Source organism: Aquarana catesbeiana, linkage group LG03 (genome assembly GCF_042186555.1).
Source record: "Aquarana catesbeiana isolate 2022-GZ linkage group LG03, ASM4218655v1, whole genome shotgun sequence".
In the NCBI taxonomy this organism is placed as follows: Eukaryota; Metazoa; Chordata; class Amphibia; order Anura; family Ranidae; genus Aquarana; species Aquarana catesbeiana.
The window spans coordinates 604,931,415-605,075,593 of NC_133326.1; the positions used below are offsets into that span (position 1 = coordinate 604,931,415).

The 144,179-nt window shown below is 43.0% G+C and overlaps 1 protein-coding gene across 4 annotated transcripts; it reads right to left on the reverse strand.

Moving 5' to 3' along the window:
• Nucleotides 1–1,195: 1,195 nt before the first annotated feature.
• Nucleotides 1,196–103,733, reverse strand: OGDH (oxoglutarate dehydrogenase). 4 transcript variants are annotated; one of them, XM_073622177.1, is made up of 24 exons: nt 103,600–103,733; nt 80,687–80,942; nt 54,183–54,371; nt 51,618–51,720; nt 42,016–42,060; nt 30,178–30,293; nt 29,912–30,066; nt 28,581–28,727; nt 25,951–26,041; nt 25,187–25,366; nt 24,972–25,100; nt 21,133–21,312; nt 17,990–18,142; nt 17,784–17,886; nt 16,730–16,858; nt 16,493–16,643; nt 16,275–16,402; nt 14,866–15,044; nt 14,659–14,730; nt 13,805–13,930; nt 12,993–13,065; nt 8,112–8,275; nt 4,782–4,936; nt 1,196–1,786 (listed from the first exon to the last, which is right to left on the reverse strand). In XM_073622177.1, exons 2-24 carry the CDS (start codon nt 80,906–80,908, stop codon nt 1,666–1,668), a joined length of 3,111 nt encoding a protein of 1,036 aa, XP_073478278.1. In that variant the 5' UTR covers nt 80,909–80,942; nt 103,600–103,733; the 3' UTR covers nt 1,196–1,665. The 4 variants fall into 4 exon arrangements, with proteins under 4 accessions (XP_073478278.1, XP_073478279.1, XP_073478280.1 ...); XM_073622178.1 differs by lacking the exon at nt 103,600–103,733 and adding an exon at nt 103,081–103,201; XM_073622179.1 differs by lacking the exon at nt 42,016–42,060.
• Nucleotides 103,734–144,179: the final 40,446 nt, after the last annotated feature.

A 144,179-nucleotide genomic window follows, 5' to 3' on the forward strand; every position in this document is an offset into this window, starting at 1 on the left:
CCCCGCTTGTGGTCACTAAATGTAGCAGATTGGGGAGACACTGCAGGAGTGGGAACAAGTTACATGTTCCACCCTAAAAATGGGAGGAATATGTAACATGTTCCCAAGAGTGAATTTATCCTTTAAAGCAGGGACGGCCACACAGTGATCAAAACTTAGGCTGGTCCCTGCTGATCTGGCTGAATTTCAGTGTATGGCCAATTCAACACAGGTGTTTGTAAGTACACCAAGGTGCCTATATTTCAGTACTATTTCAACCTTGTAAAGTATGCAACAGGTTAAGCTTACCTCAAATGTACCCAAAATACCATTTTAAGAATTAAAAATGTTCTATTTTAGGTGTATCTAGCTGAGTGTCCATGAGTAATGACAGCTGTGCCATGTCTGTATAGTGGAGGCTTTTTACACAATAGTACTGGAAGCAAAAGGCACAGCAGTGATTAAACAAACCTGTCCCAATGAGGAGATATTTACATGTATGAGCCCTTAAATTCCCATGTCAAGCATATCTGCCTCCTGTCTGCCTTAGTAAGCCAGTGTTCCTAGATTTCTTCACTTATGGAAAATTCTTCTGACAAAGCTCAGGTAAAGCAGCTGAAGGTCAAAATGCAGGACATGGACTTTTAGCCTATGGTATAGCTAAAGGTAAAACCTTTTTTGTACTATTTTTGATAGAGTGAAGGATTAGAACTCCTGCCAGGTTTTTATTGCTGCCGGTGTCTGTTAAGGAGATTTACTCTATTTGACGTGTGTTATCATCAAGAGTGAAAGTGATAGAAAATCCCAAATTTTGGGCTGTCACCAGAACAGGAATGGTGGGGAAATTTTTCAATCACTAGCTCTAGTGACAACTTGGGATTCCCTCACTTTGGAGGTATTTTCTCTTACTTCCTATTTTGGCTATAGGGAAGGAAGTGAAATATCCCCAACGTCCCACACAATGGCAAAAACAGCTAAAAGGGGTTAGATCCCTCTCTTAGATCCCTCTCTAAAAAAAGCTTGGCCTTTAGTTCTACTTTATCTCACTGTATTACCAGAGGTAATGTGTACATATTTTGGCTAGCCAATTTTCTCTACTTTGTAAGCCTCGGAGGTTCTACTTTAATGTAAAGATTGTATCTGACCCCAGCTATTGCGGTTCCATATTGTTGCCTGATTATTAACCAAGAGTTAAAAAAAAAAAAAAAAACAACTCTTTACATGTATAAAATTTACATTTAAAAAGGACATAACCTCACAAAAAACAGCCATAGCCAAAATCTTCTGTTTACAAAGACCCTTTCTACAGCACATTCTGGCAAGCTTCCCTGAAGCATGTCAGGCCCAGCCACTAATGAAAACATATGGATAACAATCACACGGTTTCATGAGTCTCACATCTTAAAATAAAAACCTGGAGACCCCAGCACAGAGATATGTATGTATTATCTACTGTTCTCTGATTTGTATGAACTAAGAACAAAACTGCTAATGTTTAGCCCCATTAACATAAAATGTTTAATGGTTGGCGAGGTTACAGCAGCAATAAGCTGCCTTATGTGAGTTCTGCAGTAACACCTTTTCCGGCCTCATAAAGCAAAACCAAGGAGTAGAGAGGGATGTCCCCTGCGAGTGTGGATGAAAGAAGGTGGGGAGTGCAGAAGGAGGGAACAAGCAGCTGCCACTTCAGTGGAGGCCCTTGAAAGCATCCAGATTGAATGCAGTGTCCAGGAATCTCTTCAGTTCTGTGGTGTGGGTTTTCTTGTTGCCAGTGGCGGGAGCAGCTGCAGGTTCTCGTCCAGCGTACCTGGAGCAGGAGAAAAAACCAAGAGGGTTAACGAAAGATACACACTAATGACCCATACACAGTGTAGGTTCTTTTGGGGGAAAATGCAGCATCTGAATTCAAGTGCAGAACCACTACGAAGACTATTATATGACTAATGCCGTGTACACACGATCAGGATTTCGGTTGGAAAAAGATATAATGGCTTTTCCGACGGGATTCCGCTCAAGCTTGCCTTGCATACACACGGTCACACAAAAGTTCCCTGAACTTTCGAGCGTCAAGAACGCGGTGACATACAACACTACGACGAGCCGAGAAAAATTAAGTTCAATGCTTTCGAGCATGCGTCAAATTGTTTCCGAGCATGCGTAGGAATTTTGTGCGTCGGAATTCGCATTTTCAGATAGGAACTTTTTCCGACCGAAAAATTGAGAACATGCTTCCAATCTTTTGCTGGCTGGAATTCGGCAAGCAAAAGTCAGATGGAGCATACATACGGTCGCATTTTCCGACCAAAAGCTCTCATCAGTCTTTTGCTGGCCAAATTTCCGATCGTGTGTACGCGGCATAAGTCTTTTACTATCGCATTAGCATAGAGGCAGCTAATTCGTGCTTTCAACCAGCGACATTACCGTGCCATGACGGGAGAGTCAATCTGTGGAGTGCTGGAATTCCCTGGGTGGATCAAAATATTTTAAATGGGTATGTGCGCTAAAGTAAAAGTTTATGAGGTAGACTGCTTTTCCAGGAGCCAAGGCCAAAGTTTGGGATCCCCAGGTTACATATTGAAAAGAAAAAAAAGAGGGGAACATCCAACTAAAATGGTCCTTCTAATGGTTCCGAAATGTTTTTTTTGTAGCATATGTTTAGACCTGAAGCATTTTGGCGGTTCCAGTTCCCCCATTATCAGGACATAGACTGAGAGCAAGGAATATAGTCAGGAAATAAGGTATAGGCAATCATCCCATGGTATTGGAATAAAGAACAAAAAAGAGAAAGCCCCCCCCTATGGGATTTTAAAGGCCCAACCTATATTGAAAATATATCAAGAAGTACCGCAAAATATAAAAACATGATACATATTTTATTAAATCATTTCACAAAAACAGCAATATATTGGCTGGTGCATTAATATGATCATCCTAAATGAAAGTGCCAATGTTCAAAAACATCTGTTAGTGTCACGGATATGCTGTCACATTTGTATGCAGTGACACTGAACCTGCCACATATTCTCAGCATCTTAACTATTTTTATTGCACCCAAGTAAAAAAAATAGTCACCCTACCAAAACCTCCACCCTGCTGAGAGCAAATAGATTGGTAGACAAGCCATTTCCAGTTTTGTGCAATAAAAGGTTTCAAATGCTGAGATTATGTAGCTGATGCAGCTGTAAAATTGTGTGATACTGGAGGTGGACAATGGAAGCCTCCAACAGACCCTGCAGTCAATAGCGGCTTGGAATAGCCTTTGTGGGGTAAGTCACCTGTTTGCATCCAGTTTGCCGAACTGAAATTTCAGCAAAGTTCTAGCTCTAGAACACTCAAAAAGTGCGTTAGATTTTAAACAGACACTTCAAATGATAAATTACTACTTTGGCACTCTTCTTTTTATTCTTTTGATGAGTGTGTCATTAGGCACTTAGGCTCGGTTCACGCTGCTGCGACTTGGGATGTGACTTGTGAGACCCCACGTCGCCATGTTAGTCAAAGAGAGCCGCCTTAATTAGCACCGCTGAAATCGCTCCGACTTTAGAAAACTGTACTACTTCAAGGCGACGTCCATCTAACTCATGCCTATAGACTTTAATGGAATTTGCCTCCAAGTCAGATCCTCATCTCTATTGATGTGATTTTGACACAACATTAAAGAAAGATTACCCAGGCATTCCCTGTCGCCTGGCAAAGTCGCACCGTAAGTTGTGTGACTGTCAGGTCACAGTAGTGTGAACAGAGCCTTACTAGAACAGCCATGTTGTGTTCTGCTCTGCCCTTCAGTAAACTAGGTTTAATAAAATCATATGGAGACAGCCAATTTGTGTGTTTTATGTACAGCCCATCAATTCACAATAAACTAGTGGTAAAACAATGGTATTAGTCACCTTGCAGTTCAACTATTTTCTGTGCTGTGCTAAAATTTTACTTTGTTACTTAGGATTACTAATACGACTGTGCCATTACAACAGTGACATCACTCTATGGCATAAGGCAATGTTTTCTTTCATAGTGGCAACACTAACTTCTGCTTTAGTGACAACAGCAATTCCAAATCACAAGCATATGTTTTTTCTTCCATGACAAAGTTAGTGATACAGCTGCTTCCTTGTTGTGTCAGAGGGCTTCCTTTAAAAGGCTGACCAAGCACACAAAATAGCTTTCTTTTTTGTACATGAGTGACAGGTACAGTGGGGGTTATTTACTAAAGGCAAATCCACTTTGCACTACAAGTGCACTGCAAGTGCGGGGGACATGCAAGGAAAATAAAAAACAGCATTTTTGCTTGCACATGATTGGATGATACAATCAGCAGAGCTTCCCCTAATTTCAAAGCTTCCCCCTTGGATCTACAGCGACTGCACTTACAAATGCACTTTCAAGTGCACTTGTAGTGCAGAGTGGATTTGCCTTTTGTAAATCAACTCCTTCGAGTGAAACTTGTCATAATGTAAAACATATACAACCATAAGTTAACGCAGGCACATGTACTGTCTGCACATGCACTTTTTTAAACAAAGTGTCCCCCAATATTCCAAACCCAAGGGCACTAAATATGAAAACTACCTCCATCTCTCAATGCAATATGTAATCTGTATTTACCTATAGTGGGATGCAAACAAGGCTTTCAAAGCTATAAGGCTGAACATTTGTGTACTGAGTGCCCAAAGTTTGTGCCCCAGGGGCACTTAGGACAACACTTAGTGATTATGTAGGTTTTACATTACAACACGCTCAGTTTAAAAATTGGTGACGGACGGAACAGCAGTCCTGTAAGCACAGGAAATCTTTGCACTCACCAGACAGGTTTAGTTCGGTGTATTGTGGTACGTAATCTTGGCTTTACATAGTCATAATAACCCTGATTCTTGTGTTCCTCTTGACACCAGACAATCTCTGCATTAGGATACTTGTTCACTTCCTTCTCCAGTAGGTCGAAAGGGAATGGAGACAGCTAGAGACATGGAAATTATCAGAAAGTTATACATGGCAGTATAGCAGTAAGTCAGACTAGTGAAACCATGAGGAACAGCTTTGTGCTTACTACCTGCAAGTGATAAAAAATAGAGATACACCAAAACATTTTGACCGAAAATGGTGTTATTGGCATTTGGTCGATAAGAGAAAAAGATGCTGATAATGGCAACGAAAACGCACACGATTTTGCAACAATTTTACTGTACTTACGGTGTGTTTTTCATAGGTCATGTGACTCAAAATTGGCCACAAAAATGTACCATGGGTGTGTCAATGATGCATACTTGCTGCGTTACTGATTTCAACTGGGAGGTGCGGTATTTTTTGCGGTTTTTTTTTTTAATTGAGCAAAAATGCAGCAAGTCAGATTTTTAACACCACAATGGAAGCGCAATGGACCAGTATGCAGACATACATAGAATTTATACATTTATTATATTAATGAAACAGGCAAATATAATACAATTATATATTGAAATAGAAATATTTTTTAAAAACGAATTTTTGGTTTCGGTTTTTGGCCAAATGTATCCTGCATTTTTTAGTAAATAAAGTGATTGTCAGCAGTGACAGAGGACGAGAAAGCCTTTTCTGGGGATTAGACAGACAGACATGGAATGCAAGACTTCACAAGTGGATGGAGAACCAAGCTTGGAGGGCCTCAATGTTGAAGTTGTGGGCGAGAAACGAAAAAGCTGTTTGACGGTTAGAAAAGAAAAACTTAGCAGTTTGCTCCGTAGCCATCTTTTAGGGGAAGACGGGTGCTTTTGCCACCAGTAACATCCTTGAGAAAAACATCCAGGGCTGGTTGGAAGAGGCGCTGGGGTTAATTTATTAAGGCAAATAGACTGTGCACTTTGCATGTGTCGTTGCCCCAGAGCTTTGTAAATGAGATGGAGCTTTACTTTGCAAAGAATACCCAATCACATACATCAATTTACAAAGAAAATATAAAAAAACATAATTTTTGCTCGCACATGATTGGATGATGGAAGTCAGCAGAGCTTCCCCTCATTTACTGCACTTGCAAATGTCCACAGACAACCCCATTGTCTCTAAAAAGGCCATGCAAGTCAAACATTTTGTACAAGAGAACTCCACAGTTGAGCATTATAAACCAAAGTGCCCAAGGCATAGGAACAGGAGACACATGCAGACGAGAAGATCATCACAGCTGAAATTTCACACTACATCCCTCTGCTCCATGCATTCAATGAGCAGAAGATCAACAGCAGCAGTGGTCACATTCACAATTAAAAGGGGGTGCAGAGTTCTGGAAAAGGTCTCCAACTGCTTAACGTTTGGGTCCCTAAAAGCAGGTGCATTTAACACCAGTATAGTATTCACCTTATGGAGGCGAGACATGGCCGGATCCACAGTCGGAACAGATCACTTCTGAACAAAATAAGCACCAAATGGATACAACCCCAGAAAAAATGTAGGGAAAGCAAACAACTTATCAAGGGTGTTTTCATTCTTAGTATAATAAGAGCTGCAACAGTGGGTGCAAAGGAAGGTCAACATGCAGTTGAGCCATGTTTTTACCACCCCTCAATGGCTCCCTCTTAAGCTGCAAAGGCGGCAGAAGGGTTGTATATATCAAGCTGCAAGGGCAACGGAGGAGGGTGTACCGTCCAAGACCTATTTAGTTAAATAGGGGCATCCTACAACCACGTACAGTGCATGCGGTTGTGGCACACTGGTGTGTGATTAATGGGTTAAAATAAGTTGTTTATCAGCGCAGCCCCCCTGCGGATGCCCACACTGGACCACCAGGGATGGACAGCACACATGGATGACCAGGTATGCCCCCCATGGCCACCAGGGATGCCCTAAAAGATGGCAATCAGAATCCAGAAATGGTGCCAGTCAGTGCCAACTACAAATGCCTGCCAGATGTCTCATTGGTGATGCCCAGCAGTGCCACCCATCAGTGTCCATACGTGCCACCTATCAGTGTCACCCATAAGTAACATTCAGTGCAGCCTTTGAGCGCCCATCAGTGCTGCATACCAGTGCCCGTTAGTGAAGGAGAAAAAACTTACTTATTTACAAAATTTTATAACAGAAACAAAGAAAAAATATTTTTTTTCTAAATTTTCTGTCTTTTTTATTTGTTTTGCAAAAAATAAAAACCCCAGCAGTGTTCAAATATCACCAAAAGAAAGCTCTATTTGTGGGAACAAAATGATAAAAAAAATTTGTTTGGGTACAGTGTAGCATGACCGCGCAATTGTCACTCAAAATGCGACAGCGCTGAAAGCTGAAAATTGGTCTTGGCAGGAAGGGGTGAAAGTGCCTGGTATTGAAGTGGTTAAAGTGATTGTAAAGTGTGGTTTAATAAATAAAATAGCAAACATGTTATACTTTCCTCAGTCTTAGATGGCTTAGACACTCGTGGACATCGCTGGAGAGAGATGGGGCCTTAAGTAAGTAATTGGGGGGTGCTGGGGAGGCTGTTACACACAGAAGGTTTTTTATCTTAATGCATAGAATGCATTAAGATAAAAAAAAAAACTGTGCCTTTACAACTCCTTTAACTCTAGGGCAGTGGTTCTCAACTCCTGTCCTCAGGACCCACTAACAGGCCAGGTTTGCAGGATAACTGAAATACATCACGGGTGATATCATTTGCTGCTCAGTGATTGCAGTATTCTAGTCTGCATCTCCCCAAGGTAATACATAAATTCTGGCCTGTTAGTGGGTCCTGAGGACCGGAGTTGAGAACCACTGCTCTAGGGGATGAAGAAGCTGTACTACCTCATGTCCTAAAGCTCTCCCCTGTTTCGGCTTGAGGGCAGTCCCTCTCCATATCATGTACAATACAGGGTTATTTTTTGAAAGAGTACTTTTTAGGTATTTCTCAGAATTTAGCTTTAACAAGCATTGCAGTACATTTATTTTATAACCATCTTTTTTTAACTTGATGATTTTACCTTGAGCTGCAGCGTAACGCGATGCATTGCAGTGTGTTTAAAATTCACTTTGCAAAAATCCTAAATCCTCCTTTTGCCCCCCCCCCCCCCCCGTGTACACCGTCAAAGTGTACTGGTATTAACTAAAGCCTAAGAGCATAAGGCTATCGGCCCTGCTGTCCTTCCTCCAAAATTGCTTTGGGCAATACCAAATCATCACTTCAGAAACCCTCTCACCTGCTCCACACGCGAAATAGCCACTTCAGACTCCATTCCTCTAGTGCTTCGCTCTTTGGTCAGATCATAATATACTTTGCCTGTGCAGAAGAGCACACGTTTCACCCCAGTGGGGTTTTCAGAGGCAGGTCCGGCATCTGGGATTACTCTTTCAAAGTGAGTGCCTTCAGTAAAAAAAGAGTAGAGAACATATTACTAAAGGCTACCGCTACAGGATTTCTGCACAAGGGCAGTTTTGCAGTGGAAAAATAATTTTCACAATTTCACCTTGGTTTCCACGTAAATTTGATATTTCAGTTACAGGCCGCTGCTGACAAACTGAATTACATGATCTCTCTCAGATTCAAGTATCATGAATTGCTTGCCCAAATATTCAGTTGTAACTCGTGTAAGAAGTTAGGTCATTCTCCCCTGATTGATTTCACATAATATTTAATACCAGGAGATTCCAGCTGCGACATTGTCATCTAATTTTAGCTTTGTGGATGAGGGTGGAAAACACAAATACATCCAAGAAGTCTCAAAGCTGGAATGAGACTCAAAATAGTTTTGATGCAGGCTATTAGTGGTCACCAAAATCTAAAATGGAATTTTAGAGAAGAGTGGAAATTAAATGGCTTCTGTTCTAGTAATGTCGTCAAATCCTATCCATTAATGTTATTTAAAAAAGTCAACATAAATAGAGTAATTTGTTTAATAACTTCATTATTGGTCCTTTTAAATCTGCCTAGGAGGTTTACAGTCATGAGAGCACATCAAAAGTAGTCTTTGATATCACCGGGTTAATGTTGTTTAGGCTGGCCATAGACAAGTAAATTTCTTATATATACTGTCTGTCCACATTATAAACTGTGCTGCACAGAAACGGTTACACATTTTGGACACTTTAAGTTCAACACAAAATTAAAAAGATCATTTTCTATTAAAGGATCTTCCGGAATGTTGGATGATTTCCACCACAAATGAAGTGCATTAAAGTGGTTATCAGTGAATAGCACTACTGCCAGACCCTCTGTTATAACAAGGTATAATACACAGTGTCAATATTTTTTAAAAATGATGCCGCTAAATACCTTATTTCAGAGCGCCGCTGTGCGGTCACGTGACCTCCTGACGCTCTCCTCGCTCAGATCTAAAGACTACAGCAGGAGGGGCTGAGATTCCACTCTGATGTCAACCAGGAGGTCACGTGACTGTTGTGCTGTCTGCTTAGCCCCTCCCACTGTAGTCCTTAGATTGGGGGAGAAGAGCGGCGGGAGGTCACATGACTGCACAGCGGCGATCTTAAATAAAGTATTTAGCGGCATCATTTTTAGGAAAACATTGACACTGTGTATTATACCTTGTTATAACAGAAGGGCTGGCAGTAATGCTATCCACTGACTTTACTGCCACACGTAATAGCGGCAGGAGGGGCAGGTTTGGAAATCGCTCACACACTAGGAGCTGAAAGGCAGGGAGGGGGGGGGGGGGGAGGAGGAGAGGCTATAACACAGCGAGATGACGGAGGCACGTAAACTGACAGCGGTATCATGGATCAGCAGCCACAATTACCGTTTTCAGTTCACATAGGAGACACAGGAACAGGCAGGATCAACCAGGTTTTTTACAGCATAGAAAGAGACAAATTATACTGCACAAGCACTATGCTGTTTAACCTGCTTTAAAGGAACAGGAACTTTTTTTTTCTTCTTAGGGTTACAACCCTTTTTAAAGTATATGTAAACCCTTACCTTGTAAAACAACCAATTCAATTTGAAATAGAAATACAACGCAAAAGTGTTTATATATTTATATATTTTTAATAAGTGATCACATAACCTTTGTTCTTAGCTGCAAAAGGGGTCTTGGAGAGGTGGGGGTGTAGAAATAGCAGTACACTGATCTTCTCAGTGAATGGCTGTGCAGGGGGGCATGTCATCACAAGTCTTGGCCGTTGGAGAACAGGCAGAAACTGACTAAGCTGCAATGGATGCACTGTCATGCTTATGATGGCCAGGTTACAATAGGAAAGCAGATGGACTGGCAGGTACACCAGAAATTTCACACAAAGGAATCAACACAAAAAGAACAGGATAAATCTTAAATCAAGTAAATGGTTTTAACAGATACATATCAGGAATATGAAATGTCGGGGTACCATATTCTTTAATGCTGCTCCCTTATTAGACTGACTGACTATAGCTGGTAGTGTTGACTGCAAAAACTAGGCAGTGTTTGATTCCGGAGAACGGAGGACTTCAGTGAGTAAAAACTATACTGTGTTCTGGCTTTAACAGGTCATAACCAGCCTAGCACCGTCAGCAAGGAAAAAAAAAAAAAAAAAGGGAAAGGTTTGAGAACAAAAGCTTCTTGTGATTAGGCCGTCACTGGAACTGTGTCTCATTAAAGATAAAACTGCACACAAACAGCTAAATACACAGATGAAACACATATAATAAAGCCATTATACAGTAATCTGTCCATGCAACTTTAAGATTTACACAGCTACCTCAAACATCTGATCGGCTTCCCATTCTGCCCTTACCCCCTTCTAGTCTGAGTGCTGCTGTACAGGAGACTGCAAGAGCCTAAAAGCAAGCTTGCCTGGAGCTTAGCTTAGCCATAATGTGATACTATCAGAAAATATATTGTGCTTCTGAAAGAGTGAATTGTATGGTGTCAATTCCGGACAGCAGCCTTCTAAATACATGTAACAGATTTACCTGCATCCATCGCCAAGGCTGAGCACCACTTATCTTATATGAATGAATGCACTTTATAGACCGGTGTCTTTAACTAATCAGTGCAAGCCTCAGCAGTGCGTAGGCCGGCAGGGTGACCCTTTTGTCTGACATTACCACAGGCAACTGATATTTTATCACTGATCTATATGTCATGTTACTAAAATTCTAATAGGAAAATATTTAATTTAGCTGTTAATATGATGTATACTTCTACTTCTAATTCTAGTAACGGTTAGATGTGCATTGTTCTATTGTTTGCTACTTTCAAATACTAATAATGTTAAAAAACACATTTTTTACATTAAAAAAACTTGCAGCAGAGGATAAGTACATGGACCTGTGCACCTTTAGTAGCAATCTGACCACTTCTTGGAAGGGTCGTTCCCTGTCTGTATTAGCCCCTGCCCCATCCCCCTACTGCTATGTATGTACTGTATGTAGCAAAACAACAGGTGCATGCACAGCTACATGTTAGCAATGGTAGGACTTCAGGTAAGATCAGTGATCGGTGTCACTGCTGGCACTATTCAGTGTTCTGCTGTATGCCAGATCCTACTATCAGCCCCTCTGCCCTATCCTCAGATAAATAGGAGAATGTTCAGAGTCTAAGGCTCCATTCACACTAGCGCGTTTTTTGATGCATTTTGCATTTTGCAGAAATGCATGGGAATTTTTTAACATGGGTTCCTATGGAACATGTTCACATCAATGCTTTTTTGTATCTCTGCGTTTTTGGAAAGGGTCGGGGACTTTTTTTCATGCAAAAAGCAGCGTTTTGCATGTAATGGATTTCAATGGACAAGCATCAAAAACGCAAGTGCACCGTTTTTGCAGCGTTTTTGCAGCGTTTTTGCCGTTTTTTTTTATTTTTATTTTTTTTGTAATTTTTTTTTAAGACTGTAAAAAAAAATGAAAAAAAAAAAAAAAAAAAAACGCAAAACGCAAATCGCGGCAAAAACGCGGCAAAAACGCTACAAAAACGCTGCTCAAAAACGTGCCAAGCATGAAAAAAAAACCTCCAAAAACGCTCAAAAGCAACATGCATAGGTGTGAATCGAGCCTTAGAGCTCAAAGTGGTTGTAAAGCCACATTGTTATTTTCCTACAATCCCCTGTGTTAAAGGTATTATAAAAAATATGCTGCTGTATACCTTATTTCAGAGCACGCTCACATAACTGCCTGCCGCTCTCCTCTCCTGTTCTAGCTACAGCGGGAAGGGCTAAGAATGCCCAGTTGACATCAGCCAGGAGGAGGGGAGGAGGAGAGTGACGGGCAGTCACGTGAATGCCGCTCTGAAATAAGGTATACAACAGTTTATTTTTCATAAGGCACATACAATGGGGCACATATCTAATAGAGGGGATTTTAGGAAAATAACAAAGTTATTATAGCAGCAGGAGGGGAGAGGTGGGCACTGTCACTAGCTGACAGGCAGGGAGGTGAGGGAAGGGGGGAGGTAGGACAGAGAAGAGATAGCAGGATGGCTCAGCAGCCATGATAAACCTGGTCAGTTTACAGAGGGGAGGGCAGCACCAGGCAGGCTCAGCCAGGTATTTTAGATGATAGAAAAGCACTGTACTGTTATTTATGCTTTAAAGGAACAGGATCCTTTTTTTTTAGGGTAACAACTGCTTTAAATAAATGATAGATGGGGAAATACTAAAAAGCTTGATCTGAATGACAGCTATGAGTCTGCTAATGTCACATCCAAGCTGGCAGCACCTGTCAGCAGTCTCATGCATGTTCAATGTCATAACATCATCAATAATTTTAGAGATATTAAATGCACAATACAAGGTAATTTGACATATACCTGACAGATAAAAGGTTCCGTAACCTAAAAGATGCAGCTCTTTTTTTCAACCCTTCCTAAATAGGACTCCTATAGGTTATGTGCAGGTTGTTTGTCAGCTTAATTCCAATTATGAAATTACTCCTCCCATGCTGGAGGAGTACATCACTACTACTACATTAACATGTATATCATTCTAAGTTGTTACTTGGCACCTTTGTATTTCTTGGGTAAAAGCTGGATCTCCTCCATAAGTGTAAAGAAAGCTATCACAGTTTAAACTGTCTTGGTGAACTGTTTGAGCCAATTTGATGATTGACTCAAAAAAGGAAAAACAAAAAACAGGCAGCCATTCCTCTTTACCTGCTATCATTTCATCAAAACTTGACCTTGCTTCAGGGTGACGAAGAAGAGATTTTGGAGTGAAGACAATCAGCTGTGTGGTGGAAAAATATATAAAGAATCAGAAGCAGGATTATTATAAACACAGCAACATCACACCATTTAGTAGCACATTGCTACACTTTTTTTTTTTCCTACAGAGATACTTTAAAAACTAGAACAAAAATACCCACACCATTTTATGCTCTTCTTTGTTTTAAATGCACATAATGTGAACTGGTGCATGTTCAGTTTTTTTCGATTATGCCAATTTCTTTATTTTTCTTCCCCAATTAACTATATAAAGAGCTCTTTAGAACACTGAACTGCACCTGAGTGTGGCAGATAAGGAGCCATTACAAAGACACATGTGAAAACCTGTTCAGGATTTGCTAAAAGGCATGAGAGAATGCCCAGTTGCAGGATTTATGGACAGTGGCTAGTCCTGCAACTCTAGCGTCTTGTGTTCATTTTTCACATGATAACTGATTTATATATTCTCCTTGTGTTCATAAGGCCAGATTCATACTCTGTGTTGTGTAATTCAACACATTTCTGTGCATTAAGGCATGCTGTGCAAAGGCAGGCCATTCATTTTGAATGGACTGGCAACACAGCCTGTTTTAGATACAAATTACATTAGGCCGGGGGATGGGTCTTGTGACAACAGATTTTTTTTTTTGCCCTCTGTGTAGCTGAAATCACATCTGTACGTTTTGACTTCCTTTTGGATATTGGTATAGTGTGTCCGAGTTCTATAAATTTCTTAACTAAACAGGTGTCGAGCAGCTCACCGGTTTACGGAAAGGTAGTAAGATCTGTCTGCGGAGAACGTGGAAGTAATTGGCAGGAGTGGAGCAATTCACAACAATCCAGTTGCAGTCATAAAGCTGGCGGACAGCAAGGTCATCTGAACTTTTCTGTGTTGGGTGCAAAAAAAAAAAAAAAAAACAACCCTATGAATTTAACTTAGATTCAATATACATTTCAGAGGCTCAAGAAAATTTCACTATACAACTTACATAAAAGATAAACAAATAACACGTAAAATGTAAGTGTTCTGTGCATTGCTCAGTAAGACCGAAAGCAATTGTGAGGTGGCAAGTGCAATAACCTATAACAGCTAATAGACTTAAATCAGTATGGAGAGAGAGTACTCTGAGCTGACTCGCTGGCTGGTTTAATGTAGTCTGTTAAGTGACCCTTTTTGTACAGTTATAAAAGACCAGTTCATCTTGTCCTGGGTGAAATCACATTTTGAAGCTTCTATTTTCAGCAGTGTGGATCACACAGTAAAGTCTACTGCCTCACATCCTGCATACAGTAATTCTTAATCCTCTCCACTTCAAGCAGAAGCCATCAATCCCAATTCCCACCAGTGTAATACAGGAAGACCCCTTTGTTCACTTTTCATGCTTCCAAAATGTGTTTATAAGGACCCACTTCTTTATCTGCAGGAGAGTGCATAACCCATCATCTTTTTTCCTGCAATAGTAACACAGGAAGTGGCTTACTATCTTTCTCTTAACGCAGTAACACTCTTTTGCCTATATGCCAATGCACAAAACCCACCACACCATTATTACAATTCCCATTCCTCAAGAAATTTTAAAACAGATGCTGGACCAAGTTATTAACGACGACTTACAGGCCACACATCTGGATCATCATTGCACATCTGAAGGAATCGTTCAGGTCTAGCAGAGGAATGTTCTGGACCCTAAAACAGACACAAAGGAAGAAAATTCTTAATAAACACTGTAAAATCAATAGACAATATGCTCTGTAAAAAAACAAAAAACTCTAAAATGCTAAATCAATATTGACACCGCTTTGACAAGTATGTTGTTCTTACCATGCCCTCCATGCCATGTGGTAGCAGCAATACAATTCCGTTCTGTCGTACCCACTTGGCCTGTCCTGGGCAGATGAACTGATCGATGATACACTGAGCAGTGTTATGGAAGTCTCCGAATTGGGCTTCCCAAAGTACCAGTGCATTGGGGCTGGCCGTAGCGAAGCCAAGCTCAAAACCTAAGTGAAAGACCAGAAATGTGAGATCAAAGATCTAGATTTACCAACATACTGCTAAAGATATTCAGCCTTTACATACAAATACTGAACTTCATGATACCAGTTCTGTACAGATCCAACCCATTACTGGTTCCTGTGTATGCTTTCCAGATTCCTTACACAAGAATGTCTTAAACTACTTCTGTGCAGCCACTCAAAAAAAAGTTTAATGCTCGTTAGTACTACTACTAGGCTGACATTCATTGTACATTTTTTAACAGCCTGTCAATGAACAGTTGTTACCACCGCTAAAAAAGGGAAACTATAAAGGCTTTTTGTCATTTTACTTTTTTTTTTTTGTACTGGCCTGTGTATAATTAATTGAGATTCCATCTCCACTAGGAGTGTCCCTTCTCCCCCTTTTTTTTTTTTTTTTTTTTAAAACAACAACCTGGTTTATTATACAAAGCGGCCCTGAACCTCCTTTTAGCGTGTCCCCAATGACATTTCTGGCTCATCCTCTCTGGCAACTGCCCCCATAGGAAGCTGCTTTCTATGGGGGCACAAGTGCTGGCTCGCTCACTCCCGAGCTTCCCTGTTGGTGTCTACCCCCCTCCCTCTTCACTGGCTTGGGTTCACAGTAGCAGGAGCCAATGGTTTTCCGCTGCCTCAGCAAAGCTTTACAGACCAGGAAGTGAGGGGAGAGAACTGCAGACATACACATTGCTGGATCGAATGAGGGCTCAGGTAAGTGTTCACACTAGTCATGGTCATGTGATACAAACAAGATTGTGTGCTGTGGTGCCATTTATTAGGTATAGCACAGCAACGCAGCCACAGTGAAGTACGTAGATTGTGGTGCACATCAATAAATGCAGCAGGGCTGACATTTTTGTGCTTTCAAGTGTGCTACAGGGGGGGCAACACAATGGGCCCCAATGCACAAAACTGTATGTGTTTTGGTGAAGTGCATCCTGATGTAAATGGAACCTTAAAGATAACACTTTGGGTATGAAACTTTTTTTTTTTTTGTTCGTTTTAGTTTCTAATAGTTCTCTTTATATATCAAAATACAACCTATTTAATGGTTTGGTTTTCATCTCTGAAGTAGAGACAGTTGTTACACAAATTAGTTGACCTGTTAAACCTAGACCTAACAGGTAGCCCTTAGTGTATCTTTGCACAGATAAAAACTGCAAACCCAGTAGAATTAGTACAGTTTGATTGTAAACATCAGCCTCTCACACTCACCTAGCACTCCATATTCAGACAGCGAGCTGTTGCACACTGTATATGGGGCTTGGTTAGGCCACAAATAGTTCATGGGAATACACGTTCTCTTGTCTACATTTTGGTCATGTAAAACATGATGACGGTGGCTGTAGAAATGAAGAAAGAACAGAATTGAATAAATTATACTACAGCATTAGCCCCACTAAACTTTGAATATAATCACAGAGCCACAATACCTAAAAGTGCCTCTCTCTACATCTTGCCCACTGAGGCGGATATGAATGCCTTCTTTCAAGAGTGACCCAAATGCCATATACTCAGCCAGAGCCCAGTCAACAGTTCGGTTCTTCACCATCTCTCCTCGACCTTTCAAGATGCGGCTCAGACCTAATCAGGGGGAGATACCATTGGTGTTTACGCGATTACGAATGACTAAAGCTGAAAACAGTCAGATATATAAGAAAGGTCTTTACCTCCATGAATAGTAAAGTCCTCTACAGGGACTGAGCTAGCCACATTTCCGATGTGTGAGAGATCCTCCTCACTGAGACCAGTGGAGGGGCAGGACATGCTGCGTGGTTGACCATCCAGAGTAAAGAAACCTGCAAAGTGGTAGACAATAATGCAACGTCAATCCCACTATCAAACATGTTTCAACGATCAGTGTGTACCTAGGGGGAGCCAAGGATAGCTTGATTGCTAGTCCTAGCCAAAGTCTTCCTTGTGAAATGAAGCGATTACCATGCAACAAATGAAAACATTTGGGAAAACATTAGGAACACTCACATATATGAGAACTGCATAACTGGTCCAAGAGATGGGTGCAGTACTTTCACTGCAGTTGAAGCAATATGAGGGCCTAATGGTACATCAAAACAAAATGGTTCCAGCCATTACTGATAAGATATCTCCTCATCTACGGCTGACCATACAGAGGAGTCATGCATTATGCTGATCTTTTAGATTGATAACATTTACCAGCATTGCAATAAGCGCTTCCCTAAGGCCCCTTTCACACTGGGGCGGTAGGGGGCGTCAGCGGTAAAACAGCGCTATTTTTAGCGCTGTTTTACCGCGGTATTCGGCCGCTAGCGGTGCGGTTTTAACCCCCCGCTGGCGGCCGAAAAAGGGTTAAAACCCCTCGTATAGTGCGGCTATAGCCGCTGTATTACCGCGGTATAGCCGCGCTGTCCCATTGATTTCAATGGGCAGGAGCGGTTTAGGAGCGGTAAATACACGGCTCCTTCACCGCTCCAAAGATGCAGCTGACAGGAGATTTTTTCTTCTCCTGCCAGCGCACCGCTTCAGTGTGAAAGCCCTGGGGCTTTCACACTGAACAAACAGCAGAGGCTGTTTAGGGGCGGTTTGCAGGTGCTATTTTTAGCGCAATAACGCCTGCAAACCGCCCCAGTGTGAAAGGGGCCTAATAAAAATCATTTAAATAGAGTCGTTGGGTAGGTGGGGGGGAGGGGCTAACACTACTAGAGATATCAAAGGCTGAATGAAGAGTATGAACAAAGTCAATACCAGGCCATGGGGAATCCAACCAGTGCTTTATGTGAAGGATCTTTTCATCTTTGGAACGGTTTAAGGCCTCTTCACAGATCTTGTCATATTTTGCAATCTCCTCCTGTAAGACACAAGTTGTATTACATCTCTCTATTACACCTCTGAAATAACTATTTGCTCCTACTCTAAGGCAACTATTACCCTACATTCTAAGCAGACCATACCTCATACTCCAGCTGGTTGACTACGCCTTGCGATATCAGAGTCTCCGCATATTTTTGTAGTACAGTTTTCTGTTTTCGGATCTGCTTGTACATCAGTGGCTGTGTAAACATAGGCTCATCCATCTCATTGTGTCCATTCCTGCGGTAGCAGACCTACACATAGGAGGAAATAGTTGCGAGGGTGAGAAGTGCTATAAGCAAGCTCCGACACCTCAACCTGGTTAATAGGGCTAAGTGCCAGGAAACCTTTGTATTTAGTAGAAGAGGTATCCTAATGTTTTGTCAAGCACATCTTGGGAATGCTCAAAGAGTGGCAGAACATCTGGATAGCCAGTACTTATGTGCAGCTACTCCCAGAGGTCCCAGAACACAGAAAATACTTTTAAAAAAATACATTAAATGGGTTTACTTTGCGCTAAAGTATGATCAGTGTACAATAAAAGTTTCTATAATTCTTCAGCCATTTCCCAGAACAGAGAGCACAGGGCACAGAACAGAATAAAGCAAATGATATGCATAACAGTGCACACCTCACATTAACAAGATAAAACACACAATCATTAACACCATAATAACACCAATAATTCAAGACACAGAGCAAAGTCACCTTGTACAGTTGTGCTCATAAGTTTACATACCCTGGCAGAATTGACAATTTCTTGGCCGTTTTTCAGAGAATATGAATGATAACACAAAAAAAATTGTTTCACTCATGATTAGTGTTTGTCTGAAGCCATTTATTATCAATCAACTGTGTTTAATCTTTTGAAATCATAATGACAGCAGAAACTACCCAAATTACCCTGGCCAAAAGTTTACATACCCTGGAATTTTTGGCCTTGGTACAGACACAGAAGGTCGCACACACAGGTTAAAATGGCAATTAAAGGTTAATTTCCCACATTTGTGGCTTTTTAAATCATAATTAATGTCTGTGTATAAATAGTCAATGAGTTTGTTAGCTCTCACATGGATGCCCTAAGCAGGATAGACACTGAGCCATGAGAAGGCAGAAAAGCACACTCAAACCTGAAATAAGGTAATGAAATTTTTAAAGATGGAAAAGGATATAAAAAGATATCCAAAGCCTTGACTAAGCCAGTCAGTACTGTTTAATCACTTAAGAAGTGGAAAATTAGGGGCTTTTGATACCAAGCCAAGGTCAGGTAGACCAAGAAAGATTGCAGCCACAATCGGCGGAAAAATTGCTCAGGATACAAAGAAAACCCACAGGTAACCGCAGGAGAAATACAGGCTGCTCTCTAAAAAGACTTTGTGGTTGTTTTTAAGGAGCATAATTCAACGATACTTGAACAAAAAGAGCTGCATGGCTGAGCTGCCAGAAGGAAGCCTTTACTGTGCCACAAAAAAGCCAATGAGGCATGTCAAGGTGTTGTTGGCCATATTGCAACCAGGCTTTTTTGTGGAAATTGTACAGTAAGGCTTCTTTCTGGCAACTTGACCATGCAGCTCTTTCTTGTTAAGTATCATCGTATTGTGCTCCTTAAAAACAACCACACCATCTTTTTCCAGAGCAGCGTGCATTTCTCTTGAGGTTACCTGTTGTTTTTTCTTTGTATCCAGAACAGTTTGTGTGGCAGTTGTTGCTGAAATCTTTCTTGATCTACCTGATCTTGGCTTGGTATCAAGAGATCCCCAAATTTTCCACTTCTTATTAAGTGATTGAACAGTACTGACAGCCGTATTCAAGGCTTTGGATATCTTTTTATATCCTTTTCCATCTTTGTATAGTTTCATTACCTTGTTACGCAGGTTTTTTGACTGTTCTTTTCTTCCTCCTCATGGCTCAGTGTCTAGCCTACTTAGGGCATCCATGTAAGAGCTAACAAACTCATTGACTATTTATACACAGACATGAATTGTGATTTAAAAAGCCACAAATGTGGGAAATTAACCTTTAATTGCCATTTTAACCTGTGTGTGCCACCTTCTGTGTCTGTACCAAGGCCAAACATTCCAGGGTATGTAAACTTTTGATCAGGGTCATTTGGGTAGTTTCTGTCATTATGATTTAAAAAGAGTAAACACAGTTGATTGTTAATACATGGCTTCAGCCAAAACCTAACCATGAGTGAAAGAAATGTTTTTGTGTTATTCAAATTTTCTCTGATAAATGGCCAAGAAATCATAAATTCTGCCAGGGTATGTAAACTTATGAGCACAACTGTAGTGCTGAAATCAAGAGCACGGACTGTAAAACACAGGCCAGTGTTACTGCCACACTGCATACATGCCTATCTCATCATAGTTCATAAGTGTCTAGGGCAGAGGTCTCCAAACTTTCTAAACAAAGGGTTAGATTACTGTCCTTTAGACTTTAGGGGGGGACAGACTGTGGCCAGTGGGAGTAGAAAATGCCCCGACATCAGTGGAAGTAAGAATATTAAGTAGGAGGAGAAATACTGCACCATCATTGGTGCCAACGAAATGAATGGTGCCACATCATATGTGTCAGTGGGAGGAACAGTGTCCCATCATTTGGTGTCAGACTGAATTGTGCCCTATTGCTGGTATCAGTGGGAGGACTAGTACCCCATCATTGGTATCAGTGTAAGGAATAGTGTCCCACTATTGTTGTCAGTGGGAGGATAGATTTCCATTGTTGGTGTCAGCAGGGGAATCAAAGCATACAGGTACAGAAAACAAGGTCTTAAACAACATGCAGGGAAACGGTTTCCACGTTCAGAGATTCTTATTTTTATTGAGGCAGGCATCAAGGATAGCTACAGCACATTAGGCTAAATAATTGTTGGTGGTAATCTGATGTTCTTGAACACTATCTTGAAAAGACTTTGAAAGACAAGGGAGAATCAATAGGGCTCCCACTACTACAGGTTTTTGTTTTCCTGGAATGCCAGAGTACATAGGATAATGCTGTCTTCCAATCAATCCCTTTGCACTGTTCTAACTACCATACCATTTTCCTGTTCCACAAACATTCCTGACGGCCTCTTCCTCATGTTAACTTCTACACCAAAAAGAAAAGTAGTCAGTCAATGCTCACTGCCACTAAACAACAACTGCTCCAGTTTGGCTAACCACAGCACAAGTAGGATTGCACAGAATACTGGTTCTCATAATGGGGTTAGACCATTGCAGATGCATGTAAGATCTATACATACCAAGTCCACAACCACATCCTTGTGAAAGGTAGCCCTCCACTCTGCAGCCACGTTACACACATACACAACAGCCTCTGGATCATCTGCGTTGACATGGAAAATTGGAGCATTGACCACCCTAGCAACATCGGTAGGGTATGGAGAGGAGCGTGCCATTCGAGGATCAGTTGTGAAACCAATCTGAAAACATATGTATATTATTGAGTTAGGGATGAAATAGTACAACTGTATATAACATCACATACGTGATAACCTATAATTGTGGCCAACACCACAAAAGATGACTGGAAGTTAAAGAGGAAGTAAACCCTGATAGGTTTTACTTCCTCTTTTTTCCCCTGCAAAGTAAAAGCATTATGTGCCACTTACCTGCAATCGAAGCCCACGTTGTCCCCACTGGTGGGCGCATCCATCTTTGCCCCTCTTCCTTCCAGGGGCACGGACTCCGGCTCTGTGACTGGCCAGAGTCGCGTTACATCACTCCTGCGCATGCGCGCGGGAGCCATCAGCCACGGCACTTGCTAGTGAAGAAACGGCATGGAGGTCCGCGTGTTCACAACGCATGTGCCGGTGACGTCTGTGCAAGCGTATATGGTAAATATCTCCTAAACCTTGCAGGTTTGGGGGATATTTACAGTACTTGCAGGTAAGCCTTATTATAGGCTTACCTGTAGGTAAAAGTGGTGTAAAAGTGTATGCTATCACAAAATAGGATATTCCACGTGTCTAGGTTTACATGTACTTTTTCGTAAATGTAGCCTATTGTCTTTGTTTATGAGCTGTGATCCTGCCAGTCCCCCTTCTTTTCTGTTCTAAGCTGACCATATCAAAGACAGATGTAATCTGTCCTAGCATGGTAAGTTTGTGTCTATGCCTTCTATTTAGGAGCTACAGGACATCATACCCAAGCACAGCGTGCCTGCACTCCAGTGGTCGAACTGCTACAACTGAACATAACAAGGAGAAGACAGTGAAAGTCTCTGCCTTCTACATGGGAGATACAGGATGCCATTCCTATGTACGGCATGCCTATATTTCTGTGGTCAGATTTCTGCTGACATGCCTGTACAGACTGAGTGACAGTGGTTGGGGTATGTGATGTCGGCAGAAACTGGCAATCGTCACACAAGAAGTCTCCATCTCTTGCAGCCCAAAATGCAGCAGTGAATTACAGTCATGTGACCTTGTAAGTTCTGCCAAGCATGGGGGCTGTTCCCCCTGTAGGAAAGTACATTGAACATGCGTTGGTTTTTTTTAGAGGGAGAGTGGGAAGCTGGAAAAACAATGCATCCCATGATTTGTCCTAGCTTCCAGCCAGACTAGGGCTAAGGGCTGACAATAAGAACTTGCTTTTGCGGATGCAGCTACTAGCCTACGGGTATGGCATCTAAACTAAGCAAATTTTTCTAAGCTGCGCAGTGTTTAATTCTATTATACTGCTCACTCTGCACTTCTTGTGTACACCTCACTAATTTTCACAACAAATATGTGAGTGTGTGTGTCGATCTCCAACTAAAACACTAAATCCAAGAATAAAAAAAAATAAAAGTGATCAATGAATGAAAACCAAAATTATAGGCTGCTGTATTTAAAATTCCCTCATGACAAATATTAATAAATACAGGCTAACTCCAATATACAGCGCTGAAAAAACCCCACAGTGATACTTATCAAAAAAGTTATAAATATACAGTGGGTAACTAAGTATTGAACACGTCATCATTTTTCAAAGTAGATATATTTCTAAAGGTGCTATTGACATGAAATGTTCACATGTTGGTAACAACCCATACAAAGAAACCAAAATGGAATGACACAGGGAAAAAAGTATTGAACACATGAAGAAAGGGAGGTGCAAAAATGGAAAGCCAAGACACCAGCTGAAATCTATCAGTAATTAGAAAGCAATCCTGTCCCTTGTCAGTGCAAATTAATATCAACTGGTTCAGTCTCAACTGATGGCCTATAAAAAGGTGTCTTATTACCAAGGCATTATACAAGAAATATCTCATGATAGGTAAAAGCAAAGAGCTCTCTCAAGACCTTCGCAACCTTATTGTTGCAAAACATACTGATGGCATTGGTTACAGAAGGATTTCTAAACGTGTCCAGTGAGCACTGTTGGGGCTATGATCTGTAAGTGGAAAGAACATAATTTCACCATTAACCGGCCACGACCAGGTGCTCCTCCCAAGATTTTTGACAGAGAAGTGAAAAGAATTATCAGAAGAGTTGTCCAAGAACCAATGACCACTTTTGGAGAGCTTCAGAAAGACCTGGAATTAGCAGGTTCAATTGTTTCAAAGAAATAAGTAATGCACTAAACCCCCATGGCCTGTATGCACGCTCACCACGCAAAACTCCATTGCTGAAGAAAAAGCATGTTGAAGCTTGTTTAAAATTTGCTGCACAACATTTAGGACAAGCCTGTGAAAAACTGGGAGAATATAGTGTGGTCAAATTGGACAGAAATTGAACTCTTTGGATGCCATAATACACACCATGTTTTGAGGTCAAATAGCACTGCACATCATCCCAAAAACACCATACCAACAGTGAAGTTTGGAGGTGAGAACATCATGGTGTGGGGCTGTTTTTTAACATACGGTACTGGCAAACTTCATGCCATTGAAGGAAGGATGAATGGAAAAATGTACCAAGACATTCTTAATAAAAAAATCTGCTGCCATCTATCAGGATGATAATGATGAAACGAGGATGGACATTTCAGCAAGACAATGATCCTAAACACAAAGCCAAGGAAATTCTCAATTGCTTTCAAAGAAAGAAAATAAAGGGGTAGAATGGCCCAGCCAATTACCTGACTTGAATCAAATAGAAAATCTATGGAAAGAACTAAAGATCAGAGTTCATAGAGGAGGCCCACAGAACCTTCAAGATTTGAAGACTGTTTGTGTGGAAGAATGGGCAAAATAATTTTGTATGAAGTATTAAATAAATTTCAGTTAGCGTGTTCAATACTTTTTCCCGGTGTCATTTCATTTTATTACACATAATTTCTAAACGTACTGGTTTTGATTTCTTTGTATACATGGATTGTTACCAACATGTGGTGAAAAATTCAAGTCAATAGCACCTTTATATATAAATATATTTACCTAGAACAATACTTATTTTACTCGCTGTATTTCAAAACACAATAAGTTCCTAATACGCAAATGTGAAAAATAATAAACACATGTGTATATACCGTATGTGTGTGTGTGTATATATATATATATAGATATAGATAGAGATAGATAGATAGATAGATAGATAGATAGATAGATAGATAGATAGATAGATAGATAGATAGATAGATAGATAGATAGATAGATAGAATATGCAGTTCAAAATAAAAATCCAAACACAACAGATGTGAATAATAAATAAAGCACCAATTGCAGCCCACTTTCGCTTATATAGACATAGCCAATATTTATTGGCAGACTCTCTTAAGTATGGCAAACAAACATGAACTCCAAGGAAAAGCTCATCTTGCAACTGTCGGATCCTCCTTGTAGCACTTACATACACTTCAGATGAAATAGGTCATGCTCCCAAGAAGATTTCCAAATAAAACAAGAACATCCACATACTGTTGGGACAAGCACCCAATGTATGGTGCGTCCTAGCTAGAATAAGCTAGGGTCTTACAATTGGAGCTCTTTGGACAGGCTTTGGGGATGGAGCTCCTGGTCTAGAGGTATGGCATCTAAACTAAGCAGTGTTCGACTATGTTGTCAAGGGCCCCCCAGTAAGCTAATTTTACTCAAAAAGGTGTATACATACTGTATAACCCATGGTTAACAGTTTATAAGAAACCCAAAGATACACACCTGGTTGTTGACCACCACATGAACAGTGCCATGTGTTGTGTGAGATGGAAGGTCGCTCAAGTGGAAGGTCTCATACACAATTCCTTGTCCTGCAAAAGCAGCGTCACCATGTATCAGTAGAGGCATAACCTGCATTCATAGAAAAAGGAAACAAGTAAGCAAAACGTCTATAAGAAGATCAACACTCCTCATTGTATCTGGTCATTGCTCATCACCTTTTTTCCCTCTGTGTCTCCACAGTAGAACTGCTCAGCTTTGGTTTTGCCCTGGACAACAGGGTCTGCTGCTTCAAGATGGGAAGGATTAGCTACCAAAGACAGTGTGATGTTTCGATCAGTTACTCTGTTTATCCGCCTGTGGTACATTCCCAAGTGGTACTTCACATCTCCAGAACCCTACACATAATGGAAAAGAGTAAGGTGGACCTTGTTAATCTAACATTCCAGGAAACAAAAGTTTTTCACAATCCTCACTTGGACAATCACTCAATCTATAAACGATCAACTTTTTTTTCCCCCTATGAACATCCTTCATAAGAGGATAATTTTAACTTTATTGGAAAGGAAGCCTCATCCTTTGTGTGCCATGCAATTCAGTTTTTCTACTGATGACTGATTTCCCTAGCCAAGAAACCTCTTCTGTGCACCACGCAATTTACTTTGTTACTTGTGTCTGACCTAACTTCTGGGCTAAGGCCTGCTCAACCACCATCGCCATGTCCAATAAGGGTGCATCAGTGGCCAGTAAGGAAAATATCATTGGAAAAGAGACTGGCAAATACCTGATTTATTTCCAGATATCAGAACTCAGTAACAAAGTAAAACTTAATTAAAGGAGTACAGAAGAGTCTTAATTGTGTAACAAAGGTAAAGGAAGGCATCCACTAGTCTCTGCATTAAAGAAGTAATTTTACTTTTCAACTTGACAAAATGACAAATAGGTTCTCTTAAAAGCAGAAAAAAAAATCAGCAATACATACCTCATCTGCAGCTTCAAGTTTGGAGTCAAACTGACAGAAAATCTGTTCCAGCTCCTTCCTGATCACATTAGCCAAAACATTAAGACGACCTCTGTAAGACAGATAGAATATGTTACTATACTGCATTATACACCAATATAGATCTTCATGTTCATCCTATAGAGAAAAGAAAATCGGGAAGGGTAAACAGAATAAATTTAGGTCTTCTAGCTTAAGGACCACTATTGTGAAAAAAAGGAATTTTGACTTGCCTTTAAATTCTTTAGATTGGAGTACAGTACAGGCTGAGCATTCAAAGGTCCTGGGTTATTGGACCGTACCTTCAGGTGATTGGACACTGGAAAAGCTTTTGAGGATATCCCCCCTGGGTGCTTTCCCTAAAACCCTCACTCTGAGTACTCAGTTTTGTAGCAAGCAATGCAGAGTAACCCAGAAGTAGAAGGGAGGGTAGCATATGTCCTGTCCTCCAAGATATGGAATTATAGGTAAGTCAAAACTCAACTTCATTGTACAGTACAGGACCCGGATTCTCCTTTTCTCGGGTCCCTCTTTGGTGCCCCTGGCCCCTCCCTCCTGTTGAGTGCCCCCACAGTAAGCAGCTTGCAATGAGCTCTAGAGTGTTGATGGGGAGCTTGGCTTCCACAAATGATCATGTTTCCCTGGGCTGTGAGGAAATGGAACACTACTCCCTAGCCTGAAAGACTGCCATCTGTTATCACTTTCCATTGAGAGGGAAGGAAAGACATCCCCATTGTTAAGGCTGGGCTTAAGATCCACCAAGCTAGGGAATTTCTTGCTTGGCTGGACAGGAGGACTGGTAGGTCTAGCAAATTAACCTGCTTGTTTCAGGTCAAGATGTTGTGCTAGAGAGGTCGCAAATTAAAGTGGGTGAATGTATCACAGATCAGATCCAAGTATTTCAGTCCAAGTGAACACCGGAGAGCAGATTTTTGGAAGTTGGCCACCCAACATCTAAATCCCTGTGCATTTAGATGGCCACATCTAAATCCCTGTGCATCTCAATTGCCTTGTGGACATTGGCAGATAACTGGAATTGAGGTGAGTTCCTGAGTAAACGATTATTCAGATAACCTGTGACATAAATGCCCTTGGTTCTTAGAAGGGAAAGAAGAGGTGCTAGGACCTTTGTGAATAATCTGGGAGCAGAGGATAAACCAAAGGGCAATATGACAAACTGGAAATGATTGTCTAAGCGCAGAAAATGTAAAAGCATTATCACCATGTAATAGAGCCTGTCTTGTGGGGGTACTGGCACAACTACTCCCTGGAAAAGAGATAGTTCAGGCCATTTTGAAAATCTGACTGTCTTTGGTTGATTTCAGAGAAGAAAGGGGTGAGGTGGTTTTAACTCTATTTTGTACCCCTTTGATTAATAGACCAATTAAACATTAATGGGGTGGTCAACTACATGGCAAATGTGGTTTAATTCAGAAAAATGTAAAATAATGCATTTGGGTGCCAAAAATATGAATGCAATCTACTCACTAGGGGGAGAACCTCTGGGGGAATCTAGGATGTAAAAGGACCAGGGGGTCTTAGTAGATGACAGGCTCAGCAATGGCATGCAATGCCAAGCTGCTGCAAGCAAAGCCAACAGAATATTGGCATGCATTAAAAAGGGTATTAACTCCAGAGATAAAACGATAATTCTCCCACTCTACAAGACTCTGAGGTGGAGTGTTGCTTTTTCTGAGTCACCCTTTCACCTGGTTTTTACCATAGCTACAGGTAAGGATGATTCTCTGTGGGATACTTACGGAGTAGAGTGCTAGCAACTTGCAAAGTCTTTTAGGTGGAAGTGGGTGTGACACCTGACCTGAAAATAAGCTCTGATTGGTTGAGTTTGGCTCCACGTTTGAAAAATTTACCCTGTAAAGTGAATACATTCTAAACATAGCCCCTGTCTTTTTACAGTAATAGTCAGAGATAGAGAGTTAACCCGTCTTATCTGTCCACGATATTGGTCCCTATATAGGGTCTAGGCTTTATAGGTCATAATGGGCAAAGAAGTCTTCAGGGTCCAGGTTCCATAGGGATGGACCACATCCCTGTACCTGTAAAGCACCCTGCGGCTGACTACATGCAAGTGCAGAGGGATAAGCGTCCATGCAGGAGATCCAGTGCTTGAATCAATAGTACAGGCTGTCTGCAGGTTGTGGGGTCTGGGTACTACTCTGAAGGTTTTACTGAGCTTGCTTCTACTGTGGTATTAGACAGTGAAGAGTTGACTGAAGAAAATAAAATAATAAACTAGTTAAGCTAACAGTGATTTCACCCTAAGAAGATGTCCATCACCTTAGCATGCTAGCAAAAAAATGAGGACTTACAGAGTGGGGTAGGGTTATATTGAAGGCACCCAGGAGGCCGGTCTTCAAAAAGTTTGCCAGTGTCCAATCAATTAAAAAAGGTACAAGTCTATAACTCAAGGTCTATGAAAACTCACACTGTGTCCTATAATGTACATTAAGTTAGAACTGCAATTTGATAACTTCAGGTTGATCACACGCGTAATGGTAGTATTAGGTGTATACATTTGGAGAGGACAGATGGCATTACCAAATACAGTCAATTTTGAACATCTAGAACTCAGAAAAAACCTTCCCATGTACCTGTGTGGCATTCCCATGATGACATAATCAACACCATTCCCACTGGACTTATCAATGATGGTCTTCAAAGCAGGAATCAGCACTTCGCAACCCTCCAATCCAAAACGCTTCTCAGAAGACCACTTACGATGAAGGAACTCTTCAAATCTGTAATAAAATCAATAGTATTAATAGGCGAGGCCACAGAGATGATAATTAGCTGGAAACAAAGTAAGAACAGGTGCTCATGGAGCACTCTTATTATCATGTCTATGTTATACACATGTATTTGACACATTACACAGCTGTCCAATCCATCCTAAAAATACCAGATCGAAAAGCTGTCTTCTCCTGTCTAAGAAGGATTTGGCTTTCACACTAGCTTTATAGATTTTATGTGCATTACTTCATTACTTACTTGGCAACTTTGTTGTAGACTTTTTTTAATTTTTGTTAAAACTGACTTATGCCCCGTACACACGATCCGAATATCGTATAACCGTTCTCGCTTAACAGTCGCAAGTAGAAATTGAATAGCTAAATAAAGTCACGAAAATTCTTGTACGACACAATAAAAAAAATCGGAAGTGATGTCACGTGTTGTAATGTATTTGTATTGTATTTTCGGACGACAACTATACTGACTAAACGAAAATCATATGATCTGGAATCGTACGAGGAAAATTTTCGGGTATGTCCGATCTAATAATATCTGATGAACGGTCGTGATTGGCTGTCGAAAGTAGTGTACACACGATCCGAATATCGTAGGATTCTTCCTCGGACGACCGTTTTCGTACGATATTCGGATCGTGTGTACGGGCCATAAGGGTGGTCTGAACAGGTCAATCCAACCCCTAATCCAGTGTCTGTGCTAGGATTGGCCCTTTCAGGGCTACCTTAGGAATATGAAAAAAATTTGGAATGTGACACATTCATCATGTGTCTTTGGTGCCAGTGAATATGGCAAGAAGGTCTCTCTGGCTTTTAAGACAAGCAAGTCCTGTCACTAACCTGCATATATTTCCACTGAGAATTATCTACAGGAGTGCATGTCACTGAATTTCAGCACCCTAAACTTTGAACTCTCCAAACGAGCAACAACCATACTGAGGAAATCCCTCATAACATTTCTGGACATCAGTAAGGACCCCCGTGTTACAGCCAAATTGCTTCCTCATCAAGAGAGGAAGAAAACAGCACCATTTTGGATTTGGACTTGTTCTACAAAAAAGGAACTTCAGGTGCATGTGTTGATGCGTCAAAGGACTCTACCTGGCTTTTGGGTGGGAGACGGGGGAAAATAAGTGTGTATTTAGGATTAAGGTCCACTTTAAAATTGGCCAACATACCTAGTAGATCTAACCAGTCTGGCTAGCATTGTACGTTTCTCCTCACTGGTGAACTGCATGATTCCTGGTGTCTCAAACTTTTCACGTATCCACTGACATTGTTCCAAATCATTGATAAACATGAACTCTACTCCTATGTGTTGACAATAGGAAGTCTGCAGAAACAAGGTAGATAAGGCCAGGAAAAGTATACTGCTTTTTCAGTTCGACAAGACCGTATATATTCAGGTGCATAAACTCAGTACGAGTTTCTCTTCTCTTCTTACCTCCAGCCTTTTGATGATTTCTCGTAGGGGCAGTGCTGTCTCATTGCCTCCAATAAAAGTAGTGGTTGGTAGATGGAAGACTTTGTCTAGGTCTGATTCCTCCAGCCCATAAAACCCTACGGGGGCAGCGATCAAAGACAGACAGATGGAGGCAGCGTTACAGGAGGAGCAACACAATGCAGCCAGTCATGCAGAGGGTTCAATGGTGTTAACAACCATGTGGCATATTCAATACGAAGGAGGGAAAGATGACAGGACAGGAGCAAAGGACAGTGATATGGCCAGCACAAAACAGGACACAGAAAATGGGCACGTCACAAGGAAAAGTCATCATGGTGTACATGAAGCAGGGTTATTAAGTGATTACCATTATTTTGGCACATGAAACATTAAAAGAGAATTTGTAAGATATGGTGCAGAGGACAGTAAAAGAATGGGAAGCAGATGGGGATACAAGCAGAATGGCGGGTAGTGGAGCGGGGTAGAAAAAAGGCATTAGTCTACAACTGACCTGAAAATACATTTTTTTCCTCAGTACAGTTTATCAATTATAAATAGGACCCACAGCAGTACAAATAACTCAATATCATAAATAAAGTACCACCCATACACACACAAAACCTCAACATTAAAAACGATTAACATGACTCTTAAGCGACTTTGAAGAAGAAGGCTGGAGAAATCCCAGAAGCAAGGAAGTCAAGTGCTGCAACTGGCATCTAATACATGCTGGAGCTATTTTTACTGTGAACATCTACTTCAATGTCTGTGACTGTGTCAGTTTGGGTTTTGAGGGTGCAGTTGTCTTGCATAAGATAAGAGAGTAGCCAGCCGAGACTCTAGATAGAGCAATATTACACCTATTTAAAGTATTAGATGGCTTCTGGAATCTACAGCCTATCCACCCACACATGGAAGAGCATAACCCCAAGTGACGTTATGCTCTCAGATGCAATTAGCTACATATGTGAAAAAAATCAGCTCACAATTCAGTTGAGCTCAAATATGCTTGCCGAAATTACTGTATATATCTTTATCTGTAAATTTCTTTAATGTTATTCCACAAACATCTGCTCACATTTTAGATTTACAGGTTAAACAGTGACAAATAGATGCCTAATTCCACATCCTAATATATTTTACATTTTAGTTGTAATACTGAGGTTTTATTTCTACTTGTTTACATAATCATTAGTTCTAAGCTAAGGAATGGCAACAACAGACGGTTCGAATTTCGGCTGGTTCAGCAGGAACTAGCTGAGATTTAAACTGTGCATGGGCAGGCTGAATGTACCAAACTGATCGATTGATCGAGCTGGGAACAACCAGCCTGCCGAATATTACTTGGGATTATTGCTAGCGGCTGAGAGCACTGACTGGGCCGTCCCGGTCAGAACACAATAGAACAGCAGGGGAGATCACTGTACTAACATCTGATAGTTAGTACAGTGGATCCCACCTGAGCTGTAGTAGTAGTGTGTACTAGGGCTTTAGGCTGACAACAGACACTAGCTTAAGTCCTGAAAGCTCCATACAACTCTCTAAGGCTCGATTCACACCTATGCATGTTGCTTTTGGGCGTTTTTGGAGGTTTTTTTTTCATGCTTGCCACGTTTTTGAGCAGCGTTTTTGCGGCGTTTTTGCCGCGATTTGCGTTTTGCGGTTTTTTTTTTACAGTTTTTTTTACAGTCTAAAAAAAAATTTTTTAAAAAATTAAAAAAAAAAAAAAAAAAACGGCAAAAACGCATCAAAAACGGTGCACTTGCGTTTTTGATGCTTGTCCATTGAATTCTATTACATGCAAAACGCTGCATTTTGCATGAAAAAAAGTCCCTGACCCTTTCCAAAAATGCAGAGAAACAAAAAGGCATTGATGTGAACATGTTCCATAGGAACCCATGTTAAAAAATTCCCGTGCATTTCTGCAAAATGCAAAATGCATCAAAAAACGCGCTAGTGTGAATGGAGCCTAACATGACTCCTGCAATTCCATCTAGCAATACCTAAGCATAGAGGCCGTTTTAAGCACTTTACTGATTCCCCTCTCATGTCACCACTCAGTAACAATACCTAAATCCCAGCTGTAAAAAGCAACTTAAAGTGGTTGTAAACCCTTAAATATACCCACTGAAGTGACCAGCCTCAGGTGATACACAAGAGATTAAAACAAATCCTACTACATAAGTTGTACCTGTTTATGTGCAGTCCTCCCTCCTCTACACCTCTTCAAAGTACACAATTTCTGTGCTTCCAGAAGGCAGGGGGCTGGGATCTGATGTCACACACTGCACAGCACAGAGCAGGGAGCAGAGTGTAATCTGAAACCTGAGTGTAGGGAAAGGACTCTACACAGTCTCATAGGGAAATATGCACAGCTGAGGCTGTCAATTACCTGCTGTGTGCTGGAGGGGGTGTAAGACTGTCTACCGGGATTGAATGTTGTCAGTATAGACTAGGGGTCTGCAACCTCGGCACTCCGGCTGTGGTGAAACTACAAATTACATCATATCTCTGCCTCTGGGAGTGATGCCTGTGGCTGTCAGTCTTGCAATCCCTCATGGGATTTGTAGTTCTAGAACAGCTGGAGAGCTGTGATTGCCCACCCCTGGCTTAGACTGTCAGAAGTGACTCATGCAGATACAGAGGAATGAGAGAGCAGACAGAAATCACACTAGGTGCTTTGGATAGAGACAAGCACACACTACAGAAGGATATGCTTTGTTCATTTTTCATTTCAAAGGTTTAAAACCACTTTAACTTACTTTTCCTTCCCCCATCCCTCTCCACATTGACTGTAATAATTTATTCTACTGGCTGACCTCAGTCAACACTAAAAAAAAAAAAAAAAAGGTTCTAGCTAATCCAGAAAGAAAGATGCTGTCACTTTAATGAGAACACAATATGGTACAGCAAATGTGGAGCACTCAATATAGAGGGATGAAGTCTTACATAGAAATGGATAGACAAATGGTTCTTAATTCAAAGATGCTTCATTTTATTGTTGCAAACATGATCACAATAATCAAATAACACTTTTTTGAATAAGGAACCATTCATTTCTATATAAAGCTGGATACACACCAAATTTTTTTTTGGCGTTCAACCAGCGAGCTGAATGAAAATAACACAGAGATTCCTGCATTCCTGCAAGCAATGGGGATGCAGAGATCTCCATTTCCTGTTAGAATACTTTTATCAAGGCCTCACCGGCTGATTGAATGCTGGTTTTTCCAGCAGGACTAGTCTAATGATCGGCTTCTGTTGAACAGAGAGGGCAACACACTTATTGAAATTTGTATGGTTCTTGCTGAACCAGACGATTTTGATCTGTGTGTACCCAGCTTAACACTTCGCCCCTCTTGCGTGGAATACAGCACTCACCATTTGTTGCACTATATTTTGCTTTTCGCTGTATGCAAGGCCCCTTTGGTGCATGACATGTTGTGCATGTGAATGACTGTAAAATTGGATTTTACTTTCAAAAGTCTGATTTCCAGGTCTGAGTTTTCACAGCTGCTATCTAGGGATTGCTTGCAAGCTGTCACAGGAGAGGGAGCTTACAACAGCCTCTATGCACAGTTACCTAATGCCCTGTACACACGGTCGGACATTGATCGGACATTCCAACAACAAAATCCATGGATTTTTTCCGACGGATGTTGGCTCAAACTTGTCTTGCATACACACGGTCACACAAAGTTGTCGGAAAATCGGATCGTTCTGAACGCGGTGGCGTAAAACACGTACGTCGGGACTATAAACGGGGCAGTAGCCAATAGCTTTCGTCTCTTAATTTATTCTGAGCATGCGTGGCACTTTGTGCGTCGGATTTGTGTACACACGATCGGAATTTCCGACAACAGATTTTGTTGTCGGAAAATTTTATAGCAAGCTCTCAAACTTTGTGTGTCGGAAATTCCTATGGAAAATGTGTGATGGAGCCTACACACGGTCGGAATTTCCGACAACAAGGTCCTATCACACATCGGAAAATCGGACCATGTGTACAGGGCATTAGACTGGATAACAAGAAGAACAGATAGCACCTGAATCAACATAAGAAAAGAAACGGTTGGTCAGATCATTGTCACATGTTTGACCACTATTTAAAATCTCTGCTCTACTTCAGTGTTCCTCTGAAGAAAACACCTCTTCTGGTGTCTATGCAAAGATGTCAAAAGACCATTGCCATCATTATAGATGTACAGCCAGCAGCTTCTCATTCAAAGATGCAAGCCTACGCCTTAGCCCATGTGTTCGTTTAGGTTGGCTTAATCACCACAGTGATATCTTGTTCTGTAAGACTGTTTCCAATAACACTGATTACACCGGAGAGTTTTAATCAATGGGATGCGTGAACATCTCATCTGTCCCTTAACACTTCAAATTATTCTGCTTACATGAACTTCAAGCAATTAATTTGCAGCAGCACTGGAGAGCCGGTTAATCACTGATTAAGAGTGTTTTAGCCAGTCATACCTGAGAGAACATTTTTCCTCTCTTGCCTAAACCTCTTTCAATTACTAAATATGAAGTATAGAAAATCGTGAAAACAAATTTGCATGTTACATAAAATGAATGCAAAGTAGATTTTTACTGTTGCAAAGAAATCTAAGTCACTATGTAAACTATAAACATGCTGAGTGTACACATTTTTGTATTTAAAGGCTTTAATAGAGATTAATTAACATGGGTGTAGAGGCCCATACAGTATGCAGGAGCTTTTTTTTATGCTTTCGGAACAGCGTGCAGTCAACAAATGTTAGTCAATGAAAGTGCAGCAGCTGTATGGACATTGACAGGTATGCAGGTGCACAGCCCTGAATGCAGACATTGTGCATTCAGGGCCGTACACCTGTCTGTCCACACCTATCAAAACTTGGATGTCTGTACAACCACTGCTCCTTCATCGAGTAACATAGGCTGCTGTCAATGTATTTCTAATGACACCCCAAATGCAGACTGCAAATGCAGTGCATGTGCCTGCACCAGATGTCATGGTACCCTGCAGTACCATGAGATTTGGTGCAGTGCATTTTTAAAAAGTAATGCATGCATTACTTTTTGTGCAATCCAGTGCAATTTCAGTTCTTTCAAACGAATGGGCTGAAAATTGCACCACACTGAGTTACACAGGAATGCGAACTGCGTTTCTTTGCGATTCAGGTGTGAACTGGCTTTTAAAAAGTGACTGTGAACACTGATGTAAGGTGGGGGGGGGGGGGGGGGCTGGGTTGTTAAAGGGGGGTTGTGATGTGAAGAGGGGTTGAGGACACTGATCTAAAGAAGGGACTATGATGTGAAGGGGAAGCTGAGGACATTGATGTAAACAGGGGACTATGATGTGAAGGGGAAGCTGAGGACATTGATGTAAAAAGGGGACTATGATGTAAAGGGGGGGCTGTGATATGTTATAGCACAAACATAAGACTTGGACCTCCGAAAGAAAACTTTACTGACTGGACCCCCATGAAATTTTAATTCAAGACTCTTCAGCCCTGTTTCACACTTGTGCGGTGCGAATTGAAGCTCAGGTTTCACTGGTGAGATAAAAATCTCCTGTTCAAAGGATTCATTGCGTTTTTGCTCAGGATTAGAGAGCAGGGAGAGGGGGAGGGAGGAGGGGGGGAGAGGGGGAGGTGTAGTGAGGAGAAGTAGAAATTCCTTGTTCAGAACGCAATGCATCTGCGAATCAGATGCGTTCCCATAGGCGATAATAGGCTTGTAGTTCGCACCGCAATGCCCAAAAAACGCACACGTTTTTTGTGCAATGCGCAGTGCGAATGCAACGCACATATGTGAACCAGATGCATTCATATGAATGTATTTTAAAATGTCCTGCGAATTAGATGCGGTGTAAGCCGCATCTAATTCGCATAGGTGTGAACCCGGGCTCAATGTAGAATCAAAAACTTCCCAGCTTTTGTATAAAATGAACATAGGCTTTTACCATTCTTTGTTTTTATATTTTGAGAGATGAAGTGGAAAGCTTCTCTGCATATGGATTTTATTGGCTTGGACTTCCAACATTCAGAACGTCACTGACCAGCTGTATTAATAGAATTGTAGAGCAGATTCTAAGCTACCACTGCTAAGAACTGCTCTGCTTCCCTCAGTGAAGAAACACAAAAATGGGTTTTTGAAAATGCGCAATGTGGAAAAAAAAAAAAAAAAACCTTAAGTAGCTCAGAGCAGTTGAAGCCATGGAGCTGCTGCAAGGAAGCACTACTGAACGGTTGATCAGTGATGGTTTGAAGCGGGCCAGCAGCAAAACGGTGTGTGTAGACTACATTTAGACTGCATCACTAAAAATTAGAAATCCCTAAAATGAATACATGGGCATAGTTTAAACTTGGAAGTGCTGGCAACAATTTTTTAGCAAGCATTTAAAATGGTTAGAAAGCCTAAACATTTTTTTTTTTTACCTTAATGCATTCCTTGAATTTTGTGCGTTGGAATTATCTACACACGATTTTGAATTTTGTGGTCCGAAAATTTGAGAACCAGCTCTCAAATTTTTGTTGTCGGAAATTCCGACAACAAATGTCCGATGGAGCCTACACAGGGTCGGAATTTCCGACAACCATCTCACATCGAACATTTGTTGTCTGAAATTCCAACCGTGTGTATGCGGCAATAGGATGGATTTGTGTCTTTTTCCAACCTCACCTACTATGTAAGGTTCGGGGCCACTCTGCAATTCCATTGCACAGAGCAGGTACGTATAAACCTGTTTATTATTATTTTTTACAAAAAACAAAAACAAAACGTTATTTAGCACCACCAGACTATGGGTTGCTTGAAGCTTGTTAAATGCTTGTAATAGATTGCTGAGGTTATTCACACTTGCATTTATCTGCAAACATAGGTTCATTGTTATGTAACCTGTGTCTGGCTTGGCAAGTTACTGTATGTGCGTTCATTTACATTCTAAACCATGCATGACACCTTATTTCATATATGGTGCCATAAAGTACAGTATAGGTCAGCTTTATTTCATACAGCACAGCAAGGAACCCCATTTGATGATTTGCAGCAAATTTTTCATGTGTATCAGTTAATCTGTACAAGTTACTCTGTATTAGATTAGAGTTCATCTATAGCAGTGGTCTTCAAACTGTGGCTTAGGGGCCAGATGCAGCCGTTTGCTTGCCTTCATCCGTCCCTTAGTGCACTATTCCTCCCACTGATACGAGACACTGTTCTGCCAACTGACATCAACATGTTACACCATTTCTCCTACTGACACCAACAGTGGGGCATTATTCCTCCCAATGATACCATTACCAACAATGGGGCATTATTCCTCCCAATGATACCATTACCAACAATGGGGCAGTGTTCCCTCCCCTAGTACCAAATGTGGCAATGTTTACTCCCACTGATGCCAGGGAAATGTCCATTCCTGCTGGTCACATTCTGGCCCCCCTAAAGTGAGGACAAAAAACTGTCCCTTAGTATAGAAAGATTGCAGACCACTGATCTATAGCATCATATGATAAGCTAAATCATTAACATGTTCATATATTGTGCAGGCCTCTCTTCTATGTAGAACGTTAGCACCACCATATTGAAACTGTGTAAGGATAACACATCACAACTGCAACCTTTGAAATAAGTGCAGAATGCCAACAACTGTGCATTAAATGTATGAATAAGAGCTGTAATTAAGGCTGTGCTACTCCTTATCTAGATAAGGAAAGAATGTATTCAGTAAGGCTATCTACAGACATAAGACAGCGATCACTAGAGTTGTGGCCGAAAGATCATTTATAAAGGCAGTAACTGTCTGATTATGTTTAGACGGAAAGACAGAAGTGTCAAAGAAACCCTCCAGATGCACACTTAAATCATTTGTATTAATATTCAATTAACTTGCATGAGATTATTCTGAGGCATCTGAAATTGCTTTTATTTTTAATCACTGTCTTATACCAATGGATAGCTTTGGCAGATAAGCTGCAAATGAGATAACTAAGAAAACCATCTGAAGAAGTCAACTGGCAGGCTCCACATACATGAGTGTCAAGTAGCTAAAGCATGGTACATGGTACATCCATCTTGACAATTTAGTACCGCAGAGCTGCACTATGGCTAGCTGTCAACAATAGACAGGTATAGTACGTGTCAAGATCTTCATGCCTGTGTACACAGAAACTTGTACAGTGAACCTATTAAACAACCAAAGCTTGGTCATAGGAAGATTGCTCACATGGATTTATTTCACATACACTCTGTGCGCATATAAGGCTGGTCATCTGTTACAGGAAAGCAGTTATCTTTAGTTAACGTTTGTCTGGAATTCCACTTTAACATCTCCTAAAAATGCTCCCGACATGTTATTGTCGCCATTTTTTTATATATTGACTATGATGACAGATCCTTTTTGTACTCAAATTAGCTACTTTATATTTTCATTGTTACCTAAAATCTTAATGAAAAAAGATTGATACAGAAAAATGCACCTATTCTGACTAACCTGTCCAAGAAAGATCTGTATACTTACCTATTTTCAGCCTGCTTCAGTCCAGTCTCATGATCTCCCCTGTGTCAGCCAGTGCCTGCTACAGCGGAGATAAGAGAGCGCTTGACAGCAGCTAGTAATGCCTGGGAGTGGAGACATACCTCATAGGCCCCTATGGCCCATCCATTGTCAGTGATCCCTCCTCAACCCCCGGAAGCAGCCGCTGACTGACGCAGGGGAGTCTGATCGAGTTACAGGCCCAGAGTGGGTACAAAAAAAAAGGTAAAGTATACAGGACTTTCTTATACAGGTAAGTCAAAATAAGTGTTGGAGGAGGGAGAAGCATTATTAAAAGTAGATTTTGACCAAAATTCTACTTTAAACACATTATCTAGAAATTACAGTTACTCTACAGACCCATTCACATCTGGTAATTTGGGATCACGGGTGGAAATACTGCGATTCTGCTTGAGATTCCAAATTGCAATGCTGGCAAAATGCAGCATGCATGCTCAGGTACTATTCACTTTTAATGGCACCTAAACGAGGTGCAGTTTTGCTGTGATAAATAATGCTGCAATCACGGCTAATCCCATCACGTGAAGCTTGTCACCCATAAGGAGCAGGAGCTTTGTGCAATACAGTTTTAAGATGACAATTGCTGCAAAACCACACTGCACTTAGGTGCCATTGAAAATGAATGATACCCGCACATGCATGCTGAGGTTTGCCAGTATTGCATTGCGATTTAGAATCAGGAGCAGAATCGCAGTGATTCCACCTGTGATTCTAAATGGTTGATACAAAATGTATTTTTTTTTCAAAGTTTTTCTATTAATGAGACCTTGCCACCAAACCATTTCAGCAATAATCTTCCCATAGGACTATATGTGCAGGCTGTCACTTTAAACAAGCTGCTAGTAGACTTCAGTAGGTATAATCACTACTTGAAACTTGCTTAAAGGGGTTGTAAACCCTCATGTTTTTTCACTTCAAAGCATCCTTTGCATTAAGGTGAAAAAACACCTGGCAGTGACCGGTCCCCCAGCCCCCCATTTTACTTATTTGAGCCCCGAATTTAGACGCGCTCTCCCTCCCTCCCCGGGGTCCCGGCTCTTGATTGGATAGATTGATAGCAGCGCAGCCATTGGCTCCTGCTGCTGTCAATTAAATCGCGGGCGCCGGGGCCAAATCCGGCATTCACGTCTATGGACACAAATGCTGGACTCGGGAGTGCACCCGCATGGTAACCCCCCCGGGAGAGCACTTCTCCTAGGGGGTTATCTGATGCGGGGAGGAGCCGCAAGAGCTGCCGGGGGACCCCAGAAGTAAAGGATCGGGGCCACACTGTGCAAAACCAGCTGCACAGTGGAGATAATTATCACGTTTGTTATTTAAAAAAAATAAAAAACAAGCCTTTACAATCACTTTAAAGAGACTGTCAACATATCATTTTTTTTCAACAAAAATATTTATATAAGATTAGATGATGTTTACCTGTAAAAGCTTCCTTGTGTAGACATCCAAAAGTCCTGAGATTGGATGTGATGTCAGCAGCCCCAGCAGACTCAGCGCTGTCACTCAAAAGACAATCTATCACATTCCCCTTCACTTCTCCCCCAGCTGCTACAGGAGGGTGGAGTAGCTGGGCCAGCACGGTTATCAGATACTCCCAGAGTAAGAGAGGGCTCTGAAGTATGAGCTAGACAACTGACATTTCTGGATTGTCAATTCCTTAGCAAGTTTAGAGGTAAACTGAAGTCAATTAATCGCTTATGGAAAGGGAAAACACTGCAAGTAGGCAGGTAAAGTACTTGATTTTTCTGGGCTTTAACTCGCGTTTTTTTAAGTTGGTGACAGGGTCTCATTAAGATTTCCACTACATGCAATACAAATGATTCAACATAAAAATGACCAGTCTTTAGTATATACAGTTCTTTGTAAGAAATTATTTTTGAAATAATAGTGTTAATAGCTTCATTTTTATCAATTAACAAAATGGAAAGTAAATGAACAGAAGAGAAATCCAAATCAAGTCAATATTTGGTGTGACCACACTTTGCCTTCAAAACACCATAAATTCTTTTAGGTACACTTGCACACAATTTTTGAAGGAACTCGGCAGGTAGGTTGTACCAAACATCTTGGAGAACTAACCACAGATCTTCTGTGGATGTGAGCTGCCTGAAATCCTTTTGTCTCTGTAATCCCAGACAGATTTGATGATGTTGGGATCAAGGCTCTGTGGGGGCCAAACCATCACTTTCAGGACTCCTTGTTCATCTTTACACAGAAGAAATTACATTGGCTACATGTTTGGGGTGGTTGTCTTGCGGCAGAATAAATCTGAGGCCAATCACGCACCTCCCTGATGGTATGGCAGGATGGATAAGTATCTGCATGTATTTCTTAGCATTGAGGACACCATTGATCCTGATCAAATCTCCAACTCTGCGAAGGGCCAGAGAGTGGTCCAATAATGAGTGTCTGCAGGCAAAAGTGAAGCATGGTGGAGATTCTTTGTAAGTTTGGGGCTGCATTTCTGCAAATGGAGTTGGAGATTTGGTCAGGATCAATGATGTCCTCAATGCTGAGAAATACAGGCAGATACTTATCTATTATGCCATACCATCAGAGAGGCGTGTGATTGGTCTCAAATTTATTCTGCAGCAAGACAACAACCCCAAACATGCAGCCAATGTAATTAAGAACTATCTTTAGCATAAACAAGGAGTCCTGAAAGTAATAGTTTGGCCCCCCACAGAGCCTTGATCTCAGCCTCACTGAGTCTGTCTGAGATTACATGAAGAGACAGAAGATTTTGAGGCAGCCTACACACACAGAAGATCTGCGATTAGTTCTGCAAGATTGGAACAACCTACCTGACAAGTTCCTCCAAAAACTGTATACAAGTGTACCTAGAGGAGGTGATGCTGTTTTCGAGACAAAGGGTGGTCACACCAATTATTGATTTGATTTGGACTGATCTCCTGTTCATTTACTTTCCATTTTGTTGATAAAAACAACTATGAACACTTCTATTTCTGAAAGCATTCTTAATTTACAGCATTTTTTCACACCTGCTTAAGACTTTTGCACAGTACTGTAAATTACTTTTGTACCATTCGCTAGTTGAGGGGAAAATTTTGGTCTACAAGTACACCTTGAATAAACTGCAGGGCAAGTTGAGAAAGCAGCATATCCAGCATAGGCCAGTTTTTTTTTTTTTTTTATATATACACCTACTGGTTCAATTACAGAACACTTATACCCATTCTAACTGAAGGGAACTAAACATAGACATGTGCCTGGGGTAGACAGGGTTGAAGGGAAGGGAAGGCAGGGAGGGCAGTTAAGAAGGACATTTTCCATACCTCCCACAGTGAGCACTCGAAGCCGATCCAGGAATGCTGGTAGGTCTGTGTAGGGTGGGGGTGGGGGACGCAGCACAACAGGGTTAAGGTTAAAAAGGAAGAAGGGCGCAGCATAGGGAAAACAGAGAGGAATCTTTAAATATTAAATCTGAACAGCAAAAACAGGGGGTTATACAAGCTGCAAACCATGTCTGCAACATAATCTGGAGGGAAGAAAAAGCACTCAAGCACATAATAGCTTCTTGCAAGCAGCCACAAGATCCCTCCTGCAATATGCACACTGCATTGAAATCACCTCTGAAACACATAGTTTTGCAGTACACTATGCGTTCGGATTTTAGCTTATGACATTTCTACCTTACAGGCTCATTGAAAAAACAAAAAATGAGCACTCTCACACGACACCCATATTGATATAGAGGCAGAGCAAAAGAAAACAATTGGACACAAGCACACTATAAGAAAAAAATACTTCCACATTAGAGTGTTCAAACTAAAGTGCTAAAAACGCACCCAAGTGTATGACGATTTTAAAACTGTAAGGGCCATATCACATATGCAATACTGTCATTTATCCAAGCCATAGGACTGCTAAAGAGTGCTCACCCACTCCTATGACAGTGCTCTTTTGATGGCTGAAATGCTGCAGAATTCGGTTTGCCATCAAGGGAGCGAGGACAGAGTGTCAACCTCCCCTGCCTGGCCAGAGAGACAGCGGCACTATATCTTCAGGTAAGCACACTTAGGGCCCTAACACACCATTGTGCTGTGCGGAAAAGCACCACTGAAGACCAGGCTGGTGTGAATGGGCCTTAGCAATCCTGATGAGATATTCTCAGCAACAGAGTTGCAAATCTGACATGGCCTCTAAGGTCCATTCCACATCTTCACTTCCCTATACTTTATGACCTCTGTAAACTCCTGTGCCTTTTTTCCCCCCAAAATGTGCATTTTATAATGTTTTGCATTGTTACATTGTGCTTTTAGAAAATCCTGATTACTGCAATATCTGACAAGCTCATTTTCCCATAAAGATGAATGGTACTACAGGTAAAACACAATATACATGGGATTTATATACAGGTGGGCACTTCATGAAAAGCGCATCATTGATATCATGGAAAATGCATCAGAAAAAAAGTGAAAAGAGCAATGCAAATGCAAAATTTATTAAAACAAGTCCTGCGTCCATATTCTGAAGATCTCTAGTCACTTCCTTTCATTCGGAATATTTCTCTTCACTTCCTGCTCTTGTGGCTGGTACCAGAAGTGAGGGAGACTTTTAGAGACAAAGACAGACTTTGTCTTTAACAACCTTGTTTTGCTATGCATATACAGGCTTTTGAAGTACCTACAGTGTCCAATGATGAGCGATGTTCAGAATGGACACTGATGTGTCCATGTTCTTTCACAGAAGCAAACTGAGCAAACCGTGTACTTCATCAGCCTTTTCAAAGCACAGGGGAACTAGGCCAAAAATAAATATTCTGCAGTGTGGATTACCTGGTGATAAATCTAATGACATCAATGTTGTAAATTACTGTTTAAAAGGCACTTCTGCCCAAAAAATATTATTTTTTGTGGACTCCAGCATATGAGTAAACACATTACATTTTTTAAAGTTGTACAGCCCACAAACTGGGCATTTTTTGACTTTTGCTAAGATTACACAGTATTGCTATTTACCATAAAAAGCTTATCCTCTCCCAACAGGGTTGTGGCAGCATGCCAACCTTTGTCATTTAAGGTATACTCATCTGCATTTTATACATTTTTTTTTAAATAGCCCCCTAGCAGCTGCAATACTCACCTCCTCTTTAGTACTGTCCCCTACAGTAAATTTCTTTCCCCCACAAGATGCCCTCAGTGAGGCCGTCAAAGAGTAAAATTCAGTAAACTAATCAGAGTGAATAATGTAACCAGCCCAAACTAACCTAACTGAATACTGGTACTGAAGCTGCATAGCATTAGCTTGATAAAGCTCATTATCTTGTATAGCAAGCCCCTTTTTTTTTTTTACTTTTAAACACAAAGGTTGACCAAATCATTTGAAGCAGATGTAAAATGTACAATAAACCCAGCATGGGACATTCTTAAAATGTTGCGGCAAAAGTATCTCCAGCATTTAGTGAAGTTTAAATAGTTTGTTTGGACCAAGCTGGTCCAAACAAATTATTCCCTATACTAAGGGCTGGTTTGAACCATATAGGTGCGTCCAAGCGAGAGTGTTTTTTGCAAGTTTAGGATACCAAACCGCATTGTACTGCGGTACCATGTTTTAGGGGCCGGGAACGCCTACCAGATGCGTGAGAGTCCAAAAAACAATTAATGGCACTCACGTGCGTTGGCAGGGGGCAGCATGTTCTTGTGTTGTGTGGAAAAATGCGCCATTTTGCACACGTTCCTACACAGTGAATCGTGTGAACAAACTTCATGTAACTTCAGCTACATAGAGAATACAGGCTGTCTTCCAACAGTAGGGATTTTCCTAAATGAATACAAAGCTTCCTCTGATTGGCTGAGTCAGAGATCATGACATCATCTGCCTGTCCAAGCCAATCAGAGGAAGCTTTGTATTCTGTGCTCAACCTGTGAAAGGTTGAGCACAGCTCAACTTAACTCAATTTTGCTCCAGGTGTGTGAAAGGAAATTCCTATCCCAATGCCAAAACACAGAGCTGTATACTGTGTGTAGCTGAGGCTACATACACTTTATACAGCACTCCCAGACGCTGCATCTCTTGGTGAAGAGAATAGTTCACCTGGACCTGCATGGTCCAAAGAAACCATTTAAAACCTTCACCAAAATCTGGAGATCAGCTTTAAACTAACAAATCAGTCAATTGCCAACGATGTAGCTTTGTAATTTACCAGTTCCACCTTTTCATTAAAGGATAAGTTCACCTCTTAAAAAATAAAAAAAATAAATACACATTTTTTTTTTGCAGGTAGAGCATTGCATCAGGCTGGAAAGCATTGAATCAGCGATCAAAAGATCGCCATGCAGGACTCCTGCATACTGTCAATGTAATCTGTCTGCCCTGTACATTGTACATGACAGGAAGAATCAATGAACTACCAGAGCTCTCAACAGCTCCACGATAGTTCATTAAGAACTACAAGCTGACAGCCGCAAAAGGATGTTGGTACTTGTAGTTCATTCATTCACAGAACTCTGGAGCCTCACCCGGGCCACGCTCTTTTCAAAAGGTGACAGTTGGTACAGGGAACTTCTCCCAGTACTGCTGTCACACAGAGGCAGCAGATCATCAAGCGGTTGCAGGAGCGGGAGCATGTTACATGCTGCACCCTAAAAACAGATGGAACATGTAACATGTTCCTGATGGTGAACTTATCCTTTAGGCCAGTTGTAAAACTATCATCATAAATAATACTGTAGAACACAAGGCTCCCTAAAAAGAAGAAGAAATTGCTTGAGCCAGGTGTAGGGGGATGATGGAAGGGACTACTATGTGCAGCAGAAAACCAGCAATCTCGCACATCTTCAGAATCTTCATCTTCCTGGTAGGAAGCCCTCTACTGTGCAGGTATTTTAGAGACCATGTCGTCTTAAATCTTTGAAGGGATTTTGGCATATCTGTACCCAACTTATCTGCTCTGGCCATTACAGATTTGTATTATTCTATAACCCTACAACATGGGAAATGCAGATGGAGTCTGACTCCATGGTGGTGATAGCCACTTTTAAAGACACAGGCAGAGAGTAAAGCTAGCCATAAAACACAAAGAAAACAATAAGATTCCCCCATCCATGCTAAACAGGGTGGATAAAGGAATCTCTGCTGCCGGCTATTGTATTCAGCAGCTGGAGGGACCCACAGCTGCTGAATACCCGAACAGTAACTGTATCTGATTGGATGCCATCACTGTTCGGTCAGCATATCTCCACCCAGCTTCTTTGACAAGTCAACTAAAAATGGACTTTGTTGAGCCAGTTTGTGGCCACAGACTTGGCCAGCTTAATCAGAAGCCCCCACCCAAATAATCCAAACATATATATCAGTTGAGTGTGCACTGACTTTTGTTTTAACAATTACAGAAGTTCTGAGAGTCAAATATATACCTTTTCCCATAAAAAGCAAGATTATTATTTTTTTAATTAAAAGTTCACACAAAACAGGTAATCGGCAATCCCAATTGCTATACCTTCTTTGACAGTAGATTCCGTCTATTCATAAACATAAAGAACAAGTGAACAGAGATCCATTTTTTTTTAATAGCGGACAACTTATTGCTGCTTCATGTCTAGCTGTATAAGAATCTTCTTTACTACACAGACAAAGCAATAGCCATAGACTAGAGTGTGCTGCTTTTGTAGCAGCATTACCATAATTACAGTGTATGAAAGAAATGGGCTATAATGGAATGTGTTGGTATCTCGCTATGCTGATTAGTCAAGCTTTGGTTTTAAAATTGTCAGGAGCAAAAAAAAAAAAAAAAAAAGTGATTACCAAAAAAAAAAAATTTACAAATGTATCTCCTAGAGACCCCATAAAACACGAGAGCCCATCTGGGGTAACTACCCTCAAGTTGTATACTTTTGATTTCTGCAAGGTAGTTACACTGTGAATGATATATAGGAGAACTGTATTTTATAATAAAGATTCCCCAAGTGATAGAAAACAAATGGCTGCCAACTTGCTGGGTTTTGTTCTGCATTCCTGTTGTTATGACAATCCTTTGGTCTGTGGGGCTGGGACGATTGCCAAGGACAACAGCAAGTTGAAACTACCAGAGGAAAATGATCAATTGGGTTGGAAATAGTTATGTTGAATGTAAGCATGGAGCTGCAGGTCACTGCAGTCCACGTTAACTTGCTCAATTGCAGGATATGAACATACATATCATGCAAGAACATCGATCTTCCACTCCACCCTTTGAAATTAGTCTAATGCCGCATACACACGATCAGAAAATAAAGTTCACTGTTTCCGAGCGTGCGTCAAATTGTTTCTGAACACGTGTAGGAATTTTGCGTGTCGGAATTGCTACAGATGATCGCATTTTCGGATAGAAACTTTTTCAGACCGAAAAATTGAGAGCATGCTCTCAATCTTTTCCTGGCTGGAATTCGGCCAGCAAAAGTCCGATGGAGCATACACACGGTCACATTTTCCGACGAAAAGCTCTCATTGGTCTTTTGCTGGCCGAAATTCTGATCGTGTGTACTTGGCATAAAATTAACACTACAGATAATTGCTGCTCAACTCATTCCTAAAGGGCCATGCTCTGGACACATTTTAATAATTTGTTACAAACTGATGAAGATTTAGTACACAAAACAAGATTTTTGAATCTAAAAACTTCTGATTGCGGCCTCCAGAACTGGAGTCGGGCAGCCTTGCAACAAACAAGTTACCTGGTCGAAAGGAATCAAGTCTACAACTGGATTTTACATGATTATGCCGGTAGAATAAATGAAATCTTTATAGATGTGTGCAACTAAAACTGTAAATCTGGGATTTCTAGATTTCTAAAAAGGTACAAATCAAAAGTAAACATTGATTGTGCTCTTACCAAATCCTGCAAACTTCGAAAGGTAAAATCACAGATTATTCAAATTTGAGACAGATCAATGCAAACAAATTGGCCCTCATGCCCACACACCACATGCTCTACTCCCAAAGCAGACAATCAAGCACCCGGTCTGTTTCCAGCACACACCCTCAACATGCCCATTATTTGGTTAGTGGTGGTTACTCAGTGCACTAGTCTAAGTTAGCAGTTTTGGCGTGAGAGCAGTGTGAGCTTTGCAGCCTAGTAACCACTACTGTCCAATCTACACATATAGCCCAACTAACAGCTTTTGATTTCTAAAAGGCAGGAAATATACTGGGTGAACAGATGCCAAAACTACACTCTTCCTGACCTATATGACTCCTAAAGCATTGCCACGTCAAAAGTTTTCCTCAAATTTGTTGGATAATACAGGAGTTTAAGATATGTATATAAAGGGCTCTTCAAAATGTTTCCGCATTTTTTAAAAACTTTAACTATAAAAAAAGTGTGGAAACTTTTTGAAGACCATATATATGTGTGTGTGTGTGTGTGTGTGTGTGTGTGTGTGTGTGTGTGTGTGTGTGTGTGTGTGTGTGTGTGTGTGTGTGTGTGTGTGTGTGTGTGTGTGTGTGTGTGTGTGTGTCTCAACCATTAAAATATGAACAATTCCAGCTGTGACACAGGAAAGCCCCAATAGCCTGTACAAGTTTAAAGTGGGGTTCCACCCAAAAAAAAAAAAAAAACTACATAAAAAATCCTAAAAAAAACAAAAAAAAAAAAACAAAAAAATTTGGATATTTTTTTTTCTTTACTTACCTCTAAGTGCCTGTTGCTAGGTGGTCCCTCGTAGTCTGCCTCTTCCAGTGCCTGGGCTGGTGACATCACTTCCCCCTCGGCACAGGAAGGGCTCAGCTCTGCTCCCTCCCTCCAGTCAATCATCTGGGACCCATTACAGGTCCCAGGTGACTGAGCGGCCAATCACGGCGCCACTGGCGCATGTGCAGTGGGTGCCAGGCTGTAAAGCCACAGCCCGGCGCCCACAGTTGCAATGCCGGCGCCGCTGAACGGAGGGGGAGACGAGCGGGGCTTCGATCCCCCGCATCGCTGGACGCTGGGACAGGTAAGTGTCCAATTAAAAGTCAGCAGCTGCAGTATTTGTAGCTGCTGACTTAATTTTTTTTTTTTTTGACTGGCCCTCGGGTGGAACTCCTCTTTAAGTGAAAATAACAGGCTTTATTTATGTAATTTTTTTCTAAAATCAAATGATTTAAAAAAAAAAAAAAAAGCTAACTCGCATCCTGCTCAAGCACATACGACCTGTAAACACATTTTTTATGTATATAGCAGCACATTTGAGATCTTGGCTACCAAAGTTGCAAAGTAAATAAAAATAACCATATGTATAAAAATTATTCAAAACCCTAAAAAACCTGATAAAAAAAGATGAATATCTCCATATCATGAGGCCACCTTACATATTGTATATTATCTGAAAAATGTCTATATTCATCCAAAATCAGAATTATCAAATCATTTGTTTCATATCATGGGTGGGTGACAAGTTTATATAACCCAGGTCTAGGTATTTTCGAATATAGAAATGTTAGTCAAGTTTGAAAAGATGTCTTCATTGACTGAAAATATTACTGGAATGAACTAAAAGCCTTGAAAAACTATGACAAAAATGTTAAATGTTCCATAAATGATTTATAGTTCATAAGTCAGTAGTTAGGTATTTACTAAATGTTAGGTATCTACTAAACATAGTGCACCTACTTAGACTTGTCCATGCCGACCAGTGTATACATTTTTGTGAAAAAACCCTTCATGACAAAGGGTAAAACAAATCCAAATTTCTGAACACAATTTTGTAACTTGATGAGAAATTTGCTCAATTCCCTTATCAACACAGCCAGTGTATATTGCTTATATATGATATAATAATGTTGATACATAGATATATGTATATATAGATAGATATAATCTATCTATCTATCTATCTATCTATCTATCTACACACACACACACACACACACACACCTATTTTAGCACGTACAAGTTTTTTTCCCTCACCGACACTACGAATATTTTAAGGAACAGTGCACCATTTTTATTTTTTCATTTGTTTTTATAAAGTGTTTGAGTAAACTTTAGGGGTGGTTCCAAAAAACACCCATTCTACACATTTTTTACAGTTACCTAGCAGCGCCTCAGCTTTTTTTCATACTTCAGAATACGATTGTTTCCGGCCATAACCGGTGGCACTAATCGCTCAGGAAAAACCTGACAGGCTGCTTGTACACAAGTCGATCAATAGATTCACTTGTGTACAACCAGGGAGCCCATACAAGTATCAAAATTCGTCAGGTCCCTGCTGAACTGGCCAAATTTCAAACCATGTATGGGTTGCCTTAGTAAACCTGTACATATTATCACGACTACTTTGTATATCTTTTTTTTTTTTTCCAGGACAAAACTGGCTTTTTTTGGTAGTAAATACTAAGTGATATCTACTGGGGTTTTTTTTGTTTTTTAATAAAAAAAGAAAAAACTGGCCCACAATAAGTAAGAAAAAAAATATTTTTTTAAATTTAGCTGTACATATCTTGCTGTTACCATAAGGGTGCTTTAATAGTGCTTTGGCCACAGCTCGGATGCGGCCCAGTATACCCACGGCTTTCACGTCAGTTCACTGCCCTTTTCCTTAGAGTTTTATTATGTCTTGTAGTTTTTATGTGCTTCCTGAAAGCGCACCAAAACCACAGGACTTCATAGAACTCTATGGGAAAACACAGCTAAAATGCACAAAAACAGCCGGTACACTGCACTGCAGCCAAAGCGCAGCAGATCAGTGTGAAGTCACCCTAACTTACCACCAAAATAAATTCTCCTGCTCCTGGTGATCACAGTGATACCACGTTTGTATGTTATTTGCACCTGTGGAAATGAAAGTGCACATTTTGCCTTTTTTATCCTACCTAAAACACACTGCCACTAATTAAAAAAAAATAAATCCTACCCAAGATATACTGACCCTTACCTCTGACCCCCACTAACCCTGATCTAGATCAAACTTTGATCTAGCTATTTATTCTTTATCTTTTCAATTCATTTTTTTTTACACACTTTTGTTAGTTTACATTTTTCTCCCCTAGCAAGGAGAGAAAGATACAATATATGTACACATGACCCACTTTAGTGAGGTCGCCTATACGTGTACAGATGGCAGCAAGGGGTTAACTTACATGATCAAAGTTCATGAAAGAGTTGTCAACGTAGATACCCAATATTTGTGGATAAAGTCCTTTACGTAGAGATACTACTTCAACTTATGAACTTTGAATAATTTATGGAACAATGAATCTCTCAGGATATATGGATACAATTGACAGTTTTGTGACATAGATATATAGGACTCTTATCCAATTCCAATATCATTTTCAGTCAGTGAAGAGATGTTTTCAAAGTTGACCGATTTCTCCCGGTTTGAAAAATATCCAGAACTGTATATGTATAAACTTGTGCAGATATGGAACAAAAGATCTTATTCTTCTGAATTTGAATGAAGATATTTTTTCAGCTAAAATACAATATACAGGACGGCCTCACAATATGGAGATACTAATCTTTTTATCGGGTTTTTTTAACGATTCTTATACATATTATTGATTACAAATAAAAGTTAATGTCTTTAAATTTTCTTTGCACTTTTTTTAATCTAGATCTCTATTAAGCTGTATATGGATATACTGTATGTCCCTTGTCAAGTGAGCAGTAAGGTGTAGTTTCTATATACTGACGATTGTGACACCTACCCAGAAGTACTCATATATGGAAAAAGGATTTGCTTGATCCATTCTGTATGAAGCAGGTGTAGAAGTGCCTGGTAGTGCTACTCACGCTTGATAAAAGAAGCAGCATAGGATAATTACTAGATCTGTATATTTTCTGCCCAGGAGGAAGTCAGCTGTTAGTTGTAGACTCTGCACCTACAATTCTGTTGAGCAGGGGTAGACATACATGGTGGGGGTGAGAGGGAAGCGCAAAAGCAGTGACCATTCTAGCAGAGCTATTGGCCCTCACCGAGTTTGTCTGAGGACGTGATAATATCAGCTGGCACACAGGAGTCCAGATCTGCATCCAGAATGCCAAGTGGGTCAAGCTGGGCAACATGGTGCCCACGGATCTATATAGAGGAGAGGTGCCAGAAGAGGGTTGTGGAAGAAGAGAGGAGAAAAAAGCAGGGCAAAGAAAAGTAACAGTAAGAGGTCAGGTAGGTTGGGGAAGAATGGAGTAAAAGAAATCAGATGATGGAAGAGCCAGAGGGCAGAGGAAATACAGCGGCACCACGTAAAATAAATACAAAAACAAAAAAGGGGAGAAAAAAAAAGGGAGGGAAAGCAGAGAAGAAAAAAAAAGTTACAAATTTAGTACAGGAATCCTCACCAACATTCGGAGGACCGACAATAACTGGAGCGTCATCAAAATTAACAGAGCTAATTCCGAGGGGATCAAGTTTTGCAACGTGGTGACCCCTTACCTGGAAGCAATGACACAAATTGGTTAATGATACCTCCCCTCCCCCCCACAACAAAACTGGGGAAGTAAAGAAAGAAATGTTTCCCATAGCATCCAATTAACAACTAACAAAACAGATTATTTGAGAAGGACTTCAGCAACTTTCCCCACCTCTCCAGTTTTTACATGAGGCACAATGCTTGCACGGTTATTGGAAAGTGACAGTTTCAGCAATATACATTTATGGATTCTTTAATGCTTTGGCCGTGGGTGTAATCTCTAAGGCCAACCATAGAGTGAACAAATCTCAGACCGGTTCAGCAGGAACTAGCCGAGATTCGAACCATGTATGGGCAGGCTGAATGTACCAAGTTGATCAATTTATTAATTTGGGTACAACCAGCTTGTCGGATTTTACATGAGACTGGTAGCTTGTACAGCCTCTAGCAATAATCATGGTCTTCTCCCAGTGGAGACGGCTTCCCCCGCTGGGAGAATACAATGGCTCAGAGGGAGGGATTCACTGTCAAAACTGACTGTGTTGATGGGGGAATCAAGTAAATTTCTTTCCTGCAATCTGGGGTTGCAGGAAAGAAATTCACTCCGTGTATGGGCTGCTTTAAGCACATCTTTATATCCTAATAGTTGAGAATATTTGTTTGAACATGAGGATAATGAGTCACTGAACAGAGTGACCATCAATTTCCTTATGTAAATAATATAGCCATTACCATATACAGTACAGTACTTGCATGTCTATACATAAAACCACTTTCACACTGGGGCGCTTTGCAGGCGCTACAGCGCTAAAAATTGCGCCCTGAAAGAGCCGCTCCTCACACTCCAGTGTGAAAGCCTGAGGGCTTTCAAACTGGAGCGGTGCGCTGGCAGGACGGTAAAAAAAGTCCTGCTAGCAGCATCTTTGGAGCGGTGTGTATACCGTTCCTGCCCATTGAAATGAATGGGGCTATACAGCGGGAAAATCGCCGCTGCAGCAGCGCTTTGCGGTGGTTTTAACCCTTTCTCGGTTGCTAGAAGGGGGGTAAAACCACCCCCGCTAAAAAGGCGCTAAATATAGCGCCGTTTTACCGCCGGCCCCCACACCGCTCCAGTGTGAAATGGGCCTTGCTGAAAAGGGTCAGTTTGGCTATGAAAGTATTTTTTTAGTTTTTGGAAGATGCCTGTGAGCTGAAGCGCTTAATGGGAACTTAACATCAGATATACAGTATTTTTTGAAGTCCATGCATGCTAATGTTTAACACACTTTAATATATTTATTACTTCACAGGAATCATAGTTCTGCCCTCGACAATGCTTTCATCTGCTTTTCTCCCTAGGCCAGTACTATCTTTGTTCAGGCAGCACATTCCCTTACCCTACTACATTGGGAGAGAGGAGACTGAGGAAATGTGTCCCCCTGCCTGTAGCATACTGATGACATTATTTCAGCCTAGGCTAAGTCACTGACTGGCCTGCTCTTTACTGCCGATTGAGCTTTATTGAAAAATGATACTGTTTCTCAATATTTTGATATGCAAGGAATGTGTGCAAGTATATAGGTGTGTGACTCTAAATGTCTTTATTTACGTGTTTTTTTGAGCACTGCTTAAGCTGGAAAGAACCTATTTCTTTGGAACTTTTTTGCTTTCTCCTTAATGTTAAATTTTATTATAGCATTTGCTTATTTCAATTTACTTCTCATCTTGAGCGCTGGATAAGTGGCCCTGTTTGCTTTTACTTCTTGTATAAACGGGTAAATAAAAAAAAAAAAAAACACAAATAATTTGCATATGAATACGTTTACAGACGTTTTTCAAATATACATTTAGCTCTTTGCCTGGGGTTCTGCTTTAATTACATATGGACTTGCCTTTGAGTCCTCAATGCTGTAACTCAGATATCTGTAGGGAATCACTGATACACACAAGTATATACATCACTAAATGTTGAAAGACGTAATGTTAGCTGAAAGACTTTTTGGGGAACAGGTTGGAGTAACCTTTGAAGCAAGTCCCATATACGTTTCAGTTTCACCCTACTCTCTGGAGGTCTCCTTTAATGACGATTTTAGTAAAAGGTATAAACTAAATACAGAATGTGCAAGAGCCAGAGAAGTGGCTGGAGACATACCTGGTAAGCACGGATGAGGGATTGCACAGCCAGATGATCTTCCACTAGCTTCTCGATATTTGGTTGACCCTTTACTAATGACTGTGCTTGGGTCAGTGCAGACAGGCTGGTACCAAGTGGTGGGGGGCTCTGGTAAGCAGTTCCAGGTGCAGCACCGGCGTTGGCATTTCGGAAGAAGATGTCCCAAGACTGCAAAACAGCACAGATAAGTGTAAGCCAGCATTAGAAACAACATGCACAGAACAGCACAGGGACAAAATGGCCACCGAATCTTTGGAGGAAAACAAGCAGACTATCAGTCATAATGATAACCTGTCACTAAAAAGAGGCAGACGGGCTTAAAGAAGAACGCCAGGCTTTGCCAGCACTGCATGGGTTAACTATTTATTTTGTCCAGATGTGCAACGAAAGGCTATACTTACCCGATCCTTCAATCCACCGAAAAACAGCACTCCCCCACATCCAGCGGTGGACCGTTCCTGCCGTCCTCATGTCCAGAGGCTGTCTATGGGCGTGATGACGCCGGAACAGTCCATGCACAACACTACTAGAGCGTAGAGAGGCAGGAGAGACAGGAGTGGCAGGAACTGGTCCTGTGCTCGGAGGATCAGCGGATTAGGTGAGTATATCTCCACTCTCCTCACCCCTAGACAAAAATGGGGAGAAAAAATAAAAATAAAAAAAATCTGGAGTTCTTCTTTAACTGCTTCCCGCCTGCGTACGCCAAATGACGTTCTCGGCTTTGAGCAGAGATATCTGAATGATGCCTGTAGCTACAGGCATCATTCAGATATAGTCTTTTAGAGCCGGTGATTCTGTGCACCATAAGAATGATCATAGTAGTTGTTCCGCCGCATGATCGTTCTTACAGGAGGCGAGAGGGGACGTCGTCCCCCACCACCGCCCTCAGGTGCTTCTACCGACTCACTGTTACGATCGGTGAGTCGGACACAGGATCCGCCGGCACCGGATGTTCATCATAGAGATTTCCGGCGGACCAGATGTATTCTCTAGGATCTTTGCTAAAAAAACATATATGATGTTTGGGGGTTCTATGTAATTTTCTAGCAAAAAAATTATGATTTTTACATGTAGGAGAGAAATGTCAGAATTGGCCTGGTAGACAAGTGGTTAATCATGATTAACGCAAAGTTTAATTATAAAGTATATTGGGAAGCAAAAACTTTTCTATTTTGGAGTAGGGGAGCAATTAAAACGGTGTTCAGTTTTTTTTCTTTTTTGCCATCTGTGTCTCCTTTGGTAGATTCTCCTCGATTTCCTGTCCTGTAGACTTAACAGGAACTGGGATGAAATCTTTCCAAAGTGAGGGAAAACCCTTCAGGCAGTATTCGACAGTACTGTCTGAAAGGCAGCTCTAAAAGGCAAAAAGATTTGGATAGCTCTCTCTAATAGCCCTGATCACTGGTCGTCACCAGGAATAAAAGCGATGTGACCCAAAATTTGGAGCTGCCACTACAACAGCAGTAGAGGGGAAATCTTACAATGCGTAAACTTTTTTTCTGTGACAACTGTCCAAGAGGGGATTTTCCCCACACTGGAAAGATATCCTCTTACTTTCTGTTGAGTTTACAGGACAGGAATTGGAGAAATGAGGCATGGATGGCCTGTTTAAGCAGTATTAAACCCCCCAGAAAATAAAAATAATATTATATTGCAGCCTACCAATCCTTACATGTGGTGACTGCATTTGTTTTCCTTTTGTTTTCACCAGGTGATCTGGCCAGTAACACACCTACTGTATTATAGTGCCCCCACTCTGGATGAAGGAGCACAGGGGGCACCTTTGTACAGTAGCGTTGTCAGTCGGGGGGGAGAAGAGTTTTAGAAGTACTAACAGATTTATATACATTAAAAAGCTCCAGCTAGCACTTTATAAGCAGTTACAGCAAACATTGTTTTCTTTTGGGATAAAGGTTTTACATAAATAGATAAAAGCTGATCATTGTAAGCACCCCTGTCGGTGGTAAATTGTTTGTCTCATCTCCGCAACAGTCAGATACATTTGCTGAAGAGCTTACTGGTCAGATCAACAGGTATTTTTTTTTATGGTGTTTTTTAGGGCTGAAACAACTAATCGATTAATCGACAACTAATCGATTATGAAATTAATCGATTACTATTTTCATAATCGATTAATCGGCCAGTAACATAATGGGGTTAAGAAAAACTAAAATGAGCCCTTTGTAGTACAAAAAGAGCAAATAATCACTACTGTAAATATCACTTTCACAGTTCTACAGTAAAAAAATGAACCCCATACAGTAGTGATTATCTGCTTTTTTTGTACTATAAAGGGCTCATTTTAGTTTTTTCTTTTTAACCCCATTATGTTATTAAACGTCTTAGACCTGGTTGCACTACAGTTCATTTACATGGTTTCCTATGGGACACGTTCACATCTACTGTATGCTTGTTTTTAGTCGCTGCGTATTTGGAAAGGGTCAGTGACTTTTTTTAACGCGAAACGGTGCTTTTTTGGTTCAATATACTACAGCGGAGAAGCTGCAGAAAAGCATGTAATGCGTTTTTGCAGAAATTTGTGTTTTTTAATCTGCCCAACAAGTTGACCAAAAAAAATATGCAAAAACGCAAATCGCAGCAAAATCACGTGTGCAAAAATCAAAATGCACAGCAAAAAGCACTGCAGAAACAGATCAAATGCAAACTGCATAGGTGTGTACCGAGCCTTATGCTGGTCACACGGATCAATTTTCAGACAAGAATATTCAGACAGAAAATCTTTGTACATTCGCTGAATGAAAGAATGTTTGAAATTTTCAATTGTTTTTAACATTCTGTTTTTAAAATGAAGGAAAACTACATACACTGTCTGAAAATTCCTTTGACCAAGAAGTTTTCTATTATTTCCAAATTGTCACCATGGTTGAAAATGAACGTCGATTTGAACCCACTAACGATTAGAAAATCAAACTAACGTTTTTAAAATGCCATTTTTTTTTTTTGAAGGAAGACATTGTTTTTTAAATAAAAAAAATTTGATCTCTGAGTCTGATGATATTTACCAGATTCACCCTTTAATAGTATATATCCTCCAATAGCATATGCAGTATATCTCTCCTCTAATAGTATATACAGTACATCTCCTCTAATAGTATATTTCTTCTGTCTGTTATTCTCAGAGTGGATTAGATATTTTGCTCCCTAACCATATAGTTATTTATATTTACCACTGCATAGAGATATTTAAGAATAAATTGCCTTTTTTTAAAACTTTAAATATTAACTAAATTATACACCACACTTTTTTTAAAGCTTATTAACCGATTAATCGATTAATCGAAACAATAATCGGCCAACTAATCGATTATGAAAATAATCGTTAGTTGCAGCCCTAGTGTTTTTGTATTGGGTACATTTACATGAAAAGTCATCTGCTGCACTTTGTCTGGGATGTTTATGTGATCATAAACTAGGAGTAGGACTGCACAATACAGAGGTTTCTTGAGGCCCTCCAGCTTCAACATATACGTGCAAATGTATGCAGCCAAGGCCTTTATCTTTTTTACACTAATAGGGAAAATTCTTTAATCCATCCTTTGCCTGGTCATGAGAGGTTTTTACCAGTTCTGTCTGTCGCTGTTCAGGCAGATTGTGGACTAAACATCAGTCTCCCAAGAACCTTTCCAGCAGGCCAGATATGACTAAATACCAAACCACGCAGTCTGTAAAAACTAAAAAAGATCTTACCCGATCTTAGTGTGATCAGATGCTTTTAAAGTGTAACTAAAGGCAAAACTTTTTTTTTTAGTTTTGGATAGAGTGGAGAGGGATTAGAAAACTTGTCAGTTTTTATTGCTGCCTGTGCCCCTGTAAGGGAGATTCTGTTTACCATTAGCATTGAAAGTGAAAGTAAAGAAAATCCAGAATTTTGGGTTGTCCCCAGAAAAGTAATAGAGGGAAAATCTGCCAATGTGGGCACTAATTCTGGTGACCTGGGGGGTCCTCAAGGAATTCCCTTAATTTTCATGGATTTATTATCACTTCCTGTTTGGCTATGGGACAGGAAGTGAAGTGAAATGGGACACAGATGGTCAAAAAAAAAAAAATCTGACAGGGGTTATAACCCTCTCTTAAGCCGTGTACACACTAGTGGAATGTCCGACAGAAAAAGTCCGACAGAAGCTTTTCGTCGTCTATTCCAATCGTGTGTATGCCTCATCGGACTTTTTTTTTTCCGAAAATTCTGACAGACCTAGAAATAGAACATGTTCTAAATATTTCCGACGGAACCAATTCCTATCAGGAAAAACGCTCGTCTGTATGCTGTTCCGAAGGACCAAAAACGACGCATGCTCTGAAGCAAGTATGAGAAGGAAGCTATTGGCTACTGAACTTCCGTCTTCTAGTCCCATCGTACGTGTTGTACGTCACCGCGTTCTGGGCGGTCGGACTTTGGTTTGACCGTGTGTAGGCAAAACCGCTTGAATGGAATTCTGTCGGAGAAACCTTCAGAGTTTATTCTGACGGCAAAACCGGTCGTGTGTACAGGGAATAACTCTATCCAAAACGGGAAAAAAAAGTTTTGCCTATAGCTCTATTTTAAGGGCAAAGGAGGGATCTAGGGTCTGATAGACCCCAGATCTCTCCATAAAGAGTATCTGTCACATAGGATGTTTACGTTCCTTCATGTTTTCCATCGGCTGTGTGCTGTTCTTATACAAATCTAAGCTTGTGTGTACAATGCCTTTTTCAGTCAGTATACCTTTAATTTTTTTGATAAGTGGGCATAAAACTGCTTGACTTTTATCAATTATAAAAGTTTTGTGCATTTAGGACACTACTTTTCGCCATTTGTAAAATGTATGTACAATCTATCACTTCCTGCTGATCACAAACTGTGTGTGCATCCATCAATAAAACAAAGTGGAGAATCTTCTGTCAAGACAAGGAACTAAAATGTGACATTCACTTGAATGATCACTACAGTTTTGTAATTTTTTATTTCTACAGCAATCCAAGAATGAAATGAGGGCATTGCTATTTGGACATAATGCTGTTATGGCATTACAGTGGCCTTTACTTCAATATACTTTATGCTCACAATGGAGGAGGGGCAGGAACAGGGTGGAAGTTCCTTCCATGTTGCTAAAATGTTGTCTAGAAAAAGTTCAGCTGCCGTTCACCTTACTAAAATAAAATTCCCAGTTAGACTGGCTCATGCATCAATTACATGAAAGATAAGGTAACTGGTCATTAAACCATTCAGCTCAGTGACATTGAATTATTACCAGCTTTAAATCATTTCCAATACTACATAGCTAAGCTACTCAAGTATGAACAGCAGTTATAGACTTGGGCAGAGCGGTTTATTTCTGTTGTTATGACAGACTTTGCTTTGACCCTTACATTGAAAAACTATGTGATATGGATATTGCTTTCATTTTAATTTAGAGACAAATTGGGCAAGATAAGAAAATAGATTCCATAACTGATTTTTGTTTAAATGTGTGTGTGTGTATATATATATATATATATATACACACACATACACACACAAGTTTCACACACATTTTATACATAAATTATTAAAAACCCAACTACAAACGTGGGCTCAGAGTTACATATGACAATATGACAGGGCTCCTGACAAGAGTCTACTAAAAATAGCCAAAGGCCCCCTCCACACAGGCGATCCTATCAGTTTTTTGGGAGGACCTGATTGGACCCTCTAGTTTCTTCTATGGAGCGGCGGATGTCAGATGACACAAGTCCGCTGACACTCGCCCCTATCCAATCCAATCCTGTCCACCAAAAACAAACAGATGGGGAACCTATTCCCCATCAGTCTGGCTGATCGGATGGAAACAGACAGGCGGTCTGTTTCCATCCGACTGCCCCATAGACGAGAGGGGCTGTGTCTGTGTCTACTTTGCATAACAGAGTGGACACGGACCTGTCATCTGCCGCTGAGCAAGCAGATCCCTCTTTACGGAGAGGTGTGTGTGAAAGGGGCCATACACTGATAAAAATTCAGACGTACAGCAGAGACCTGGCTGAAAAAAATTAAAACAAAAAACTGTGTATGGACTTTGTCACAGAGCAGGATGGAATGGTGTGACCAGAGACTTTTGATCTTTTATGATGTTATGAGATCTTGCAAGTAGGAGCTGTGTAAATAATATGGGAGTTAGAGTGCAGTGCCACTCTAGGACCCCGGGCTTGTGCTGCAAGGCCGGCCATAGATCGTTCCAATCTCTCAAAACCATGTGTGGGCAGGCTGAAATGTACCAAGTTGATCGACTGATCAACTTGGGTACAAACAGCCTGCTGGATTCACTTGCAATTATCGCTAGCGGCTGCTATAGCTGGTAGAAATAAATATGGTCTTTTCCCGGTGCCCCCCACCACCACCACAAAGACAGTTGCTCATCAGGAGGAGTTCCCCTGTCAGCACTGCCTGTGTTGATGGGGGAATCGTGTGAAGAAGTTCACATCATCTATGGCAGTGGTCCTCAACTCCTGTCCTCAGGACCTACCAACAGGCCAGGTTTGCAATATAACTGAAATACATCACAGGTGATATCATTTACTGCTCAGTGACTGCAGTATTCTAGTCTGCATCTCCCCAAGGTAATACATAAAAACTGGCCTGTTAGTGGGTCCTGAGGACAGGAGTTGAGAACCACTGCTCTATGGCCTGCCATAGTTTAGGCTCACACAATTGAATTTTGTGTGTGCCACGTTTGATTGGGCCGCTGTACTTTCGGAAAAAGATCACAGCACCTTGTCCAAAAACCAAACCAAACTGCAAAAAGCAGTTTGGTTTCATGCTCTCCCAAAAACATGCTGCGTTCTCCGACACATAGGGATGCCTTTAAGAATTAACATCACCCTGCAAGTCTGCAAAAGAGAATGCGTTTTGGGTGTGGGAATGTGGGCGCTTTACACACTGTCCTGCACCCGCAATAGCGTGAATCTAGCATTATGACCGCTGTAAACCCCATTCATACACTGCTAACAAGATGAAGCACTACAAAGAAAGCCAAACAAGCAGAGCTATGGGAAAAAACGGCATGGTTTATATACCATCACACAAATAGGTTTACATGCAATATGCACAACTGGAAAAACTAAAACTGACTGCTGCAAGGCAATGAAGGAAACTGCAAGTTACTGTCAACATGTTTTAATCGAATTACTGAATGGCTTGACTAGGAAGCTCTTTAATGCAGTCAGCAGAAACTTGATACATTGACTTACAGGGCTAGCCCCTTACCTCATTGTTTTTACCAAATATTCTCTCATGTTTTGTATTTTCAGCAAGTAAAGATCAGACTTTTGCCCAAGGACTTTGCGGGCGAGCAAGTCAGCAGAAAACTATTTCCTGTTCTGTTTGGGAACATAAAGTTCTAACATATCTGAAGTCCCCTCCCCAGGACAGCTAATAAAAGCAAAACAAACTTACTCCACCCCAGATCACTTTGTATCAGACGGTATAGGATTGTATTACTAAAACTTAAAGCGGTGTTCCGCCCAAAAAAAAAAAAAAAAAAATTAAAAGCCAGCAGCTACACATACTGCAGCTGCTGGCTTTTAACAATAGGACACTTACCTGTGCTGGAGTCCAGCGATGTTGGCACCGCAGCTGATGTTTTCATCAGCTGTCAGGTGCTGCTGCCGCCATTGCGGGTAAGGGTACCTGGCAGTGTAGCCTTATGGCTTCACGCTGGGAACCCTAGTGTGCATGCGCGAGGCCCGATCCTCTCTCCTGCTGGCCCCGGCGACAGGGAGAGAAGGAGGGAGCCCCGTGGTGATGTCACGGGCCGCACCCCGGACTCCCGGAAGTGGGAACAGGATACCTGTCAAAGACAGGTATCCTGTGCCCCCCCCCCCCCCCCCCCGAAAGGTACCAATTGTGGCACCGGAGGGGGAGAGGAGATAAATGAGCGAAAGTTCCACTTTTGAGTGGAACTCCACTTTAAAGCAGAATTCCAGCTTGCATTTGACTTTAGAATTGGGCCAGCCTGGCTCAAATTAACTACTATTTAACTACTATAATAATGTAAAGGAAATAGTTTGCTTGAGCCACACTATTTAACCACTTGAGGTCCGGGCCATAGCCGAATGACAGCCACAGCGCGGACCTCAATTTCCGGGAGGCCGTCATGGGACTTCCTCCCCTGTGCACGCGCACCCTGCAGGGCGCACGCTGTGATCACCGAGTCACGGAGACTCGGATGATCACAGATCCGAGTAAGGGGCGATCCGAGTAAGGGGCGAGTAAGGGGCGATCCAGGCCCCTTACCATGTGATCAGCTGTCAGCCACTGACAGCTGATCAGACGATGTAAACAAAAGCTCGGTAAGCGTTTTTTTTTTTTCTCCTCACGCTGACAGCGTGAGGAGAAAAAAAAAGCAGATTCCCGGCTTATGTTAAAGGGACATCTGTCCCGAAGAGGAAGGAGGCACATATGCCTCATCTGTGCCTGCCACTCCCACCTGCCAGTGCCCACAAGTGCCACCTATCAATGCCCACCAGTGGTGCCATTCAGTGCCACCTAGCAGTGCTGCCATCAGTGTAAGCAATAAGTGCCCATTACTGCCACCCATCAGTGCCACCTATCGGTGCCCATCAGTGCCGCCTCATCAGCGTACATCAATGAAGGAGAAAAATTACCCGTTTGCAAAATTTTTTAACAAAATATTAAAAAAAAAATATATATATATATTTTTTTTAATTCGGTCTTTTTCAATTTTATTTTAACAAAAACTAAAAACCGCAGAGGTGATCAAATACCACCAAAAGAAAGCTCTATTTGTGGGAAAAAAATGATAAAAATTAATTTGAGTAGTGTTGCATGACCGCGCAATAGTCATTCAAAGTGTGACAGCGCTAAAAGCTGAAAAATGGTCTGGACAGGAGGGGGGTTTAAGTGCCCAGTAAGCAAGTAGTTAAAATAAATAAATAAATAAAATTCTACTTTAAAAAGTGTCATTAAAGTGATACTAAAACAAACTAAAAAAAAAAAAAAACCCTTTTTCCTAATATATATATTTTCAATATACAGCTGTCACATGACCCAGATCTTCCCCAGCTTGTCTGCAGGGAAACATAAGCAGGAGGAGCATCTAGACCTCTGCTACCGGTCACATGTTCAAAATGAAAAGAAAAAAACAGCCTTTGGAATACAGAGTAAAAATAAATAAATAATATCAGTAAACTGTTTTAAATTAGCATACAAATATATATTGAATCAAATCTTTATTATTTTATGGAAATAACATGGTGTGGGTTAATTTCTGCTGGTCACAGGCTGATTCAGGCACCTCCAGTCTGTGTCTTAAGATAAGAGGGAGGTGAAGCCACCATTAATCCACATGTATTATCCCACCCCCATTGTGTTTAGAGGGCCTGAAGGAGGATGGAGGGAGTGGGATGTCATTTACCACTGTATATATGCTAGAGCTGCACAATTAATCGCCAAGAATCGTTATTGTGATTAATCGTCAAGAATCGTTATGGCGATCTTGACTAAAGTGTTTCACAATTCTTTCTATGCAAAGAATTCTCTCTGCTCTTCTGAAGTCACAGCCCTCAAAAGAAAGAAGAGAAAAACTGGGTAGTCTGCCAAGAATCAAAACATTCTTTATCAGTTGAACTTTAAACATTGTAACAATTTGTCAATGGAATAGACTTCTCCTATAAGTGAAAAAAGTTTAACCATTTAAACACTAAACCTTTTTCTGACATTTGTTGGTTTCAAGTTAAAATCATTTTTTTTTTTGCCAGAAAATTACTTAGAACCCCCAAACATTATATATATTTTTAGTAGACACCATAGAGAATAAAATAGTGGTTGTTGCAATATTTTATGTCACACTGTATTTGCGCAGCGGACTTTCAAATGCAATTTGTTTGGAAAAAATTACTTTAATGAATTAAAAAAAAAAAACAGTAAAGTTTTACTCGCGAGAATCGTGATCTTTTTATTCTAAGCAAAAAAATTGTGATTCTCATTTTGGCCAGAATCGTGCAGCTCTAATATATGCCCACATGTGTGACTTTATAGTCACATGGGTTGTTCAGATGCGATAGGGCGGAAATGCTCAGCATGGAAAAAAAATCACTGAAAACTGAGCATGTACAGAATTGCCAACACAGCTGCAAAATCCCCAGCAGAAGGTCGAGATAGAGAGCAGCAGGATCAACCAGGATTTTTTTTTTTAATTCATTCATTCATAGTTTTTTATGATGTGATTTTAGTGACACTTTAAGCTCAAATATTTTCTAAGTATATTTTTCTTTAAAAGTGGGTATCGTACCTTTTAGCAGACGCTTTCAATCATGCAAATTCCCTACATTAGTAAATATTTGGTTGATCCTGACATTTCCCTTTACATCCTAATTGCTGGTTGCAACAAAATAGCACCCAATTCAGATGTGGTATTGCCACCCGCAGAGTGCGTGGAGGAGCCGTTCAGGTAACTCTTCAGGTAACTCTTTGCATCAGTTTTTAGGGCCATAGATGAATCTAATTATTTCCCACAAAGGAAAGAAAATCACCCGATTCCCCCATCAACACAGTGTTGATCTGAGAATGCCTCCTGTGACGCTATTGCATTCTGCCAGCAGGGGGACATTGGGGGCCTTCCCGGCTTGCAGAATACAAGATTACTGCTAGTGGCTACAGCCGCTGACAGCAATCGCATGTAGAAAAATCTGATAGGCTGGCTCTACCAAAATCTATCGATGATTCAACTCAGGTATCACTAGCCTGCCAATACATGGAGTGAAATTTAGCCAGTCTCTGCTAAACTTTGATCCATGTATGGGCAGTTTTAGGAAATGTCCAACCTGTCAGCCCCCCCCTCCCTCCCCATGTGATCACATCATTTATGGGGGGGGGGGAGAGATCTAGCAGGGATGATTCATAGAGGCTTAAGCAGCCCACAGATGAATCATTTTTTACTCCATTCAACCAACGGGTTAAACAAAAAAGAAAATGCCTCGATTACCCCATCCACATACTCGATGTGGATGAGGGAATCTTCCCTGATGAGCTTTTGTATTGCGACAGCAGGGAGACTTCCCTACTGTCAGAATACACTGATCAGCACTGCCAGCTAGAGCCTCTGATGCTGATCGAGCAAGGAGTTGTACAGAAGTCAATCCGCAGAACGACTTCTGTAGAACCAAAGTGCCCATACATGGATTGAAATTCGGCCGGTCCCTGCTGAACTGACCATATTTGGACCCGTGCATGGCCAGCTATATTTTCCCTTCAAGCTGCCCCACATGACACTTATTTCCCAAGCTTAAGGGGTGTTTTATAAATTGTGATTTGCAGCAGTTGTGTGTCACATTTACTAGCTTCAGAGGATTGTTCCTTGTTCCTCCTCCAGATCTCAGTGCAACCTGTAGCAAGTAAAAGATGTCACGTGACTGTGGATATGGACTCTTCTAAAAGGGATCTGTGGTACTTATTTTTATGTGCAATAAAGAGATTTAATTTCAATGTGGGAAATGGGGATAATCCATATGAAGTTGGCACTCTGGGTTTAATAACTGTAAGGTCCAATTGAGCTTTTAGATCAACTAAATAAATACATCTCAGGAGCATAAAAAAAAATGTTACAAATCTTACAGTTTGTTTTCTGGCAAAGCTGTCACCACCTTAGAAGAAAAGCTTGTCCCCTGCCAGCATGCCCAAGAGTGGACCCCTTGCTCCCTGTGGGAAAGCAGTAGTTTTTGCAGAGATCAGACATGCCCTCTGCTGTGTCAAAGCCAGAGATATCCAATCAGAACATGAACCCTGCTGATTGCTCTGCCAATTGTCTGACTCAAAGACTGCTTTCACACTGAGGAGCTTTACAGGCGCTAAAGTGCTAAAAAATAGCGCCTGCAAAGTACCCTGAAAGAGCCGCTTAATTCACTCCAATGTGAAAGCCCCGAGGGCTTTCACACTGGAGCGGTGCGCTTGCAGGACAGTCAAAAAAGTCCTGCAAGCCGCAGGTGTATTCACAGCTCCTAAAGCACCCTTTTCCATTGAAAACAATTGGGCAGCGCTGCAAACTGTTTTTAACCCTTTTTCGGCCTTTAGCGGGGGTTAAAACAGCCCCGCTAGCGGCCGAATAGCACCGTTAAAACGACGGTAAAGCAACGCTAAATATAGCACCGCTTTACCACCAGCGCCCACCCCCCTCAGTGTGTAAGTAGCCAAAGGTTTGCGGGTTGAACCTTTACAGGGAGGCCACTAATTCCCCAAAGAGAGGAGGGGCTCTAACTTTGCAGCTGCTGGTGGGGGACAGGTTTTTCTACACAGGCTGAGGCTGTTTAATGCCCCTTTTACATGGGGTGGGATCCATTGGAGTCTGCCTGCTCAGCAAATGAGCGCTTCTGCAATCAGAAATGTGCCCTTGTTATTGATGGGTCCTTTAAAGGTCAACTCCAAATACAGATTTAAAGGAGAAGTATAGCCAAAGCTCGTTTGGTTGTACTTCTCCTGTGGATCACAGGTGTGCGTTCCTGTGACCCGTTTTCAGCAGACTGACAGTCACCAGCTCTCTGCTCATGGACCTGTGAGAACCGAGCGATCGGTGGTGTTCGATCGCTCGGTTCTCAGTCTTAGAGGCGCCAGGGGACAGATGCAGCATCCACCTAAGTATGAATCTTGGAGAAAAAAAAAAAAAAAAAAAGGAAAACCTATATATCTCTTCCAAGTACCTAATTGTTACATATATAGAATCACTTTTCTTTTAAAATAATGCATAGTATGGTGATTTATCTCCCCCACTGAAAATCTTTTAATTCTGCAATCTCTATGTCACCTTGGACCATTCATTCTTGCCTATTGGGGTTACAGAACTAGTAATTCCAATGCAAGTCTCTTAACTTTCTGCTGGTGTGTGGCAATCTGACACAAAAAGCCATAACTGACTTAATAACACTATGTGGATTGAAAGGGTGGTGGGCATACAGGCACTGTGCAAATGCCCTCTGGCAGATGTAAGAAGGCTGAAAGTTTTCCAACATGTCACATCCTCAAAATGTCTTTCTTGACTTTGTGCTGGTCACAAGAACTCGGACGCTCCAAAGCAAACTGTAATTAGAATAGTGATACTCTGATAACCATGGAGAGCAAGCTGATCTTTTTGACTGCAGTAAGCACTCAAGAAAGCTGCTTGTTCTGCCTGGGTGTGTTCACCACAAGTAAATAACAGGCCTGTATGGAAAATGTACAGCTCCTTGAGTGAATAGTGATCCCTGCAGTGATAGTACACCATGGTGGTGTCAGACTTCACTCACACAGGGAAGACACATTACTAAACAGTAAATTTATATTATGATCATATCTACTTACCTCACACATATATTTGAACTTCCTAGAATCAGTGGGGCAAAAAAGTATTTAGTCAGCCACCAACTGTGGAAGTTCTCCCACTTAAAAAGATGAAAGAGCCCTGTAATTGTCATCATAGGTATACCTCAACTATGAGAGGCAAAATGTGGAAACAAATCCAGATAATCCAACGTATTTGCAAATTATGGTGGAAAATAAGTATTTGGTCAATATCAAAAGTTTATCTCAATACTTTGTTATATATCCTTTGTTGGCAATGACAGAGGTCAAACGTTTTCTGTAAGTCTTCACAAGGTTGTCACACAATGTTGCTGGCATGTTGGCCCGTTCCTCCATGCAGATCTCCTCTGGAGCAGTGATGTTTTGGGGCTGTCGCTGGGCAACACGGACTTTCAACTCCCTCCAAAGGTTTTCTATGGGGTTGAGATCTGGAGACTGGCTTCCTGACGGGAGGAGGTTTGCACTCAAAATTACACGATACATGGCCCCATTCATTCTTTCATGTACAAGGATCAGTCGTCCTGTTCCCTTTGCAGAAAAACAGCCCTAAAGCATGATGTTGCCACCCCCATGCTTCACAGTAGATATGGTGTTCTTTGGTTGCAACTCAGCATTCGCTCTCCAAACATGACGAGTTGTGTTTCTACCAAACAGTTCTACTTTGGTTTCATCTGACCATATGACATTCTCCCAATCCTCTTCTGGATCATCCAAATGCTCTCTAGCAAACCTCAGACGGGCCCGGACATGTACTGGCTCAAGCAGGGGGACACGTCTGGCACTGTAGGATCTGAGTCCCTGGCGACGTAGTGTGTTACTGATGGTAGCCTTTGTTACATTGGTCACAGCTCTCTGCAGGTCATTCATTAGGTCCCCCCGTGTGGTTCTGGGATTTTTGCTCACTGTTCTTGTGATCATTTTGACCCCACGGGGTGAGATCTTGCATGGAGCCCCAGATCGAGGGAGATTATCAGTGGTCTTGTATGTCTTCCATTTTCTAATTATTGCTCCCACAGTTGATTTCTTCACACCAAGCTGCTTGCCTATTGCAGATTCAATCTTCCCAGCTTGGTGCAGGTCTACAATTTTGTTTCTGGTGTCCTTCAACAGCTCTTTGGTCTTCACCATAGTGGAGTTTGGAGTGTGACTGTTTGAGGTTGTGGACAGGTGCCTTTTATACTGATAACAAGTTCAAACAGGTGCCATTAATAGAGGTAATGAGTGGAGGACAGAGGAGCCTCTTAAAGAAGAAGATACAGGTCTGTGAGAGCCAGAAATCTTGCTTGTAGGTGACCAAATACTTATTTCCCACCATAATTTGCAAACAAATTCTTTCAAAAATCAGACAATGTGATTGTCTGGATTTGTTTCCACATTTTGTCTCTCATAGTTGAGGTATACCTATGATGACAATTACAGGCCTCTCTCATCTTTTTTATTGGGAGAACTTGCACAATTGGTGGCTGACTAAATATTTTTCCCCACTGTATCACTATCCTAAGTGTTGATGTATTCATTTTTTTTTGGTTTATTGTGGTCCCCCCTGCAATGCATCTCCATGTTGGGAGCTGGCCGGCTGTTGCATTACTGTCCATTTCCTGTGGGGGGGGCCTTTGAATTTTTCCTGGGCAAGTGTGTGATCCTTCTCTCCCTTGGCGTGCTCTGTCCATCCACCAGGTGGTGTTTTTGGATGTTGGCTGCCTCTAGGACAGACGAACAGCAGTCCCAGGAGAGATTTTCTCTTCCTGGGTCTATTTGCCGTTTTGCGGTACTGTGCATGCGCTTGGGATCGTATCCGTTGACGTGACTGACCGGTGCCTCGGCGCTGAGCTGTGGCGTCATTCGGATAGGCGCCAGGATGTCTATTTAATGGGATTGTCTTCCCATTATGGGGCTGCATATCAGCAGGGACAGCGGCGGTTTGCTCCCTCTTGGAGCTCTTCTGGAGGTAGGCATATTTTGTGCACCTGACTATCTGCAGCTTTTTACACTGGCCATTTGGCTCTTTTGTGTCCATCTCTCTATTTTTGTGCTTCATTGCCCCCTATATATCTATCTATCTGACTGTTTCCCTTTCTGCAATTGTGAAACATTCCATGCGTTGCACCTATTCAATCAGAATAAGCAATTTTATATCAGCCCTGCTTCCTGAATGAATCCTTGGACACTACTTAGGCAGTGTCTTTAAAAGGTTAATGCATAGTTGTATGAATATATTTTTTTTTGGGGGGCGTCACACATACGTTTTGTGTGAGGCTCTCTGTTCCACCTGTGAGAGGTCCGCCTTCCCCAACCCCACTGCCACATACTTTATGGGCATCTAATTCAGGTGCACATTAATGTCGAGGTACTATACATATACTTTTATATACATTTTTAACAAAGCCTATTCGGCATAGTCTCTATTAAATCAGAGACATATTTCATCAGCAAGTTCTTGCCGTGTCACCTATATATATATATTTTATTTTTTGACAGTTTGTCTGTTTATTTCTTGTACTTTGTCCTGGCTCCCACACTTGCCTGGGAATTTGCCCTTAGGGGCCTATAGATGTCCCCTGATTTGGTCGGTCCAGCCATGGTAAGCTTCTATGTTCATTCTTCATGGGGATGTAGTCATGGGTTGGAACCATGTATATGACATATTATTCTTTGTATTGTTAGAATTTTTGAACGTGCTCACCTCTATGGCAGATTTGAGGAGTATCCATATATGTTCCAATCCTTACTGCATGTATTTTTGATTTGTTTATAAGCTTGATTTATTTATAGGTTTGTCCTTTAAAGAGATAACTACATATAATGTCTCTGGAAATATACTCCTGAAGAAGCGGTCATACCATGAAACATGTCGAGTTTGAACTAAGCTAGGACGACATTTCGATTCCTTTCCCTGGATGGATGCATGTCCAATTGCTCAGTTCTTCTTCAGAGAATTTATATGTATTGTATACTCCCTCTTCTTAGGACCTTTTTAATCATGTCTGTGTTTCAATAAATTTATATATTTTTATACAAATGTGTATGTAGGTCCTTACCGTACCATGAGAGCCCAGTTGCCTTAGACCCTCTGCCGTTTGTTTTTTCTAAATTTATAGGACGACGGTACATTATCATACTTTTACCATCAGTAGCACCAAATAATTCAGCAGCGCTAATTGGTCAACATTCAGATCACAGTCTGATCTTATTAGAGGGTATTACACACTTTTGTATGTCTTTATCTTTAACAATGTATTAAGGGGTGTTTTTTTATGGATTTAAATTATCATAACAATATCACGCTATGCAAGTGTCTCTTTCATGGTGGCAAGTTGATATAGATGAAGAGTTTGACATTCAACAGTCCGCAAGATAAAGAGAGATTACCCTAGAAGGCTCTGCTTTCGCTACAATCTGGTGAGTAGTTACCAATTGGGGATTCTGTCACAAGGTGTGGTGACAGGAACTGTCATTATTGCAAGAATCTCTTGCCATTCAACCCAGATTGGGAACAGGCTCACAGCTTTTATATTCACGGAATGTCAAGATAGATAGATAGATAGATAGATAGATAGATAGATAGATAGATAGATAGATAGATAGATAGATAGATAGATAGATAGATAGATAGATCTGAATGTTGACCAATTAGCGCTGCTAACGTTTGTATTTGCTTTTAGGAAGTTCAAACGTGTGTAGTATCTTTATTTGTTATAGTAGCAGCTTTGGAGATACTGATACATGCGCTGGGAGGAATTGATTATTTATTCGGTTTCAATTGTGCTTTTAATATCTACTTACCTGTCAAAATTGTTCAAAAATAAAGCTAACGGAGATAATGACATTATCCTTGCTGCAGCCTACAAAGGCCAGAATGTGTCTGTGGTGCAGTCTGTATTGATGATTCAATGAGTGTGCACTACACAGCTATCGCAAACAATATAACTGTAGGAATTCAACGCAATTGCAGGGTGAAAAGGGTCATCACGAATAAGGATGAGTCGAACACCCCCCAGTTTGGTTCACACCAGAACATCCGAACAGGCAAAAAAATCAGAAGGACACATGAACACTGTTAAAGTCTATGGGACACGAACATGAAAAAGCAAAAGTGCTCATTTTAAAGGCTTATATGCAAGTTATTATCATAAAAAGTGTTTGGGGACCCGGGTCCTGCCCCAGGGGACATGTATCAATGCAAAAAAAAGTTTTAAAAACGTCTGTTTTTTCGGGAGCACTGATTTTAATAATTCTGAAAGTGAAACAATAAAAATGAAATATTCCTTTAAATATCGTGCCTGGGTGATAATGGACTGGGGGGGGCATGCCGTTTTTTTCAATGAGTTTTATCTATATTGCCCAGACCCGATAATTCATTACAGCCGCGATCAGTTTTAAATTACTTTTTTCCTTTAGAAATGTAATTTTGCTGTGGTACTGTTCTAAACACGGGAAAACTGCGCCACTTTACAGGCATACTATAGACCCCCCCCAATATTTAAAGGAATATTTCATTTTTATTGTTTCACTTTAAGCATTAAAAAATTCACTGCTCCCGAATTTAAAAAAATGTTTGCATCGATTCATGGCTCCTGGGGCAGGACCCGGGTCCCCAAACACTTTTTATGACAATAACCTGCTTTAAGTCTTTAAAATTAGCACTTTTTATTTTTCATTTTAGTGTCCCATAGACTTTAACGGTGTTCCAGCGGCTTTTGAGTTTGCCCAGAACACCCAAAGTTTGGCCCAAACTTATGCTCGGGCCGAACCGTTCACCCATCCCTAATCACAAACTGCACAAGGTTTATATGCCCCAAGTGAGATGAGTAAGCAACATACATGTTTGGGCCCCCAATGTCTACAATACACTTGCAATTTCATGAATCTGCTGACAGACCAGTCTATAAATACTAAACACCCTGATTACAAAGTCACATTAAAGACCAGAGGTCGACTAAAGAGCAAATTCTCTTCTACCAATACCATGAGTCTAGACTATTTTAAGAATCCTGGTAAGTCACGAGAAAGCGTTTTGGGGTGGATCTAAGGAGTGACGGATTCAGACGCACTAGGACTGTAATTACAGTTATGAGCGATTACACATCTTAACCAACTAACTCCCAGGAATAAACAGCAATACCAAGCAGAACTACAGTTGTATTTTCCAGCTAATGCTACACCTAGAAAGGGTTACATAAGCACTTCCGCTTCTATTGTGGCTCTGCTTGGTGTTGCCGAGTGATATTAAGACACTGGGGACACTGTGTCCTTTCATTCAGTTGACATGCAGCTACATGTGATTTCCTGCGCCCCCCCCCAGATTTTTCCATGAACCCGCCACCCGGGTACAATATAATATCCATGACCATTGCTGGACAATGAAAACAAACACCAGTTACTGGTATAAAAACCTATATTGTGCATTGTGCACGATTATCCTTCCAAAAAATAATAAATGAACTTTTGAATTTAAAGGACATCCATTTCCCAGGAATGCATTCGTTCAGGTAACATATATTTATGAACAGAACAAAAACCTATTGCTCGGTTGCATGTGCCATAGTGTGACGATCAATCTCCATTCTCCAGACACACATATGCACACTCATGTCAAACACACGTGACTGTCACTCCAGACTCCTATCTCTGTTCTGGAACCTGTTCATGCTAAAACGTCACAGATAACACAAGATCTGTGGGCAATGAACGCAGGAACAGCGCATAGAACTAGTTTGTGTCGTGACCTTCAGGCACGGACCTACACTGTCTGCTATCTAAAACTTCCCTTGAAATGTAACCAGTTACAGAGTATAAACTCCATTATTTTTATATCTGTACATTATGGAACTCTCATTACTATTGAGATCAGTTTCTTCATTTTAGGGTAAAATGTGAGGGGCGGCGTTGTGCAAATTATTCCTTTATGATTAAGCTGCGCTTCCATTCCATAGCTGCCACCTACAACACAGACAGAAACTCTTTATTCAGATTACTGTAGTTGTTTTTATAAAAAAAAAAAAAAAAAAAAAAAAAAAAAAAACACAGAGCAGCATGGCTTTCTTAAAAATGGAATTCGCAGATGGCCTCTTCCGCATAAATCTCTCCAGAAGGATGTCCTTGACACCAATGAAACCCAGAAGAGGATGACACCTACTCCAATCTGCCACTCAAAATGGAGTCAAACGCACATTTTATGGTACACGACTGCAATGCATGCACCGTGTGCATTTTGAAGAACATCCAAAGTATTGTACAGTACTGTAGTGGACAACAGACGATGCATTGTAGCACAACGCAGCGCTGTAAAAACAAAATGGTGCATGTCTAATTTTGGGGCCTTAGAAGATGAATTCCCAGTATGGTATATTTTTTATGTAGATACATTGGTGCAGCTTGGACCAATGCACATACCGTACATGACCAGTGTCCCTGGAAGGTGGAAATTAGGGATCGACCAATATAGTTTTTTTGGTGCCGATACAATACCGATATTTCGGTCACCTCTCAGACTGATATTATGTGCCGATATTCTGTACATAAAAAAAAAAAAATGTTTACGCTTTTTTTTTTTAGTCACTGTTATTGCGGTCACAAGGAATGTAAACATCCCTTGTGACAGTAATAGGCAGCGACATGGAGGGATCGGGGGTCCCTCTGCACTTGAAAGTATTCAAAACTTCAAGATCGGTGTTTTTGAATACTTTATATATTTTTTTAAACTGGATCCTTTAAGATGCCAGTAATCTGGGAAGCAATGTCATGACATCACTTCCTGGGTTACTAGATCTGAGTCCCGAACAAAGCATTGGCTTTGTTTGGGTGTTTGGCCAGCCGGCAGATGTGCCGGCTGGTTGCTCGGTCCTCCCGGAGAGCTGGAGAGCCTGGGCGAGCGATGGAAGGCGGCGGGAGGGGACGCCCCCTACCGCTGCTTGTAATAACAGCCGAACCGGCTGCTGAGCCGCATCGGTTGTTATTACAATAAAGCCATTACATCTGATCCTCACAATACCTCTGGTTCCTCAGGATTAGGATTGGATATATGGCCACAATGATGGTACAAGATTCCTCATAGAATCAAAACAAATATGCCCGAGTCGGCTGCAGAGCGCACTGCAGGAGGGTCCTGTGCGCCTTTGGCTTCAGTTCAGGTCCTCATTCATTCCTGAAATGGAGAACAGGGAAGCACCGGACCCCCTGCTGTGAGCCACGCTGTACACAGCGTGAACCCAGCCTTAGAACTGAATGTATTCAATGCAAAAAGCAACGTCTATGCACAAACTGCAGCAAATTGGGGTCCAGCTTACCAGTGTAGGATCAGCAAAAGATTAATTGTGCGTGGTTATTTTGGGTTACTGTACTACTTGAAACAAAGCTCAACTCAAGACAAAATATGTCCACTTATAACAGTATAGTTATTACTATCAACATCATTTAGGCTAATGAAGAAAATAAAACACTGTCCGCTGAAAACATCCTGTGACTGTCCGCCAATTTGCAGTGTTAAATCGGGTGGAAGGGCAGGGAAAGGACATGACAAATATATACAAATAAAGCAAGTAACCGAAAAATTTATTTGGTAATTAGGGGTCATTTACCAGCTGTTTTAACCCCTAAATGCCACACTACCTCACTGCATTGTGGGTGGTTGAAGCAAGGCCCCATTGCGGCCGGTAGTGCCCTTCGAACACCACAGGAGATATAAATGCTGCAAGGTTTTATTCCCACCAGCTGCTAGCGTAAATGAGCCCTTACATATCTTCTCATAAACAGCATGGTGCCAGTTTGGTCAGCAAGGTTACATGGCTATATTTGCAATTTTAATTTAACAAAACTACAATAAAAAGAAGTATAGGCATTGCACACAATAACCAGATTCCAACCACTAGTGCAGATTGAAGGATAAAAGCAAACAGAAGGAAAGAGTCTATGGTCACTGTCCCCCCTTTAATACATTTCCCCCAGTTTTAAAGGCTTCCCCAAGCAGTAAAAATGGAATAAAGCAAATGGTTAACAGCTGCATGTTAAAACCAATGACCCATCCCCTCTTGGAAGTGGCTTCCCCTGTTCAGACTGGATCTGTGCCAGCCATGGATGACGTGCTATTTATTCCAGCAAGAACTGGCCTGTACTGCGTGACTTCTAACCCTCCATGCAGACTGAGCCAGCAGGAAGACTTCCAGTGCTCTCAGATGAACCAAAGGCACGACCACTACACCAGCTACGGGGCCACGCTTAGTCCACCATCCATCTGAGATTTAGCTCTTGTTCTTAAACAAAGATAAAACTTTAATCTGACTGAGAGTTGCGTATCGTGTTCTTTTGCTAATTTAAAGTTTATTCTCCTTATACCTGTGCATCTCAAAACATTTGAATATGATCAAAAAGTTAATTTCAGTAATTCAGTTCAAAAATTGAAACCCATGTATTATGTAGATTCATTGCACACAGAGTGATATATTTCAAGGCTGTTCTTTTTAATTTTGATGATTATAGCTTACAGCTAGTGAAAACGCAAAATTCAGTATCTCAGAAAATTAGAATATTGTGAAAAAGTTCAATATTGTAGACCAGGGGTCTTAAACTGGCAGCCCTCCAGCTGTTGCAAAACTACAAGTCCCATGGGCATTGCAAGGCTGACAGTTACAAGCATGACTCACACAGGCAAAAGCATGATGGGACTTGTAGTTTCGCAACAGCTGGGGTGCCGACAGTTTCAGACCCCTGTTGTAGACTCATGGTGTCACACTCTAGTCAGATAATTTACTCAAAACACCTGTAAAAGGTTTCCCAAGCCTTTAAAGGGGTTGTAAAGGCAGAAGGTTTTTTTTATCTTAATGCATTTTATGCATTAAGATAAAAAGCCTTCTGTGTGCAGCAGCCCCCCCCCCCCCCCATACTTACCTGAGGTTCCTCTAGCTCCAGCGATGTTGTAGGAATGTCTTGGCCATCCAAGACTCCCCTCCTGATTGGCTCCGGCTGCTGTCAATTAAAGTCAGCCAGCCAATTAAATTAGAAAGGGGGCGGGGCCAGGCCACAGCTCCGTGTCTGAATGGACACAGGGAGCTGTGACTCGTCTCGGGGGCCCAAACAGGAGAGCTGAAGAGGCACCCAAGAAGAGAAGGATCCGGTCTGCTCTGTGCAAATCCACTATCAAGGCCACTATCAAAGCAACCTGGGCTTCCATAACACCTCAGCAGTGCCACAGGCTGATCGCCTCCATGCCACGCCACATTGATGAGGTAATTCATGCAAAAGGACCAAGGACCAACTATTGAGTGCATACTATACTCTACATGGACATACTTTTTCAGTAAGCCAACATTTCTGTAATAAAAAGTCATTTTTTTTATTGGTCTTATGTAATATTCTATTTTTCTGAATTACTGAATTTTCGGTTTTCACTAGCTGTAAGCCATAATCATCAAAATTAAAAGAAAGAAATGCTTGAAATAGATCACTGTGTGTAATGAATCTATAGAATATGAGTTTCAACTTTTGCATTGAATTACTGAAATAAATTAACTTTTTGATTTTTTTGAGATGCACTTGTATTTTCTCTTATAGCTTATTTTAGACCTAGTGACAGAATCACTGGGTCGCTGTGCTTCTTTATGCAATACAAGCAGTCAGGTGGTTGGAGGGGTCAGCAGGGTGCTGTATTCAGCTTCCTGAAAACATCACAGCACCTTGCCTCGGTAGACCTCTTGCACACTGCAGCTTGAAAAAGCTCGGTACAGTGGAACCTTGGATTACGAGCATAATCCGTTCCAGGAGAATGCCTGTAATCCAAAGCACTCATATCAAAGAGAGTTTCCCCATATAAGTCAATGGAAATGAAGATAATTTGTTTCACATTGACTACTATTGTATGCAATACCGCATGTGGCCAGAGGTGTGTGTGTGTGGGGGGGGGGGGGGGGGGGCGCTGGAGAGACTCGGAAATACTCTGAAACACTCAGGAATTGAGTATTTTCGAGCGACTCCAAGTGTCACCGGTGCCGCCGCACCTCTGGCCAAATGTGGTACTGCACACAGCAGAGGCTTGAATCCTGCTCGTTTTGCGAGACAACACTTGCAAACCGAGTCAGGATTTTAAAAAGATAATAGCTCGTATTGCGAAAAACTCATTAACCACGTTACTCGCAATCCGAGTTTCCACCGTATAGTGTTTTTTTTTTTTTATTGAGTGTCCAAAAAAGCAGAAGCTCAGACATCAGTACCGAGTGCAAGAGGCCTTATGAGCACTCAGCTTTAAAGGAAGCAGTGGGATGTCTCCTGGAGAAGTTATGCAAATATCAACATTTCTTGATGAGTGATGTCAGCTTGGAGGAGTGGATGATCCTAGGCAGACTTCTCTAGGGTAATGTTCGCATGTGATGTTGAGCCCCCATGTTTCAAAGAACTAAAATCCAACTAATAAATAGGGACAGGCCAGGGACCATCAGGCTGGGGCTAGATGAGCCGGGATGTAATTCAGCCAGTAAATGAGGCATGCTCAGACTTGCTGCAACTTCTAATGTACATTGTAAGAAGCTCAGTGTGCAGTGAAATTAGAGTAAAGCCTGGTACACACTATTCTTTTTTTTCCCTGGGTTGAAAAAACTGTCATCTCCAGTCAGAGCTGCTGTACTCACTTTGCGAAGTAAGTACAGTGATCTCCTGAGCTGTTGTGTCCTGACAGGGGGACGTATGGAATTTATTTTTTCTCTCATGTTTTGTCACTTTGCACTTTTGTCTGTTTATTTTCTCAGTAGGATGGAGAGTGTGGGTCCTCGACCTACCCTGAAGACTAGGGGGAGGATGTGCAGCCATTAGATTCCTTCCCCCCAGGGGGGTGGTCTCTCTTTGGCTGACCATGGGAGGGGTCTGCCAGGCCTTTTAGCTAGGAGTGCCAAGTTGAGCCTTGCCAGTCAAGAGCCTTGTGCCACGGGTGGGGTGGACAAGAGACACACCCTTAAAGTGGTTTTAAACCTCAGACATGAAATATATGAGCAAAGAATATCCCTCTGTAGTGTGTACTTGTCTCAATTAAGAGCACAAAGTGTAATTTTGTCTGCTGCTTCATTCCATTGCTATCAGCATGAGTCACTCCTGACAAGTTTTCCTGACACCAAGAGAAAAATGGTGACAGTGGAGGGAGCTCCAGCTGATTGACAGCCTCAGTTCTGTTCCTGTGTGCAGAGGGTGTGTTCATTCCCTCCAATCAGCTCTCAGAGCTCTCCTCACTGAACTCTGCACTCTGTAACTTGAGCTCTCCACCCCCTTTTTTCTCACAGTGCAGACAAGCTTTATCAAATTCTGGACTTTAAATGGATGTAGAGAAGAGAAGACTTGCAGATAAATAGGTACAACTTATGTAGCAGGATTCACTTCCTCCCTGTGTATCACCGGTTGTTTCACTTCACTGGTTATATGTAACAGTTTACAATCACTTTAGGTTTTGTGTGTTTTTCACATTAACTTTTTTGTGCACTTAGGCGTTTTTGTGCACCATTGCAGACATCTTATTAGCTACTAATAGCAACAGCTCCACTTTCCTCCTCTAGCTGTTATAAGTCAGCACCTCCAAACTACCATAAAACCTGCACAGCCCACAATAGAGAAAGTAAACCATTTTACTATTGTATTACATAGATGTATATATTGGCACTTTATAGAGGTTTTTGCTTTTCAAAGACAATAAAAAGTCTGTAGCCTGTTTTATCACCCCTACCTAAGTAGAGGCTCACCATGTAGAAGTTGCTGTGTTTCAGCTTATGTAAACCAGTTTCCTACATTTCCATAGTACAAGGAGACATTCATGAGAAGATAAAGTCAACAGTGTAGATCCATGTAACACTGCAGGAGCTGCAACCTTTAGCATTAAAAAGATTATGTTCTCAAAAAACAGCGAAGGATTCAATAACTTAAATATGACTCTGACAAAGTTCAATATCCACAGTGTACTATCAGATGGCCATTAAACTTGAAAAATATCCGGCCAGATTTACTTGGTAACAAGTCTTACTTATTCCACTAAAAAATGGTCACAGATCTTTTGCCCTAAGCCCTGGTTCACACTTATGCAATGCGCAAAATGCAGCGAATCCTGTGCGTTAACTCTAAAACAGAGTTAAAATTGGACAGCCTTTTAGTCCGAGGAAAGAAAAATGGGGAGGTATTACTCACAACAACCAATGATATAGTTCCAAGACATAAAATAGCTACCACGGGTCTCACCTCTACTTTTCCTTCCCCAGAATTACACTGCAAGTGATATTTTTCCAGTATTATAAACCAAGGAACTTATTTGGTATAAAATATATAAATATAAATAAAATATATCTAAAGCCATGCAAAAAAAAAGCATAAGGGCTCATGCACACTGCAGCTCAAAGAAACGGCTCCTACAGGCTTTGAGCTCTTATTTTTTCTGCCTGGAAACTCCCCCCCCTCAATGTGTCCATGCACACTATGGCTTTTTTGCTCTCACAGGCAGAACCCCCCCCCCCCCCACCAAACTTATGTTTTTGCAAGGAGCTAGTGCCCCAAAGAGCTCAAAAAAGCTTGAAAATGTGCAAAAACGTTTGTTCCAGCTTTTTGTTTTGTCCATACGGTGGTTAAGAAAATACTATCTATCTAGGAGGGTTTGTGAAAAAAAAAATACTTGTGCTCAAAAAAGCTCAAAAGGAGCTTGAGGAAGTAGCTTAATAAAAACATGCACAAGAGCACAAAAAAAGCACAAGCTTCTTCAAGCTGAAATAAAAGCTCAACTGCCTGTAAAAGCAGCTTTTTTTTTTTTTTTTCTGCAGTGTCCCCGAGCCCTTATAGGCCTGATGCTTTGTCGCTGGTCTCCCTCAGGCACAGTTATTAGACACAAGCAGCCACATATAACAACTATTAGCAGAGATATGTTATAAAGAGTTTTCTAATAAATGATGACCAGAGGGATGAATCCTAAGAAGACAGATACGCATGACTGCACTGATCCATAAAACGATATCCAGGGCTTCTGCAGTCAGCCATGCCTGTATCCATTAAGAATTCCTCAATGCGGCAAATAAGCCAGATGAAAGCACATTAAAACCTTTTCCTCCAGCAGCCAATATCCAGGCATTCTTCAGGAGTCCTTTCTTCCACCCAGAATATGCTGATGCTATAGGCAGAGAGCAGTTGCAAAACCACTCTGTTCTCTCCTTACCTTATGTACACTCTTGGGGTTCTCCAGCCATGCATAGTACATTTCCTCTACATAGTTAGAACTAGTCCCACTGAGAAAAGGCTCTGCGGCCACAGGTGTGCTAAGACACCTGATTTGTTGAAACGTCCTTGAGGTCACAGGCTGACTCTGTGACAGTGATCGTATAGTCTGAGAGGCCGTTAAAGGCCTAAGCTTAGTAGCACAAGTCCTTAAATGAAACATATTTCTGTCCTTGTGGGAGACCGATTACCAGAACCTGGAAGGAAAAAAACAAAAGTCAAATCCAATAATAAAAAAGTGACATTAGAATCTAAGATCTGATCTGCATTCTTGTGGTGTTACGAAAAGTTCACACAAAACACTTCTAATTATGTCAGCCTAGAGGCAAAATCCTATCCGCTGCAAGTTTTTATGTTGTCAGTGTACCATCAAGTAAAGGTGCCTACTGCCTACAGACATTAGATGGCCACAATGCATGCAAGATTTACCCACCAAAAGAAAAACACTTATTATATTGCAGCTTGCCAATTCTTAGGATGTAATGGCTGTATTTTTAAGGCTTTTTTTCCTTCTATTTTCATCTGGCCAGTAAGTCTGCTGTTTTTCAAAAGGAAAGCTCTCTCGCGGTTATAGGGATGAGACAGACCATTTAAAACTGGTATTGGTTCTTAAAATGATCAGCTTTTATTTATGTAAATCCTATACGCCCAAAAGGAAAAAAAACTGTTTGCTGTAAGGCTTGGTTCACACTATGAACTAAATGTAAATTGCACAGGAACCGCACCACATTCCTGTTCAATTCACCGTGGTGCAATTTGAGCCCATTCATTTTAAATGGGCTCGAATCTTACAGCATCACACCAAAGACGTGCACGCAGTCATTTTGGAACCACACTGCAACCGGATCAAATGGTCCTTTTGTACTATGCGATCCGGTCGTGGCAAACACACAGCATTTGGGATGTCATTAAGATTGCACCGTCACTCACTTCGAATCACAAGGGCAATGCAATTTGGATGCTGGAAACGCACGCGGATTGCGGAGTTTCCTGCACTGCATTAGCGGGAACCTAGCCTAACTGATTTAAGGATATTTTAAGTAGATGTAAACTATTGTGTTTCATAAATGGTTGCCATGTCTTCTTTTATAAACTAGCGTTTTCAGGTTTAGCAGTGGGCTTCAGCAGCAGCTGTGCGTCATTACTTAGGTGGGCTTCCTACTAGTAACAGGTGGCACATGTTCAAGGAAGGAAGGGTAACTCCTGGAAGTCGCACATCTATGGTGTCCTGCATGACTAAGCTCCGGGGGGCTGAGTAATACGCATTGGGGGCGTGACCTGGTCAGAGTCCAGCCTGAGGTTGCCACTCCATTCATTGCAGCAGGACAACATAGATGTGCGACTTCCAGGGGTCACCCTTCCTTTCTTCCTTGAACCTTTGCAGGAGCCAGGACGGGCTCCATCCCCTATCAGCACTCTAGCAGCAGTTGCGGATGCACTGTATACATGCCCCCTCCTTATCGAGCCTGATCAATAGGGAGGGGGCATTAAATAATAATAAATATATATATATATATATATATATATATATATATATATATATATATATATATATATATATATATATATATATATATATATATAAAATTTTAGGGATGCACCGATACCAATTACCGATACCTACCGCAACTGTTTTGTTTTCACTTCAGCTGTCAGCAATGGTACAAAGCATTGAAAAGTTATTTACAAATGAAATAGATTTTTTTTTTTTTAATTTTGGCTTTTTCAATGTGAAGTGTCAAGTGTGTGTGTGTGTGTGTGTGTGTGTGTGTGTGTGTGTGTGTGTGTGTGTGTGTGTGTGTGTAAAACTATTCACTAACAAAACAAAAACGTTTTCATCGTTTATAAAATAGATGTAATCGAAAAAAAAAAACAAAAAAAAAAGCAGGAAAATAATAATTAAATGGAAGAGAATAGGGAGTTAATTAAGGCTGATTAGAGTAAATTAAGGGTTAAGGGGTTAAACAGAGGAACATTTGTTCATCCTTTTGATCTGCAGATGAAGAAACAAAAAGATACAAAAAGAAACAATGTTTCTTTTAATTTTAGTGTTTCAAGCTGAGCAATGTTGTTAAACATTGCGGACTGCTTTTTTTTTTTTTTGACAGCTCCAATTACTTTCTTTAACCCCTTCCCGAACGGCGCACGCCGATGTACGTCGGCAGAATGGCACAGCTGGGCAAATGGACTTACAGGTACGTCCATTTGAATTCCCCGCCGTGCCATTGTGTGCGTGTCGGCCGGGAGCTCCGTGAGTCGGGTCGCGGGTCCCGCGGACTCGATCGCCGTGGGGATACCCGCGATCGCCTCACGGAGAGATACTGATGTAAACAGCATCTCCCAGTTCTGCCTAGTGACAAGTGTCACTGATCCCTGTAATCGGGAGCAGTGATCAGCCATAGTGACACAGCTAGCCCATCCCCCCTACAGTTAGTAATCACTCATCACTCCCTTGTACTGACTTAACCCCTCCCCACCCCCTAGTGGTTAACCCCTTCACTGCCAGTGTAATTTACACAGTAATCAGTGCATTTTTAATCGCACTGATCGCTGTATAAATGACAATGGTCCCAAAAATGTGTCAAAAATGTCCGACATAACATCGCAGTCACCATACGATCGGCCTAAACTGAGAAAAAAAAATGTTTTTTTTATATATTTTTGGGGGATGTTTATTATAGCAAAATGTAAAAAATAATGCGTTTTTTTTTTCAAAATTGTCGCTCTTATTTGGTTTATAGCGCAAAAAATAAAAATCGCAGAGGTGATCAAATACCACCAAAAGAAAGCTCTATTTGTGTGAAAAAAAGGACGTCAATTTTGTTTGAGAGCCACGTTGCATGACCGCGCAATTGTCAGTTAAAGCGACGCAGTGCCAAATCGCAAAAAGTGCTCTGGTCAGATAGGGGGTAAAATCTTCCGGAGCTGAAGCGGTTAACACCTCAGCTGTCAACAGGGGAGAACCACTGACAGCTCAAAGAACTGAGCCTGAAAGTATCGGTTTCAGGTATTGGTGCATTTGCTTGGAGTACCGTTATTTGTGCAAATACTCGGTATCGGCAAGGATACCGATACTAGTATCGGTGCAACCCTTTTTATATCATATAGTGAGTGATGTATGTGTGGAGTGCTGCGTAAATTGACGGCGCTATATGGGTACCTTAAATAAATAATGATATAATAGAGGAGTATCTAAATGAGACACAATGTACGGGGATAGGGACAATTGTAGACACTCACTCAGGTTGAACTGGTGTCTTTATTCAACCTTACTAACTATGGAACTATGTGTACCCCCCATAGCAAGCCACTTGCTTTAGGGGAACGCCTGCAGGCTCACTCCCAAGCGGCGCTGCCTGTGTCCATAGACACAGACTTGCTCAGCCCCCAACCCCTCCGCACAGCGTTTGATTGACTGCCCCGAGTCCCTGTAAGTAGAGAAAGAGAGAGGAGAGGTGACTGCAGCCGGACACAGTGCTGGCTTGTTAACAGGCTCAGGTGTTTGGGGGGAGAAAGTTGGTGGGGTGTTTTTACCTTAAGGAAATGCATTAAAGTGTTTGTTACTCTAACACTTCATAGTCCTGATGTGTCTGCTGTACCATGTACTTGTATTAGAAAGTATCCTGTTCGATTTGTCATCTTACTTTTTCCCCACTCCCTGGTAAACAATAGGTACCAATGACATAGCCAGGGCCTCACTGCTGCCCCCTGGGAAGGCTCTGTCACCAGTGCCCTGTTGGGAGAAAAATTAATTGAATGTAGAATTTCCTGAGATCTCGCAAGATCTTGGAATATAGATTTTTTTTTTCTGCACAGATTAAATGAACACCATCAGTATGCCAGCCAGGGAACTAGAAAGAAGAAGCTGGTCACAGATGACATTTTTAAAATGGCGGCTTTCTAATGTGGGAGTGGACAGAGCAAGGTCACAGGAAGTCAATCAAGCAAGTCAAACTAAGAACACCCACGAAAATCCTGTATTCATTTACAACCCCCCCCCCCCTTTTTTTTTAAGTTGGGATGCTGTGTAATATCTACATAAATACAGTGATTTGCAAATCTCATAAACCAATATTGTATTCACAATAGAAATCATATCAAATGTTTAAACTGAGAAAATGTACCAATTTAAGAAAAAAATTAAGGCAATTTTGAAACTGTTGGCAGCAACATGTCTCAAAAAAGTTGGGACAGGGCAATATAAAGCTGGCAAAGTAAGTGCTACTTAGGCCTCATGTACACTGCTGCTGGTAAACAGAGGAGCAGTTGGGCGTTTTTTTTTCCAGCTGCCCCTGAACTCTCCTCTGTTATCTTATCAGTACATGTACACAGGTTTGTTTCTAAGCAGTTGAATTTAGAAGCTTTTGGAATGCAAGGCATTTGAAACGCCAAATTCCTGTAACAGCTTGTAAACGCATGTAAACGCGGTAACTCGCGTTTCATTTACCGGTGTTTTTCATTTTTGGCTATTTGAAGAAAAAAAAAAAAACGCAAACGTGGCAAAACGCGGCATGTAAATGCGGCAAAACAGACGTTTTAAATGTCGGTTACTATCTCTCAAGTTAAATCATTCAGGAGAGGATATAAAAACGTCCCGTGTACATTAAGCCCAACAAGGAAGAGCTGGAAGAACATTTTGTAAATAATTAGGTTATCTGGCAACATGTCAGTAACATGACTGGGTATAAAAAGAGCATCTTAGAGAGTCAGAAGCAAGGGTGGGCAGAGAGGTTCACCAATCTGTGAAAAGCTGCTTCTAAAGAGTGTCAATTTCAGATAATGTTCCTCAACGTAAAATTGCAAAGATATTAAATATATCATCTACAGTACATAATATCGTTAAGAGTCAGAGAATATCAGTGCACAAGGGACAAGGCCGAAACGCAATACTGGATGCCCGTGATCTTCCGGCCCTCAAACAGAACTGCATTAAAAATAGGCATGATTCCACTGCATGGACTCAGGAATGCTTCCAAAAATCACGGTCTGAACACAATTTGCTGTGCCATCCAAAATGCAAGTTGAAGTTCTATCATGCAAAGAAGAAGCCATATCTGAACATGATCCAGAAACGCCACCATCTTCTCTGGGCTAAAGCTCATTTAAAATGGAAAACTGTGCTGTGGTCAGACAAATCTAAATTTGATATTCTTTTTGGAAACTATGAGTGCCGCGTCCTCCCGACTAAAGAGAAGAAAGACTTTTGGAGGTACCAACAAACAATTCTTTAATAAAATCAACATATTTTACTGTGCCAAATAAGTCTAAAACCATAATTCATAAAAGACAAAAACAATAAAACAGACTAAAAGCAATAAAACAGTCCTCTCTTAAGACCCTCTTGACCCTATATTGATTTTATTGAAGAATTGTTTGTTGGCACCTCAAGTCCAACTTGCTCCTTTCTCTTAATAATATAGGATGTTGGTGCTTTTGGTGATCCTTGATTTTCTATAAATTAAAGAGAAGCGAGACATTCCAGCTTTCTATTAGCGCTCAGTTTAAAAGCCTGCATCTCGGATGGTATGTGCGTGCATTAATGCATATGCATCTGGAAAAGTACCATGAATGCTAAAAGATATGTTCAGATATTAGAGCGGGATATGCTCCCATCCAGACATCTTTTTGAGGGAAGGCCTTACATTTCAGTAGGACCACTGCATACTGCATATATGACATCATGACTTTACAGTAGAAGAGTACAGGTGCTTAACTGGCCTGCCTGCAGTCCAGACCTTTTAGCAACTGAAACCGTGTGGCATCTTGAAACGAAAAATATGACAAAGAAGACCCATAACTGTTGAGCATTTAGAATCCTATATCAGCAAGGATGGGACACAACATTCCTCTTCCAAATCTCCAGCTAATGGTCTGCTCAGTTCCCAGTTTACAGAGTGTTAAAAAAAAAAACTTTTTATGAAATGTGTTGCTGCCATTACTTTCAAAATTACCTTATTCTTTTTTCTTTAAATGGTACATTTTCTCAGTTTAAACATTTGATATAGTGTCTAGATTTAGGTTATATTGTGAATAAAATATGGGTTTATGAGATTAGAAGCCCTTTAAGTGTTCTCAGAGTACAATATTTGCAGCAATGACTTGATATTTTCATGTATAATGCAAACTGTTGTGCAAAACCTGCAAACCCATATACATCGCCAACAGTGTGCACAGCACTTTTTTTTTTTTTTTTAACAATAGCAGCAAACGATGAGCGTTGCAGCAGAATCAGACAGAATTTACTGTATAAACAGTATATGATAAAAGGTGCTAAAGCCCTTTATTTATACTGCACTACAGGAAAATGTTCAGTCCTAACTAGAGACCCATCACTAGCTCTATTATTGTAAAGGCTAGACTATTTTTTATATGTGTGTAAGAAATTACCATGCCCAGTAAACTATATATTTGTAGGAAATGTATGTAAGCAATATATATTTTATGGGATTAATGACATGCGGAAATACATGGTGAGATGGCTATGAACATAGCTGGTCTAAAGTATGTTTGAGTACTATATAGGACAAGATTACCACTTGCCTATCTTTAGTAGTATGTCAAAGCCAAACGTTAGGCATTGTAATTAAGATTGCCCCCCCCCTTGTCTTGGGGGCTGCTGACCAGACACGGTCTCCATTGTTCATAGGCCTTAACATGATACTTTGGAGACTCTTTAACCTAAAGTCTAGGGTGATGGCAGACTTAATATACATAAACATGCTGTAGACATCGGGTCACCCAAGATCTTTATTATAGATTAAGCATCATAACAAAGTAGGCTTGAGTTCCATCCAGTCAGGTTCTTGAGAAAGATTTGATTGGACCAGTTTGCTCAATGAAGGCGAATGGAGGGAAGTAGTATAAAAATGGCCAAAGACTGGACTTTGGGGAACCTGGAGGGAAGCTGGTCTGGTAACCTGACGGGGAGCTTGACAAGGGAGCCCAGAGAGGACAAGGGGAGACACCAACAGGAGCAGGACTTGGGGAAGACTTGAAAGGCATTGAAAAATTATGATTTAAATCAAGCCTTTTTACTAGTGATTTAAATCAAATCCACCCTGCCCGCACCCCCACCTCAAAAAATGACATGTCAAATGTGGCATGTCAGGGAGTCAGGAGTCCTTAAAGTGGAAGCTCCACTTTTGAGTAGAACTCCGCTTTAATTAAAAAAGTGCCTAGCTTTGCAATCGCTTTAAGCAGACCTTTGCAGCTCCTCTCAGTAATTCAGTAAGGTGCAATACATTTCTGGCAGTGTGGATGTAGTCAGAAGCCTTGAACAAACCCTTGTATGGGCAGGCGAATGTCAACCCAAGATGTGTCTGCTGACACCACCTGCAATCCGATCCGACAAGATCCGCTGAAAACAGACAGATGGCAATACATTCGCCATCTGGCCAGCGGATCAGATGGAACCGTGCAGGCTGTCCATTTTCATCCAAACTTCTCCTAGAGGAGAGCGGGGCTCCAACAGGTCCATCCCTGCACAGTGAGCAGAGACGGACCTGTCATCCGCCTGCTTAGCGGGGATCAACGGAGCGATCCCCCCACTGAGCGAATCCGCCCCGTCTGAAAGGGGCCTAAAATGTCAATAACCATTCAATGCAGGTGTATCTTTCTCGTCCATGTGTTTTAGAATACAGCGATTGATCTACCTGCAGAGGATGTTTGGTGAATGTCATTTTCACAGCCTTATAAACATGCCTGCCAATTGTTTTTAGTTTTAGATAAGAGTGGGAAAAAGATTTGCCCCCTTTCCCCAGCGTGTTGCCAAATCCCATTAGTTTGTGTCCAAGTGTCCATTATTTTGAAAATAAAAACGTCTATGATCCGATTTGTGCTAGTGTTAAGCAAATCAAATATATACGCTGCGCTTCCAAAAAATACAAAGTGCTAATGCTGCACAAAGTAAATAAATATGCTGAAAAAATATATGAGGTATGTTAAAAAATTACCCTCTAAAGTAATAATAGTACAATACATAAAAAATAATAATTGCAAACATATGTGTGTGTGTATATATATTATATATATATATATATATATATATATATATATATCTTGTGATAACGTGAATAAAAATGAATGAATACGTTTAAATAAAGTGACAACGTGCATCCATGTGATAAATAAATATATGAAAAGACTTAAAATGCGAAAAAGCTTAAAAGTCCACAGGATCATATAGGACAACTGATCCACTGATAAGGAAAACTCAAATAGAAGTGCTTCTGTGTGTTATGCAATTTTCAATTATGCCAGTACAAGAGTGCTCCAATGTCCATGCGATTCAGCAAATGCTGCGTAGGTGATCCAAACCCAAGATGCAGTGTTCTCACTCAACACCTTACAATTTTCAGTTCTAGATGTAGCAGGTTGATACGTACAAGTACGCTGTTCACGTTACCTGCAGATTATATCAACGTCTGCTAGAAGCAAAGAGATCTAGGATTTCAACTGAGCAGCAGGTCATGGGAACTTGACTGATCGTTTTTGGCTGAAAGGACCCAGGACCCCAAATTAAGTAGAAAAATATTTGCCCATAAAACAGGAGAATGCTCATATACAATCACCTACAGACAAAACGCATGCACATAATCATACAATACGTGTGCAAAATATCCAGTTAGTGGCAGCTGCTGGCAAACACCCTATCCCACTCCAGCGATGTTGCATGAGAACCTCAGCTGCCGGGACTCTCCCTCCTGATAGGCTGAGATACAGCAGCGGGCACCATTGTCTCCAGATTCTGTCAAAGTCAGTGACCCAATGAGGAGGGAGAGAGAGAGAGAGAGAGAGAGAGAGAGAGAGAGAGAGAGAGAGAGAGAGAGAGAGAGAGAGAGAGAGAGAGAGAGAGAGAGAGAGAGAGAGAGAGAGAGAGAGAGAGAGAGAGAGAGAGAGAGAGAGAGAGAGAGAGAGAGAGAGAGAGAGAGAGAGAGAGAGAGAGAGAGAGAGAGAGAGAGAGAGAGAGAGAGAGAGAGAGAGAGAGAGAGAGAGAGACGAGCCATGGCTCCGTGTCTAAATGGACACACAGAGCAGCAGCTTGGCTGAGATGCCCCCATAGCAAGCTGCTTGCTGTGGGGGCACTCGGCAGGTGGGGGAAGCCAGGAGCGCCGACGAGGGACTCAAGAAAAGGAGGATCTGGGCTGCTCTGTGCAAAGCCACTGCACAGAGCAGGTAAGCATGATGTTTGCCAGTTTTAAATTAAGAAAAAAACAAAAAAAAAACAAACACACAAGACGACTTTAATATCACTTTACCACTTGATGCCCGCGCTATAGCGAAAGATGGCTACAGCGCAGACCTCGAAATGCCAGCAGGGCGTCCACGTATGTCCTCCCATTCCTGGGGTGCGTGCACAGCATGCTCTGATCACCGAGTTCTTGGGACTCAGATGATCACAGAGCAGGGTAAAGGTGCCAATCACAGCAGGCCCTTTACCACGTGATCAGCTGACAGCTAATCACGGAGGTAAACAGAAGCCAGTTACCAGCTTTTTCTTTTCTTCATGCTGTCAGCATGAAGAAAAGAATAAAGCCAGTATCCGGCTCCTGTTAGAGTAACATCAGTCCCCCAAGTGTCCACCAGTGCTACAAATCAGTGCCCTACAGTGGTGCAAATCTGTGCCCACCAGTGCCATTTATTAGTGCCCATCAGTACCGCTAATCAGTGCCACCTCATCAGTGAAGGAGAAAAATTACCTGTTTGCAAAATGTTATAACAAAATATAAAAAAAGTTTTGTTCAAAATTTTCGGTCTTTTTTTTGTTTAGCAAAAATTAAAAAACCCAGTGGTGATTAAATACCACTAAAAGAAAATTATTTTTGTGTGAAAAAAAAAAAAGACAAAAATTTCATTTGGGTAGTGTTGCATGACCGCGCAATTGTCAAAGTGTGAGAGCGCTGAAAGTTAGAAATTGGCCTGGTCAGGAAGGGGTTATAAGTGCCCAGTAAGCAAGCGGTTAAAAAGCCAACAAGAAATCTTTGTAAGGCCTAACCTGAGGGGCTCTGGTGCACCAGAAGTAGTGTAAGCTTGTGAGACCAGAACTTCCTTTGTCTGGTCACGCTGAAGCCTTTCTTGAAAGGTTCAAGAGAATTCCCAGATCAGCTGGAGGTATATTTTGGGTGAGTCTCAGACAGTCATCAAAATGGTAATGCTTAAAGCTCCAACAGAGGCCTCCCAGGCAAAATCTGCACAAGATAAACAAACACATCCATAGTCCCCTCTCTGTAGTAGCACTAGATCTTAAGACATATATGGAGCTCAACATGCTACCTTCTAGAATAAGCACAGAAACCCTACAGGACACCCAATGTCCACCCAACGTATGTGTATTCCACATTCGCTATTACATCACCCACTAATGGATTGTAAACTGGTAATAACCACTGCAAAGTCAGTAATAAAAACGGAAACACTACCTGATTTTTGGCTGCCACATAATCTCCACAGCCTGCATTCCTCTAACAGGAACTTCCAATGGCTTTTTATATCTGACAATAATAAACCAATATTCTGGCAAGTGTTCTCAGACTATTTACACCAGGAGTTTGGACTAAAGCGATGACTGACGGAGTTCCTTCAGAGCTGGTTTATCCAGATTTCTAGAATAGGCAGATTTCAAGCAATTAAAACACATTCCAAAATGAATGCTCACAGGTGATAACACCTAATGTATTCACACTACCTAAATACTGGGAGCACTGAAGGCACCGGCAAAGCATAAGTAATAAATAAATCCATCTAAAGCTAGGATTTCAGTTTTGGATGAGGGGGAAAAAAATATCTTGGTATGTAAAGTTCTAATTCCTGGATTTCTTAGCTATTCATTGCCAGCACATTTGTACACTATACACCCGAATGTCACCAAATCCTGCCCATCTCTCTCCCAGTCTAAAGGGCTCCTATATGGGAGGAATTGACAAGGGGCCAATACCCAGTCCATTTCTGATACTTAAACACTTAAGCTGCATGAATGTGTGCTTTTTTTTATCAGAAGTGTAATAAGCTCCGCTACACTTTCTGCTCAAGGTACTATTTAAGGCGATGTGTAGGAAAGCTGGGTGACAATTCTTAAATCTATTATGAGCAATGCAAATCTGGAACAATGAAGAGTAACATCAAAATGTTGTTGGGTCACCTTCTAAAACATTGCTATAACACACAAGGGTGTGAAACAGGGACTGGCTTATTGCATAATACAAAAAAGTTTTTTTCCCCTCTATGCACCTGTAGACTATATTTTACATGTAAAATATTTCCAATTACAGCTCAACTTATTAATGCAAAATTACATTTTTTGTAGAGTAAATAAAAACTATTTTTCTCCTGTGAGTTAGGAAAAAAAAAAAAAAAAAACAGTCAAATGACAGTTGTTGCTAAGTCAATGATGAGTACAACACAGAAAACTAAAAACATGTCTACCGTTTACTATCTGGAAATATTCTAAGTACTATCAGCAAAATAAAATCTTTTCTAACCCAAACATAATATATTTGGATCCATAAAGTCTCCAAATATATGAGTAGCTTTTCTATGGGGAAGTGTTGGAAGCTACAAAAAATAAACTCTGACACGTCTGCTTGGGCTGGCCTGCTACAGGGAATCTGGTGGTGACCTTCAAAGAAAGACACAGAGGCCTGACGGTCATGGGCCAGGCCTGAGCTTGCAAATCTCTACAAAAATCAGGTTTTCAAAGGGCAAAATCAATACTGGGTTTTATTTATCAAAAGGTGAGACATTACAAGTACATTCTCTCCTGTCAACCAGGTTTTCTGTGATACTGTAGTTTGTCTGGACCAAGCTGGTCTAAATGAAATATTTCCTTCTCAAAGTGCCGCAGAGTCTCGAAGGCCCCTTTCACACTGGGGCGGGGTCGGCGGTAAAGCGCCGCTGCAGAGGCGCCGTTTTACGCGCCCCCCCCCCCCCCCGCGAGCGGCCGAGAAAGGGTTAAAAACTACCGCAAAGCGCCTCTGCAGAGGCGCTTTGCGGCGGTATAGCCGCGCTGTCCCATTGATTTCAATGGGCAGGAGCGGTGTATACTCCACTCCTTCACCGCTCCGAAGATGCTGCTAGCAGGATTTTTTTCCCCTCCTGCCAGCGCACCGCACCCCGGGGCTTTCACACTGGAGAGACAGCAGCGGCTGTTTCAGGTCGGTTTGCAGGCGATATTAGCGCAATAGTGCCTGCAAACCGCCACAGTGTGAAAGGGCCCTAAGCACTGTATGTAACTTCAGCTACATACGGTAGACAGTGCTGGGTTCCGACTGAGACAGGGACTTCCTGTCTTCCACCCAGAATAAAGCAGTCAATCTGAGCAGCGCCCAGCTATTCTTAGGCAACTTTGTGTTCCGTGATTGGCTGATGTCATCAGTCTGCCTCAGCTGAAGCTACATGCAGTACATTACCGTGCTTAGGCTACTTTCACACTGAGGCGCTTTCACGCTAAAAAAAAAAAACTCACGAAAACCTATTTCCATTAAAATCAATGAATGCTTTCACACTGGGGCAGTGCGCTGGCAGGCAGTGAAAAAGCACCCCTCTCCACTGAAATGAATGAAAAGCGCTTAAAAAGCGCTCAGTGTTTTACTGGCAGTTTAGAAGCGCCTCAGTGTGTAAGGGGCCTTAGAGCCTGAGGCCTTAGAGCCAGTGCTGCACTTAGTGAAGGAAATAGTTTGTTTGGAGTTTGCGGAGTTCTAGCATTAACACAGCACTGTAAAATAGCCTACCTGTTGCTCTTGCTATATTTCTGCTTCCTTGAACAGAGCAATACCAGAAATGACAAGTGCCCCGATAGCCGCACATCCGATCAAATCCTGCTGTGAGATGGTAAGTGGCAGACTCAGCCCGGACCCACGCTCTGCCCCTGGAGCTTATGCATGGGGATTAATGAGTATGTTCCAGGGCAGAGCAAAACACAGAGGCGTGGGTCTGGACTGAGACTGCCACTTACCATCACACAGCGGGATTTGATTGGATGTGCGGCTATCAGGGCACTTGTCATTTCTGGTATTGCTCTGTTAAAGGAAGCAGAAACATCATAGCAAGAGCAACAGGTAGGCTATTTTACAGTGCTGTGTTAATGCTAGAACTCAGCACAACTTGTTGGCCCCGATTTTATCCTGACTTCAACAATCACAACCTACAACAGAGTTCCACAATGTATTTTTAAAGCGGCCTCTGAAAGAGACCCAGGAAAAAAAAAATCTGAACTATGTAACACTGTCCAATAAAAACAATCCTGTACACCTAGCGTTTAGCGGAAATTACAGGGTAAAACTTAATTGCAGATTCCTCTGAATGATGAATTGTCTTCCTTAAGAAGGTGGTGGTTGTGCAAATATATTTAGTGCATGAGAGCTCATGCAAAAGAAGCAAGCCAGCAGCCTCCAATTGTATTCATTTTACTGATTACTTTAAGGTCACATAGGTCAAACAAAAGACCACATTTCAAAGCCTTGTAGTGTCCCCTTATCATGATAATTTGTGGAAAGGGATCCTGTTGGAGCACTGGTGACTTCTTGTTTCTCCAGTTTGGTATTTCAAGACACCATCTATTTCAGTCACTATGAGCGCACACCCGCTAGAGCGGTCATACTTGTTTTTCAAGTGGTATTAAAGAGTCTGTTAGTTAAAAAACAAAAATAAACAAACCTGTGGTTTTGCACAGAGCAGCTCCGATCCTCTTCATTTCAGCCCCCCCCCCCCCCCAGCACTCCTGGCTCCTCCCCCTCGAGAAGTGCCGCTAGAGAAAGCCACTTGCCCTGGGGGCACTGCTGCGTGCTCGCTCCCAAGCCGCTGTTCTATGCGTCCATAAGACCCATAAAGCCATGTCTTGGGCCCACTCTCTCCTCATTGCCTTACTGGCTGTGAATCACAGCAGTGGAAGCCAATGGGCTCCTGCTGCTGACTCAGCCAATGGAGGGGGGGGAAGGTCCAGGACAGCAGAGGCTCTCGTGAACATCGCTGGATCGGGGGGAGCTGAGGAAAGATTTGGGGGGGGGTTTGAGGGCTGCATACGGAAAGTTTTTTGCCTGAATGCATGCAAGTAAAAAATCTTTAGGTTTAAGAACCATTTTAAGCATCTTTCTGAGCACATTCAGGGTCCACCAACTCGGATGCTTTCAGTTGCAACTAAAGCCTCGTACACACGATCGGATTGTTTACCAAAAGTCTGATGCTCTGTTGGCCAAAGGGCGTGTGCCTGGATCTTGTCTTGCATACTAACAGCACACAATTGTCGGCCAACAAACACAAACGTAGTAACGCACTACAAAGAATTTCAGCTCTTGAGCACCACCCTTCGGGCACCTTCTGCTAATGTCGTCTTTGGTGAGCATTGATCCTGAGCATGTGTGTTTGTACTTTCGACTTCTGCGTACGGACGATACAAAAATCTGACAACAGACCGTTGTCCGCCGAAAATTTACTAGCCTGCGATCCAACATTTGTTGGCGGAAAGTTGGACAACAGTTGTCTGAAGGACTAATGATCAGATTTTAGGTCAACAGTCTGTCATCACACAATCCCTGCCAACAATCTGATCGTGTGTACGAGGCTTAAGTTATAGCCCTGTATGCACCTTTACGGGTTATGAAGGAACGCACGGGAGAGTGTGGGGTGCATAGGCTAGAAATGGAACCATCTAAAACCTTGATATAGGCCCTCAGATGTGAGTGCTTAATGTTAAAGTATATCTAAACTCAAGAAGGTATTCAAACGCAACTTAACAGTCATGACATTAGACATGATGGCTACATTCATTTTGCCTTCTTTTTATATTTACTTGGTGATCCTGTCGGTAACGTTCCATCCCAGTGTGACAATACTCGCCATACTGTCTGTAGAGGTGCAGTGTTGTCACCATTTAACAAAAAGAGTATTAGGACTACAGAACACCACACCAGGGCACCACAATCGCATGCATAGCATGTGAATGGGTGAAAAGGATTGTGGCATATGTAACCAACCCACCTTTGTAGCTGATGAGGCAGCAGTTAAAACATGGCCCAACCCCACAGTATTTTGCCCCCTCAACTGCAAGTGTAAATTAGGCCCACAAGGTATGAACATGTGTCTTCTGGTTGCCGCTAATTAGATTTTTCCTCATGGGCTGCAGCTGTGGAAACTGAAATGTTCTTTTTTCTATAAACTGCTGCAAAGTTGCCATAATTTTGTGTTATGATTGAAGTTGTATTCTCTCTGGCTTGAACAGTCAATATCCTATTTTCTGATAACTACTTGCTTTGCAGCATTTATTGAGGTAGACCACAGCTTATTTGCTTGCTTTTTCACCCCAGCTTATTCTTCTGTGTCCAGTGGCTCACATGCGCGTGCCCCTTACCAACCCGTGCTGAGGTTGGAAAAAGCACAAGCTTGGCAGCTGATTTCAGCCACTGATTTTGGCTGAAGTCAGCTGATGCCAATCACAGAGTTCCGCATTTAAAACACACAGAACTCTGTATGCATAGGAACAGCGATCTGGCTGTTTCTTCTTCCTACGGCTGCATTCACACTTGAGCATTTTTACCGCGATTTTGTACAGGTCCCCAATATAAAAATCAGAAAAACACCTGTAATCTGCCCCAAAGAAGCTCATGTTCTTTTTTGAGCTTAAGGCAGTTTTCAGGTGTTTTGCTTCAGGTGACAAAACACCCAGGTGTGAACAGGTGCCATTGAAATGAATAGGATTTTGCTTGTTGGGCATTTTTCAGGCGTTTTAGGAGCTGAAAACACTCAGGTGTGAATGCAGCCTACAAATCAGCGAGAAAAAGCAGCCAGACAGTAAGGTAAAAGTAGCACACATTACACATTGTTAGGCACACAGTTACCCTCCTAATTTGCCCCCAGATGTTAACCCCTTCCAAGCCAGTGCCATCACTGAATTAGTGTGACTAGCAACAGTGTCAGTTAGTGACCCTCCCAGATAGTGACTGTTAGTGCCAGATTGCACACCACCCTATCAAAGTCCCACTATAAGTCACTGATTACCACCATTACGGTCTAAGATGGGTGGATACACATATACACGCACCATAGTTTGTAGATGCTATAAATTTAAGGCTCCTTGCACACTGGCTTAACAAACGTTGCTTCTACAGGAGTTTTGTGTTCTGTCTGTAGAAGCAGCTCAATGTTATCATATGTGTCCATGCACATTAGGACATTAAGAGGCATATTTTGAGTTCAGATGCAGAAAAAAAAAAAAAAACTTCTGGTTCGCGTTTCTGCTTGGAGGCATAAAAAAAAAAAATAAAAAGTAAAAGAAAACTTTCCTAAACTCGTCTAAAAACTTTGTACAAAAAATGCTCTTTATGAGCTTTTTCTACTCCAGAGAGAACAGACTTTTTTTTTTAAAGCTCAGTGTGCATGGAGCCTCAAACAAACCAATATACACTTATTGGGAGTTTTCACTAAAGACATGTAGAAGAAGAAATTTTAGTCTAAATTTACAAAGAAATTTGATTTTTTTATTGGATATGTTTTATAAGAAACTAGTGGCTTTTTTTCCCCAAAATTGTCAAGTCATTTATATAATAAAAAATCCAGTGGCAATTACCACCACAAGAAAGCTATGTGTAAAAAAAAAAAAAAAAAAGATAAAAATGTAATTTGCAGATAGTGTTCCATGATCACACAATTGCCAGTTAAAGTAGCGCAGTGCTGACTAGCAAAAAATGCTCTGGTCATGAAGGGGATAAGACCTTCCAGAGGTCAAGTGGTTAAAGGTATATGGCCAAAGCTCTTTTGACCATACTTCTGTGGATCACATGAGTGCACTTCGTTCTGTATTCTTGTGACTCAGATTCAGCTGGCTAAATCTGCCGTCACACAGCCAGTCCATTCTCTGCCAGGATCCCGACAATGTTGGGATATGCCCAGATGCCAAACAGCAAGCTAGCTTAGCCTCTCAGCAGGCAGCTGAGAGTCTGAAACAGCCACTCCCGCCCCTACCCCAGCCTGGTGCTCCAGTGAATGCTGGAGGGGCAGAGATTAGAGTGGTGACTGACAGTCAATGGTCTGTGCTCAGAGCTGATCCAAGGAGAGTATGGCTGTTTTTTTTTGTTTTTGGAAAACCCACAATTTTCTTTTAAAAAAAAAAAAAAAAAAAAAAAAAAAAAAAAAAAACACTGCTGAAAAGTACACAAACCCATTAAAAAAATTATCAGAACATCAAACAAGTTTGTTTTGATCATCAAGGGTTACTACATTTTGTTTTCTCTTGAATATGGTTGCTTCTCTTGCCTAGAAAATGCTATGGATTATGGTATTTCTGACCTTCACATTTCAACATTGACATCAAATGGCCCAATACTCTTGCATACAGATCTCAGGTAAACTAGTTGTGGAGAATTTAAAGAGCATGACCACATTATGCAAATGAAGAGTCATACTTTACTGAAATCACTGAAGAAGACTGACTTGTAGTAAAGCACAATCTAATGATGTAGCGCTATTGAATCTAGCAATTAAACCACTAGCCACAAATCGCTGTCCATTGCAGGCATTAGCTATTTGCAGCAGTGATTAAACTTTGTAGGTCTGTATGCATATGAGTGGACATCAGACAAGTGCTTTTGTATCAGATTTATTGAGGCTACAAATTGCTCATGCTAACAATAGTGATTGTAGCTAGTGATTTAATGCTAAGACGACACTTCAGTGCTACAACCTAAACTAGTGCTACAGCATTGGTATGGTGTGCTCTGCTACAAATTGCTCTCCTTTAGTAATATGTACCTAAGCCCAAAGAGCAATGAAGAGCAATTGTCACTAGTGAAAGAGGTATGAAAGGAGAGTATATGCGTACGTCCCTACTCACATGCAACGTCCTCCACATAAACTGGAAGGACATTTTATGCCAACTTATGTATAATGTATGCCTGCTGGTGAATTGCACATCCACGCGGCGATGCAACCTAGTCATGCACTGCAGCTTCCTGTGATTGGAGGAAGGGATATCATGACATTCACCCACCCCTCCTACAATAGCAGAAGGCCTTGTGTTCAGTGTCATCTTCACAGGAGTGAGCTCTCAAACACTACAGTCAGCGCTACTGGATCTGGAGAGAGAAAGCACCTGTTAGGGGGTTTGAATCACAAAAAACGCTCGCTCCTGTGATGGTTGAACATTGGACTTTTCTCAGCAAGAAGGTTTTCAGTCGGGCTTCATGAGGTACCTCATGAAGCCTGACTGGAAAACTTCTTGCTGGCCTACACCTTTGGAAAGGGCATTGGTCAACTTTGTTCAAAGCTGTACAGGTTTATTTTAAATCTTCAAACACCCCATCTCCATATAAGTAGAATTTTGTTAAAGATAAACAAAACCTTTAGGTATAACTGAAGGAAAAACTTAATTTTGGAGTGAGCATAGAGGGATTAGAACACCCGTTTTTCATACATGTCCCGTTATTGAGATTAGGGATGCACTAATACCAAGTATTTGCGAAAACACTCCCAATACTGAAACTTTGCGGTGCAATTTGAATTCATACAAAATTAATTGGCGCAAATCACACTGCAAAGAATAGCATGTGATTTGAACAAGAATACACTGCGATTCCTATACGAATCAAATTTCACTAGGGCTGAAACAACCAATCAATCAACATCGAATTGATTATGAAATTAAGATTACTATTTTCATAATCGATTAATCAGCTAGCCAATTAGTTGGCCTGCATACAGAATGCATTTGTTTACATATCAGAAAATACAGTGCAGCACATATACAGCTCAGTACATCATCCATACATGTCAGTAAGTGCCTGAGAACTTGTGAATGTGTGAGGAGCAATGCCTCATGGAACATGTAGTCCTGGGCAGGAAGTGAGTGGTTCTAAAGGCAGACGTTTTCTTTACCAAGCTATTGGGGGTCCTCTTTACCAGGGATATGCAATTAGCAGACCTCCAGCTGCTGCAGAACTACAAGTCCCATGATGCATAGCAAGACTGAGAGCCACAAGCATGATACCCAGAGGCATGATGGGACTTTTAGTTTTGCAACAGCTGGAGGTCCGCTAATTGCAGATCCCTGCTCTATACTATACTTAAAAGCACAGCAAAAACCAGTGAAGAAACAGATCAAAAGCAAACTGCATAGGTGTGTACCGAGCCTTATGCTGGCCACACGGATCAATTTTCAGATGAGAATATTCAGACGAAAAATCTTTGTACATTCGCTGAATGAAAGAATGTTGTTTGAAATTTTCACTTGCTTTTAACATTCTGTTTGACAATTAATGTAATTTCTGAACGAAAACCACATACACTGTCTGAAAATTCCTTGGACCAAGCAGTTTTCTATTTCTAAATTTTCCCGTCACTGTGGTTGAAAACAAACATCGATTTGACCCCACTAACGATTCGAAAATCAAAAAGAACGTTCGTAAATTTTTTTTTTTTTTTGAAGGAAGACATTGTTTTTGTATGGCCAGCATATATTACAGTTCTGTTTGAAAATCTGCAAAACAGTCTAACTTTTTTTTCTTTAAAAAAAGATCCAAGTCTGATATTTACCAGATTCTACCTCTAATAGTATATACAGTATATCTCTTCTGTCTGTTATTCTCAGAGTGGATTAGAGATTTTGTTCTCAAACTATATAGTTGGTTATTTATATTTACCACTGCATATAGATATTTAAGAATAAATTGTCTTTTTTTTAAACTTTACATATTGACGAAATTATACGCCACACTTTTTTTTTTAAATTTAAGGTTATTAACCGATTAATCGAAACAATCGGCCAACTAATCGATTATGAAAATTATTGTTAGTTGCAGCCCTAGATTTCACCCACCACTCCTGAGTGTGAACCAACCCAGTATAGAAAGGGAAGCGCCATCCAGTGCAGCAATGAGCACTTTATTTAAAGTGTTATAACAACTCACATTAAAGTACATATCTAGTCAAATTCAAATCTACATAATGTCACCGTCCTGCTGATGATTGAAAACCATGGCGGCTGAAGGTGCTCACAGGGCTGGAGGAGATGTATAGGCTGACATCACTTCCACCCTATACCCACAGGGGTCCAGGAACTTCTCATCCAGCAGCTGTGATTTCCCATCATGGGTGGGACAGGGACACTATGCATATATGGATTTGATGAGATAAGTACATTTTAATGTGAGTTAACATTTTTTAATAAGATGGCTATTGCAACACCAGATGGCATGTCCCTTCCTATAAGGGGTTCACAAACACTAGCTTGGGGGGGGGATAAATAGAAAAGTCGCATTTATACAGGAATCGCAATGCATTTCGATACAAATAGCCTGCGGTTCACACCCATTTTTCATTTAGTGTGGAAATCGCACCGCAAAGTATCGCAGTATCAGCAAGTACTTGACCAAACGTATCGCTACGCGTCAATAAGAAAAACAGTATTGGTGCAAACACAATTGAGTTGCCCTCTCCATTTGTCCTGGTGACCATCACTGAGGCTCCAGTCACACAACAGAGACCCACCACAGCACTCTACTGCTCTGGAAGCTTCCCGCTGCAGTGGGGGGGGGGGGGGGGGGCAGTGTAGCGCGGAATTCAGCACACGGTTCCTTTTTGCACAGATTATTTGAAATGTACAAAACGTACACTTCATTGGTGGCAATGCACCACAGCTCGATGTGCTGCTGTACATTTCCATGTGATTCGGCACTGAGACAAAATGTAGCCCTAGGCTGTGTTGCAGTGTGAACACGTAGGAAACAACTCCTTCCAGCGTTTCCTTGCTGTGACAAGCCCATCACTGCTGTATGTGTGAATTCACCCCGAAAGTGAAGGAAAATCTCAAATATCACCATGACAGGAATAGAAGGGAACACTTAATAGGAGACATCAAAGCATTCCCTCACTTTGGAGGGATTTCCTCTCACTTCTTGTTTTGGATGTGAGAAGGCCAGCCAGGCCGAACCTGTCTCTCTCCCCCCCCCCCCGGACAGGAAGCCAGGCTGAACCCCCCCCCACAGGACAGGAAGCCAGGCCGAACAAACACCCCCCCCCCCCCGGGACAGGAAGCCAGGCTGAACCTCCCCCCCACCTACCGGGAAGCCAGGCTGAACCTCTCCCCCCCAAGACGGGAAGCCAGGCTGAACCTCTCTCCCCTCCCTCACCTACCGGGACGGGAAGCCAGGCTGCACCTCTATCCCCCCCTCACCTACCGGGACGGGAAGCCAGGCTGAATCCCCCCCCCCCCACCAGGATGGGAAGCCAGGCTGAATTCCCCCCCCCACCAGGATGGGAAGCCAGGCTGAATCTCCCCCCCCCACCACCAGGATGGGAAGCCAGGCTGAATCTCCCCCCCCCCACCACCAGGATGGGAAGCCAGGCTGAATCTCCCCCCCCCACCACCAGGATGGGAAGCCAGGCTGAATCTCCCCCCCCCCACCACCAGGATGGGAAGCCAGGCTGAATCCCCCCCCCCCCCACCACCAGGATGGGAAGCCAGGCTGAACCTCTCTCCCGTCCCTCACCTACCGGGACGGGAAGCCAGGCTGCACCTCTATCCCCCCCTCACCTACCAGGACGGGAAGCCAGGCTGAACCTCCCCCCCACCTACCGGGACGGGAAGCCAGGCTGAATCCCCCCCACCAGGATGGGAAGCCAGGCTGAACCCCCCCCCAGGATGGGAAGCCAGGCTGAACCCCCCCCCCCCCCCCCCAGGATGGGAAGCCAGGCTGAACCCCCCCCCCCATCTACCAGGAAGCCAGGCTGAACCCCCCCCCCCCCCCCATCTTCCACCTACAGGGACGGGAAGCCAGGCTGAACCTCCCCTCCCCACCTACCAGGATGGGAAGCCAGGCTGAATCCCCCCCACCTACCAGGACGGGAAGCCAGGCTGAACCTCTCTCCCCCCCTCACCCTACCAGAACGGGAAGCCAGGCTGAACCTCCCCCCCCCCCCCCATCTTCCACCTACAGGGACGGGAAGCCAGGCTGAACCTCCCCTCCCCACCTACCAGGATGGGAAGCCAGGCTGAATCCCCCCCACCTACCAGGACGGGAAGCCAGGCTGAACCTCTCTCCCCCCCTCACCCTACCAGAACGGGAAGCCAGGCTGAACCTCTCACCCCCCCCTCACCTACCAGAACAGGAAGCCAGGCCGAACCTACCCCCAGTGGGACAGGAAGTCAGGCTAAACCCCCCACCCCCTACCAACAGGACAGGAAGCCAGGCCGAGCCTCCCCCAACAGGACACTGAAGGCATAAAACCTCACAAGGGGTATGACCTTGCCTTACTCTTTCCAAAAATGAAGTTTTGCCTTCAGTTTTGGTTTCCCATGATGTAGTTCATATATGAGATTCCAGAGATGGTTCATCTCCACAGAGTAGTACATACCAAGGAAAACTGGAAACACAGGACCGGACCTTTAATATCGCACCACCCCAAATAGAGTTCAGGTAACTTTTGGTCAGTACAGGTGATTCCTGTGTACCTGATGGAGCATTCAGACTCCTGAGAGCCTCAGTCAGAGGTGACTAGTATAGGGACAGTCCTGGTTAGGTGGGAGGTTCTCTGACCATTCCCCAGCCCCTGTGTGCCCTCACCACACACCCACCCACCATGCGTGCACAAGCCAACCTAACATGACCTCCCTGCAGTTCAGGACACACTACCGACTATGCAGCAGCGCAGGACACGCCCACGGGGGTTCTCCATTAGCCAACAGCTGACGCCCTAGTGTCCCCGCGGCTGTTAGGACCCCTGTGATTGGCTTCACGCCTGAATAACTCCAGCGGGGAATTACACCGAGCAGACTCCCGGAGCCCCGACCCCGAGGTCACGCTTCTATGTAGACGCGGTGCCCGCCACCGGTCAACTCCTCCCAACGACCCCTCCGCAGCAGGCCCGTCTCACCTTGGCGTGTAGTACGCAGCCCCAGCCGTCCGCTCAGTCCGGCTCCCGCCTGACGACTGGCTGGGAGAGTTGGAGGGCGCGGCCACGGCTGCGAACTCCACGCCTCACGCATTTTCCCCGCCTCCTGCAGCACTGCGTAGGCGCCACACCCCTTCCGGCTTTATCGGCGCTTATTCAACTCTTAGAAAACTTTATTAGTAGCCTTGCCCTTGTGAACACAATTCAAGTCAGAAGGGCATAGAGGAGGTTTATCTGGTGAAGAGTGGATTTATTTTTTATTTTTGCCAAATGATCCTTTTTTGAAAAATTTACACCCAAAGCCATACCTCCCAACTGTCCCTGATTTCTAGGGATTGTCCCTGATTTGGAGCAATTTTCCTCCTCATTTGTCCCTCATTTGGTCTGATCCATACAGTTGTATATAAAATGCACTTTTTATCTATCAAAAAGTGTTTTCCAGTGCTAAATCTCTCTGATTTCTAAATTGTTGCATTTGTAAATTCCAAAAGCCAATATAAAGGAAGAGTAGTGGTAAAAAAAAACACTTGTGGGTTTAACCAATCTTATTTTTTTGTACAATTGTCCTTTAAGGGGGCGTGGCAAGGGGCGTGTCCTTTGCCTGCATACTTTTGCTGATAGGTGCACCTCATTCCCATCTCAGAAAGTTGGGAGGCAGTGGCATCGCTAGGGGGTGACTTTTGGAGATATAGACCTGAATCTGGGGCCCATAGCCCCGAGTCTCAGCAGGGGTCCCCAAAGGGAGTGGAGGCTCTCTGGGGACCCTGATGTAAGGGGGGCTCTCTGGGGATATACACACACACACACACGTATATTACTGTCTATACATGTGTATGCCTGCCCAAGCATATGACTTTCCTTACTACACTGCTATGGGCTCTAGCCCCAGATCTTTTGTAGACCTAGCAATGCCCCTGTTGGGAGGTATGCCCAAAGTGCCTTGTTTTTCGTTTGGACAGAAAAAAATATACTTATGTTGAGGCATTAAATAAAATTAAGATGGGCATAGCCTTTGACCCTTTTGCTGCCAGAGACGTTTTTGCATACGTGTATATATATATATTTGCACAGTATATTTTCCCTGGAAAATAAATTAGCGGTAGTTCCAATTTATTATGTCACACAATATTTGAGTAAAGGTTTATCAAATGCAATTTTTCAGTAAAAATAATAATAGTTTCAGGGCACATAAATGCAATATATTCATTTTCTGGAGTAAAATAAAAAAGGTGAGGTTGCACCGAGTAAATAGATACCAAACATGTCAAACCTTAAAGTGGAACTTAAGGGAGGATACGCACCTTCACAACACTCCCTTGCCAGTGCCAGCATCTTCACTGGCAGGCAGGGAATGACGTAACTCCTGCGCTTACACAACAGCTATTCATCCTGGCACACAGGATTGGCCTGGCCACTGTAAGCTGAGCTGCGCATGCAGGTTTACGTTCAAAGGATCACTGTGAGCAGGCAGCTAGATACACTATATTATCAAAAGCATTGGGACGCCTGCCTTTACATGCACGTGAACTTTAATGGCATCCCAGTCTTAGTTCGTAGGGTTCAATATTGAGTTGGCCCACTCTTTGCAGCTATAACAGCTTCAACTCTTCTGGGAAGGCTGTCCACAAGGTTTAGAAGTGTGTCTATGGGAATATTTGACCATTCTTCCAAAGGCGCATTTGTGAGGCCAGGCACTGATGTGGACGAGAAGGCCTGGCTCGCAGTCTCCGCTCTAATTCATCCCAAAGGTGTCAAGGCCAGTCAAGTTCCTCCACCCCAAAACTCGATCATCCGTGTCTTTATGGACCTTGCTTTGTGCACTGGTGCGCAGTTAGTTTGGAACAGGAAGGGGCCATCCGAAAACTGTTCCCACAAAGTTGGGAGCTTGAAATTGTCCAAAACATCTTGTTATGCTGATGCCTTAAGAGTTCCCTTCACTGGAACTAAAGGGCCAAGCCCAACCCCTGGAAAACAACCCCTCACCATAATCGCCCCTCCACCTAATGATTTGGAGGGGAGCCCAATACTTTTGGCAATATAGTGTGTGCAGGCCAGTCTAGTTCCTCTACCCCAAACTCGCTCATCCATGTCTTTATGGACCTTGTTTGTGCACTGGTCCAAATCATTTGGTGGAAGACACATTTGCGAGTCCTAACCTCAACCTGATAGAACACCTTTGGGATGAATTAAAGTGGAGATTGCGAGCCAGGCCTTCTCATCCAACATCAGTGCCTGACCTCACAAATGCGCTTCTGGAAGAATGGTCAAACATTCCCATAGACACACTCCTAAACCTTCTGAACAGTCTTCCCAGAAGAGTTGAAGCAAAGGGTGGGCCAACTCAATATTAAACACTATGGATTAAGGCCGCGTACACACGAGTTGACTTTTCGGCAACAAAAGTCTGACGGCCATTCTGGCGGACTTTCGTCAGACTTTTGACGGACTTTCGAACGAACGGACTTGCCTACACATGATCACACCAAAGTCCGACGGATTCGTACGTGATGGCGTACGACCAGACTAAAATAAGGAAGTTGATAGCCAGTAGCCAATAGCTGCCCTAGCGTGGGTTTTCGTCCGTCGGACTAGCATACAGACGAGCAGATTTTTCGACCGGACTCAAGTCCGTCGGAAAATTTTGAAGCATGTTTCAAATCTAAAGTCCGTCAGATTTTCGACTGGAAAAGTCCGCTGAAGGTCCGATGAAGCCCACACACGATCGTATTAACCGCCCGCCGGACTCGGTCCTACGGACCAGTCCGGTCGAAAAGTCCGCTTGTGTGTACGCTGCATAAGACCATTAAAGTTTATGTGCGTGTAAAAGCTGGCATCCCAATACTTTTGGTAATATAGATAGTGTATGTTTTATTGTAGACATTGCATATCTTTTCTGCAATAAAATGTCTGCCTGCTCACAGTATATCATAGCAGCACTTTAGTTCCGCTTTAATAATATTGTGACCCTGAGAAACAGTGACAAACTTCGGTACCCTTTATTTTCCATAGGCAATGCTTTAAAAGCCCCTACAGATCATCAGTTTAGAGTTAACCATGAATATGGGCCCTAGAATTGTAGGCACCCCCACGAGTTTTGTTTGTTTGCATGTGCGCATATGTGGGGGTGAGGAAGGTTCACATTTTTTGTGGGGTCCTAAGTGCTTGGGTGTAACTTTTTTCTTTGTTTGATAAAATGTTATTTATATCACATAGAGAACAAAAAGTGTCACGTATATATATGTGGAGCCTGAGGTGACAAGGGTAGCCTCCTGCTCAGGTCCTATATGAGCACCTGTGGATGTTGACACAGGGACTGTATGAGCGAAAGAAAGGCAGAAGTGCCAAGGTGTAGACACTGTGAGCAAGAACTTGAAAACACTGGTATCTGATGAGCAACATACAGCTGGCGATGCACCATGGAGGCACCAAGACCAGAAATGGTGGAGTCAGGTCCCAAACCTGGTTGACTGGTAGCTGAGTGGAGGTACACCAGGGTGTAAGCAGCATCAGAGTCAGGAAAAGTCGCAACGAGCAGGCATTGAGGTACAGATTCAACAGGAAAAAGCATATTTAGAAGTCAAGGCAAAGGTCGGTAGAGAATAGTGAAGGCAAACAGTGAACATGAGCAGACAAGGAGAATCCGAGAGCAAGGTCAGAGGGGAAGCCAGGTCAGTTAATTGATCAAGATGTATATTAGGCTTGTGCAATTCGTTTCGTAAAGAATCGAAATTCGTCTGAATTTTGCATCTTTCGGACATTCGGATGCATCCAAATATCAAAATAAAAAAATAACGAATTTCAACTGATACGAAAGAAATTATAGCGGATTTAACGAATGAATTCGACATGATTCGGTAATTCGTTAAAGAGCTAATGAAACAAAAGGTCAACTCAAAGTAAATCTTACAATCCAATCAGCTGATTTATTTTGTGCTAGAGGTTGGATTACTGGTAAAGTGCATTCCTGAGAACTGTGTGAGAAGGGTAGCTATGAGTAAGCATCCGTTAATGTGAAACGCGTTAGGTATTGCTCTCTGTATTGTCCCCATGAGGTGATGTTTGTTGGATTTTACGAATTACAATAAAGATGTCTTTTTCCGGAGTGCGGCAGTCCAGGATCCCTTCATTCTCATAGACATGTACAGAGCCTGCACCTGGATTCAACCTTGTAGGGTGGGAACAAATGCTAAAGGTCCGGAAACTTGGTGAGCGGCATTTCCCTTCTATCTGAGTGAGAAGGGTGTTGTATTGTATTTGAGCAGAGGAGAAGAGATATTGTCACTGTGTGTTAAAAGATTCAATAAACAAACAACTTTCCAAACTACGAATCATTATCACAAATGTATATACATACATAGATATCGAATTTCAACGATTACAAACAAACTTATAGCGCATATAACGAATGAATTCGACATGATTCGAGATTCAGTATAACGAATATCGACACTCTACGAATAGTAACAAATTATCTGAAAACGTATTACCGTAACATAACGAATGTAACAGAACGAAATTATGTATTTTACGAATGACAACGAACCGAAACTAAACAAATTTTTCCGTTGTGCACAAGTCTAATGCATATCATGAGCTGGGTAAAAGGAACAAGACTTAAGACCATTCAGTAAAGGGCTTATATTTGAATAGGCTGCTTGGTGGCCGCAGATGCACATGTAAGTCTGTCAATGCACGTTTTCGTACATGTGAACACTGATGTCTTTTATGCTTCCTGACAAAAAGGAGCAAAATTTATTTCAGGTACTTACATAGCGCTGTCAAATTACGCAGCGCTTTACATATACATTGTACATTCAGGCACAGGGAGAACATGCAAACTCCAGGCAGTTAGTGTCGTGGTTGGGAACCAGCAACCCTCATTTTTTTTTTTTTGAAATTGTTTATTTATAGGTTTTTGCGAATATACAAAAGAAAATCCATGTAAGACGTTAACATTTGAAGTAATGCAGGTATACACCATTTTTGAGAGTTACAAAACACAGACAAATTGTACAAATAAAGGAGTAGCGATGTGGTTAAGCTATAGACTTGAGTGAGGGAAATATAATCAAATCCATAAAATGAAAAACTGAAACATCCTCCTACCCTATCCGTGAAGGAGTTGCAGAGACAACATAAACCTATTATATAACTCCACATAAAGAACTGTATAAAAAGATTAGTATTTAGCATATAATTGCACAGGCATATGTACTCATCTGAGGTTAACTAACTAGATTCATTGCCTGCTGAGCCATATATAGAGTTATCCCATGTTGACCATGTTTTAGAAAATTTCTGCTCCGTGCCCTCTACCACAGCTGTCAAATGTTCCATTCTGCGTATATCTGCCACAGTAGTGAGTAGCTGTGGGAGAGTTGGGGGTGAGGTAGATAACCATAGCCTAGTGATAACCCGTTTGGCAGCCAATAAAATGTAAGACAACAATCTGCGCACAGTCTTAGAGACACCAGGGAGAGGGAGCCCTAACAAATAGTGCATGGGCGTTAGAGGAACGGGGCCACCAACCAGTGTTTCTAGCAAAATCTGAACTCGGAGCCAAAATTGGTGAACAGGGGGACATTCCCAAAAAATATGGTAGTGAGAACCTACAGCATTATTACATCTCCAACATTGTTTTGATCGATTGCGGGCGTGCAAAATATCTGGGGTCCTATACCAGAGCATCAGAACTTTGTATGCAGTTTCCTTATGGGTCACACATCGAGAAATCCTGGAAGTGTGCTCCCATATGCTCCCCCAGTCCAACAAGGAGATGTCACGCTGAAAGATCTGAGACCATTTCCTCATGTAATGGTGGTTGTTAACCGTCACAGGAACAGCCACATGCATTATTTTATAGATGGTAGAGATCATTTGGGGCTCATAAGGACCTTTAGCGCATAGGGTATCAAAGTTTGTAGGCTTTTCCAGAGTCAAAGAAGGGGATCTGGTGGAGAAAAAGTGTCTAATCTGTAAGTATGAATGTAAGAGATTTTGGGGAATCTGATGCGATCTTTGCAGTTCAGGAAAAGTCAATAAATGTCGTGTCGCTGGGTTAACAAAGTGACGTAGTTGTAATATTCCTGCCTGGGTCCATGGTAGCATACGTTTATACGAAAGGCTATCTGGGATGTTTGGGTTAAATAGGATATTCAAGAGTGGTGGGCACGGAGAGGACAGGGAGTGACGCTCAGAACATCTTTTCCATATAGACAATGTGAAGAGCATAGGTGCCAAGCATAATTTCCGTAATTGGGGAATATGAAGGGCGGAAGAAGGCCATTGCATATAGCAAGGGTGAACCGGGGCCGTGACACTCATTTCTATCTCCGCCCACCTATTTGGGGCCTTCCGGGAGGTCCAGGAGGCAAGAACTCTCAAATGTGAGGCATAGTAGTATTTGATGAAGTCTGGGCCTCCTAATCCCCCCCTTCTTTTCCGGGCCAGGACCACCGACCCTGCCAACCTGTGGGAGGCATTATTCCAAATAAAACGGAGGCTCCTCCTTTGAAGGGATTTCAGCTGCGTCAATGGGACTGCCACCGGTAACGTTTCAAACAAATATAATCATTTGGGGAGAATGGACATTTTAAGAACATTAATACGCCCCAGGTGGGATAAGGGTAGGGTAGCCCAATGAGTCAGCATGCGGTTAATTTCCGAAAACAGGGGAGGGAAGTTGGCCCGATACAGGGAGTCGTAGGAGGCAGTGATTTGAACCCCCAAATATTTAAGTGACTGAGAACACCAATGGTAATTATACTTGCTTTGAAGGGAAGATAAGAGGGTAGGGGGAATATTTATGGGTAATGCTTCCATTTTAGCAGCATTAATTTTAAAACCTGAGAGGCTACCAAAGGCAGTCAATATGTTGTGTAGGTGAAGCAAGGAGGTATGTGGATGAGTGAGAGTAAGAAGAACGTCATCTGCGAATAAGGATAATTTATATTCCATGTATCGAAGATGAACGCCTCTAATGTCAGGGCATTCCCGTATAGCCGCAGCTAGAGGCTCCAAACTAAGAATAAAGAGCAGCGGCGATAGGGGACATCCCTGTCGCGTTCCATTACTGAGGGAAAATGGACGTGATAGGTGGGAGGAGAGTTGTACCTGTGACGTAGGCATCGAATACAATGCCCGAAGGGCTTGGATAAAGGCACCCGAGAATCCATAACGTGTTAATATCGCAAACATGAATGGCCAGCTTAGGCGATTGAACGCTTTTTGGGCATCTAAACTAAGTATTAAAGCGGGGTTTTTGGTTTTAGTAAGTAGGTCTATAAGGTCAGTTGTACGGCGTGTGTTGTCACCAGCATGTCTCGTGGGAACGAAACCCACCTGGTCTCTATGAATGAGTGCTGGCAGTAACAGAGAGAGTCTATTTGCTAAAATCTTGGTGAAAATTTTATAATCTGAGTTTAATAGGGCGATGGGACGATAGTTATCGGGAATAGATGGGTCTTTACACGGTTTAGGGATGACAGTTACAAAAGCATGTAAGAATGAAGAGTGTGGTATGTTGCCCTGGAGTAACGAGGAGAACAAGGATAACAAATGTGGGGTTAGGGTGGGAAAAAAAGTCTTATAATAGAAATATGGAAGGCCATCTGGGCCTGGGGCTTTATGTGTGGGGAGATGTTTGATTACTTCAGTTAATTTTTCAGCAGAAATAGGCTGATTTAATGAGGAGCGCTGATCTACTGATAGTTTTGGAAGATGTACAGATGACAAAAAGGAGTCTAGTTTGTCTTGTGAAAACTGGGCCTGTGAGTCTCTGTTCAAGCAGTTGTAGAGTTTATTATAATATTCACCAAAAACTCCTGGCATGGTCTGGGGACAATATGTAGGTGTGCTATCTGATTGTATTATATGATCAGGGATGGATAAAAAGGGTCGGGGCTTAAGCCTATGGACAAGCATCCTGTGCAGTTTGTCTGCGTACTCATAGAACTTTTGCTTAGACCACAACAATGACTTCAAGATTTTATTCGTGTCCACTGACCTAATACGATTGCGGATAGCAATTACTGTACGCAATCGACCCACCGTAGGGAGACGGAGCAGCTGCGCCTCCGCCCTCCCCAGGTGGGCCACGAGCTCCGACCTCAGCCAAATAGAGTCACGTTTCAAGCGTGAACTGGCCGAGATACACTCACCACTAAAAACTGCCTTATGGGCTTCCCAAACAATAGATGTATCAGAGACTGAGCCTACATTTAACTGAAAAAACTCCTCTAATTTTTTAAGAAGTCTATCCTTCGTTTCGACATGTCGCAAAAGAGACTCATTGAGTCTCCAATGACATGTTTTGGGTGATGCGGCGTTAAGCACCATGCTCAGAGTGATGGGAGCATGATCAGACCATGTAATAGGATCAATCTCCGAAGAGACTATGTTGGGTAGCAAGAGAGCGGAAATTAGAAAATGGTCCAATCGAGAATACAGCTTGTGTGGGGGAGAGAAAAAGGTAAATTGATGCTGGGTAGGGTGCTTAACTCTCCACACATCAAAGAGATTATGAGAGCGAATTAATTTGCGAAAGGAGGTGGACAATTTAAGGACTTGAAGAGAAGGAGTTTGTTGAAATAAAGCATGTCTATCTCTACTGGGAGACATACACATATTGAAATCCCCGCCCACGATCGTGAAAGGCTGAGAAAAAGAACGCAGCCAATCTAGAACTCCGGCAAGAAAGTCAACCTGTCCTGTATTGGGTGCATAAACATTAGCTAAGGTGAAGGAGGTATTCAGGTGGCTACACTTCAGGAGAATAAACCGACCCAGGGGGTCCAGAGTTGAGGTTAAGATCCGTATAGGACAAGAGCGTTTAAGTAGTATGGCAACTCCAGCCTTACCCGATGGATCTGAGGCCATATAGACGGTAGGAAATAGTTTGGAAGCAAATTTAAAGGAACCCCCTGGGCAGAAATGTGTCTCCTGGACCATCACCACGTCAGCTCCGGAGGATTTGAATTCCTTTTCGTAAGGAAGGAGGAGAAAAGAAGAATTCCAAAACGGAAAGAACATATGTGTGTGAAATAAAAATTAGACAAAAAAAATTAGAGAAGGGGATTACTGAGTGTATCAGAAGAGGAAAGGGAAATAGGGGAAGACCGCTCCCCACAGATACCTGAAGAGATCAGCCGAAATCCTGGGTATCTAGGAACCCAAAACATGGAAGTGCAATGCAGGCAAACCTTGGGGTCTCAGGTGGGGGGTCTAGGCTGATTGGAGCGTTGCGGTGTGGAGAAAGCCCTCTGATGTCTCTGACGTACTGGGGTCCAAATTGCTGCGGGGGCCTGAAGGGGTTTGGAGGCCAGGGCAGGCGGGGGGAGCTGGAGATCTTCTTCTGGGACACAGGTGGCATGAAGATCTCTGATGGAGTATTGTGTGCCATCTTTGGATGCTGAGAGCCGGAACGGAAAACCCCATCTATAGGGAATTTGATGCAGTTGGAGGTGAGCCATGACTGGACGAAGATTGCGTCTTTTTGCTAGAGTGATGGGGGAAAGATCGCTGAAGATCTGGATTTTGGAGCCTTTGAGGTCAATGCGATTCTTGTTGCGTGTAGCTGCTGTTAAAGCTTCCTTACTTTCATAATAGTGAAAGCAAACTACTATGTCTCTCGGATTGGAACCAGGAGGAGGTTTGGGAGCCAAAGATCTATGGGCCCTATCTAGGCGGCAATCAATATTGGGTATGTGCGGGGCCAGCGTAACAAAAAGATTTAGTAGGTACCCCCGTAGCTCTTTATCATTGACTGTTTCGGGGACTCCACGGATCCTCACATTTGAACGACGTTCTCTGTTCTCCAGATCTTCTTGTTGAAGTTGAATCTGGGAAACTGTGTGTTTAAGAAATGCATTCTCTTCTTCCAATGCATGCATATATTGTACAGTCTCGTCAAATTTAGTCTCCAAAGTGGCAGTGCTTTCTTTGAGCTGATCAATCTCCCCCTGAGCTCCTGAGCGATCTTCCCGACCTCTCTAGCTATGTTGCATGTTAAATCCTGTAAAAGTGTTTGTAGTTTCAAGTCCAGGACTGCCACCGTAACTGTCTCGACTGGATTCGTCTGCTGGGATGCATTGCCCATGTGAGGAGTGCCGGCGTAGAAGCCAGGAGGGCTGCGGCATCTGTTGAATCTGTGGGCGTATTCAAGGCTGGGGATTGCGACCTATATAGGAATCGCTCCATGTTTTGTGCAGACTTTATTATCAATGGCGGGATAAAACCTTGGTATATGTTCTTCTGAAATCCTACTTTGCCCATGTAGTGCCCTGGTGTGTCCGGAGGCAGCTGCTAATAATAATCCTGTGGCTATGTAGGCTTTTTAAGCGGAGCAGGATCCCTTAGAAAAGGAGCGGGGACCAGTGCAGGTCTAAGACATGTCTACCCTCGTTGCTAGTCGCACCTGTTTCCCCCTATTTTGCGTATGAAGTATGAATAGTGCAATAGAGATAGCTAGAGTCTTGGGGAGGGGAGGTGTATGTTCCTTTAAAAGCCCGCTGAAAGGCACAGCAGAGGATAAGCTGCAAGGCCAGCAAATAAGTGACAGTGGAGGTAGTAAAAGTAGACTTGCTTCTTGTAGTCAGGTATTGCTGCAAGTATTGTATGTGTGACCTTTATGGAGTATTGCACCCAGGTAAGGGAGAGCATCAAAGGCCACAGGAAGGCTGTGAGGTGTTGTTGCAGGCAACTGGCCGACAGGGTACTTCCATGCAGGCCACCTTTTACATACAATTCCCCTGCCTCCTCCAGGGGTGTTATCAAAGCCCAAACAGGACGGGTGGCCGCTTGATCTGTGGATCTTTGAACTTCAGGTCGGAGGATGCAGTGGAGCCTGCAGGCCCTCAGGCCTCTAGATGACAGCGGGCTGTAGCTGTGTGCAATCGGTCGATAGGGACACCCAGGCGGACCCTCGTGAGCACACAGTGTTGTGTGTATCTCGTTAGATGTAGGCTAGGGGCTTCTGGATGGTCCTCCACTTCCCCCCGCAACACGCGGAACTCCAGACCGGGGATGGTGGAGGATTCGTAGGCCGCAATGTGGCGGCGGGATCCCGTGCTGACGAGCAGGTCGCGGATCGGACGGGGGAACTGAAAGCTTGCACCTCAGACTGAGGCTGTATCCGGGATCTTCTGTGGATCGGTAGAGCTGCGAGGAAGGCTCTGTAGGCCCCCACAATGGCGGCGAGTCTGGGCAGCACAGAGCGGGCCGGAGGAAACCCCAATCGGCCGACCGGGCCTCCCAGCACAGGCAGGGATGGAGTCAGGGGATGTCCAGAGGCTTCTAGGGAATACTTGGTGGCTCACCCAGGGTGTTAGCAGTCGAGATGTCAGTAGATTGTAGTCAGCTTTGTGGAGCTCTGTGTCCACACGTCCTCCTCCAGCAACCCTCTTTACTGCTAGGCGAAAGTGCTACCCACTACACCACTATGCCACCCAATGACATGGGATATAAACTCTTTGTGACAGGTTCTCTATGTAGTGCTACCCCCAAAGGGGCCGCTGTAGTTTAACAGGTTCTTTCCCAAACAGTTCAGGGGTATCCAGGCACACAGCAACAGTCTATTCACTCCGACTCATTGAACATTCTATAGGATATCTTTTTACATTTTAGTTGCTTGTAGAACTGGCAATAGGGGGGTTTAAGCTGGTATGGAATACTACAAAACGTTAGGTATTGTTAGCAGAGGACACTTCTCACTCAGTAACAGCAGCACAAGTAACAGATAGACCGGAACAGCCTATAGGTTTATGACTGGGGGACCAGGAAGTAGGTTTGAGCACAAGTAAAGGTAGACTGGAACAGTATACAGGTTTACGGCTGGGGACCATGAAGTAGGTTTACACACAAGTAAAGAGACTCTACTCACAGTATCCTGGAACAAGAGCAGCCCATAGGTGTAGCCTCTTGTAGAGAAGTCCAGCATCCACTCCAAAGGGCTCCCAGGGCAAGCTGCCCCCCTCCTCTCATCTCACATTCCCTAAGCAGGAAAAAAGACAATCTTCTCAGGGCACCAGGCTATTTAACAGCATTCCAGCTATTGTCTGGGCACACCTTCCCAGGGATTGGCTAGGCCCTGCTTAATATTCAGGCTGGTCATTTAAATTCTCTCTCTCTAAGCTCCAGAAACTTCTTCTAGAAGCAAGGGGAAAATCAAACTCCCAGCCTGTGAAGCCCAAAGAGACCAGAGCAAACAATTACTGCTCCCCTTATAGAAGGAGCCAAAAACAAATTTTACCTAGCTGCCTAACTAGGAGTGTGCTACATCTTTGATGAGACAAGAGGGGTCTTTTAGACCCCTGATGTCTCACCTGCTCTCAATTCAAGCTAATGGAGCACATATCGCATTCCATTAGCTTCTTCGCTATCCACAGTGGCCAGGGAAAGTGACACCAGAAACCTGAAGTGACATAACACACGTTGCTTCTTTGTTGTTTGCAGCTAGGGGAGAGGTTCACTGGTCTCCCTCCACTTGCAAACCTGCAGGTGGTACACTGGAGACCAGGAAGCATGCCAGGGGTAGGTCGCATGTGGACAGGGGCTTGAAGATGTACACCCAGTGTGATACCTCCCCGCTGCCACCGCCATAAGATATATGGTGGTGGCGGTAAATGGGTTAAAAGTCACCCACTGAAGCCAAGCGCTAGTCTTCCATTATTAGTGGGAGTTCCCTGTAGGATCAAACTGCATTGTGTAAAATAGCTAGATGTCATGAATAAAACTGATGTAGCACCCTGATGTTTAGGCGGGGTTCCTCCTAAATTTATTTGCCAAGTGATAGTTGCCTTGGCCAATTGCTAGGAGGTCAACTGACTTTGCCCTATTTCTGGAATTGCTGCACTTCTCTCTTCTGTTGTTAGATGGCGGGGTATCTGGTGGCATTAGATTTAACAAGGGCATTGCAAGGACAGATTAGGAGTATATGGGGTATCTCAGCCAATGGCCAGGGATTTTCTTGAGTCCCTTGGCCTGCTGGGAGAGCCTATTTATTTGGGTGGAGTCAGGTGATTGGAGTTCTGTGCCACCTGAATGGCTGTCTAGGTGGGCTTGTGTTGTATTGACCCGGGCTGCTAGGCCGGAGTCTGGGGCCTATCCCGGGGGCATCTGGCCGCTAGGCTGACTGAGGGGCCTATCCAGAAGCAGGAGAGCAGCGTAGGGTTGGGACTGCGGCTTGCAGTCCAACCAGAAATGACGGTTCTGCCGGCCGGAGAACCTGTCATTGGCAGAGGTAGAGGGGATGCTGTCGCCACTAAGGGGCCATCCACCTTATTACCAGGGACCACTGTGGGTAGCTGAAGCAAGTACCAGAGCAGTGTTCTCACCAACCAGGGATGGTGAAGAATTGGGAAACTTCAGCACCAAGCCAGGGACCCAGCCAGTGGAGCTGACGCTTGCAGAGCAGTATTGTGTGTCAAGCCAGGGACCAAGCAGGCCAGTGCAGTGATGCTTTAGGAGTATCTGTGTGTGCCAAGCTAGAGACCCAGCGGGGACGCAGGGGTGACGCTTGAGGAAGATACTGAGTGAGAAGATTGGAAGAGCTCAGGGGATCTAGTGGCAGTGGATCAGCAAGTCTAGTGAGAGAGACTGGGAGCTCAGTTGAGTGAAGATCTACAAGATGAGATTGTAGAGGAAGTAAAGGTGTCATTACAACTTGTGTTAGAAACTGTTACAAGACTGTTGCCATAGGAGACAGCGATCCTACTCGTGCATATGTGGTGTCCCACCACTTGGCTCCATTAAAATTTTTGGCAAGGGCGCGCTGCCGCGGGGCTTTTTTTTTTAGCTGCTCATGTCTCCCTGCATGGTGATCTCTATGTCAGCACTGCTGCCTCCACCTCCCCCTCCGGCACTCTGTGGACCCAGGGGCAACCTGACCAATCAGGTACTGCCCTGGGTGAACATGAAGACAGAGAGTGACAGCAGGTCCAGGGAGCGGGACAGCACTCGGCCGAGAACTCCAGGAGGTGGCGGGGATGAAGAGCCACGAGGGCGGCCAGAACCGACTGCCTGGCCCCCCGGAGCAGGGAGAAGAGCGCCGAAGACCTCCCAGCCCAGGACCAATCTGGACAGGCTGACCGGAGATTAGGACGGACAGGCAGGAGGTGCAGCCAGAGACAGCAGGAGATCTGCTGGATGGAGCAGCTCCGTGCCCACCGCGCTATGAGAATGGGCTCTGCGCACTGCATGGAAGGTACTGTGTCACATACACCTTTCTGCAGGAGGGACTGCAGACAGAGCTAGGATCTCTCATACTTCCCCCTCCCCTTCCTTCTCCCCCTTCCTTCTCCCCCCTTCCTTCTCCCCCCCTGCTTTCTCCTCCTCCCCTCCCCCTTCTTTTCCCTCCCCCCCTTCTTCTTCTCCCCCCCCTCCTTGTTCTCCCTCCTCCCTTCTTCCCCCCTCCTTCCTTCTTCCCCCCTCCTTCCTCTACGCCCCTATCCCCACCCTACAACCCCACACTCAGTACATAGCGCACCCCGCAACACTGCACTCAGTATGTAGCGCACCCCGCAACCCTGCACTCAGTACGTAGCGCACCCCGCAACCCTGCACTCAGTACATAGTGCAACCCTGCACTCTTTATGTAGCGCACCCTGCAACCCTGCACTCAGTATGTAGCGCAACCCTGCACTCAGTATGTAGCGCAACCCTGCTGTCATGGTTATGCAGTAATCTTTCTCAGTCAGCTTACCTCTCCTCATGTGTTCAGACTAAGAGGCCAGCCACTCTCACCTGGCTGTTTTTATAACCTCTCCTCTAAGCATGGCTCCACCCAGTATGGAGGGTTCCCTATCAGGGAACCCTATATTAACCTGTGCACTGCAAGCCAGCGGTGCTGATCAACCATTGTGTATTCATTGTGTGTTGGGCTTCCTGCTTGCCGTGTGCTCTTCGTTTGTCTCTGTTACCAACCTTGGTGTGTTCCCGACTATTCCTGTCTGCTCGTGACCCTGACGTTTTGGCGTGTCCCTGACTATCCCTGTTTGCCTGTGACCCTGAACCTTTGGCGTGTACTCTGTTCTTCCTGTCTGCTAGTCGCCCTGACCTCTGCCTTATCCCTTTACTATCCTTGTTGTTCCACCCTGCTGCTTCCTTCTCCTGCAGTCTACCGTGAGCGTGAGCTGTGGGACCCTGGGGGCCGCGACCTGGAGCCAGACTGCAGCGCAGTCCATCCTCACCACTAGAGGCTCTGGTGAACACATGCTGGCTCTTAGACTCCGCGCCCTGGGGATTCTATGCTCTAGCTCCCATTGGGATCTTTGTTAGTGCTCCAGTAGACCTGCTTCCTGAACCTCCCTGGGTACTATCCGCAGCAGTCAGTCTTAGGGTCCACTATCTTAGCGGTGCACTTCTGACTCCTACGAAGTGCATCTGTCACCTGGTCTCAGGTGACCTGACACCTGCACTCAGTATGTAACGCAACCCTGCACTCAGTACGTAGCACAACCCTGTACTCTTTATGTAGCGCACCCCGCAACCCTGCACTCTTTATGTAGTGCACCCCGCAACCCTGCATTCAGTACGTAGTGCAACCCTGCACTCAGTATGTAGCGCAACCCTGCACTCGGTACGTAGCGCAACCCTGCACTCGGTACGTAGCGTGCCTCTCAACCCTGCACTCTGTACGTAGCGCACCCAGCAACCCTGCACTCAGTACATGTAGTAAAAAAATGCAGACTTCAAACACTCCTGACCCCTGCATTCTGTGTATTACACCCTCCCGACCCTGCATTCTGTGCATTACACCCTCCCGACCCCTGCGCGCTGTACATTACACATCCACATTTTGCCGCGGCGTGCGCCGCAGGTTGACCCTTGACTCAAGTGTCCCTCATTGGGAAGTTCAAAAGCTGGGAGGTATGTACATGCGGGACGCCGGATGCAGTAATTTATATGGGTCTTTTTTTTAAGCGCATGATTACAGCCTGAGGCTCTAATTGGCTTTAAAAAAGTGTGGGCTCGGGGCGCAGTGAGCCCACCCACTTGTGTGACAATAGCGAATTAATATACGCTATTGTCTTCCCGATTCTCCTCCCGGACAATCAGGAAGCAGTTCCTGAGACCCAGGCCAATCAGGTCTCAGTCAGGACCCACTTCCTGTTCGGGCCAGAAGGAGAAGCGTCCCCCCCCCCGGAGCGAGGAGTTGAAGCCCGGATACTTGTCTGCCTGATCTGCCTCCTTTCTAAGGTAACCTCACTGCTACATTCGTGCGGGAGGGGAAATTGGGATTGGTTTGCTCCCCCCCCACAATATTGAGCACAAGCCGCCACTGTGCTGCAGGATGTGTAGAATTTAAAGCAGAATCTCCTGCAGGTCTCTGAAGCCCTTAAAGTGATAAACAAGTATGGACAGCGTAATGATACATCATGACATACTTAACCTCTGGTGTGCCTTCCTCCAGCATTGCTAGGTCTCCGCCTCCCCCCATAATCACTCCATACAAAGCAGCTGACATCTCCTTATTTATTTATTTATTTATTTCAGGTACTTATATAGCGCCGTCAATTTACGCAGCGCTTTACATATACATTGTACATTCACATCAGTCCCTACCCTCAAGGAGCTTACAATCTAAGGTCCCTAACTCACATTCATACATACTAGGGACAATTTAGACAGGATCCAATTAACCTACCAGCATGTCTTTGGAGTGTGGGAGGAAACCGGAGTACCCGGAGGAAACCCACGCAGGCACAGGGAGAACATGCAAACTCCAGGAAGGTAGTGTTATGGTTGGGATTCGAACCAGCGACCCTTCTTACTGCTAGGCGAGAGTGCTACTCACTACACCACTGTGCCGCCCTTCTGGTCATATTCTGAGTCCAGTGTCTTCTGGGCCCACCATTGGCCAGCCACTGATGATGTAACACCTGCACATTTGCAATACATTATCCTACCACCCAGCTTCATTCTCCATTCTACCAGCTCTTGGAACAACAGTCCACAGCCACATCCCAAATTATAGTCACAAGAAAAAAATAAAGCGGTTGTAATCCTCAATATTTTTCACCTTAAGGCATTCTATTCCATAAGGTGAAAAACCTTCTGTGCTGCATCTCCCCCCAGACTCCACCCTTTTCTTACCTGAACCCAATCCGATCCAGTGATGTGCATAATCACAGCAGCTCCAGCCGCTGTCTCTTACCTCATTGCACAGATTGATAGAAGCAGGAGCCATTGGCTCCCATTGCTGTCAATCAAATCCAGTGACACAGGAGATGGGGCCGGGGCCAAGTCCCGCTGTCTGTGTCAATAGACGCAGCAGCAGGACTCGGGAGCGTGCCCACATGGGTGCCTCCAGGAAAAGCAGCTCTCCGTGGGAGCACCCGATAAAGAGGAGGGGCCTAGAACACTGACGGGGGACTTCAGAAGAAGAGGATCAGGGCTGCTCTGTGCAAAACAATTGCACAGAGCAGGTAAGTATAGGCATGTTTGCTATTTTTATTAAAAAAACGAGGGTTTATAACCCCTTTAAGAAGGAAACCCCCTTCATAACAATATAGGACTTTAATACCACCTGTGGCACCCCCTGTCACCATCGCATCAGAACAAACTATTTGAGATCATGAATAGCAGCTAATGCTAGTTGTCCAATAATGTTTTATTATGGTTGGGTTTCTTTTAAAATTATATTTTGTATGGTCATTCTGACCTATGAGCTGTTTTATTTATTTGTAATAAAATTGTTTAAAAAAAAAAAAAAACATTCCATTTAATTGTGTTACTTCACAGACAACTACACACACACTACATTTTTTTCTTGTGTTTACTATTTCAGTTCCACTTGAAGTGCAAAGCACAGGTTCACTTTAAGTGCTTTGGGGGAAGTAAAATCAGGTGGCTGAGCGGCGGTTCTACTGCCCCACAGCTGCCCACCCGAACTGTTCCAATACAGCTGGACAGGGCTGTACAGATGCTTTGCTCCACGGGGTGCGGAGTTTGAATGCGGTACTGCCTGTCAGACTCACCCATTGAGTTTAATAGGGTCGTGGTAGTGTGGTATTATTGGGTTAAATCAGGTGGTGAGGCTCACCGCCTGTCAAATGCCCTCTGAAAAGTGATCCAAGCACAGGTCACTTCCACAGGGTACAGCAAGTCTGAAAAAGTCCTTAATGCACAGGTGGTAGTCATTATAACATTAATTCAACAGCGTTATGAAAATGACTACCGTGTCCTTTTTTCAGTTAAAAAATGTTTCTCTTGACATTTATAACTGCACACTTTTCCCCGTACAGAACCATTTTATTATGTAGCTGAACCTTGCTTCTGATTGTTAACTTTTGTACATTTTGTGCACAACAAAAAAAAAGTGCTAGGTCAAATGAAGGGTGATAGCAACTAGAAATGAATGGAAAGCCTACAACAAATGGTGCTTCCTTGCATTGTGCTATATGTGTCCATGATAACAAAAGACCACTGATTACAAAAGGGGTATATATTCGGGGTAAATAGAGCCTTTACTTCCCCAAGCACCCAGCGCTCTGTGATAAGATACCTTCCACAACCAACACACAGAGAACAATATTGCTGTACTATTATAGCCTGGACAAATATATTTCCATAAAAACAGTTTATCATCATATACATTATGTAAATATGATCTACTGCATATCCTGATAAATGATACAATACTAAAAAAATGTATAGGCAAGCAAAGTGCATATTTTCATGCTTACATTCAGGTTTCTGTAAAAGTAAGGGCTGGTTCACTCTTGTTCCCTCTGGTGTCGAGAGTTGCATTTTTTTCTGCAGAAGAATTACTGAATACAGCTCTCCGCAAGGGCAGACAGAAAACAATGTTTTTCCGTGTGCCCTGTTCGCACCAGTGTTGCCAACCTACCAGATTGAAATTTACTGACACGACACCCAAAATTTCCTGGCACAGCCAGGTTTTTACTGGCATTTCCAAAAGTTACAAAATTACAGTTTTAAGCGCAAAGTTTAGTATTTAGGCTACAAAAAAGTACAATATGCAATTAGCAATGTGAGTTAAGGTAGATATTAGGGAAAAAAACATATTTCTTATTTTATTTTCGATATAGTAAGTAAGTAGCTCAGGGACAGGACTCGGGAGGGCAAGAAATTAGAATAGGAAGGCACACGCACACATGAAGTTGACTCTTGGTCCCTTTAGTCCACTCCACTCTAAACCCCACCGACAGTCCCGCTCCCGACCTGCCCTGCTCCTGTCCTGCAGATCCACACACGAGGCTCTGGCTGCTCTGCTTGGCTCCCTTGCACCATGACATCACACGACACGCTTGGGCCCCGCCTCCACCAGAGCAGCTCAAACACACTGTAGCAGGGACTCGGATGGTCTCGGCCGGCTCTGGACCGAGCCGAACATCACAGCCATATTTTTTACTGGCAACTTTTTCCTTTTACTGGCATTTACTGGCAGGAGAAAATTGCCTTTTTTTAACTGGCTGCCAGTAAAAATACTGACAGTTGGCAACACTGGTTCTCACTTCTACATAGCTGTCACTTGTGGGGCAGAGGGGTGCAGAAAACTGCAACATATCTGCATTTTTACACACCGATCCACAGCTCTTGGTGCCACCTTGTGTTTTTCTGCACCGCGTAGAAATGAATGGAATGTGACATTCCTAATAAGTTAAAGAGGTTCTTCACTCTGGAAAAAAAATGAATAAACGTCAGCAGCTACAACTACTTTAGCTGCTGACTTTTAATATACAGTAAGGCCACTTACCTGTCCAGGGATCCAGCACTGTTCTCATCCAGGCTGGTTCTTCACTAGTATACAGGAAAAAGAACCAGGTGTATAAAGATAAGGCTGACTGGAGTATCTTGCAGAGCGCTAGCCCCGGCCCGCCTCCGTGGGAAACTTGGAAAGAAGAAAGAAATGGCTGCACATCCAGAACTTCCGATTGCCTTTTATTTTGTTTCACAAAGACACCAAACTGTGGTCACATAGACGCGTTTCACACATACATTAGTAATGATTAAGCACAAGCTGTATGTGTGAAACGCGTCTACGTGACCACAGTTTGGTGTCTTTGGTGTTATCTTTGTGAAACAAAATAAAAGGTAATCGGAAGTTCTGGATGTGCAGCCATTTCTTTCTTCTTTCCATGGTTCTTCACTAGTCTCCGGGTTCCTGACGCTGGCATCTTTGGGCCCTTATAGTGGTCAGGTCATGGTGTGGCAAGATTTTAAAGTTTACATAAGCCCCAAAACAAAAATGTAATAAATTGCAGTTTACCAGGCTTTAGATGTAGTGGCTGCGTTTTTATGTTCTTTTCCAGATTTTTTCTGTTTGTTTTCAACTGGTTTATAGAACGGGAAAGCCTGGGGCTGCCCCAAGCATGCCCCTGGCAAAGAAAGAGAAAGTTTTGGACTATCTTGGTACCCAAGGATTAAGCAAGGATATGATTAAAATAAAATAATTTATTAATAGAAAAACATGATTAAAACAGGGGAATGAAAGAAACATTCACAAACATAACTTATATACAATCATTAGTTACAGCCATGCATGATTCTCAGAAGTTACAAAGAAGGTTGGTGAACCCCAATAATGGCAAGGGGTGCCCGATATAGTAGATCTTGGCAATGATCCTCTACATGTTTCACAGCGTAGGCCGCTTCCTCAGGAGGAGCCAATCATTATCATCTGGAGAGACCAGGACAGTGGAACAGCACAGCATCACAACTGGTGATCCTGTGAATCCTAAACTTTCCGTCTCTGAGTGACTATACAAACTCCTCCACTATAGTTATGAAAAATAATACATGCACATTTTTTTTCCTGCAAAAATATGTTCCTTTATTATTTTTTCACAAAAGGTGAACTTATCCTTTAACTGCTTTCCGCGCGCCCCATTGTAAAATGACAGTCAAGCAGGAACCCGGCTTGATCTGTAACCGGCTGCGTCCACCGGACACAGTGGATGACTGGTGATAGTATGAAATTTTTTCTTCCTCACGGCTCTATGTCAGCATAGCTGAGTATAGGCTCCGCCACCCCAAGCCTCCAGGACTTAACTCATATAAATTTGAGCCCACCTACAGCCTCGGCATTCTTCTTTTTTCCTCCTATGCGCAGGACCTAGGTTTGCTCCTCTACCTGGCTGGTCGTCAGTCCATCTGTGTGTGTGGATTAGGCTGGACCCATAATCCAGGGAGCCCCGCTGCTGGTCCTCGGGGAGGCTTTAATCATGGCTAACAGCCTTGTCTGGGGTCCACTGGGTCCATGTAAAGTGGGCAGCGATGTTGGCAGAGTCTCCCCTATGCGTTTGCACCCACGATGTGCCAGTGTTTAAAGTCGGATGATGGAGGCTGGGTGAGCTAAATTTAAAAAATGCTTTGTATCCATATGGATTCTGCATTGCTGGCTATTGTGATGCCTTGCTCCCTGCAGCCACTATGCATAGCCTGAGCTCCTCCACAGGAAGTACTCTGCATAACAGGTGCACAGAGTAATACTTTGTCTGTTCACTAAGGATGAGCTCCGGCACGTTCGCACACCCCACGTGCAGAGCCCGCCAGGAAGTCAGCACGGCACTGCGCTAATCACAGGCAGTGGGACATTTACCGATCTCTGCAGCCGCACATCGGGAAAATGTCTCACTGCCTGTGATTAGCGCAGCGCAGTGCCGACTTCCTGGCGGGCTCTGCACGTGGGGTGTGCAAACACGCCAGAGCTCATCCTTACTGTTCACACATGGCAATAACCTGTTGGTGGCTTCTCATGTTTGCTTTACTATTGTGCGATTGGGCAAACCCCCTCAAAAGACCAACATTTCCAGAGAAAGTAGAGGAGTCACCTGTGAATGCCCAATGGATAGATTCATGCATTGTATTTAAACTGGTTGCTCTGTATTTAGCTTCTGACATGCTGCACAAGGAGCCCCGTATCTCCGGAACCATAGATGATAGGAGCCCCATTTTGACCAGTGGTGGGGTAGGTCTTCAGCTATCTACCCCCCAAATTTGGGGTCTCTTTAGCCATTGGTCGCTGAGCTATGACCCTCGAAGTCTTTTTTTTGTGATTTTTATTTTTTAGCAAATGGGCCTATCTAAAGGTAAGGGGCCTGGAGCTGTAGCTCCAATCGCCCCTATGTTAATCCGGCCCTGGACATAATTTTTAATTTGTGCTTAAAGTGGTTGTAAAGGTTCATTTTTTATTTTTTTAAAATAACAAACATGTCATACTTACTTCCACTGTGCAGCTCGTTTTACACAGAGTGGCCCTGATCCTGCTGTTCTGGGGTCCCACGGCGGCTGTCTCGGCTTCTCCCCGTAATAGATAACCCCCACGGGAAGCCCTCTCCCGAGGGGGTTATCTTGCGGGCGTGCTCCCATCTCATACACTCTGCATCCATAGACACAGAGTGTCAATGGCTGCACTGCTATCAATCTATCCAATGAAGAGCCGAGAAGACCGGGGCGAAATCCAGCGCGTTCTCGACGCAGGAAATTTCAAGGGCTCAGGTAAGTAAACGGGGGGCTGGGGGGCCAGTAAGCATCGGATGTTTTTTCACTTTAATGCATAGAATGCATTAAGATGAAAAAACGGGAACCTTTACAACCCTTTTAATGTGTACAGATCAAGTTGTTAAAAGGATTACAATTTAATATGTTTTATACAAAATGTGCTGCCTAAATTGCCCATCAACTAAGTGTCCCTGGAAGTTGTTATCACATTGTGTCTGGTATGGACAAGATCAGCTGTGGGATTCCACACAATGTGTGTAATGATGACGCATGGTTCCTGGATGAGCAGTCATCCTGTATGTTTGACTTCAGCAGATAAGAAACTCTGTAGAAAAACAGTGTTCAAGGTGAGAACTAGTGAGAGGTCATACAATAAACACAATAAGTACTGTGCCCACAAGATCAAAGAGTATTATTACACATTCATACGAAACAGATCCCATCTGAAAGGTGCTGGAACTGCATTATTTCTCATACTATGACCCACTTGCATTTTCTATCTTCTCAGGTAAGTTAATTTACACATGTTTATTTGATGGGACACAGTGAGGCTGAATTTGATGGGACAGTGAGGTTGCATTTGATGGGACAGTGAGGCTGCATTTGATGGGACACAGTGAGGCTGCATTTGATAGGGCACAGTGAGGCTGCATTTGATGGGACACAGTGAGGCTGCATTTGATGGGACAGTGAGTCTGCATTTGATGGGACAGTGCGGCTGCATTTGATGGGACACAGTGAGGCTGCATTTGATGGGACAGTGAGTCTGCATTTGATGGGACAGTGCGGCTGCATTTGATGGGACAGAGTGAAGCTGCATTTGATGGGACAGTGAGTCTGCATTTGATGGGACAGTGCGGCTGCATTTGATGGGACAGTGAGGCTGCATTTGATGGGACACAGTGAGGGTGCATTTGATGGGACAGTGAGGCTGCATTTGATGGGACACAGTGAGGCTGCATTTGATGGGACATAGTGAGGCTGCATTTGATGGCACAGTGGGAGCATTTGATATTGCACAGTGGCTGCGTTTGATGGGCACAGTGGCTGCATTTGATGGCACAGTGGGTGTGTTTGATGGCACAGTGGCTGCGATTGATGGGGTTTTTTCAGAATTTTTCAGTATGCTTGCGCCCTCCCAAAATTTTGAGCACCAGCCGCCACTGCCGCTGCTGATCCTCGGGGCGGCTTCATGCTGCCTTAAACAGACAGCTTTGGTGTGCTTTGTCTCTCTCCTTAGAGCAGTGGATCACTGCCTGTTAGGCCACGCTCATTCTCTGCCTTTTCTGTGTTCCCCGGGCTAGAGATGCGGGCCAGCGTGGATTGCACACTGGGCAGCCAGTCTGAGCATATGCAGATCCGCCTGGCCAATCAGGGGAGGAGGGGGCGGAGCAAGCCTTAAGGGAGCCAGTTTTAAAAGGTGCTTCTACCTATTACAGCTGACTGTGCTCTGTGTGCTCTAAGGCTGCCTGTGCCTCTTTCACCCCTCCCCTCAGGTATTCCTTGTAAATGGCAAGATTCACTCCTGCATATTACCCGCTATAACGTTTTATCAAGGACATAACATGTCTTATATTTTATTCCAGCAGGATCAAAATGCCTACCCCCTCTAAAGATCAGCGCTCGCAAAGAAGGTAAGGGAGATACCAAGGAATATATACATTTTAAAATTCTCTTATGTTGGCAGACTAATTCCTCACGCCTATCTGTGCTGCTCCAGCTCCTCAGGTCTCGGTCATGGCTTTCTCGGCGATTAAAGGATAGAAGCTCGGGAAGGAAGATTGACACTCCCATGGAAGAAGAGAGGATTCTAGTTCACGCTCTCCCTCAAGGTGTCGGCGTTCTCCGTTGCATCACCGCAGGGATTCGCATCATGATCAGCCCAAGCCAGGAGGTTGCTGGGCTTGCCTTAAAAAGGCAATGGCGGATAAGACAGCCTGTGTGGATTGCTTCAAAGAAGCGACAAAGAGCCAGGAACCTAATAAGACGGAGCTGGTATCATTAATGAAACAGGCGTTTGAGAAAACACTGAAGTCCTTTGCAATGCAGACGCAGGCTTCAACTGCTCCAGTTCCTTCTACCTCTCGCTCCCTGTCACCTCAAATACTTCCGGCCGCTCAGGGTAACCCAGAGGCAAAAGCACTGTTGGCTTCAGATGCATCTTCTGCTGAAGAGGAGGATACCCAGTACGATGGATTCGACTTCGCCTTAGTCCAGCCTTTTGTGAAAACGATTAGGCGGGCCCTGCTGTGGGAAGATGTGGCAGAAGAACCGCAGAAGAAGCAAAGGAAGTATTTTGCAAACCTGAAGAAGGAGGCAGTGAATTTTCCCTTCATGGAAGAGATCCAGGAAGTGATCTATGATGAGTGGAAAGAATTAGATAAGAAGGATAATATTCAAGAATCAGTTCGCAAAGCTATATCCGTTTAAGACGGAGAAGGTGACGGTTCCCGGAGGAGCCTCCGGTAGTGGACGCTGCACTCATGCGCCTTGCCAGACATGTAACCCATAGTTGCCAACAGTCCAGATTTTCCCGGGACAATCCCGATTTTGGGACCCTCGTCCCGATCGGAGGCTGTCCCGAATCGGGATTTGCCCAGGGAAAATCGTGAATGTTTGCAATTTGCATTTTTGGGAAGCTGGCTTCAGTAAAATGGCGGCGGATCCCGCCGCCGCCGCTTGATCGCTCCCCCTTGTGTTCAGCAGAGAGGCGAAGGGGGCTCGATCCGTGCAGCCAATGAATCAGCTTCTCCTCTTGCACGGATCGGCCCCTCCCCTCTCCATTGAACACACGGCGCTGGATGCTACACCGGTGGTGTGCTCACTGCTGGGGCCTGGGGGGCGTTATGGGAGGGGAGGGTCTGCTGAGGGCGTCTGCACTGATGGAGGGGGTTCTGCTGAGGGGGTCTGCACTGATGGGGTTCTGCTCTGAGGGCGTCTGCACTGATGAAGGGGGGTCTGCTGAGGGCGTCTCCACTGATAGAGGGGGGTCTGCACTGAGGGGGCTCTGCTCTGAGGGCATCTGCACTGAGTGAATGAATGAATGAATGATTTGTATAGCACTGCAAATGTGAACTGAATCGCCTCAAGGCGCTTGATCTCTCCTGTGTTGTCCAGCTTCTTAAAAGAGGTAGGTCTTGAGTTTCTTCCTGAAGGCCTGATGGTTTTCTTCCATGTGGATGGGAGTAGGTAGAGCGTTCCATAACCTTCGTTCTCCTTTTGTTTTGTAGCGGGTTTTTGGAATAAGGAGGAGGTTTTGGTTTGAAGATCGAAGACTGTGATTGGGTGTATAGTGCTTTATTTTCTCGCGTAGGTATTAAGGAGCGTTTCCTTGTATACATTTGTGAGTGAGGCAGAGGGTCTTGAAGGTAATTTGGTTCTTTACGGTTAGCCAATGTAGGCTCCTCAGGGAAGGGGAGATGGATTCCCATGGTTTTTTTCCTGTTAACAGTCTTGCCGCCGTGTGTTGGATGAGTTGCAAGCGCGCAAGCTGATATTGGGGTAGTCCTATGTAGAGGGAGTTTGCGTAGTCGAGTCTGGAATTGATGATTGTTCCAGCTACTGCTGCTTTGTCCTCTTCTGAGACGAAGGGGATGAGTCTACGTAGCAGGCGGAGGAGATGGTGAGATTGGATGACTACTGATCCTATTTGTGCATCCATTGACATTTCTGAGTCAAAAATGACTCCGAGACTCTTGGCTTTGGTGCTTGGAGAGATGGTCTGTCCAAAGATGGTGGGTGGTGTCCATGGGGTCTTAGTTTTGGAATTTTGATTTGCGTGTAGGAGAAGAAGCTCGGTTTTTGATCCGTTGAGTTTAAGAGAGCTAGTGGTCATCCAGTCGTCTATCAAAGTGAGGCATTTTTCTAGATGCTGATGATGGTCTTTTTCTCTGGTGATGCGAAGGTATCATCCGCGTATGAGTGGAAGCAGAGGTCCGATTTTCTGATGATTTTGAGAAGTGGGCGGATGTAGATGTTGAAAAGCACTGGTGACAAGGGTGAACCTTGAGGGACTCCACAAGAGATTGCGTGGGTTTCAGAGGTGAAGGCTCCTAGTTTCACTGCCTGAGAGCGATTTCCTAAGAAGGATGCGAACCATTGTAGATCTGGATCTGTGACTCCTGCTACTTCTGTGAGGCGGATGAGTAGAGTATTGTGGTCCACTGTATCGAACGCTGCACTGAGGTCCAACAGTACTAGGAGACATGATTCTCCATCATCAGCTGCTTCGAGGGCGTCGTCCCATATTTTGAGAAGTGCCGTTTCTGTGCCATGGCCTGGGCGGAAGCCTGATTGCAGCGGGTCTAGGAGTTTGTGCGTGTCCAGGTGGTGTTGAAGCTGTTGTACTACTGCTTTCTCCATAATATTGAAGATGGTGTTGAGGCTTGTTATTGGTTTGCGATAGTTAGGGTCCTTAGGGTCGAGGTTGGGTTTCTTTAGGAGGGGTTTGACGATGCCATGTTTGAGGGTGATTGGAACAGCCCTTTCTTTGAACGACTGGTTGATGAGGTGTGTGGGGAGCCAAGATGTCGGAACATTCTTTCAGGAGTTTTGTGGGAATGATGTCGTTTGGTGATGTGCTGTCTCTGAGACTTCTGATGATGTTTTTGGTGGTGTCAGTGGTGATTGGGATCAGTGCGAAATTCGGTGCTTGTGTGATGATCGTATTGATTTTTTCTTTTTGCTTTGGTTGGATGAGTTTGGTTGTTTTTTTCTGTTGAATTGTTTTCCGGATGTTGTCGATTTTATCAATAAAAAAATCCGATAATTCATTGCAGAATTCTTGGGTTTCATTTCCTGGGGGCTCTAGACAGGTAGGGTTCATAGTCTTGGTGACTATTTTGAAGAGTTCCCGAGGGCGGTTTAAGGCTGATGAGATGGTGTTTGAGAAATGTTCCTTTTTTGCTTTGAAGATTGCTTTGTGATATTTCTCAGTGAGTGCTTTGTAGTTTGTGTGGTTTTCCTTTGTGGGTTTTCTTCTCCAGGCTCTTTCTGCTCATCTGCGTTTCTGCTTTAATAAAGTAAGAGTGCCATTAAACCATCCAGAGGTTGTTTTGTGGATGTGTGTTCTACGTTTTGGAGCCACTGAGTCCGCAGTTTGTAGTAATGTCTTGTTTAAGAAGTTGAGTGTTTGTTCCGTTGAGTGGTTTAAGTTTAACATTGCTATTTTGTTTGCTAATGTGGTTTTGAAGAGTTCGGAGTGTAGTTTCCTCTGAGATCTTGTCCAGTGTGTTGTAGTTGCCTGTTTCCATTTTTGGAGGGTGGTGTTAGTTGCGATATTAAATTTGATAGCGTGGTGATCCGTCCATGGTAGCGGTAGATTGTCGAATATGTTGACGTCCATATTTTGTTTGAAGATGAGGTCCAGAATGTGTCCTGAACCATGTGTGGGAGCATTTATCAGTTGCTGAAGACCTAATTCTTTCATTTGGTTGATGCAGGCGGTGGCGATAGGGACTTGGGTGGAGTTTGCCCAGAGGTTGAAATCTCCAAGTGCCAAAAAGTTTTTGGTTTTCAGGGTGTGAGTTGACATGAATTCTGTGAAGGGTGTCAGGAGGTTTGTCTTCGGTCCTGGTGGTCTGTAACATAGAAGTATGTGGATAGTGTCTTGGGGTGTTGTTTGTAGATGTAGGGTGAGTGTCTCCATGAAAGGCACTGAGTTCTGTACAGTTGGTTTGGTGAGCGCGAGGTGAGATTTGAAGATCACTGCTAGGCCTCCTCCTTTTTTCCTGTTCTGTGCTCAGTTAGGATTCTGTAGTTCTCCGGTACTAATTCGGTTAGGATGGCGTTGCAGTCAGGTGTTAGCCATCTTTCGGTGATGAAAAGGCAGTCTATGTTGTTTTGGGTGATGAAGTCGTGTACTTCCAGTCCAGACTGCAGATCTGGTGTTGATCAGAGCGCATGCTAATTGTTGTGGTTGAATTGTTGTCTTCTTATATTTGATGGTTGATTGTAGGTTGGTCCTTAGTAGTTGTTCTTTCTGTAGTACTGTAGCACTGATGGAGGGGGGTCTGCTCTGAGGGGGTCTGCACTGATGGAGGGGGGTCTGCTGAGGGCGTCTGCACTGATGGAGGGGGGTCTGCTCTGAGAGGGACTGCACTGATGGAGGGGGGTCTGCTCTGAGGGGGTCTGCACTGATGGAGGGGGGTCTGCGCTGAGGGGGTCTGCACTGATGGAGGGGGGTCTTCTCTGAGGGGGTCTGCACTGATGGAGGGGGGTCTGCTCTGAGGGGGTCTGCACTGATGGAGGGGGGTCTGCTCTGAGGGGGGCTGCACTGATGGAGGGGGGTCTGCACTGATGGAGGGGGATCTGCACTGATGGAGGGGGGTCTGCTCTGAGGGGGTCTGCACTGATGGAGGGGGGTCTGCTCTGAGGGGGTCTGCACTGATGGAGGGGGGTCTGCACTGATGGAGGGTGATCTGCACTGAGAGGGGGGTCTGCACTGAGGGGGTCTATACTGACTCTGCTGGGGGCACCTGATGCAAGGAGAGATTCTGCCGGGGGCACCTGATATGTGGACAGACTCTGCTGGGAACACCTGATGCAAGGACAGACTCTGCTGGGGGCACCTGATGCAAGGACAGACTCTGCTGGGGGCACCTGATGCAAGGATGGACTCTGCTGGTGGCAGGCGACGTGGCAGGTGACACGCACAGGGATCCCACTGATTCTGCATTATGGCGAGTTGAATGATTTATTCTTATATTACAATGTAATAATAGAAATAATGCACTTCAATCATCCTGACATCATAACAATCATGGTGCCGGGATGATTGAAGCGCTAACACCAGGTGTTTGGAGTATCTTTATCTGCTGATTGTTAAACTTTCTAGAATACACATATTTCTTTTGTTGTGTAGGATCTGGGGCTGCTGTCCCTTCATTCCTCTCTCCCCCTTTCCCTCTCCATCCCTTATTCATCTCAGACTCTAATCACACCCCCTTTGAGCCATGCCCATTTAAGCCACGCCCACTATTGCACGTAAACCACGTCCATTCTTCGCCGCGGTGCGCTTCACGCGCCGCAGTTTTGTTTTTTATTGCTAAGTCACGCCCACAAATACATGCCCCACCCGCTAATTATTATATGGCCCTGCCTACAGCCAAAAAAGTGTCCCACATTTTTTTTTGCAATGTTGGCAACTATGGTAACCCTGCCACTGGATGACACAGTATCCTTCAGGCACGTACTGGATAGGAGGGTAGCAGAGGCGTTGCTAGGTGGCAAAAAGACCAGGGGCTTCAGCCCGAAGTCCAACAACCGGGGGGGGGTTGTCGCGGTTTTTTTTTTGGGCGGGATGGTGGGGTTGTGAGACTTACCAGTGACCATCACACTGACGTACATACACTGACCTACATTGTACACTGAGCTACATTATACACTGACCTACATACACTGGCCTGCCTGACCTACACACACTAACAGTGACCAGCCTGACCTACACACACTAACAGTGACCAGCCTGACCTACACACACTAACAGTGACCCCAGTCTGACCTACACACACTAACAGTGACCCCAGCCTGACCTATACACTCTAACAGTGACCAGCCTGACCTACACACACTAACAGTGACCAGTGACCTGCTTGACCTACATACACTAACAGTGACCAGCCTGACCTACATACACTAACAGTGACCAGCCTGACCTACATACACTAACAGTGACCAGTGACCTGCCTGACCTACATACACTGACCAGCCTGACCTATCTCTCATTGAAGACCGCCTTTCTCGTGACAAGATGGGTGTCTGAGATAGCGGCCTTGGGATTTAAAGAACCCTTCCTCTCTTTCTTCCTGGATAGAGTGGTGCTCTGGCCAATGCTGGGATTTGTCCCGAAGGTAGCCTCTAGTTTTCATATGACACAAGAAATCACACTCCCAATGTTTCTCGCAGAGAACTCTCAGAATCCAAATCCACTCGATGTGGGGTCTTCACTGAAAGCCTATGTGGACACGACGGCCGAACTTAGAAAGTTTGACCATTACTTCGTAATCCCAAATGGTGGTCAGAAGGGCCTGAGGGCTTCTGGTAGGGTGATCGCCTCGTGGCTAGTCAAGACTATATCGGCCTACAGAACGAAGGGTTTGCCTGTGCCTGAGGGGGTCACAGCGCATTCCACTAGGGGAGTCTCTACCTTCTGGGCAGCGGCGGGACAAGTGTCCTTGGAGACGATTTGCAAGGCAGCCACATGGACGTCCAATACATACCTTCATGACCAGAGGCGGCTCTAGACTTTGTGAGGCAAAACTTAGACACGAGGCCCCACTACCATAATGGGAAAAATAATTCAAGGGATGAAAATGAACTGTATTAGGAGGGTACAGTATAGGGGAGTGGACAGTACAGGGGGTAGGTAAGTGGGCTTAATAAAGATATATTTTCCTCAAGCAGAGCTGCACAGGGAAGCTGCTCTCACAGATCCTACCTATTCTGGTAGGCTGTCACAAAGAGAGAAATAAAGGGGGATGGAGAAAGAAAGAAAGAAAGAAAGAAAGAAAGAAAGAAAGAAAGAAAGAAAGAAAGAAAGAAAGAAAGAAAGAAAGAAAGAAAGAAAGAAAGAAAGAAAGAAAGAAAGAAAGAAAGAAAGAAAGAAAGAAAAAAAGAAAGAGAAGATGAAAGGAGAGAAAGAATGAAAGAAAGCTGGGGGGATGGATGAAGAATGGAAGGAAGAGCATCCCCTACATCAGTGTACTCACTGGGAGGCAGGAGGGACTGGATGGATGGATCAGACTCCCCTTTTCCTTTTCTGTTTGCTGGGCTTCAGCTTGAATCTTCCCGCCCACACATCCCCTTCTCAGAGGCACAACAGAGAACACTGCAGAGAGTGGGCGGGGCAGACACAGGAGGAGAGGGCGGGAGGAGGAGGAGCAGAAGCTCTCTCGCCTCTTCTGTCTGGCTGTGCGGGCAGCAGGGGGAGGGGGGAGATCTGTCAGAACAGGCTCTACTGAGCCGCTCTCCCTGTCTGTGATCTGGAGATGTATGTGAGCTCCGATCACACCTCTCACTCGCAGCCTGTATCTCTCCCTGTAGCAGAGCGAGGGGACTCAGGACTGTGTGATGGCGGAGATCTCTGCTGCTGGAAGAGGCGGCTCTCTAATTAGGTAAACTAGCCAGCTGTGCGAGGCCCCTGTGACTGCGAGGCCTGAGGCTTCCGCCTCCAGTGTAGATTAACCACTTGCCGACCGCCTCACGTCTATATACGTGAGCAGAGCGGCACGGGCAGGCAAAATCACGTACCTGGTACGTGATTGCCTTCCCGCGGGCGGGGGGTTCGATCGGACCCCCCCCCCCCGGTGCCATCGGCGGTCGGCATTTGGTTGGGAGCGATGAGAGACGAGGGGGAGACCATCCGATCGTGGCCCCCCCTCGCGATCGCTCCCAGCCAATGAGAAACATCCCCTGCCTCTGTATAGTACACAGAGGCAGAGGATGTGATGTCATCTCTCCTCGGCTGGGCAGTTTCCGTTCCAGCACCGAGGAGAGACGACATGTAAGTGCACCAACACTCACACACAACACAGTAGAACATGCCAGGCACACTAAACACCCCCGATCCCCCCCCGATCGCCCCCCGATCCCCCCCAATCACCCCCCCCCCCAGTCACAAACTGACACCAAGCAGGTTTTTTTTTGTTTTTTTTTTCCTGATTACTGCATAGTGTCAGTTTGTGACAGTTACTGTGGTAGGACAGTGAGTGTTAGCCCCCTGTAGGTCTAGGGTACCCCCCTAACCCCCCCTAATAAAGTTTTAACCCCTTGATCACCCCCTGTCGCCAGTGTCGCTAAGCGATCATTTTTCTGATCGCTGTATTAGTGTCACTGGTGACGCTAGTTAGGAACGTAAATATTTAGGTTCGCTGTCAGCGTTTTATAGCGACAGGGACCGCCATATACTATCTAATAAATGTTTTAACCCCTTGATTGCCCCCTAGTTAACCCTTTCACCACTGATCACCGTATAACTGTTACGGGTGACGCTGGTTAGTTTGTTTATTTTTTATAGTGTCAGGGCACCCGCCGTTTATTACCGAATAAAGGTTTAGCCCCCTGATCGCCCGGCAGTGATATGCGTCGCCCCAGGCAGCGTCAGATTAGCGCCAGTACCGCGAACACCCACGCACGCACCGTACACGCACCGTACACCTCCCTTAGTGGTATAGTATCTGAACGCATCAATATCTGATCCGATCAGATCTATACTAGCGTCCCCAGCAGTTTAGGGTTCCCAAAAACGCAGTGTTAGCGGGATCAGTACAGATACCTGCTAGCACCTGCGTTTTTCCCCTCCGCCCGGCCCAGCCCAGCCCACCCAAGTGCAGTATCGATCGATCACTGTCACTTACAAAACACTAAACGCATAACTGCAGCGTTCGCAGAGTCAGGCCTGATCCCTGCGATCGCTAACAGTTTTCTTGGTAGCATTTTGGTGAACTGGCAAGCACCAGCCCCAGGCAGCGTCAGATTAGCGCCAGTACCGCTAACACCCACGCACGCAGCATACGCCTCCCTTAGTGGTATAGTATCTGATCGGATCAATATCTGATCCGATCAGATCTATACTAGCGTCCCCAGCAGTTTAGGGTTCCCAAAAACGCAGTGTTAGCGGGATCAGCCCAGATACCTGCTAGCACCTGCGTTTTGCCCCTCCCCCCGGCCCAGCCCAGCCCACCCAAGTGCAGTATCGATCGATCACTGTCACTTTTTTTTGTAGCGTTTTGGTGAACTGGCAAGCACCAGCGGCCTAGTACACCCTGGTCGTAGTCAAACCAGCACTGCAGTAACACTTGGTGACGTGGCGAGTCCCATAAGTGCAGTTCAAGCTGGTGAGGTGGCAAGCACAAGTAGTGTCCCGCTGCCACCAAAAAGACAAACATAGGCCTGTCGTGCCCATAATGCCCTTCCTGCTGCATTCGCCAATCCTAATTGGGAACCCACCGCTTCTGCAGCGCCCGTACTTCCCCCATTCACATCCCCAACCAAATGCAGTCGGCTGCATGAGAGGCATTTATATGTCCTCCCGAGTACCCCTACCCAACGAACCACCCCAAAAAAGATGTTGTGTCTGCAGCAAGCGCGGATATAGACGTGACACCCGCTATTATTGTCCCTCCTGTCCTGATAATCCTGGTCTTTGCATTGGTGAATGTTTTGAACGCTACCATTCACTAGTTGAGTATTAGCGTAGGGTACAGCATTGCACAGACTAGGCACACTATCACAGGGTCTCCCAAGATGCCATCGCATTTTGAGAGACCCGAACCTGGAACCGGTTACAGTTATAAAAGTTACAGTTACAAAAAAAAGTGTAAAAAAAAAAAAAAAAAAAACACAAACAAAAATAAAAAAAAATAGTTGTCGTTTCATTGTTCTCTTTCTCTCTATTCTCTCTCTATTGTTCTGCTCTTTTTTACTGTATTATATTCTGCAATGTTTTATTGTTATTATGTTTTATCATGTTTGCTTTTCAGGTATGCAATTTTTTATACTTTACCGTTTACTGTGCTTTATTGTTAACCATTTTTTTGTCTTCAGGTACGCCATTCACGACTTTGAGTGGTTATACCAGAATGATGCCTGCAGGTTTAGGTATCATCTTGGTATCATTCTTTTTAGCCAGCGGTCGGCTTTCATGTAAAAGCAATCCTAGCGGCTAATTAGCCTCTAGACTGCTTTTACAAGCAGTGGGAGGGAATGCCACCCCCCCACCGTCTTCCGTGTTTTTCTCTGGCTCTCCTGTCTCAACAGGGAACCTGAGAATGCAGCCGGTGATTCAGCCAGCTGACCATAGAGCTGATCAGAGACCAGAGTGGCTCCAAACATCTCTATGGCCTAAGAAACCGGAAGCTACAAGCATTTTATGTCTTAGATTTCGCCGGATGTAAACAGCGCCATTGGGAAATTGGGGAAGCATTTTATCACACCGATCTTAGTGTGGTCAGATGCTTTGAGGGCAGAGGAGAGATCTAGGGTCTAATAGACCCCAATTTTTTCAAAAAAGAGTACCTGTCACTACCTATTGCTATCATAGGGGATATTTACATTCCCTGAGATAACAATAAAAATGATTTAAAAATAAATGAAAGGAAAAGTTTAAAAATAAGATAAAAAAGCAAAAAAATAATAAAGAAAAAAAAAAAAAAAAAAAAAAGCACCCCTGTCCCCCCTGCTCTCGTGCTAAGGCAAACGCAAGCGTCGGTCTGGCGTCAAATGTAAACAGCAATTGCACCATGCATGTGAGGTATCACCACGAAGGTCAGATCGAGGGCAGTAATTTTAGCAGTAGACTTCCTCTGTAAATCTAAAGTGGTAACCTGTAAAGGCTTTTAAAGGCTTTTAAAAATGTATTAATTTTGTTGCCACTGCACGTTTTAAAGCATGTCATGTTTGGTATCCATGTACTCGGCCTAAGATCATCTTTTTTATTTCATCAAACATTTGGGCAATATAGTATGTTTTAGTGCATTAAAATTTAAAAAAGTGTGTTTTTTCCACAAAAAATGCGTTTGAAAAATCGCTGCGCAATTACTGTGTGAAAAAAAAAAATGAAACACCCACCATTTTAATCTGTAGGGCATTTGCTTTAAAATAATATATAATGTTTGGGGGTTCAAAGTAATTTTCTTGCAAAAAAAAATTAATTTTTTCATGTAATCAAAAAGTGTCAGAAAGGGCTTTGTCTTCAAGTGGTTAGAAGAGTGGGTAATGTGTGACATAAGCTTCTAAATGTTGTGCATAAAATGCCAGGACAGTTCAAACCCCCCCAAATGACCCCATTTTGGAAAGTAGACACCCCAAGCTATTTGCTGAGAGTCATGTCGAGTCCATGGAATATTTTATATTGTGACACAAGTTGCGGGAAAGAGACAAATTTTTTTTTTTTTTTTGCACAAAGTTGTCACTAAATGATATATTGCTCAAACATGCCATGGGGATTTGTGAAATTACACCCCAAAATAAATTCTGTTGCTTCTCCTGAGTACGGGGATACCACATGTGTGGGACTTTTTGGGAGCCTAGCCGCGCACGGGACCCCGAAAACCAAGCACCGCCTTCAGGCTTTCTAAGGCCGTAAATTTTTGATTTCACTCTTCACTGCCTATCACAGTTTCGGAGGCCATGGAATGCCCAGGTGGCACAAAACCCCCCCAAATGACCCAATTTTGGAAAATAGACACCCAAAGCTATTTGCTGAGAGGTATAGTGAGTATTTTGCAGACCTCACTTTTTGTCACAAAGTTTTGAAAATTGAAAAAAGAAAAAAAAAAAAATTTTTTTCTGGTCTTTCTTCATTTTCAACAACAAACGAGAGCTGCAAAATACTCACCATGCCTCTCATCAAATAGCTTGGGGTGTCTACTTTCCAAAATGGGGTCATTTGGGGGGGTTTTATGCCATCTTGGCATTTTATGGCCTTCAAAACTGTGATAGGTAGTGAGGAGTGAAATAAAAAATGTATGCCCTTAGAAATCCTGAAGGCGGTGCTGGGTTTTCGGGGCCCCGTACACGGCTAGGCTCCAAAAAGTCCCACACATGTGGTATCCCCATACTCAGGAGAAGCAGCTAAATGTATTTTGGGGTGCAATTCCACATATGCCCATGGCCTGTGTGAGCAATATATCATTTAGTGACAACTTTTTGTAAATTTTTTTTTTTTTGTCATTATTCAATCACTTGGGACAAAAAAAAATAAATATTCAATGGGCTCAACATGCCTCTCAGCAATTTCCTTGGGGTGTCTACTTTCCAAAATGGGGTAATTTGTGGGGGTTTTGTACTGCCCTGCCATTTTAGCACCTCAAGAAATGACATAGGCAGTCATAAACTAAAAGCTGTGTAAATTCCAGAAAATGTACCCTAGTTTGTAGACGCTATAACTTTTGCGCAAACCAATAAATATACGCTTATTGACATTTTTTTTACCAAAGACATGTGGCCGAATACATTTTGGCCTAAATGTATGACTAAAATTTAGTTTATTGGATTTTTTTTATAACAAAAAGTAGAAAATATCATTTTTTTTCAAAATTTTCAGTCTTTTTCCGTTTATATCGCAAAAAATAAAAACGGCAGAGGTGATCAAATACCATCAAAAGAAAGCTCTATTTGTGGGAAGAAAAGGATGCAAATTTCGTTTGGGTACAGCATTGCATGACCGCGCAATTAGCAGTTAAAGCGACGCAGTGCCAAATTGTAAAAAGTGCTCTGGTCAGGAAGGGGGTAAATCCTTCCGGGGCTGAAGTGGTTAAAACATTTTTTTCAAGCATTACCCTACCGTGTGTGGCTAGTTAATTCCCAGCTGTGCTGACATGGAGCCATCAGGAAAACGGAAAATTGAATTCAAATACTTACCGTAATTTTCCTTTCCTGACGAGCTCCATGGCAGCACAATGCCCGCTCAGCTAAGTAGTATACGTTATGGAACGCTGAGGCTGAGGTGAGTGAAAAATGTATAGTTAAAGTGGATGTAAACCCAATTTTTTTTTTTTTATCATACTGTAGAGTATAAGATTTCCTATCATTTGAGCCCAGTCTTGCCACAAAGAGTTAATCCAGCTCTGAGCAATCCTCTTTTATTGTTCAGTGAGAAAAACCTTGACAAACTGAGAAAAACTTTGTTGTGTGTGACAGCCTAAGACACATGCATTATTTTTTAATTCCCTCCCACTTCTTTCTTCAGCAGCTCTGCAAGGATTGGCTGTTCCACACCTCAGCATGATTTGGCATCCTGAAGTCATGTGGTTACTTTCCTGTCTTTTCACTGGATGTTAGAGATCATAGCAGAAGTTCAGTGTAAGAAATACACAGGAGAAAATGCATATTGACAAGGGGAGTGTAGAGGTGGGCGGGGAGTCTACTGACATCATGACTCCACCCACCGAGCTCCAGACAACAGACCCACCCACAGAATCTGCAGTTTTTCGGGTCTCATAACAGACAGAGGGGAGACATTTGACAGGTAAAGATACATGCAGGAGGCATGTATATCCTTATAGATAACCCCTATGGCAGTAGTTTAGAAAGCATGACATTGGGTTTACATCCACTTTAAGTCCTGATTACGTGGGGGTGGGCGGGGCCTCACCCAGCTGTGCTGCCATGGAGCTCGTCAGGAAAGGAAAATTATGGTAAGTATTTGAATTCAATTTTCAGTTTTAACCACTTCAGTCCTGGAAGGTTTCACCCCCCTAATGACCAGGCCATTTTTTGCGATACGGCACTGCGTTACTTTAACTGACAACTGCGTGGTCCTGCAACGCTGTACCCAAATAAAATTGATGTCCTTTTTTTGGTGGTATTTGATCACCTCCTGTGTTTTTTTTTTTTTTTTTTTTTTTGCGCTATAAACAAAAAAAGACCCACAATTAAAAAAACAAAAAAAAAAACAATATTTTTTACTTTCTGCTAAAACACTGATAAAACACATCCAAAAAAAATGTAAAAAATCTAATTTCTTTATCAACTTAGGCCAATATGTATTCTGCTACATATTTTTGGTAAAAAAAAATCCCAATAAGCGTATATTGATTGGTTTGCGCAAAAGTTATCACGTCTACAAACTATGGGATATTTTTATGGCATTTTTTTTTCTAGTAATGGCGGCGATCAGCAATTTTTAACGGAACTGCGACATTGCGGCAGACAAATAGGACACTTAATTGACACTTTGACACTCTTTTGGGGACCAGTGACATTATTAGAGTGATCTGTGCTAAAAATATGCACAGTTACTGTACTAATGACATTAGCAGGGAAGGGGTTAATATCTTGGGCGATCAAAGAGTTAAATGTGTGCCTAGGGTGTGCTTGCTAACTGTGTGGGGGTTGCTCTGACAGTGAAGACAGACATCTAAGAATGTCTGGAGAAACAGTTATCAGCTAAATATGTTCAAGGCAAACTTTGAACTCCTTGCCTCAGAAATAAAAGGATAGATAAAAAAATGTAGATCTGATATAACATGCAACTCATGCGGCATCAGTCATGTTTGTTTTGCAAAAATGGGAATATTCCATCTTCAAGTGCATCTAAACCCAAGAAATACAAATGTAATATAGTGCAGTTTATTCTCTGTAGTTGGTCATTTCCTAAAGTGTTACTAAACCCACAAATCAGTCTGTATATGCAGTAAAGCATGCTTGTTATACTCACTGTGGAACCTAAGGGGTTAATCCTCTTTATTGTCTAAAAAGGCTGTTTGAGCCTGTCTTCTCTGATCCTCCCCTCCTTCCACTGTCCCCAAATAAGTTCCTGATAGTCTATGGAGTCACTCTGCACATGCTCAGTTTGGTGTGTATTGCTAGAAAGTTTCTTTTTCTTGGGAGGATGCATGTGATCAGCACAGGGCCAATCAGCACTGTCCAGACAGAGGGTCAGGGGTCCTGCAGCCCCATAGGACAGTCATGGGGAGAATGAAAACTTCTCCTACAAGCTTTAACCAGACACTGATAGAAGTCACAAGACTGCTATATACCACTTATGAGAAAGGGTATTTAGCAGTTTATATTTGCTAAAATTATTGCATTTCCATGTTCTCTGTACTGTGGGAGACCAGATAGTGTTACTAAACCCAGGACCCTGCATTCATTATATCTGGTCTCCCACAGTACACAGACCTAGTACGTGATCCTGCACTTCCAGGTCTGGGGCCTGCCGCCAGGGACCCGTTCCCCTTCTGATTATACACAGCTGATCTAAGTACCGTGGATTCGATGTCCGACCGCACCCATCCAGGGCCGTCTTTTCGCATGGGCACGCTGGGCAGTTGCCCGGGGACCCCACTTGCCTGGGGGTCCCACCACCTGCCCAGCGACCCCAACCAAGCATCATTCAGATGTCACAAAGTTTGCTGCCCGCACTGTATGATTTAGTGGTGAAAGTTATTAGTGCTCGAGCCCCCCCAAGTTTTGACTGTAATATCTTATGTGTCCCCCTTATATATCAATCTTAGAGTTGCCGCTAGTTCGAGGAAGTGTAAGAAAGGTGAGGAAAAAGAAACTTTATTACAAGTTGGTGAAAATAACCTTTAGAGCAGAAATGAAACGTAATGTTTTGAGTGGAGCACAAAAGAGGAAAAAGGCTGCAGAGGAGAAAGAGAAAATGTACAAACTTCCAAAACTAACATCTTGACTCAATCCAGGTGTTGGTAGTACCAATAAACATAGCCTTATTGATAAATTGCATTTTTATTCTCGTGCGTGATTGTGTAGACAGGGCCCGAGTGCACTGTATTGTCCGGGGGCCTATAATGCTCTTAAGATGGCACTGCACTCACCGATCATTAGGCAGAGAGCCAAAACGCCAATCTGCCTATGTAAACAAGACAGGTTGCCATTCTGTCAGTAGGGAAGGATCATGGATCCATGCCTTCCCCTAGTAAAAGCACCTCCCACATAGTACACAAGCACTGGCTAGGCACACAGTTAACCCTTTGATCGTTAACCCCTTCCCAGCCAGTGTCATTAGTACAGTGACAGTGCATATTTTTAGCACTGATCACTGTATTAGTGTCACTGGTCCCCAAAAAGTGTCAGTTCGTGCCCGGTTTGTCCGCCATAATATTGCAGCCCCACTATAAGTCGCTGATCTCTGCCATCACTAGTAAAAATATATATACACTTATTGGGATTTTTTTACCAAAATGATGTAGCAGAATACATATTGGCCTAAATTGATGAAGAAATTCGATTTTTTGGGTGTTTTTTTTTTTTTAAAACTTGTTGGGTTTTTTTTTTTGTTTCTAGCGCAAAAAATAAAAACCATAGACGTGATCAAATACCACCAAAAGAAAGCACTATTTGTGGGAAAAAAGGACATCAATTTTATTTGGGTACAGCGTTTCAGGACCGCACAATTGTCAGTTAAAGTAACGCAGTGCCGTATCGTAAAAGGGGTAAATCTTCCTGGGGTCAAGTGTTTAAACAGTTGTAGTATTAATATTTTTTACGTCTAATCTAGTCTGTGTGTATCTTCCTAGTGAATGAAAACATTCATAACTATACATTTTGGCAGCCTGTGTGACATTTGTACCTTACAAATAGAGATAATAAATTATATATTTATATTTATTTATTGTATATATATATATATG

Coding starts and splice junctions, on each gene's coding strand:
- OGDH (XM_073622177.1), bottom strand. CDS start 80,908: ATGTTTCATTTAAGGACTTGTGCTACTAAGCTTAGGCCTTTAACGGCC. Junction 25,367..25,950: donor AACTTGAAGCTGCAGATGAG/GTATGTATTGCT, acceptor CATTATGTGTAG/GGTTCTGGAGATGTGAAGTA. Junction 21,313..24,971: donor ATGTGGTGGTCAACAACCAG/GTGTGTATCTTT, acceptor ATATGTTTTCAG/ATTGGTTTCACAACTGATCC.